Source organism: Excalfactoria chinensis, chromosome Z (assembly GCF_039878825.1).
Source record: "Excalfactoria chinensis isolate bCotChi1 chromosome Z, bCotChi1.hap2, whole genome shotgun sequence".
NCBI lineage: Eukaryota > Metazoa > Chordata > Aves > Galliformes > Phasianidae > Excalfactoria > Excalfactoria chinensis.
Genome location: NC_092857.1, coordinates 12,385,978 through 12,507,873, shown reverse-complemented (window position 1 = coordinate 12,507,873; position 121,896 = coordinate 12,385,978). Strand labels below are relative to the sequence as shown.

Sequence of the window (121,896 nt, the reverse complement as noted above, 5' to 3'; positions counted from 1 at the left end):
GCTCTTCTAATTCCATCTGTTTATTTGAAGGCAGGATTGGAAAGCAATTTGAACGGCCGGCACCATTTCCGAACTAAGAGCAGCTCTATGTATCCAAGGCACCCCGTCACGACAGCGCCGTGAAAGACGACGACATCTCACCCCCGCACTCCACCCGGAAGGAGAAGCGCACACCGCCTTCGCCCGTCTACCAGAAGCGGTTGGCGCGGGCGGAAGGCGGGAATAGAGAAACTGGCGCTCCCTTCCGGGGGCCGGCCGCGTGCGGGAGCTCCTCCTCGCCGGAGGCCCGGTCCTGCACCATGCGCAGACTCGGCTCTTGGCTCAAGATGGCGGCGGCAGATAAACAGAAGCACGAGCACGGTCGAGTGAAGATTGGGCACTACATCCTGGGTGACACGCTGGGAGTCGGCACTTTCGGCAAAGTCAAGGGTGAGCTGTTGCGCCGTCTATTCCGTCTGGGTCGGGGCTGAGGCCGGTTTCCCGCCGGGCCCTCGCTGGGGTCGTACGGGGGCTGCCGGGGCCCCAGCCGGAGGCTGGCCACGCTGTCAGGCGGAGGGGCGGCCGCTGTATCACGGGTTGCCGCAGGGCTGAGGGCCGGGCTCTGGGTCCCGGCTCCTATGGCCACGGGCGGTAACTCTGGCTGTGAGGGGCGGCCAGGCCATGGAGGTGGAGGCGGCAGCGGGCATGGCTGGGGCGGGGCGGGGCGGCTCTCCGGGCGGGGTATTTCTCTTCCGCGTTGGCAGACACCATTCCTGGAGCAGAATTCCTGCGTGCAAGTGTGAGCGCATCTGTAACGGAGGTGCCCGACGTTCTGGCAGAGCTGCCCGCGGGATTGCGTTTTGTCCCGCAAATACTTGCCGCCCTTATAAGGTCAGCGAGCTTTCTTGCTTCGCAAACGGCAGAGCATTAAAAAAAAAAAAATAAAAATCCTGAAATTATTTGAGTAACGAGCACAGCTGCTGACACAGATGTGTGGGAATTCTTAGTGCTGAGGCTGCTGGTAACTGAAGTTTCTCTACAGCTCTCACCTCAATTGGTGGTAAGAGATTATGCTATAAAAAAAAACTTGTCCTGTTTTTATTCAGCTAGGATTTTCACAGAATCACAGAATGACCTGGGTTGGAAGGGAACACAAGGATCATGAAGCTCCAACCCCCCTGCCTGGCAGGGCCACCAAACTTCCATGTTTACTAGATCAAGTTTTCCTTGAGTTTGTGTGCTGTGGGTGGCTTTGTCATGGCTTCAGCTGGTGCGGAGCTGATTTCCTTCATAGTATCTAGTATGATGCCATGTTAAATCAGGTTAAACCATGGCAGTCTTCTTGGAAGAGGGTGTTTAATGGCAGTGACAATCCCAAAAATCGGCTGGAAAAGCGGATTTGTGAGTAACTATCAAAGGTTTCCCACTGTTCAGCAAGCTGCCAAATTAATACACCTTTTCACTTGGTGTTTTACTATCACAGATTGTTGTTACCGATCTGATGTTTTGCCCATGTAACTCTTAATTTGGCTCTATAATTCTGAGTTAATTACTGACTTAGTTCATCTGTCTATGCCTCAGATAGGCATTCATAGAGAAAACAGCTAGTTCTAGCATTCTTTATTGCCTTTCATGTCCAGGCAAAGCAAAAGTACCACTGATATGAAGGTGAAAAAGAGTGCTGGAAGTAAATGAGTTTTGTGAAGTACATTCTCACTTAAATTGTACAAGCATTTGGCATAAAATGCTTATTCTGACCTCAGTGATTTTGGATGTTCGGCAAAGCTCTTTACAGAGGCAGTGCCAAGAACAGGCTGCCCAGGTTGGTGGTGGATGCTCCATTCGTGAAGGTGAACATCTTCAGGCCCAGGTTGGGTGGGGCAACCTGGTCTAGTACCAGACTTGGAGGTTGGTGGCCCTGCCTGTGGCAGGGAGGTTGGAACTTGATTCTTAGGGTCCCTTCCGACCCAATCCATTCCACGATTACTATTATAGTGTTGCCTTTTGAAAAAAGCGGATCATGTTTTCTTCTGAATCCTAAAGCAGGATTTTATTTCCAAGTGTTTCAGATGGTTAGATTTCATAAAAAGTGGAGTAGTCAGACTTCTGGTAATTTTTAGTGAGACTGAGTATACTGTTTGTGATGGTAAACATAAAATGTTTGTCCAAGCTTTGAAAACTAGGCTAAGAACTGTGATCTGCACGGACTGCAAAAATGATGTAAACAGGCTGTGATGAAACTTGGGAGGGAACAGTGAATGTAAGTTTGCTCTCTGATGTCTTTGCACAGCATTAACTGCTGGTTTTGCTGTTTTGTTTGTTTGTTTTGTTTTTTCCAAGTTAGTAACAATATTATCTTAATTTTAAAGAGTGCTACTCTGGATTGTTGATTTCTGTCAGTGTATTTGATTACACGTAGTCATAGAATCATTAAAGTTGGAAAAGACCACTAAAATAATCTAATCCAGCCATCAAATGAAGCAACGTAAGTGTTTGCTCCTGCCACTAAATTTCACCTTCAGTGGTCTCCTGTGTCTTGTAAGTCTTCTGCTTGTGGTATGGCCAAGGTAGAGCCATCCTGCAAATGCCACATCTGCTAGATTGAGGCTGTAAAACTTCATGTGATTTAATAAAGCCCAGGGTTTAGTGAGAGCCCCCTCTACACTGCACAGCTGTGTATTTCTGTTGCTTGTACCTCCAACTACCTTCCCATTGCAGAGGGCATCCAAAGAGAAGCCTCCACAGTGTGCCCATAATTGGTACCTGCATCTCATAAGGACATCATATTTCCTGTGGTTTGGGGTTGTTTTTGCCAGTTTAAAGCTTGAATTTAGACAAATGTTTCTGCACTTAAGCAATTGAAATTGTTGTTGAGGTTGTTGCAACTGTGTCTTTGAAAAATTGCTGCTGTGCCTTCAAGTTTCAATATGACTGTGCAATTTGTATTAGTGGTAGAACATGAGGAAATGGTATCAGGTTGCATTGAGGAGGTTTGTATAGGATATCAGGAAGAATTCCTTCCTCGAGAGAGTGGGCAAGCATCAGAAAAGGTTGCTCCGGTGGAGTCCCCATCCTTGCAGGTATTTAAGACATGTGGATGTGCCACTAAGAGACATAGTTTAGTGATGGGACTCGATAGGTCATGTTGATAGTTGGATCTGGTGATCTTGAAGTTTTTTTTTCTAGCCTAAATGATTATCAACCTAGAGTATTATCAAAGAATAAAGAGGGGTATATTAGCTATACAAAAGGAACTTTCTATGCAGTTCTTTTATTTCTTAAGACTGGTAGAGTACTAGAATGATTAACTTGATTAATTTAAATATATTTCTGGATTGTAAGCCATCCCTTTTGTAGATAAAACTTATGCTAAGAGGTAATACAGAGTAGCTTACAGAAAGATAACACTGGCTTCTTGGTTTTCTATGGGCTGTACATGATGTTATCATCTGAGGTCTTGCTTTCAGCTCCATTCTTGTGTTGAAGAATAGTCAGCAGTCACAATATACTTGAAACTGCTCCATCTTAAAGTTAGTTTGTTCTTAAGGCATGCAGATATCTGACTGCTTCTTTGTGGAATTACAGATTATTTCTCATATGAGGCACATGCAGAATAATGTTGCAAAGGTACTTTACAATTGTGGAATATAACAACAGGTCTTTTAAACTTGACATTTTTTTAAAGGTTGTGGAAACATTTGTATTGCTACTACATTAGTCAACAAAGTGAATATTACTTTTGTCTGGGAAAAATGAATTTTTCTGAGAAGAGTGCTGTTTAGTGTTTAAAGCATACGATCTGTTGTGGTTGTCTGGTGCAGTGTATACTCCGTGGATTTGCAAGAAGTCAGTCTTATTTCATGAAGGTGATTATTGGAAACTCCAGTCTTAAATCTAGCTTTATATAACCTTAAACTTGAGGGGGGAATAGTGCAGAGGGGCAGGAACTACTGAAGAAATTATGTAGTATATCTCTGATCTGTTAGGGCATTTTGCAGGCAACCTTGTTGTGGTCTTTTCCAAAAGCACCTGCAAACTTAAGGAATTTAAGAGATGTAACAGTCTAGAGAACATTTTATGCTACCAACTTCGTCTACAACAAAAATTCTTCTAGAAGTGGGAAGAAACTTAGAAATGTAAGAGATTGCTTGCCGTAGTTAACACTGGATTCTGATTTGTGCATTTTGTCTATGTTTTGCCATTTATACAGTGAAGCTCTGGTGTGATATACTTCCTTACTATGTGAAGGTCCTATAAGGTGAAACCACTACAACTGCTATTTCAAGATTGGATACTCTTAGCAATAATTCCAATTGCTGAAACATGCTTCTTGAGGGAAAGCAAGCTGTCATGTTATACTAAGAGCAATGTTTGCTGACTGAGTAGAAAAGCTGCAGGGAGAGCATGCCTGAGAGGATTATCAAGTGAGCTCAGATTGACTCATACAGAGAAATGAAATCGTCTTCTTCCTTAACAGTGATGTAGTGTTTTGGGATATAAAAATGTTTTGCTTGCAATAGTGCAAAAGTTCATTCATGCTGCAGTAGTTCCAAGTGTGAGACTTAAGGTTGTTCTTAACATTTCTAATTCATCTTCTCTCAGTAGAATTAATTAAGAGAGGTATTTGGGGTACTGCAGAAATCATGTGCTTTGTGGTGTCCAACCTCCCTAAAGATAATGGGAATTTAAAGAACATTTAGTATTTTAATTGTAGTATTTCTTGGCTATATTTGAAGTGACCTATTGAATGTTCTTTATGGAGTAATTGAAAAATCTGACTAAATTCTTTTTTGTTTCTTGTAGTTGGCAAACATGAGTTAACTGGACATAAAGTTGCAGTGAAGATCCTGAATCGACAGAAGATTCGCAGCCTTGACGTTGTAGGCAAAATTCGAAGGGAGATTCAGAACCTCAAACTCTTCAGACATCCTCATATAATTAAGCTGTAAGTTCTATTTGCTATAATCAGATCTATTTAAGCATTAATCTCTTGCTTTCACTGCAGTGTGTCCAAAAGGCAGTAGTATCGGCAGGAGCTTCTTAGGAATCTAACCAGCTTTGAAGAAGCAGTATTCCATTTTCAGTATCCTCTGTAATGCATTTTCATAAAACTGATCTGCTGTGGGGGACAGAGAGGCGTGCTTTAATGCTCTTTGTCTAATGTATTTGATTTTTTTTAAATTTTATTTTATTTTTTTGGGGGGGTGGGAGGGGGAGCAGTGTCTGCTATCAAATTAAGAAGAAGGTTGTAAAGTGTACTTCTATGGAAACTTATTGCATTTTTCCCCTCAGTATTATTTAACAGCATGCTGATCATTTACCTGTGATTTCTCTATTGTAGGTGGCTCTGAAAAATTTTTCAGAATTAAGTATGTATAGTCTGTTAAGTGTGATCTGATATTTCACAATTCTTTGATATAGCTGTTACCACTTGTCTAGTATGCAAAAAAGCTGTTGCCTGCCTGTCTGTTAGGCAATAAGTAGCTCATCAGTAGAGTTCAGAGTGCAACTAAGTATGTCCTGTACTAGACACTTTGTAATTTATTTTCTAAGACCAGATTGCCATTGATTTTTGGCCTGCTTATGCACATACTAGGGTACATGTAGAGAGCAGATGATTCTCATTCTTAATTGTGGAGTGTCAGTTTAGTTTTTTGTATGCTTGGACTTGTATTAGGATCATGAAATCAATAATAGATTCCCATCTTATACATTCCTTTAGGTTTAACAGTAACACATAAATTGTTGCTAAATCAGATAGCCAGATAATCTCAGTAACTTTCTTCAGTTAAGAGTTCAAGAACAAGTCCAAAGCACCTAACTGCAGCCAAAACAAACAGTCAATGTACCAGCCAAGATATGGGGCAGAATAGGAATCTGTACTTCTAGTACTGTTAAGCTTTTAAGTCAGCTTAACAGTTTTCAAGTAAACAATTTCTCAGTGAAGAGTGACTTTTCAGCTGTTTGACCTGAATTTCCAAAGCTGAAGGGTTATTATCCTCTGTAAAAATGCCATTTGGGCTATAATTGATACTGTTGTGCTGTCTTGTTGGTAACTTAGGGTTGTGCTGCTTATGCTCCTAGGAAATAGACCAGGGAACTTGTGGGTTGAAAGTAAACAGTTTTCTTTAGCTTAACGACAAATAAGACAATTTCTAATTCGGAACACTTTATTAAAAACTTTGTAAGAAGATTTACCAGTATTACAACTTCAGGTCTGTCTTTGCAACATTTCTTTTCTGTACTGTGCTTTAACTTAAAAACCTTTGAAGGATCCCTTCCCTGTTCTTCAGCAATAGAATGTGTTGTGTTTTCTTCTGTAAAACTTCTTCCTGTGTTCAGTCACCCACTCTGTGGAGTTTGGCCTTACTTATGTTATTGGTATGTAAGTATTGTGTTCTGCAGTTGCCTTTTCTCTAAATAGAAAAAATGAACTGACTGTAGAGAAGTATGCTTGCATCTTCCAAGAGATGCAGACTGGCTTATTTTCAGAGATGATGACAGTTTTATCTTCCAGCATTTTTCACAGCCTCTACCCAAAAGTGGAAATCACAACTATGAACTGTTGTTCGTGATTGTCTGAAGCATAAAGCTTATTGTTTTCATAACTATAGGGAAAATCATGAAAGGGACTGTTAGAAGTGAGGTTACACTGTAACTTCTTACTAAAAGCATTAAAATATCATTTCTTTACTAGTGAGACTTGGCCAGGGCTTCAGAATTTCTTGGTGGGGAAATATAAATTTTCTCCTACTCTTTACAACAGCAGCATCCCTAAGTAAAAAGTGAGGAGACAGCTTCTAAGAAAATGTTATTGCACTGATTGTAAATTGACTGATAAAACCAGTACTGTGGGAAGAATTACACAGGAATATATTTTAAAATGTTTAACTAGGTGTAACTAACCTCTCATGCTGAGTACTCAGATTAATAGATACCTTTCTCTATCAGGTACCAGGTCATCAGTACCCCAACTGACATTTTCATGGTGATGGAATATGTTTCTGGAGGAGAGCTGTTTGATTATATCTGTAAAAATGGAAGGGTAAGATGTAGTTCAACTCTATAAATCAATGACTTGCATTCCATTATTGCTTTTGCAACATTCCTGTTAAATGAAAGTTTATTTTTATGTATTCAGCATTATTTTTGTTGTTAGCAGTTAAAATAAAGATATTTAATGGTTTCATCTTGTTAATTTGCTAGGTTTCTGAGCATGTTAATATGATCTTTGTATATATCTGTCATGCTGTTTTTTTTTTTTTTTTCCTTCCTCTTTATTAAAGCACTACATCCATTACTGGAAAGTTGTCATACTGTTGTTATTGCCCTCTTTTACTGGTTTCTCTTAATTCTCTAATTGTCCCTTATGGCAAACTAGATAGCTTATTCTAACAAATAAATCAAAGCATCCTGGCTAACTGCGGCACAGTGTAAGACGTTCATAGGAATGCCCAAATAAGTCTGCTCTTTGAACAAAGCTGCCTATAGGAGCATAAATTTTATCTAAATTGCTGCCTCTAATGACTGTCAGCAGCTTTTGTCTTATTTAAATCTGATTATGTACTTAAGTAACAAAGTACCTTGGTATTCCAGTTAGACAGAATTAAAGTTTGGGTGGTAATGTTTCTGACTGAGCATATAATGTTTCCAAAGAATGTCTGACAAACATCAGTGACTACTGAGTAGGTGGATTTTGTTTTATCTTACTCATTTCATGGCTGCGGCAGAAGCAAAATGATGTAAGCTGTGAAATTTTCTGCCACCAAGATGTGCTGTATAAAGTATCAAAACTATAAATGATAGCTTTAGGCCATTGGAAAATTTTCTGTAATTTATGAAAAAGTCATCTTCCATTGTCTCAGAACTGTTCAAAATTCTTGTTTTAGCTTGATGAGAAGGAAAGCAGACGTCTGTTCCAGCAAATCCTTTCTGGTGTGGATTACTGTCACAGGCACATGGTAGTTCATAGAGATCTAAAGCCTGAAAATGTGTTGCTTGATGCACACATGAATGCTAAGATAGCTGACTTTGGTAAGCATTAATTTTTTTATATCCTAGGTACATTTTTTGTGTTATTTAGGGTTAACTGGTATGGAATATTCTTAATGTTTGGTTAATCGAGTATCCTGTATGGTGCTTTGTACTTCTGTCTCCTGGCCCGTCCCTGGTAAAAGGGACTTACCTCTTTGAACTGAGCTCTCAGGACTGCAGTAATCTTGACAATGAGGCTTCCATTGAGGAAACAGGAAAATATTTTCCAGAATATTCCAGAAGTGGTAGCTTTTGTCTGGTAATTTCTGATAAACTAAGTGGGATATGGGGTATAGGATTATCTGGTATTCTAATGTGTGAAAACTTCAGTAATTCCACAGAAATGTGCGTCCTAGCTGAGATAAACTCTTTAACTTTTGTCAAATTACTAATGACTTGTTCTAGATGGTATATGCTGTATGAAAACATCTTGTCCTCTGAGTTTTTAGTAGTTACTCTTCTGCACTTTCAGGTCTATCAAATATGATGTCTGATGGAGAATTTCTAAGAACAAGCTGTGGGTCCCCTAACTATGCAGCACCAGAAGTTATATCAGGAAGGTAGTTTTTTCTTTTTTTTTTTTTTTTTTTTCTTTCTTTTTTTTTTTTTCTTAAATGTGGGTGGTAGCACAGATGTGGTAAGTCTTGGTAAATGGACTTCCCTTGAATTTTTTCAGCATCTCAGATTTGGAAAATAGGTAGATGACCTTGTTTCCATTGTTTGAGTGGAATCTGTGTGACATATAACACAGGCTTCTTGGTATTAGAGCACTAGAGTTGAAGAGAGGTGTGGCGTATAAACCAGAATGTTACAGTATGTTCAGATTAGTTGTTGCTAAGATTGTGTAATTATTATGAGAAAGAGTGGCATGTTCTAAGGTTTTTGTTGTTTTTTTTTTTAATAGTAAACACAAATCACTAACAGTTAACCTTTTCCCAGGTTATATGCAGGCCCAGAAGTAGATATTTGGAGCAGTGGGGTTATTCTCTATGCATTGCTATGCGGAACGCTTCCATTTGATGATGATCACGTGCCAACACTTTTTAAGAAGATATGTGATGGTATCTTTTATACCCCTCAGTACCTGAATCCATCTGTCATTAGTCTTCTGAAACATATGCTGCAAGTGGATCCAATGAAGAGAGCAACAATCCGAGACATTAGGTAAAATTCTGATGTCTGTTCAAAGAATGCTACGATTATTATCTTAGTGCATGTAAGTAGTATGAAGAAACTAGTCAGGCAACTTATCCTTGTTTTACAGTATGAGAGGAAAAAGTCAGCTTTTGGTCATTTGGCTTTTGATGGTTCTCATCTCCCTGGACAAAGAAGTATCTGGAGGCCACAATAAAAGATATACTTTATAGGAATTTTGAGAAATTTGAATTAGGACTGTGTTTGTAAAGTTGCTGCAGAATGACTTGCAAAACTGCACAGCACTCTTGCTTTCTGGACAAAGAACTTCCTGGCTTAGGAACCACTGTTCTGTGCTTTAAATATCTGAGGAGACATTACAGATCTTCGTTCAGCGTGACTGCTGTTTAATTCATGTTTCTGGAGGCTGTGAAAAAGGCGCGGTATCTTAGACATGGAATATTCATCTTAACACTTCTTATTCTGGCTTCAAAATCCTGGCATGAATGTAAGACTGACAGAATTTTGACTACACAGAATTTTGGTGAGCTAAAGCCACAAATGTGTTTGAATCTGGATACCACAATGGCTGTGATTTTTGAAGTGGGCAATTGCTTTGGCAAATAAGCAAGGTGTTAAGCAGAGACTTGGTATCTGGTAAGCTGCTTGAAGAAGCACAGCTTTAGGTTTTCAGTTTCCTCTGTGAGAAGCTCTAAGAAGAGAGCCCTGAAATACTATCTTAGTGGAGAGGCTGATCAGAAAACAAAAGCAGTGAGAACTAAGAGCTGTACAACTTGAGTGGATAGGAACTTAGTTCATGTAAGTCATCTGAAATCTAGGGAAAGTATTGGAAAAGATGTTGAAAAATTTTGGTTGCAGAACATGGATGGATTTTGAGTCCTTAACAGTTCTGTACTCAGCCATAAGACATCAATGTCAGTTTTAATGGCGATCTGACTCTCATTAACTGAATACATTAATTGTTTCATGGCCAAATGTGTGCATGTGCAAGAGGAGAGGCTCATTTTAAAGAGTAGTGATAATGTTCTAGGCACATTTACCCAGCTGGGGCAGTGCTTTCTAGTGGCACAGGAAAAGCCTTCTCCAGTTCTAAAGCGGTCATTACTGATGAAAGTGTGTTTTGCTCATCCCCTTAGTGCTGAAACTAGAGCTTGACAGATGCTACTGCTCTTCAATCTGTAGCAGATCTTTTGTTTTGAAAGTTTTCTTGTTTTTGTAGCACAATGTCATGCTATACCGTTTTGGCTAGTTAAACAGCTTACTCTAGGCACATAGGTTACTTGATAATAGAAAAAAAAATAAGATCACGTATCTAAGTTGTCTTTTTTTTTTTTTGTAAAAATCAAGATAGATACATAGTAGAGTTAGTGACTTTTCCATATCCTTCCCTCAATTTTGTGTGTCTTGGAGACAAGCTGGGGTTTTGAATAGAGGAAAAAAATCACAGGTACGTGATCTAGTGGACAGTATTGGTGGTAGGTGGATGGTTAGGCTAGATGATTGCAGAGGTCTTTTCCAACCTTTATAATTCTTGAGGGCAGCATGTTTGATTTTATTCAAAAATACTCATCTGAATATCTGTCAAATAAATTACTAGCCGTCAGGATTTCTTAACTTTGTTAGGTATCTGTGAGGGACACCTTGATGGGATGGCCTAAGAGTTTTACCAGTGTAGCATAAGAATTTCAGCTGAAATATTCTTAAATCTAAAATACTATAAGTAGGAAAAAAAAAAACAACATTTATATACACATTAAGTTGATGAGTTACAATAAGGGTTTTTTTGAGCTCAGATAGTAATAGCACTTCTAGGAAAGAAAGTGTGGGTTTTATTTATTTATTTATTTTTTAATCTTGAATGTGTAACAAAATGCTGTGAAGCCATTAATGCTTGCTTTTTATTTTATAGAATTTTTTAGTTATTTTAGTGAGAGGGTTGCTTTGTTGGAAGCACAAAGAAGGGACGCTTGGGTGGACAGTTGTGATTTCTTTGTGTACACCTGAAATATAACTTAAAAAAAAAAAAGGAATCTATTGTTAAGAAGGCTTGCTCCACATACAGACTTAGACTTTGCTATTTTTAAATCTAGGGAACACGAATGGTTTAAGCAGGACCTTCCCAAATACTTGTTTCCCGAAGACCCTTCATATAGCTCTACCATGATTGATGATGAAGCCTTAAAAGAAGTATGTGAGAAGTTTGAATGTACTGAAGAGGAAGTGCTAAGTTGTCTGTATAGCCGAAATCATCAGGATCCTTTAGCAGTTGCTTATCACCTCATTATAGATAATAGAAGAATAATGAACGAGGCCAAAGACTTCTACCTGGCTACTAGCCCGCCAGATTCTTTTCTTGATGATCACCATCTGTCTCGCCCTCATCCCGAGAGAGTGCCATTCTTAGTAGCTGAAGCACCACGGCCTCGCCATACTCTTGATGAGCTGAATCCACAGAAATCAAAACACCAAGGTGTAAGAAGAGCAAAGTGGCATCTGGGGATACGGAGTCAGAGTCGACCAAATGATATAATGGCTGAAGTTTGTCGAGCAATTAAACAGCTGGACTATGAATGGAAGGTAAAGGAATATTACTTCTTTATTACAAGCAACAATAGATTTTGAGCTGTGTTGTTATATTGCCTAGAAGTCTAAAAAACTGCTTCTTTCTTATATAGTCTGGTTCAGCAATAGCTATGAGTACATTAATTTAAGGACCGATCTGTTAGTTTAGCAAAAATAAATTTGTGTGCTAGTTCTAAAACTTTGTAGTTTAATTTTGCATAGTATGTGAACAGTCATGTTTTTCTGAATAATCCTTGCTCACTGAAGCACTGAAGTCAAAATAGACCACTTTTACCTTTGCATCTGCCAGGTGTGAGGACTTTTTCTTGGGTTTCATATAAATTGTTTTGAGCTATAGGGTACCAAGATAGAAAGTCACTCATTTTGACATAACAAGCAATGAAAATTTGCCAAACTGGGGGAAAACAGCTAAAGGTCAGCCAGGCAATATCAGGAGGAAACTGACGGTGGAAAAATGATTATGAAGGAAGTGGTCTGTGACAGACCCTAGGTTCCCACTATGCATGCCCAAAGGGACGTTAACATATATTAATGAATACTTGGAAAATAGTGAATATGTATGTGGTTTCCAGAAATTTATTGCATATGAATGGCTTAAATGCTTAAATTTAGAACCTGAACTCCAGGAATGAGTGCTTGATTTGTCAAATAGCCTGGTATGTATCATGAATTAGAAGGGATGCTGTTTTTCTTACACTACGTTGGAGTTAGCAAGTTTTCTTTCCTGATTTTTCTGATGACATTCCTGTGCAGGAAAACAAGTGTGTGTGTGTATGTGTGTGTATGTGTGTGTATGTGTGTGTATGTGTGTGTATGTGTGTGTATGTGTGTGTATGTGTGTGTGTGTGTGTGTGTGTGTGTGTGTGTGTGTGTGTGTGTGTGTGTGTGTGTGTGTGTGTGTGTGTGTGTGTGTGTGTGTGTGTGTGTGTATGTGTGTGTGTGTGTGTGTATGTGTGTGTATGTGTGTGTATGTGTGTGTATGTGTGTGTATGTGTGTGTATGTGTGTGTATGTGTGTGTATGTGTGTGTATGTGTGTGTATGTGTGTGTATGTGTGTGTATGTGTGTGTATGTGTGTGTATGTGTGTGTATGTGTGTGTATGTGTGTGTATGTGTGTGTATGTGTGTGTATGTGTGTGTATGTGTGTGTATGTGTGTGTATGTGTGTGTATGTGTGTGTATGTGTGTGTATGTGTGTGTATGTGTGTGTATGTGTGTGTGTGTGTGTGTATGTGTGTGTGTGTGTGTGTATGTGTGTGTGTGTGTGTGTATGTGTGTGTGTGTGTGTGTGTGTGTGTGTGTGTGTGTGTGTGTGTGTGTATGTGTGTGTGTGTGTGTGTGTGTGTTCACCGACAACTTGCTTACTGTATCAGAATGGTTTTGGAAGAGGTAGTTTATGCTGAAAGAAAAAAAGTTTGTTACCATGTCTAACCTTTCTACTGGGGCTCTAAGGATGTGTGGGTTTTCTTTGGTTATTTTTTTTTTTGCCAGTAGGAAAGAAAAACCAGAACCATATGCACAAAAAAATGCACCTTGAGAGGCAAGCCTGAAATCACTTGATATTAGTGAGTTGAAATAAGAACGGTGTGGTCTGCATCTCAGGCAGTTCTGGTAACTAACTCAAATCTCTTTTGTACTAGGTTGTAAATCCATACTACCTGCGTGTTCGAAGAAAGAATCCAGTGACAGGTGCATATTCTAAAATGAGTTTACAGCTGTATCAGGTGGACAGCAGAACATATTTACTGGACTTCCGTAGCATTGATGGTATGCAAAGGCTTGTGTTAATGGAACTATAAGGGAAACTGTTCTAAATTCTAGGTCTTAATTTACTTGTGAATAAGTAAATTAAAACTGTTGCCCTTTATCAGTTAAAGCCAGATCTCAGTTTTAGTGCTTCTTTACTCCTTCCTGCTCTAGTGCTCCTGTGATCAAGTAATTAGCTGGTTCATCTCTCAAAACCCTCTTTAGCTGTATCAACTCCCTAGTTACTGTTTTGTGTGTCTCTACCAGCACTGATGCCACAGGTACTAAAAGGGGCGGCGCTATGAAGAAACAATACTTAGATAACATAACCTGCCTGTGAGGGACAGATTTAAACATGTGGGCATCTTTTCTTAGTGAAGATAAAGCTTGATGTGTAGGTGTATTCTCTTTTGTTGACTTGTATGTTACTGTACTGAGTCTGGCTTAGATGGAGTTTTTTTGTTCAGTCTGTATGGTGTTCTCTTCTGGATTTTTGACCAAAAGTGTTGATAATACCAATGTTTTGGATATTGTTCAGCAGTACTAGCAGAGTATCAAGGCTTTCCTTTTTTCCTTATATTGCTGTGTCCAGTGAATAGGCCAAGGGTAAACAAGAAGTTGGAAAGGGAGACATCCTAGACAGATGATTCATACAGACCATAGGCTTATTCTATTATATACAGTAGCATGTTTGACCAAAAAAATAACACAAAACTGAGATGGGAGATTTCAGGGAGCTAGCCATTGCTCAGAGACTGGCTGGGCATCAGTCATATTGTGACAGGTGGTGAGAGATCACCCTTGCGTCACCTTATTTCTTTCATGCTCTTATTAAAATATCTTTATCTTGACCCATGAATTTGCTCGCTTTTAGCCTTAAGATTTTCTTCTGCCATTAAGTTGGATAATGTAGGAGGGAATTAGGAACTTACTGGCCATGTAGCTGTAAGCCAAAATCAGTGTGTCATTGGTGGCAGTAGCAGATAATTCAGCTAGAAATTGTAAATGTAGTAACTGAAGTGCCTTCCAAACTGGTAGCTAAGCAAGATAGTGCTTTATAGAATGACAGTACAACTGTAAGTTAGGTACCTGCCTGCAAATGAACAAAAGAGCTGCAGTCTAAATGCATTTTTAGGGGCAGGGTAGAAAAAAAAGTGTGATTATCTATAGCTAATGGTTTATGTAACATAGCTAGGAAAACATGAGGACATGGAAAAAGAGTTTGCTGGAGTCCAACTGGATTGTAGTATAGGATGATTTAGGCAGTCTTTGGTCAGTTTAATATGATTCAGCACTACTGTTCTTGCTTTGTCCCTTAGAATGATAGAGCTGCTTGCTTAGATCCAGTGATACTTGATAAAAAGATCTAATCACTTTACTGTACTAACCAACTGTAATGTAAGAAAAATACCAGTGTAGTGGTAGGGGAGAAGACTGCCTAGAGCCACTCAGCCCTAGAAAGGACAGCCTGTCATATTCCTGCCTTTCAGCTCCCAAGCACAACTTAAAGGTATGGACTTGGCAGTCCTTTCAGTCATTAAGCTGATTTGATATTCCTTTTAGCTACAAATAACTGTTGCGTATTTCTTTTATGGGACTGTAGTTTCAAGTAGATTTGACTGATGTAAAAAGACAGTCCCTTCTTTACTGACTAATTTTTCCTAGAAATAACTTTAAGGTACAAGTGTGAGTCAAGCTAATGTTCAGTTTCTAAAGTAAGGTAAAAGACACTTTAGCAGACCTTGCTTCTAAGATGGAAGTATTTCTTTCTAATATGGTAGGTAAGCTTTAATTTGGTATAGCTATAGCTCAAGGTGTATAAAATTCTAAAAGAATCACATTAATTTGTTTTTCACTTTTGTAAACAGTAGCAATCAATGCATCAATTACTCTTAAGAATATTGGCAATAAAATACAACAAAAACAAAGTAGATGCTAGGAAAAAGTATGTACAAAACGTTTGAACTGTTATTTGGCTTAAACAGACAACTATGGGAATTTAAAGATAAATGAGGTAAATCAATTGAACTATTAGCCACTGAAATTGTTTACTGACTGAAAAATATGATGGCTGCAGGTCTAATGTTGATCAAGTAGTCCTGAAGCACAGTCCATAGCACTGCACCAATTTGCATAAGGATGATTGCTTCTGTTACTGCTTCTATAAGCTTTTGTTTTGTATTAACTATATATACTTCACAGGAGCTTTTTAAATGTTAATGAGGATTTTTAAAAACAAGATTAAGTCTGAGAGGGGAAAAATGTTTTGCTGTTCTTCTGGCTGGTTTGATGTGAATGACTAATTTTTTACTCTCTACTGGCTTTTTCAGATGAAATTATTGAAACAAAGTCCGGGACTGCAACTCCACAGAGATCAGGTTCTGTGAGCAACTACAGATCTTGTCAGAAAGACTCAGATGGTGATGCACAAGGAAAATCTGCAGATACATCGCTTACCTCATCGGTGACTTCTTCACTTGATTCTTCAACAGCTGACTTAACTCCGAGACCTGGCAGTCATACAATAGAATTTTTTGAGATGTGTGCAAATCTTATTAAAATACTTGCACAATAACTTCGAAGGTGGGCTTATTTCTTTTACAGCAATAAGCATGCATAAATTGTAGTCAGATGCTTCCAGTTGTAATCAATTTAAATTAACAAAGGCGCTGAAAAAACTAGCTGCAAAATGCAATTTACCTGGGGATTTAAATGATTATAAATTAGGTATATTGCTTTGAAGCTGGAGTGAATTTTGATTTTCTGCTATCCAGTAGCTTAATACAGGTACAGGAAGTCACATGCCCCTTGGCAGTGCTTGTAACATTTTCATTGAGTGCACGTTAGTATTTATATAACATTTACATTACACGGTCCTTTTTGTCCTTCTTGTTGGTGATGCATACCTCTGGAGCACTGTAAGAAAATGTGCGCTTACAAGTTCATTGACCTAAGTATGACTTGTTGGTCACTGTCTACGTTTGTGCCTCAGTTGATCAGAACAGTTAATGTCTCCTAACTGTGAAGCATTAAAACTGCTGTTCCTTCCCCCTTTATTCAGCAGGAAATGAGATTTTAAACAAAGTTTGATGTGCTGTAATATGCCATTCAATAGTTGATGCAGTTGAGTAAACGTTGGCAAATCCAACCAATTGGACTTTTCAGTACATGCAAGTGCTCTGCAGCACAGTTATGAGTACAGTTCTCTGGGGATTAAGTAGAACAGTTGAAGCCACAGCAGTGCCAAGAGAGACAATGCTGAGAAGACACGCCATGCAATGGCCTGAAACAGATCACTGCTCTAAATCACTGTGAGCAAGCTCCTGATCTGTGCAGGTTTGCTAGCTCATACCATAGTGTAGTAGCAGCACAACTACTGGCAGGCTGAGAATCCTTATAAGTAAATGCATGTAGTTAAGAGCACAGCCTAGGGGTTGTTGCATGTTATTCTGCAATCTGAAATTGACACACCAAAAAAAAAAAAAAAGAATTTAATACTTAGATATGTCTGCTTACATCACATGTTAACTTACTATATGCTATGTAGAATTCACAGTGCAGTTGAAACGCATCGAATAGGCTAAGTTTTTCCGGGCTACCCTCAAACAAATTATACTATTTAAATTGTGGAAATTAATAGTGCAGTTTTTCCATTGAATGTTTAAAGCTGAATATGACAACTGAAGTGTTAATGGTTAGGAAGTTTTGAAACGTAGATTGCAGTCATGGATAACAGTAATTGTAACTGCAGAAGAAATGCTTAAAAAGATGACCTTAAATGCTAAATCAGATATATTTGCTGAAAAATGCTAAATATCTTGTAAGTTGGATGTATGTACTACCCACAGTTCCATTTTCATCTAGCAGTGATGGATGTAAATGTTAATCAGTAAATTGCCATAAACCATTTCTATTTCTTATTAGGGGATTTTTCTTTTTGAAATAGACTACATGGCTTAGTTTAAAAGATTGCTCTCCCATTTAGAAACTGGAAATCAAGGCATTAATATAAACAGTGAAACCTGGGCTCTGTTGGAATGGATGGGACTTCTCGCCAGTGATGAGTCTAAGATTCCATCCCTGACACGCTGCTAACCTCAGATGACAAGAACAGTGTAATGCAGCCCAGTTGGCTTCAGCCCAGAAATTCCTGTTACAAATTTGAAGAAACTTACATATGCTTAAGCCTCAGAAGTGCTGTAGCTCTTCTCAACTGGGCAATTGCGTGTCCTGTCTTGTATGTAGGTACAGCTTCAGTTTCTTGTCCTCAAGTAGCGTCTCGCACGGTCCCTGTAGTGCAAGGTTATATTACTGTAGCTCAGAGTAGAAGGGTTCTCTTAGGAAATACTATTGTGTGTGAACTATTGAGATTGAGATGGCAGCACGTGGGACCAGCTATCAATCGTACTTTTAAGTCCTTTCTTCAGCCATGTAAGGAAAGGTTCTGATGCTCTGAATGAATAGGTGTGCTCATTTTGTTATCCTTATATTTTGAAACCTAAATATTGCACTTGTACAAATGTAAGAAACGCACAGATTTTTTTTATTGCAGTAATTCCTCATCTGGAGTTGGTTTGGGATCACTGAAACTGCCTCTTGCATATGTTTAACTAAATATTTACTAATGGTATCTGCTCCTGGTTTTTAAACTTGTAACGCTGATCACCAATGCAAGGTGTAAAGGCGCGAGCAGCTTTGAATTACATACTCTTCTTTTGGCCCTCCTGTGCTTTAAGGCAGCCGCGGATTTCACTTTGTCTTCTTGTCTGAATTTTGTTGGCACGATGCAACAGTTTTGATGTCCAAAAGTTTTGTGATAGAACCGAGGGGTTTTTTTAATACAGGTTTGGGGAGGGAGGAAGGGGACTGAGATCCGATTTGAATCCGGTGCAGTTGTCTGTTGCGTCACTTTCTTACGCTTTGTAGATCTTTATTCGGAAGCTGCTTTCTTCAGATGTCCCTACTGAGCTTGGAGACCTTCTTTAGCATCCCGTCAGGCTGTGAGACTGAACCTCACTGAGGAAAGCAGCAGGAGTGTGAGGATGAGATTAATGTGAATACGTGAATTGGTCAAATACGTTGCTCTGCAATCCAAAGCACGTTCAGTTGGAGTGTGCTGAATTATTTTTCCTGTGTTCTGGCTTTATGGAAGCACAGATAAACCCGGTTATCTCTGAGCTCAGCAGGTAATGAATTAAAAAGGAGAAAAAAAGTATAATTCGGGTGCATAATGCTAAAAGCAAGAAGAAAACGTCATGTTTGTCATGGTTGTCTTGTTATGAGCGTTAACTACTAAAGTGGAAATGTTACTTTACCAGTTGATTACCATTGTAAGATTTGAAGTCATGTTCTTTAATAAAGATGTGCCTACTTCCTACGTTGATTTTTTTCTGACAAAGTAACGAATGCAAAAATGCTTGTTTATAACCGTGTTGACTTTTTAAACTTTCAGAAGCTCAAAGTAAAAACAAAGTACTTAACCATCCCGTCTGGAGGTGTGTGCTGTCTCGTGGTGTTACGCGCTGTCGCTGTAGAGGGGCTGCCTCACTTAAGGGCTGGGAGGGGACGGGATGTTAACTGCGGGCTGCTGGAAGGCACAGCGCCACAGCAGCTGCGGCTCACCGCTCGCGTTCGGCGCGTCCCCCACTCCGCGCGGCGCTGCCGGGCCTCTCGGCGGCTGTGGGCGCGGAACACGGCGTTACGGCTCCGCCACGCCCCGCGGCCGGACGCGGCACTTGTCGCTCCCCGTCGCAATCTGCCCACGGCCGAGCCGCTGCCGCTCCGCCCTTCCGCTTCCCGGCGGGTCAGAGGTGTCTCGGGCTGCGAGGCGGCGCGGGCCCGCAGGTAGCGGGCTGTGGTTGCAGGCCGGGCCTCTGCCGCCCGTCGGGCAGCGCTCGGGGCGGTGTCCGGGCCGTGGCCCTGCGGCTCCGCGGGGAGCTCGGCGTAGCGCTCCTGGGTCTGGGGCGCGCCTCGCTTGCTGCTTCTGCTTGTCGTTGGTGCAGAACGCCTCGCTAACGCTTGCCGTGGAGCTGCTGGGCGGGATCTGTATGGATGAAGGGCGTTCTGCTTCACGTTACTGCTCAAGATGAGCAGGCTGTGTTTGTTTTCCCGCACGCCTTTAACCTAACGCATCTAATCGCTGAAATCTGTTTTCCTCTAGTTCTCCCAATGGCTTCTTTTGGCTGGAAGAGAAAGATCGGCGAGAAGGTCTCGAGAGCCACTTCCCAGCAGTTCGAAGCGGAGGCGGCGGACGAGAAGGGACCGGGTGGTGATGAAGATGAGGACTGGGTGAACGCCGCCAAGAGGAGAAAGGAAGTTCTCGAAGACTGCGTAAAGAAGAGCAAACAGCTGAAGGATGAGGGGGCAAGTTTGGCTGAAAATAGGAGGTACTGATGTTATCTTCTTTCTTTGGCTGCCTGCTACGTGTTATTTTAATTCATGTCTTGAACATCAAGTGTTAATAGCTGCATTCACACGTCCCGTGTTTGAAAAATAGACCGATCACTTGTTTTTAAACTTTGCATCTACGGCCTGATGTTGAGTAGGCTTGTTTTTGTTTTTTGGTGTTGATGTTGGCTGCTGTGAAGTCTGTATTTGAGTCTCGCATCCATGTGTTTGCTTAACAAGGAATGATGGAGAGAGATGAAAAACTGATTGCATGTTTAGTTTCAGAGGGTAAATAAAGTATTGTGAGGTAAGCCGTACTGTAAATAATGCTTCAGCTGCTCAGGGAGCTCAGCCCTGTCTTATAAATGCGTCGTAATCTCACGTTAGTGTTAGGAGGAGTTAGCGTGTTTATAGATACACAGTGACTAGGGAAATGATGCACAGCAACTGGTGTGCTGTGATTTGTCTAATTCTTTTGGCAGATCGGGTTCAAGTAACCACTCTGCATGTTTCCTGCTAGTAGTGCTCAGTCAGGACTCAAGCAGGATATTTTAGAAGAGTATTTCATAAATTGTTCCTGATACACTTCAAGCAGAAAGTACCTTTGGAGCGGGGGATGGACAGAAGGAGGATGAGACATGATAAACTGTGTTTCAAAACTCCATAGCTCAGTCTCTTCCCTAAAAGAGAAGAAAACAACCACAGTTCTGATAATAGTCCCCTTAAAAACATCGGAAATCTGAATTCTTACTGTAGCTGTATGAACATCTTTGCTTTATGCATTGTTCCAGATCAGCAGAGGTGTCATTTTCCTGACTAGTAATTCCGTAAGTCAGTATGTACGTCTGTTAAGCTGTACCTGTCTGAAAAAGGATGACAGGCATTCAGAGAGAGCATCTTAGAAGCAGGTGATTCTTGGTGCTGCTAATTAGTCTGAGGGGCTGAGTTTGGTCCTAAAACTTTCATCTTAATGTTCATTAGAGAACGGTACGAAAACTTAGTCCATTCATGACTAACAGCATGTGGTTTTGTTTGTGAATTAAGTGAGAATTGTGTCAGAAGGCTTATGAGAACCACCAAGAACAGCTGAGTGGTTTGTAAGAAGTAAGAAGTAACAAGAATTTAAAATGTTAGTTTTCAGAAGATTTTTCACTGTCCTTTGTGCTAACAATTATATCTGAGGCTTGGCAGAAGTTCTGTGCCTAAAACTGTAACATTTATATTTGAAGGGGCATTACTACCATCAGTTACTTTATCATGTTCTGTAGAGCGTAGGCAATTACAGCAGTATGGTACTGTCAGTGTATGTAACTTTCAAGCAGACTTCTTTTTTAAAAAAGATGTATAGATTTAAGGCTGAGCTCTCAGCAGGAGGCTGAAAATACTGGAAGCTAGTGGGAAACCAAGGTGGTATCTTAGCTGATGTTGCCTGTGAGATGAAGAGGAGGAGGGCATCCAGAGGGGAGACAGATTTGATTAAGAAGCAGACACTAAAGCTAAAGAGGAGTGGAAAGTAATATGTTTCTTATTGAAAAAAGACTACAGTGCACAGTAAAAATTGTATATTAATCAATAGTGTGAAGCTGCAACAGGGGAGGTTCTGGTTGTGTTCAGGAGAAGGTTCTTAACCAATAACGTAGTCAGCCTCATTATCGTTATAACTGGAACATCCTCCCCAGGGAAGTGGTTATGGCACCAAACTTGCCAGAGTTCAGAAGTGTCTGGACACAGCTCTGAAAGGTTTGGTCTGATTTTTGGGTGGTCCGCTGTGAAGCCAGAAGTTGAACTCACTGCTCCTTACTGGGTTCCTTCCAACTCAAGTTACTCTATGATTCTAATGCAATAGAGTATTACAAGTGGATCTGGTATTGCTTGTATGGAATAGCGCTTACTGCTTTTAAGCCTGGGTAGGCCAGGTAGCTTCTGGTAAAGGATAATCACAGTAGTGATGGTGTTACTTCCCCAGTGTGTTTCTGTCTGAGATCAAACTGACTGACTTGTGCTTGTAAAGTGAGTCTTCTTTGGGGGCAAGGAGTAATGCGTAGCTAGAAAAGAATTGTACAGCCTGCTCTTTGCCTTTGAAAAACTCAGGAATGGCACAAGTGGACAACAGAATTTGTCACCAGCAAAACAAGTTTGAGCTTTTATGATAGCTGCTTGGGAAGCACTTGTCTATATCTGGTGTAATGCATGGGGAGTAGACTCGTTAAAAGTCTGGAGATGATACAGAAGATATGATGCTGAGGAGAACAGTTCCTGATCCATGTATTTTTGGGCCTTCTCAAAAATGTGGCCATTCAGGTATCTGACTGTAGGGACTGCCTGAGCCTGTTGCTACCAGTGAAGTGTGGCAAGGATGACACTTGCGTGAGGTGTGAACAAATGGATGATTTGCTCAGAGTGTCGCAGAGCTCATGGAGGAGGTGAAGAGGTTGAGAAGTGTCAGGGAGTGCAAGCAGGAGATAGATTGCTGGAGTAACTCCCATTCATACCTGGGAGAAAGGCGTTGGGGTAATAGCCCCCAAACTGTGTTGAACCTCCTACCTTGCCACCACTGGGCAGGGGGATGGGACCTAAGAAATGAGGAGGAGTGGAAACAGGTCCCACTGTGGCATCACAGGCAAACTGTCCCTACCTACCTTGATTCTCTGTGTACCCCTATGTAATAAATTTGAGGCTCTGGAACTTGAGGGAGAGACGAGGATGCAGTGGTTTGTCCACCCAAAAGGTTGTCTAGGGCGAGGTAGTTGTCTGCATGCCTCTGTCAAGAAGGAAAGAAGGGTAATCATTCTAGGCAGCTCTCTTCTGAGAGGAACAAAGGGCCGCTCTGTGTCAGCCAGAAGACATACAGAAGTGTGCTGCCTCGCTGGGACCTGGGTCAGGGACGTTACTGGGAGACCCCTTAGTCTGGTTTGCCCCTCTGATTATTGTCCCTTACTGTTACTTTAGGCTGGCAGTGATGAAGTCGCTGAGAGAATCCTGACAGCTATCAAAAACGGACCTCAGGGCACTGGAGACTTCAGGGCATTATATGATGGAGCAGGAGCAGAGGTGGTGTTTTCCTCTATCCCTTCAGACAGAGGAGCTGGTAGAGCACACTGCTGGGCTAGCTATGAAGGGGGAAGGGGTTAAAAGCAGGCTCACTAGAGATGATCCTAGGGTAACTATGACAGCACTGGGAATGAGGTAAGGGGCTCATCTGGAGTGCATCTACACTAGTGCAGTCAGCATGGGCAACAAACAGGAGGAGCTGGAAGCCACTATACAGCTGGCAAACTGTGACTTAGTTGCCATCCTGAAACAGTGGGATTGCTCCCATGACTGGAGTGCTGCAATAAATAGTTATAAGCCCATCATAGAATCACAGAATAGAATCATAGAATCACCAAGGTTGGAAAAGGCCTAAAAGACCATCCAGTCCAGCTGTTCACTTATTACCAATAGCTCCCACTAAACCATGTCCCTCAGTGCAACATCCAGTCGTTCCTTGAATGAAGGGATAGACAAGAAGGAGGGGTGACGGTGTGACTCTGTAGGTTTAGAACTTGGGGCTGGGTATGAAAAGGTTGACTCAGCTGTAAGAGAGGAGGGGAGGTGCCCTGCTAGACCTGGTGCTCACAAATAGAAAAACTGGTGGGAGTTGTGGAGGCTGGGAGCTGTGCTGGGCAGAGTGACCGTGAATCCTTGATTCTTGGTCAAGCCAGGAGGGGGGGCAGCAAATCTTCTGCCTTGGACTCCTGGGGGCAGAACTTAGAACTGTTGAAGACACTGGTAGGGAGGGTCCCTTAAGATTTAGTTGGATGCTCCTCAAGAAGGAAGTCTTATAGGGGCAGGGGCAGGAACAGGCCAACTCCCTGTGCCACAGGATGAGCTAGCAGGGAAGAAGACTAGTATGGATGAACAGGACCCTTTCCCAGGGGTCCAGGAGAAACAGAGTGCCTCCTGTGGAAGAAGGAATTGACAACTCAGTGAGTACAAAGAAATGGCAAGGATATGTAAGGAGAAAATAAGGCAAAAACCCAGCTTGAATTCAACCTGACCACTATAATAAAAGAGAACAATTTTTTTTTCTTTTTCTTTCTTTTTTTTTTTTTTTTTTTTTTTTTTAACAAATATATTAACAGTAAGGGGAGGGCAAAGGAGAATCTCCATCCATTACTGGATATGGCAGGAATGTGATCACTGAGGGTAATGCAGTGTGAATGAGGCAAAGGTGAGAATTTGCTCAATCAAATTGTGTTGTTGTGCTCTTTGTATCTATTGTAGTTTACATGGAAATACATAGTAGGTATTACTTCCTGAGCCCCCTTCTTGAGGCCAAGACAATTCCTCTTCACTCAGCGTGGCCCAGACAAGCCAAATGGTTAGACAGCCATGGAGGACTATTCTAGAAGATTGGAAGATTGGTAGGTAGACAGTTAGGATCAGTAGACAGGGATCTGTCAGAACAAGAAGTGGAAGAAGCACCACAGCTGCCTAGTCTTTGCATTTTTGGGAAGCAGAGATTCAACAGAAGCCAGGCGCATGCATACAGACTTTTGAGGAACAGAATACTCTGTAGTTGAAAAACTTTGAGACTATTTTAGAGTGATTGTTTTTGTTTATGTGGAACTTAGAATACTCAAATGCTGTCCAAACTGAGATACTAGCATGGATGTGTCCCCATGCAGTGGAAAAAAACCCCACCAAGTGCAATTTGACCACAAACCTTTGCATTTGAACACAAGGTTGAGATTCGGGTGGGATTAAATAATGGAAGATTCAGAGTTAAAAGCTCAGGTGAGACTAAATAATGAAATGAAAAATTTAGCAACAAGGTGCTCTGAAGGCTGACAGTAAGGAGAGGAGTACTTCTGTCATGCTGGTATCTTTCATGTAGTTGGATTGCATGTTCATATAGATAACTTTGCAGTCTTCCTTGTTTTTTGTTTTTTTTTTTTTTTTTTTGTTTTTTTTTTTTAATATTTTTTTAGTTGTCCATTAGGTGGAGATAGAGCTCTTCTCATTAAACCCCAAAGGACTGCAGGAAATTGTTATCTGAACCATTTTTTACAAACAGACGCTATTGGTTTATGTTCGTACTGATTTGCATTTAATGTTCCAGTTATTTCTGAAAAATAAAAGCTAACTCTGTTCTCTTATTTCTGTTGTTACTGTTTCCCTGTTAAATTAAAAGTCCCCGCTTCTAAAGTTCTAAAGGGGACCATGTTCTCCTGGTGCTGGGGCCCATAGACCTGGGCACATTACTGCAGGGGGGATCTCATAGGTGTGAAGTCGAGAGGGAGAATTTCTCCTCACCCTTCTGGTCACCTTTTTTTTTAAATGCACCCAAAGATATAATTCATGTTCTGGGCCGTGAGTGTATGTCGTTGGCTTATGTTGAATTCTCCACTCACTACAACATCCCAGAGCTTCTCTCTATCTGTGTATTGCCCATCCTGTATGCATGTTTGGGAGTACCTGAACCCAGGTTCACAACCTTACACGTGGCCTTGTTGGACTTCATGAAGTTTGCATGGGTCCACTTCTCATGCCTTTCAAGATACCGCAGATGGATGGCATCCCCTCTGGTGTGTCAGCTGCATCCCTCAGCTTAGTGTCATCCACAAACTTGCCAAAGGTGCATGATGAGTGCATCCGTCCCAATCTCAAATGAAGAATCACATATATAGTATTCAGCTGTTTTTTTTCTGTCTACCTCAAGTGGTGCCCTGTAACAATCACAGCAATCTTTTCTTTAGAAACCAGAGCTTGCTCTTGAAGCCATTTCAAGCTGGTGATTTTTTTGAATCCTACTGTTTTTAGTGTGCATTGGATGTATTTTCATGTGTTTTCATCTCTGAAATTTTAATGACTTCAGCAACTAAATGGCAGGTCTTAGAAAGCATTGTTTGTCTTTGACCATGGCTTAATATTTTTGTCTCTTCTGCAAAAAAAGAAAAACTATTTAAGACATAGTACAGTCCTTGATTTAGACTATTTTTTAAACAACATCCTTTGCAGGGCTTTGGGGGGGATGCTGGCATTAAGTAATGGTTTGTAGTCAGCTAGTTCCACAATCCTATTGTACTGTTAAAAATAGAAGACATCTATTAAGTATGTTAAATAGCATGAACTTGCTGGAGGGTGTTCTACCTACGTTTCTCTGTAGGAATCTGTATTTGTCTGGAGGCTTTAATTCATTTTTCTGGCAACTAGGTTTTGTGATGATGATGATAAACTTACCTCAATGAACCTGGATGTTGACATAGGTGTTTCTAATTGTCTGAATTGTCTTTTCTCTCAGGCAGAACAGTGGAACTGTTCTGACTGTTAGAAGATCAGCTTTCCCCAGCATTACTGGTTTTCCTGGGCATTTCCTTTGAAATGTTGCGTGTTTTCTGCACCTAGAGCACCTCCTGCACTGATCTTGGTGCTTGCAGAGCTGTGTTCTCTCTCACTTTCTCACTCCTCTCTCCCAACTCCTGCTGCACAGCAGTTTTTCTGCTCTCCCATAGCACACCCAGTGTGGCTCATTGCTCAGCTCTGGCAGCATTGGGTCCCCTTTGGAACAACAGAGCTGGCTCTGCACTGACATGTGACAGTGCTGGGCTCCACTCACAGAGGCCACTCCTGCAGTCTCCCACCACCAAAACTTTGCCATGTAAGCCCAATTAAAGTGCCTAAGTTTCACGGTTGTTTATTGAAACTGGGAGGTTGGAACTTTGAATACTGAGCAAAACTTGAAAGAGAACACACTGAAACAGGGTGAGTATATTTACAATTCTGAAGTGAATTCATTCACATTTTGAATTTGTGGACGGTAGCACTTGTTAAATAAATGAAACAGATTTGTAGAGAAAGTGAACCTTTTGCCACTCAGTCAATTATGTTCATCTAATCACTGACATCATTCAAATGTTTAAAGATACTGAGTTGTAAGATACACAAAAGTGTAATTCGGGTATCCTTTCTCCAGAGACAAAGCTGAAGCTTTCAAGCTTTGCTTGCTTCACTTTTTTTCTTCACAAGAAAAGAAGTGTTTTGGTTAGCTAGGTAGATGATCAAAGCAAATTCATGTCTGCTGTCATGTCCCTGTGTGAAGTTACAATGTAAATCTATGGGTGGTTTAATTGTCAGGGAATCATTCCGACGCTCAAGATACTCCTTTTGTATGTGTTCACCTCTAGGTGTGGGGCATGGAATTTGAGTCATGAAATGAGGACAGATTATTTTAGAAGTTGGACTTGAGAAGCTGTCATGCTTCAATTTATAGTAGTCTCACTCCGATTTATAGGGGAGGTTCTTTGATATGTGTATAGCCAGCATGAGATTAAGAAACATGGTTCAAGTTGGTCCAAGCAGTTTATTACAAGTCCTAGCTGCTTAGGGAGATGGGGAAGGGAAGGCAGGCAATAGGAAAGATAGGAAATATAAGCAAGGATGTAGAGAGGTACGTAGTAGGTCCGTTGATTTCAGGAGCTCGTCTGATCACTGCGAGGGATGGGAGAAAGCCAGGAAGCTCTGCAGCAAGTCGACCTGGGAGGGTTCTTCCAAATAGGTTTTCTCCTTGGGGAATTCTCTTTCAAAGGGGACTTTGGGTGTTTGTCTCCAAAGTCCCTCGTTTTTTATCCCTGTATCTGTGTTTTTTTTTTTTTTCCTTCTTTTCTCTCAGTTTAGTGTGACAAGTCCTGGCCCAACAGATAAGCCAGCAGGGAGTTGTGCCTTGCTTGCCATGCACAAGCATTATTGCTTTTTGCAGGGTCAGCCTTGTTTAAGCTGCACCACTGAAAAAGACTGCTTGTCCCGCTTCTGCTTATCTTTACAATCATAAGCAGTGGTACTGTGGCTTGGTGACACCCACCATTCACCCCCCTGGATAATTAGCAGCTGTCAGTCAGTCTAATCACCAGAAAGGCCTCAGGAAGCAAGATTTGAGACAAAAAAGAAAAACAGTTCTGTCTTTCACAGATGCGTAAGTTATTGTGTTCTAAATGGCTTAATTATTTCTACCAGTAAACGTTAAATTAATATTAATCTTTTGTTGAATCTTTATTAATCTATTTTTCTTCTCATGTTGTGCTGGGAGAAAAATGGGAGGAGATAGCTCAGATGTTTCTTGCCGCTGTTCTCTCAACAGGCAGTAATATTATGTGTGTGCAAAATTGCATTGCCAAAACAATTCATGAGTCTGAATCAATAGCTTCTTGTTCTTCAATTCTCTTGTGGGAATGGGAGTACAACTTACGTTTGCCTCTTCTCCCTGCTTTACAGAACATTTTTTGCTTAACCTGCACTCAGTAATCATAGAATCATTAAGGATGGAAAAGACCTCTAAGATCATCTAGTGCAACCATCAGCCTATTTCCACCATGCCCACTAAACCACGTCACTCAGTGCCACATCTACACTTCCCTGGAATGCCACCAGGCACAGTGACTCCACCACCTCCTTGGGCAGCCTGTGCCAATGCCTGATCACTCTTTCCTGGAAGAAATATTTCCTAATATTCAATCTGAATCACCCCTGGTGCAACTTAAGACCATTTCCTCTTGTGCTATCACTAGTTACCTGCAAGACCAGACTGACCACCCTGCTGTCGCTACAGTCTCCTTTCAGATCAGTGTAGAGAGTGATAAGGTCTCTCCTGAGCCTCCTCCAAACTAAACAATCCTGGTTCCCTCAGCTGCTTCCTGTTAAGACTTGTGCTCCAGATCCTTCATCAGCTTCACTGCCCTTTGGATTCATTTCACAGCCTCCATGTCCTTCTTGTAGTGAGGGTGGTATCTCATCCTCAAGCACAGTGATTTGGTAATTAGTCATTTAGGAGAAAGGTAGATAAATGCTGTTATTTTATTTACCTTGTTTTTGTTTTTGTTTTTGTTTTGTTTTGTTGTTTTGGGAAGTTTTTTTTTTGGTGCTGTGAACAGCATTTAACTTTATCCTAGTTCTGGTGATTAATTTGTAAGAGCCAGTAGGACCATAATGTGATCAGCAGAAGGTCAAGCTGTCTGTTATTTGTAGAGAAGTATTGGAAAGGTTATGAGAATTAAATGCCTGCTGAACTAAGAAGCGAACAGGTAGCATCCATCTTTCTGTATCTACTGCCATGCTTCTAAAGGATTACCCAACAAATAATTCACAATTAAGCCCAGAATACAACTATTACTTTAAATATAGCACAGCAGGTTTATTTTTTTTTCTTCTATGTTTTTCTTCCTGTTGCTTTCAACGGAAGTGCTGCTGAAGCTGTTTTGAGGAACTGAAGCTCTGTATTTAAGATTTCAGTCTTGCAATGAAATATATTGCTTCATTACCCGATACATTAAGATATTTTAGAAGTGCTGTAACTATTTCAAGTTCTGACAGTTGAGTTAATTTTTAGTTTTAGCTTAAGGATACTAAAGTAGTTAATTGGTTTTACCTCAGCTGTGCAATTCCTTCTACTACAAAACTTAAAAGATTACTGTGGCCTATTATTACTTAAATAATTACAAAATAGCAGGTGTTGTATCGCATTGTATTTTTGTTCTTAATTGGAATTTCCATGTGTCAAAGTAATTTCTACTCCCATTTAATGTTGTTTTTTTTGGCTTCCTGCAGAGCTGTCACCCATAAAGTCACAGAATCATGGAGTCGGAAAAGACTTTTAACATGATAAGGTGCAACCCATCCACATGGCCTATTGAGTCCTGTCACTAGACCATATCCCTTACTACCATGTTCACACATCTCTTACATACCTCCTGGGAGGGGAACTCCACCAGTGATGTCATTTTGATTTTAACCGTACAATACTAGATTACAAGGCTGGGATTTACTGATATACTCTTGTGTTTGTAAATGGTTGCAAAACAGATTCTAGACCTTGGAGAGTGTTCCTTGAGGTGTTTAAGCAAGAAATAGCTTATTTCTTTTTGAATCCTTAAGGTTAAATGTTTATTGTTACAGTAGCAGATTTCTGTTTGGTAATATTATTATATACCAGCACTGTAGTGACTGCAGTCCATCTGTTAATGTTTCTTTCGCTATCAGACAGTAGGGTTTTGTGGTTTTCATGACAAAACTAAAACAGCAAAACCACCAGTTCTGGTGTCTAAGTTAGTAGCTTGTGGAGACCTGCTGTTGACCATTCTCATTTTCAAAGTTAAACTATGGACATCTGAATACTACCACAACTATTAAAATCGGCCTGAACTTGTCAAGTAGCAGTAGTTATTTGGGTTCATTGTAATATTTTTGGGGGTTGCTTAAGAAGATAGACAAACCTTTATGATTAGCAGGAAGCCATTGCCTAGGATTCTCTGGGATGCACAGTGGAGTGGTGGCCAGGAGAAGAGGGGGTGAGAGCTTGGTTCTTATCTGCACCAGGGAGGCTCTTTGGAGTCTTAATTAGTGTTATTTTATTACAGCTAAGAAATTTTTCTGTGTTAAGTGATAAAGTAAGTTCTGTATCTAATCCATATTTGAGGGCATAATTATGAAGTATCAGTACCAGGCCTGTGGAGATTCTGCAGGGGAGCCAGAAACAAAATTAAGTAATTCCCAGCTTCTAGAATTATGCAAGTAATTTTGTAGCACGCAACTTGTTTGAGTTTCTGCTGAATATAAAGGTTATCTTTTTTTTTTAAAGAAAAGCATACACATTGGTCTTAAACAAATTGCTTTTCAGACAGCCATGTAATTCTGTATTCATCACAGACTGATACATACCATGGTTCTAGAAAAAACACCAGCAGATGGTCCTATGTACTTGCCAAAGGCTTCATTGAGAACAAAGCCCTGTGTAATTCTGCCTACTGATAGTAGTAGTTATGCGTTTAGTGGGGAGAGATTTGGGTAGCTGCTGGATATGTTGTATTTGTGTTGCAAATTAGCTTGCCTTCTTAACAGTGTAGTATTTAGTGGGTTTGACTGTGAAACGATTTGCCAGATTTTCAAGAAGAGTGTAAAATATGGTAAAGGAAGCAGGTCCCTCACACTTAAATACAAAATGTGAAAGACATTTTTTGACAGATTTTCAAGTGTAGGCAGTGATTACCTCCATTATTATTTGTGCTTTCAGTCTGTTGCTTTAACTCCTGTCATTTATTGTTAAAATAACTGTCTGCCATTTGTCCCATTCCTGCGCCTCAAAACAATAAAATAATCATGTTCATAATTAATGATTTCTGTTAGTTCTTGAAAGACTGTTTTTTTTTTTCACATTGTACATGAGGAAATTAAATGTTATTCCTACATGAGTGATGTCTATCAGAGATGATACCAGAATCTTGGTTGTATGGTTTTCACCTCTAGGTATTAGCTACAGGAATACCTGTCTCCAGTATTGGTTTTAATATTGGTTTTCCTTGTCAAAAGTAGTTTTACTTACCTAATACAGGAAATAAGGATTGTCCGTAGGTATGTGTGTGGATGAAGTACAACTTAAGAAACTGAGGTTGAACTAACATTGAAAACCTGATTTTTAGTTAAGTGTGGTGATGGACTGTAGTTGTTTTTGGCATTTGGTGAAATGCTGTTTCATATTTGGTCTTCATTGGAAGTTCTTGAGGGATGCATGTCTTGGAAGTATTTGCGGAATTATTTAGTTGTGTGTATAAATCTGACATTTTTCACAATTTGAACCACGTGACTTGATATTGGGGGGTCTGACATGTGCAGGAATATGAACTCTGTGAACAGTTACGCATTAAAACTATGGGCATCAGCTGTGTGCATCCTGTTTTCTTCAGTGTTAAGTTCAGTAAATTTTGCCTACTTTAATGACAGTTACAGCAAGCCTGTTCACATTTATCTGTTGTTTACTGTGTGGTAAGGAGTTGTATGTGATCAGTTGCCACTGAAGAGCTGTCACGTACATCTTTACCGGTGGTAATTAGTGTGACCATACTGAAATAAGCCTATTAAATCAACAAAAAGATTACTGGAAGCTCCATCAGGTAGCAAAGTGTGCAGTTTTAACTTACTGCCTTGACAATCGCAGGTAATACAGGCACATTATTTACCATAAAAAAGTTACACTGTAGAGCAGCAGTTCATTGGCTTAGAATTATTTGCAATTAAAAAAAAATAAATTAATCACATAATTATTATGTGAAGTTTACTTGTGAGGTTCCTTCTTCATTTGTTCTGTGAGTCTTCATTTCCACCATGTGGTGCTGCATCATCACAGAGCTTGGAAGTATATTCTTATGAACAGCTATTTTTGCTTTACCTTCCCCTCCCTTTTCCGTTCTGCGTACTCTGTATAGTTACTGATCGGTGTTCTTTTCCTCTAGCTTCCACCAAAGTCTGTTGAATTTTGCCAAGCATTAGATTAAAATTGCTGGTGTTTTTAATGGCCACAGACCAGCCACCTTCATTGTGATATGGTGAAAGTACCTGATAAGGAGCCGTATTCTTTTTTTTTGTAGTCTTCTTTTCCTCTTCCCTATAACCATGATTGTCCTCAACCTTCTGAACATCTGATTGCAGGAGTCCCTCCAAGTCTCTAAGAGTTCCAAGTAGTTATTCCCTCTTTTTTTTTCTGCTGACATGGCACATCACTGACGTGGCTTTTCCTGCGGGCTTGTCTCGCTTTGTCTCACTTTTCTACATCTCTTCAGTATATCTTCAGTCATTTTCAGTGTTAACTCTGCATGTGTCTTGCCCCAATTCATGTCAAGTGCCTGCAGTAGCACTCTAGATCCCGTGTGATCTCTTGTAGGTAATTGGTATAAAGTGCTACTTTTTGTTGCGTGTTTGTTTATCCAGAAGCTTCCAATTAATATGTTCTTATGAAATGACAGATTTGATATGATCGTTTTGTTTAGGAGTTCAAGAGATCCTGTTTTCCCAGAAGTGTTGTTGAGAAAGCAAAGTGTAATCATGAGATAAGCTCGTAACTTCAGCAAGCTGTACAAGAATCTGCCAAGTCTATATAGCTCCCAGATGGTCAGCAGTGTGTCTGGGGAAGTTGTAGTGCTTCAGGGGAGCTGTGGAATTTCATATCTTGTTAATAAAATTGGCAGGATCCATCAAGTCTTGTATCTGGAATCATCTCCAATGTATCCTGTTTTCAAAGTTTTTCTCTTTCTTTGGCATTTCTGTGAAGAAAGTGATGTCTGTGTTCTGTTTAAAATCACTGCTTTTTTCCTTTGTAGTGAGACATGCTATTTGATTGAAATAATTGTAGATAAAATTCAATATACTTTAGTACTCCCATAAATAATAATTCAAAACCTCAAAATATGAGTCTTTTCTTAAAAAAGCTTTATATTATTGGAGCTTAGAAGCTTAGTTGTGATGTACACATAGGTTGGGATTTTACTTCTGGAAATCTTATTTTGATTTTCTGTAAGAGCAGCATATACCAATTATTAACGTTCTGTGACTTCTTACTGTGATGGTAGATAAGCTCTTATAGCAATCCCAGCCATGTAAAAATTAATAGCTCAGTTATTTTTTGGTAACATTAAATTTTCTTATTCTAATTTTTTTTTCAGTTGAGATGATCATTTGTCCCAGGCCATGTGTCGCTGAGGTTGTTGATGATGTGGAATCATACAGTACTGAAAAAACCCAGAACATTTTTCTCCTTCAGCTGCAACTCAAGGCATGGTCAACAAGAGCAGTTTTTGCAGGATGCTGTTCAGTTGAGTTTCGGTTATCTTTAGTGGTGGACACTGTCACCTCTGTAAACAACTTGTTCCAGTATTCAGCCACCCTTCATAATAACTGTTTTTCCCTGTGTTTCAGTTTGTGTCAATTTCCTCTTGTTCTGTCACTGGACACTGATGAGAAGAGTCTTGTTTCCACCTTCTTTACTCCCGCCCCAAACTTCTGGATCACTATGCTGTGTTAAGATGCCCCTTAACCTTTTCTTCTCTAGGCTGCACAGTCTCAGCTCTTTTAGGCTCTCCTTGTATGATGGAAGCTCTCAGTCCTTAAACTTCTTTGTGGCTGAATTTGCTCAGGTTTGTTTACGTTTCTCTTCTCCTTGTCAGCCCAAAACTGGACCTGGCGTTGCAGAGCTCTGGCTCACCAGAGCTGAGAAACATCACTTCCTCACTTCCCTCAGCTGGTTGCTAAAGCAGGCCATGATGCTGTTTGACTTCGTGGCTGTGAGAGCGCGTGGCTGGCTCATAGTCAGTTTATTGGCCACCAGGATCCACGGATCTTTTTTCTGCAAATCTGCTTTCCAGCCAGCATGTCTTCAGCCTGGTGGTACCCAGGACAATACCCCATGCTGACTGAACATCAGAGGTTTATACAGAATGTTTAAAACATCACGAGTGGATGGGTCTGGGGATTTTGCATCTCACTCTTGTTTCTGATATGAGCTATTTTTGATGCAAGTTATTTTAAGTACTAGGTTTCGTCTCTCTTTTTGTTTTAAGGTGTTAGGATTCGAATGCATGTCACTGCACATCATCTGTGCCACAGCATTTGTTCTGGATATGTGTGCTCTTGATCCATAGCAGACACATTGCAAGGAGTTCAGTTATGCTTGTGATGTCTGTTAAGGCGAATGGAACAGCGTTAAGTTAAAGTAATCTTCCTTGCTCCTGCCAGCCATGGCATGGTAGTTTCTGCAGCTCAGCTGATGCATACTAGCTTGTTACATGCTGGTACCGCAACTGTGTGTGTGAGCTTACTTTCTGACAAGAAATGGGAATACACATAGAATATTCATTAAATTTATGCCAATTAGATTATATATATTTATTTTGAAGTTCTACTCCTAAACAAACAAAAACACAATTCCTTCTAAGTTCCTGACGTGCAGTAAAATGACCAGTTTTACTTTTTAAATTTAGTAAAAAGGTTTTACTTTTTAAATTTAGGAATACTACTTCGTGTTACCTCATTTCTTATGTCATCTGAGGTTTATGCTTTTCATAAAACTTCTACTGGAACACCGACTTTACAACTAGATTTTATGTCTCCAAGCAACTTTCTTCCATAGGGCATCGCGTATTTAATGTAGTATACAATACTCTCCTTCAGAAGAATGAGGCAGAAAATGATATGATTCAAGAACTATACAGAAAAGACTTTTTTCCCAAAGTTTGCATCACTGGAGCAAGCAGCATAACTCAGTTTCTCTCAAGAACAGCATCCCTATTTTTCCTGAAACCACTGAAATGCTTTTTTCCTGAGTATTTATAAAAGGATAAAATGGTCCTATTTTGTCACACATTTTTTCCTAGGGAAATGTTCTCAACTGAAAAGGCCAGTGTTTTATAGCTCTATGGATATCTCCACACTTAAAGACAGTTGTAAGCAATCAGGTTTTTTTGAGCAGATGGTCCACCATATACCTGCTGGCAAATATTCCTTCTTCAGTCTTACACTGATGTGTCCTCAGGCCTAGAAAGCAGTTCTAGTGTTGTGTCTTAATTTCCGTCAGATGGGTCGCATGTATTCACATGTGTTTTAATGACAAATCAGTGTCCATTCTTTTGTTTTTGTGGATGATGACAACTTCTGGATCGCTGCTCTGTTCATAGACATTGCATGCACATTGCTCAACATCTCGGTGAATGAACAACCTCCTTTCTTTTGCCCTTCTTTATTCTGGTGGCAAACTGGTGACAAATAGGCAGCAAAACAGTATTTGAACAATGCTTGCCTGTGTTGGCACTATATCTTTAGAGGCAGTGAGCAGTAATGTTCTCCATAGAAGTAAAAATGCATGTTCTTGAAATGCAGCTTTGGTGTTACATCTTTCTATTTTCAGAAAGTCAGTGTTGTTCCTCCTTCCTTTTGGTTAGTTACGTCTCCATCATGTTTGCTCAGGTTTCTAAAATCTTCTGTTTCTAAACAGTATTTTTTTGCCACGCTCATGGTGTTGCAGCTCACTGCCCGGCCAGAACACCGCCTTACTGAGCTCAGAGCTTATGAAGGTTTTGTTGTAGTGCAAGATCTTAGGCAAAACTATTGTCTTCTACTGAAAAAGTAGTTTATCTAAGAGACAGCTTAATGCTTTTACTGATTTAAATAGAAAATATAGTGACGTTTCCTTCCAGTGTGTGAACACCTGCCCATAGGAAATGAACTGAGTAGACAACTGTGCAGCTGGTAGTTAAACACTGAGGAAATGGGAAAATGTATTGAAACACACTTTGTCCCAAGTTTAATTTGAGTACTAAGCATAAGTACTCATTTGCAATCGAGTGGTACCTGTATTGCTGCCAGGACCTCAGCTTCAGTTATGTCACTTTTCCAATCTATCATTCCAATCAGTTCATAACTGATAAGTAATCACTGAACTGGTCTGATGTGATGCAAGCCTGGAGCATTGAGAAATGGGGAGAAGGGAAAGAGAAAGAGTGGGAAGTGAAGGAAGATAAAACTGTATTTGAAAGTGTATGTGGAAATTAGTTTTATCAATGTTATGTTAAGAACGCAGTGCGTTTACTTAGGATAACAGCTTTTGTACCTTCACAGTGAATTTAATAGAAAAATAAGTTTTCTTACACAGTTGTGTAGCAGAAGTGGGTTTTGAAACAGAAGATTCAAGGAACTTAACAGCATTCAGCAGTGGCATTGATGTTATTAGTATGAGGTTGTCTTTAAGGATTGAAGACTGCACTCCTGTTGCTGTTTTATTATGCTGTTACAGTTTTTCAGTGTGGTTTGAAACTCTAGTGTGTACTTGTCCAAGTTTCATCTCTTTGTTAAAGATCAAGACTTGTTTCTGTCAGCAAACTCACTTCTTCATTTTTCTAGGGGAGGATAACATTACAGAACAACCGTATCACTTCTCAAATATGAATTATTCTGGGATACTTGTTTGTTTTTTACTTACTTTATATTCCTATATACTGAAGTTATTCAGACTTCTGCATTTTACTCTCTATCAAAACACAGAAATGCAAGAGGGCAAATGTTTATGCATTTGATGATGATAAGAAATTATAAACGATGACTGTAGCAGAGTATATTTCATCCAGATTACATTGTTTTTATACCTGGCTGAGGATGATTTTTGACAACAAGGGGAACTGGATTCAATTCAAGAAGTTCAGGTTTAGTTTGATGTAAGTTTCTGTGTTAGCCTTTATGTTCACTTAAGGCCAGTTGTGCAGTAGTACTTAGCACTCTGTTTGTTTTCCACAACAGATACCCAGTTCCTTAAAGCAATTAAATGCGTTCTATAGGGAAATGACAACAAAAATCATTAATATTAATGTGATGCTGTGGCTTTTTAAGTAAGACAACGTCAGCTTTAAAAATAGAAATACTTAGGATTTAAGTCTTCTCTAAGTGTAAGACTGTACGGTGAGATTGTAATATTGTCATAATTGCAGGTATCGGGAGGCTATTCAAAAGTGGGATGAAGCACTTCAGTTAACTCCAGAGGATGCTACACTTTATGAGATGAAATCGCAGGTAAATCATGACAATTCTTTATCAGTTTACAAATCCATAAATAACTGATTATTACTACATACTGTCCAGGACTGTGAAATCAATATATGGATTGAGTACAGCAAAAGTTATTTAGGATTTACATTTCTTCTCAACACAACAGGGTACCTTACAGCAGGAATTAAAAATGTGGTTTATCCCAGCCAATCACAGTAACATCTTCACTAGGATGTGTATTAGGATAAACTTCATATAGTTGGTGATTTCCTAGCACTGTCATTCATCATGATCTCTCTGCAAGGCCTCTTTACCCTCAATGGAATCAAAAGATCCTCCCAATGGAGTGTCATCTGTGAACTTACTTAATGTGCCTTCATGTACACCTGGAAGGTAACTGGCCCCATTATGGAGCCCTGTGGAACTGCCTGCCAGCATGATACAACTGTATTTACTGTAACCAACCCTTTGAGCCCAACTCATCAGCCAGTTTTTTACCCATCACAGTACATTTTGGTCTAGCTGTATACTGCACATTTTGCCTAGAAAGATGCTGAGAGACACAGTATTGAAAGCTTTGCTGAAATCCAAGAAGATTACACTGGCTGCCTTCCTTGGATCCGGGGAGTAACTGTGGGTAGGTAACTTTGTCTTAAAAGGAGATTAAGTTGGTTAAAGAGGACTTTGCACTCATGAACTCATGTTGGTTGTAACCAGTGACAGGATAGATAAGTTAGTCTTGGAAAAGTGTAATAATTGAAGTGTAATTATGATCTCAGTTCATCAAAGCCTGCGTCCATCAACACCTCACTGAAGTTATGGCACAAACTTGTGATTTCTTTTTGTAGCTTAGATGGCAAAAGTGCCAGGTTCTATTGTTTTGTTTGGACGGAGAAGCTGTTGTTTCTATCTATATGACAAGATAGAAAATTACTTTTATCCGCCCATATTAAATAATGATGCTCTTCCACAAAAATGTTGAATTAAGAATGAGAACAAGGATTTAATTCTTCAGTTCTTAGTTGTGCATGACATATTTCCTCAGTGAACGTATGGTTTTTAAAGCTAAGAGAAGTAAAAGAGAAACTGAAAACAGTACGTCAGTGAACGTTATATGTAACTGTTGGGAAGATTGCTATATTGTTCAGTTTTAAAAACATTATTGCTATTGTGGTTTGACTCTAGTATAAAGAAAACAAAAAGAACAGGTTGTGGTCACTATGGCTTTTTTTGGTTATCGTGCCTTTGTTGCCTGCAAACTGAAGAAAGTTAGGTTTTGTAGAACAAAGGTAGAAGTGCTTTCAGTATAGTAATGCTGAAGCAGTTTTTAGTTCTGTGTAGCTAGAGAAGTTTTAGATCTTACCTAGTTTTGAATTTGATTTGAAAATGAGTTAATGTTTTAAAAGATTCTTCCTCCTGAATTATTTTGGGTATTGTTAGATTGCTTTGTTAACATCTATGTATATATGGGTTACAGATAGCTCATGTTAGAAAAAATTTGAGTGTAGTGGGGTGGGTGACTGAAAAGTTGTTTGATGAATTGATTCACTGGGAGAAGTTGTAGATGCCCATTCCTTGGAGGTTGTCTAATCTGGGTTGGTTGGAGCCCTGGGCAGCCTAATCTGATGGCTGGCAGCCCTGCCCATGGCAGGGAGTTGGAGATCGATGATGTTTAAGGTCCCTTTCAACCTAAGCCATTCTGTCATGAATTTGAATGATGTTGGTATTAAGATTCAGAAGCTTGTACTTGAAATTACAGGTATTTTTTCTAGTACAGCTCAATCATTCTGAATCTTAAAGGTTGCTGAGAGTGGGCGTTTGTTCTCCCTTCTTTCTCAGTGGACTAGATTTGTAGTCAGTAATTTCTTATAACTTTTATTTTTAAAATATCAATGCATTTTCTTGTATGTATGTTGTTCGAACCTCATGGGAACTTTGCAGTGGTACGTCCACATAACTTGGGCATGCTTTAGATCAGATTTAAATTTTCTTTAGATGCCACATTAGCACGTAGAGATCTTCTGTATGATTTAAGTTCTAGATTCCTGTATAATTCTGCAGTTATATGGTGCCATAACATCTTAAAAAGTGTAAAGTTCCTTTAAACATTTACTCATACTTTAATATCTTTATAACAATGCTAGCTTAAATGAAAGATCTGTCTAATCTAGTATCTTGACCACATTCAGTATGGAATAGCTTGGCAGGAATCATATAAATGGCAGAGCAATATTTTTTCCAGCCTCCAGGAGTCTCTGGTTGTGGGAATTCTTTGAGTTTAGAAGTGCTTAAAAGATTTTATTCTTCAGCGTTTGTCTCATCACTTTCTGATCTGATGTAAATTTTTGGCATTCACAAAGCTATGTGGTAAGGAGTTCCAAATCTTCATTATGCACTGTATGAAGAATTACTTCCTTTTTCTATTTTGAACTTTCCACTTCATAGATTTACTTTATAATCTTCACTCTTCCATGGGGGAGACAGTATAATATGATTCTGCTTCAGTTAGCAGTTTTCCATGTAGCTGTAAAGGTTGTTAACTTCCCTAGTTGTTCATTTGTGCATTTAGTTTTATTCTCCTAATAAAGATATTCCTTTCAGGTGTGAACCTGCAGTTTCTTTTGAGGATAGATAAAAATTTAACTCCTGTTTGAATAGAACAGATACCTAGTAGGATTTAATCTAGTTTGGGTAGAAATGGTTCAAGTCTATCCTCCAAGCAGGATGTTTTTGCAGTAGCCATTATTTTGTGATTTGAATTTCTTTTAAAAATATTTTCATCTTGTAAATAAGAGGAGAATAAGGGTTAGCTCATCAGGATTTGAACTAGTGTGCCATGTAACCTGTGCAAACAAATGCTTGCCACAGCATCGTTCAGTTGGTCCTATAGCTGCAAAGCACGATATTGGTGTAGTCATAGAATCATAGAATAGACTGGGTTGAAAAGGACGTCAAAGATCAGCTAGGTTCATCCCCCCTGCTATGTGCAGGGTTGCCAGCCACCAGACCAGGCTGCCCAGAGCCACATCCAGCCTGGCCTTGAATGCCTCCAGGGATGGGGCATCCACAACCTCCTTGGGCAACCTGTTCCAGTGCGTCACCACCTTCTGTGTGGAAAAAATTCCTCCTGATATCTAACCTAAACCTTGCCTGTCTCAGTTTAAAAGCGTCCCCTCTTGTCCTGTTGCTATCCACCCTTGTAAGTCCCCCTCCTGTTTATACGCTCCCTTAAAGTCCTGGTACTTCAGCTAAATGGCCAAGGTATCTGTAGATGATTGGGTGAAAGATGGCACATGGCATTCTGGTTCACCAGGAAGGACTCAGAAATCAGCTGAATGAGTGTAATTTGGTTTTGTAAAACTTCTTCACTTATCTTAACGATTCTGTTGGAGAGGAGCAAAACTTGAAAGAATGACATGGACAGGAGCCAGCAGTGTGCCCTCACAGCACAGAAAGTCTACTGTATGCTGGGCTGCATCAAAAGAAGTGCAGCCAGCAGGGTGAGGGAGGTGATCCTGCACCCCTGCTCTGCACTGTAGGCCTCACCTGAAGTACTGCATCCAGATGTGAAATCCTCAGTACAGGAGAGACATGGAGTGTGTCCAGAGAAGGGCCACAAAATGATTCAAGGGATGGAACAGCTCTCCTACGAGGACAGGCTGAGACATCTGGGGGCTGTTCAGCTGGGAGAAAGCTACACAGAGACCTAATAGCAGCCTTTCAGTATCAAAAGGAGAGCTACAGGAATGAAGGGGACAGACGCTTTAGTAGGGCCTGTGGTGACAGGGCAAGGGGAAATGGTTGCAAGCTTAAAGAGGGCAGATTTATGTTGAGGATAAGGAAGAACTACCTTTTACAGTGAGGGTGGTGAGGCACTGGATGTCCCATCCCTGGAGACTTTCAGGACCAGGATCTGAGCAACCTGATGTAGCTGTAAGTGCCTCTGTTCATTGCAGGGGTGTTGGACTGGATGACCTTTAAAGGTCCCTTCCAACTCTAAAAGATTCTGTGATTCTACGATTCGAATAATGGAATCTGCATTTTTACTTTCAATGTGAACTTTGCTCCCTGCTGAAGAAGGGAGCACAGCTGGGAAGTTTCACTGTTTCTCTTTGGATTCACTTTTGTTGTTCCATAGTACATTCTTATTCATGTTGCATTAGAAGATAAGTTTATGTACAAAATTGTATGCATCATAAAACTATTTCTTAAATCTTTTTAAACAAAAGTTCTGTTTCGGTCTTTCAGCAGCATTTCTTTAGTATGCACAAGTAACTGTTACGGGTGTTATTTGTGGTATGACTTACCCTTACTGGAAGCTGATTAGTGTAAGGTGTAATTTGATATCGTTCTACTTTTAATGCACTGATGTGAGCTGTAAAAATCCATTTTTGCCAAAATAGGAATACTTAAATCATTCAGAAAATACTGTGGTTAATATTTAAATGATACTGTCTTCTGGCTGAGTATATTGTTCCTATCCATCATACCAACACAAATACTAAAGCTATTACTGTGCAGCTCAATGGGAAAGTTTAGGTATCTCCAGTTTTGGAGGAACACCAATTTCTGCAAGGCCTTGGCCAGTGCTTAGGGCCTATGAAATCCATCAGTCTTGGTGCGAGTCATATACTTGAGGAGGTGATTCACTTTAGGAGTAACTTTTCACTGCATGCAGAGGATTTTTATGGTCTCTGCTCATTTTCTGTCAGTGAAGAAAAATGGCCCTGTGAAGTCATTCTTTTTTGAGTTTTAATACGGGTTGAAAGGTTGTGGATGGGGTTTAAGATCTGTGTACTCTGCAAGGCTTATGAAGATAATTTCAGTGTGGGTTATATAGCAGTTTCCCAGTTCATCAGTATTTGCTTTATCAGCAACAAAGTAACATTGTATATACTCTGTTGTTTAATATGCAGCTCAGCAAAATAAGTTAATGACATAGTAGGAATCTGTAAATATTTATGGAAAGGATTAAAAGATCTGTATTCTGACTGATGTGGGACAAATGTCTTTCCTAATTTCTGAAGAGCGGAAATAGTATTTAAAGTGTTCAGTTTTCAGTGTCAGTTTGCAGTAAGTGTGCTTCCAGAAAATCATATGGGATTGTGGAGTTGCTCAACTGAATCCTGGTTCACAACCCGTGAAAGCTGATGAATTTCTTCTCATTGCTTTCAGCTGCTCTTTGATCTCTTAAAAAGCAATGATTATGATGTGGAGAGAAGTTAGGGGTGCACATACTGCTCTCCTTTTCATGCAAGGTGTTTCAGTTTCTATAGTTCATCTTCCCTTACCAGCTTTAACTGCTTCTCTGTTGAAAACGCTTGATAGCAAGTGAATAATTACATGAGCAGCTTGTTTCCATACTATTATTATTTAAACATTTTTGGGGAAAAAAAAAAGTCTCCTATTGTTACTTCTGGTATTAGATCAGTAGCATCTTGTTCAAAGGAGTGTAGGAAGCTCAACTATATTGATTCAGTCTTTAAGAACTTTGTTGTGGCCTAAATTCTTAAACATCTGGTGTATTATTTCACTGATGCTTTGAATTATAAGAAGTCATAAAATACGAGGGAGTTGTATGAAGTAGGTTCTGAACATTTGTGCAGTGGATCAACCAGGACTCTTTCCTGAGGGAAGAGACCCATCAATGGGCAGTGGAACATGGAATGGACTCTCCTAGAATTCAGGTAGAACTCACCTGGCTAATGTTGTGCATCCAGTGATGCTTGTACTGCAGACATTGCAGGTAACGTATTCGCAAACATGCCATGCAGCCATGACAGCATTCCTGCTGTTATTTTGGGACACTGAATCTACATGGTTTAGTACTGGGGGGGAGGGAAGACAAGGACCTATGGTTGTTGTATTTTATTTTTTTTTCCCCATAACTTTATGCATTCCTAAAGGAATCCCAAAGTATACACTGCAGTTGTTTTTAGATATTTGTACAAATGAGTGAATACAAATGAAAATAACTACAAAAAAAGAGTTCTCGATCTAGTAAGCTTTCTGGCTGTTTTTCAGCTGTCCTACTTTCTGTACTATACAGCATCCTTAATTTGCATACAGTGAACAGGATTTCAGCTGCATACCTCTTTCATAGGCCAAGCCCGTTATTTAAATCATTCCAACCCCTGTTCTTAAGGATTAAGAAATCCATCACTCAGTGAAGAAATAGTTTCAACTTCCACTCATCTCTCTTCATACTTAAAAATTTGATAAGCTTTTTAAGAAAATTCAGATTTCATAATCCCTAGTTTAGGTTATAACAAATCAGCTAATAGTTGTTGGTTTATATCTAGTAGTTGTATGATCTTTAGTAATTACATGTTTATGTTACAGGGTATGAAATTTGGATTAATACAAGGTCCACATGTCTGTTACTTAGTTGGAAACAAACTGTCTGCTACCCATCTGTATATGGAAAAATATAGGAAGAAAAAATGAGAAAGACATAGGAATTATTTTTTCCCTGGCTCCACTGGAATCTGTTTGCTGGATCAGACCTTTGGCTAACATGACATTTACAGTCAGTGAACTCATCCCTGGAGGTGTTCAGTACCAAGCTGTATGGGGCCTTGGGCAGTATGATCAAGTGGGTGGCAACCCTGCACACAGCAGGGGTTTGGAACAAGATGATCTCTAATGTCTGTTCCAACCCAGGACATCTGTACCTGTGTTAAGTTGAAGAGGAGGGAGATTGGCTGAGAGGGTTACAGTACAGTATGTGCCTACTTTAAAGTTCTTGTGTCTTGAACTGCATTTAGTCTGTGCAGCAGTTGATGAAATTCGGTAAAGGAATTATCAAATTCTTTGTGTGTTCTCTGTAATTATTGTATCTGTATGTATTATATTGATTATGCAGAGTTCCGTTTTTATATTTTTATGTATTTGTAGCTTTGTGATTTATAGTAACTGTGTAATATTCTGGTGTTACTTCTGCTGAGCAAGCTAGTGAACTGATAAATATGAAATAAAGACTTCTCAGATATATGTCTGTGAATGATGCAAACTTCACTGTAACTAGAAAATAAATCAAGTATGGGGTAAGATTACTTAACTCTGAAATCTGAGTGCTGTCCTGCTAATGAAGTTTGCAAAAGAAAATTCATACAAGAAATTAGAGGTTAGGCCTATTTTAAATAAATACTATGACCAGCCTGATTTATTCTAACAGTTTTGGCAAACCTTCCTGTGGCATGGGAGTTGAAACTAGATGATCATTATGGTCCTTTTCAACCCAGGCCATTCTATGATTCTGTGATATGATTCATGACTTCTTAAAATAATGCTTGCTTGTTCCTGCTTTCACTAGTAATTTGAGTTTTATGAGTTTTTGTGGACGTGACTAGCAAAGGGTGCACTTATTCATCTCTTCTATCAAAAAAATTCCCACCACTTAAATAGTTTTCGAATGTAACTTGAATGAAAAGAGATTACACTGAGCTGATAATGTATTCTAATTGTAAGTGTCTGGATTCTGACAAGAATTCCCAACAAGATGCATTCTCTGCAGGAGAAGTTCCTTCGGAAAGGAATTCAACCAAATCAAACAGCGCTTATTTTGGAGGGAGCCTTGGGGGTTGGTGAACTCTACATTTCTTCAGTAGTAGAATTATTTCAGAACAGTGAAGGTAAATATCCAAGTATAACCAAACGTCTTAATATAACGAGTGTTTGTAACAATGAAAAGATAAAATTAAGAGACAACGTTGGCAGCAAACATTCTAATTCTGTCAGGTGTGAGGACCACAGCAGTTGACAGATTCCTGTTTCAGTTGCACATCTGAAGGAACAGATGATCTGAAGGAACAGCTGCCCCTGTCATGGGCACAGGTAGATCTAGGTAGAACCCATGACAAGCAGCTATCTAAATTAATGCACACAGCAGTTTTACGTAGATGAAAGTGTAGTAATTGGATTGCGTTATTATTAGTAAGGTCATAGTTCAGTAGAGAAGGCAGTAAAATTCATTCAACACTACAAATATATCCTAAATATTTATAGTGATATTTTGGAGTTGTTGCAGTAGGAAGTACTTGTAAGACATACTGACTACTCTGAGATACATAAAATTGTTCAAGTGGTTATATGCTTGGGTTTATCTTCTGTTACGAGAATAAAGACATTAAGAGATGAATATAAAAGCCAGTTGAGAGGTGCAGAATCCCTTAATCTTGGTGGGCTGTATCCACTAGTAACAGTTTGATTCAGTTCATGGATCTGCGTCACTCAGGAGAAGATGCACAGAAAAATGCAGTTAGACTGAAAGTTTTGGAAAAACAGATAGTGCTCATTACTTTTTTTCTGAGAAAGCACAGTTGTAGATAACTGCTGAGGAAAAAAAAAGAGGAGAAAATGACATGACATAACTTATAGCTGTGGAGGAATGTGCCTAAAAACTTTTAGGTACTTTTGAATTCCAGTGTGTAGCCTGTTGAGTTAAAGTGAAACCAAATTTAGGTATTTTTAAGTTCCAGTATGTAGCTTGTAGAGTTAAAGTGGAACCAAGTTTAGGTATTTTTAAGTTCCAGTCAGTAGCCTGATGAGTTAAAGTGAAACCATGCAACTGCTCTCCATAAAAAGTCTTATTAAAACATGAGAGGTATGGATCCAAAGGCTTTATTGGAGATGTTGCTTGCTGTATTTCTTTCATGCACGGTTAACTTTCTGCAACAAGGCTATCTCACTGTAGCTACCCTAATGCTGTGCAACTGCTTTGTGAATTAAAGTTAATTAATATTAATTCAAGATGCTTGAATTTGAATCCTTCTTACACCACCCTCGTATTTGTCTGTTTAATATACTGTAGGAGGGTAAGGTTAAATGTGTTCTATGCTTGAGCAGCTGTGCTGTTGTGTTCTGTTATTTATCATGCTTGAGGGTTGACCAGTTGGGACAAAAGTGGCTAGCCACACATGAGTCTGACTTGCGTGGTTAACAGTTTTATCATACTGTTGGAATGCAGTTGTCATTGTTTCTCACACTGTTACCTATCACCATAGCATGCGGGTGTCTGAAATCATGATCTCAGAGTGATGCAGGTCTTCAGGTAGCATGCCAATCTTGTGGAGGTCTTGGAAAAACAAGGCAAGCTTTGAGCCACGTTGTGTGATGTTAAATGATTTATAGGCTAAGTTATGAAGATTGAGTGCAAGGGATTGAATAGTAGTGGGCCCATACTAAGCTGTAGTGCTGATTTCATTCAGAAATGACTATTTTAATTTTTTTTTTTTTGTATAGATGACTTCATATCCAAGTCAGGCATCCTTCAATAGCAAGCTGTCTCTCAAGTGTAACATCTGTACAGTTGTTTAACTGTTGTTTTCATTCAGATTACCATATATATATATATATTTCATAATTATATAATGCATGCTGTAACTTTATTGGGTAGATTTCAATTTTCTATTTAAAAGAAAAAAAATAAAACTCAGGAGTTTTGCAACAGTACTTGCTTGTTCATTGTGCTTAATTCTCAGTGTTTTCCCATGGTGTAATGCCACAGTTCTGATACTCCTTTACAGAGCGTGGGATTTGCAGGGAGGGAGAGGGGATGCCTTCCAAAGCAATTAATCTACTTCTAGGATAATTGCTGAAACAGTTAAGATGAATCATCCTGTAGCATGCCTTTTTCTTTCTGTGAGCTACAGAGTGAGTATAAATGCTATAGGCAGCTGACTTGTAAACTATGAAAAGATAGGTGAGATGAAATTGTCTTTAATACAGGAAAAATGGTGGTTGCTTGAGTAATCCCAGAAAAATTAACTCAGTTTTCAGTTTGCTTATTCTTATTCCTCTTATTTTTCTGCCGTAGGTCCTGATGTCTTTACATGAAATGTTCCCAGCAGTGCACGCAGCAGAAATGGCTGTTCAGAGGAACCCACGTTCCTGGGATGCCTGGCAGACTTTGGGACGTGCCCAGCTTGGATTAGGAGAGATAGCGCTGGTAGGAAAATAAATGACATTGACACATTAAAATTGCGGTCTATATCCTCTGAATTGTGTGCCAGAGAGTGAAAGTACAAAAATACCAGGGCAGCTGAATAGCCTTAAATAGCCTGAAAGCAGGCAAGGGAAAAGATGCTTGCTGTTAGTTACCAAGTATGCCCCTCTACTTGGTTGTTTATCACAAATGTTTCCTGTGTGGTTTTGCTGCTAGGCTTGTGTAAGACCTGCCTAGCTCAAGCTTTTTGTGTTATATGCTGTGTTTAAGTGGTGGCTTTATGCAGCAGAGTAATTGTGATGATGTAACTGCGTACACCACATTCTAGATGCTGCACTGATACAACACAGCTCACCATGCTTTAAAGCTGAAAGTGCTGTGAAGTCCCCGGTGATACCCATCCTCAGTTTTATGCACAGCTGTCAGAAGACATCTTGTTTTCTCTAGCTCTTGTTTTCTTGCTTCAAATACAGCAGATCACATGTGCACTTCCACACATCCCCGTGGCTCCTTGGCTCCATAAGGGAGATGAAATTGATTCTTTTGCTAATTGGAGAATAAAAAGGCTGGGGTGCTCCACAGTAGCTGAAGTACATCTTTTCTTTAGCTCCAGCTGTATGCCATGGTGCTGTACTGGGCACATTAAGTGATACAGAAGGAAGCATCCTGCAGTCTGCAGGTCATCCAACTCTAAATAGCTTTCTACGTGTTGGAGTGTGGAAACACAGTGGACTTCGTAGTCCAGATACATTCACAAAAATCAATTAGAAAAATAATCTGTAATGGGCTTTCAGATAAAAAAAGATACTGGCTTTATTTTGTTTTGTTTAATCTGAGTGGTAGCTTTATAGAAATGATTAATATTGTCACTGGAGTATTTCTGGAAAGTTGCAGTGTTTGAACTGGAAATTTTTCAAGCATAAAAAACAATTAGGATGTTTTTGGGTGAGGCTGACAAGTCATGGAGAGAGTGATTTTTTTCTTTTTAAAAAGAAAAAAGTAGAAAGAAAGAAGTATTTGAAAGAGAGAAAGCAAGAAAAAAAGTATGGCAAAACATGAGAATAACATGAGGTGGAAGCTGAGTGTTGTGGATACGTGTGTCGTGTTCTGCCCTTCTGTTGTCACGGTATCAAAACATGGAATATTTAATATAAATCCATACCTGTCTGCATCATGTCAAATAGCTGGTGACATTCCCTTGCTTTTGTGTTGTAGAAGGCAAGGGCAGATGGCCTGTCATGTCTGCATTAACGATCTATAAATCCTCTTTTTTTTTTCAGTGCCTAGAATTGCCACTGTAAATTATGTTTGAGATTGTAAATACATTAGTCTCAGGAAATTCGAAGTTATTTCCTCCAAGAATCCCAGGTAGCTGGTGCTGCTTATTCTATAAAAAAAAAAAAAAAAAGAAAAGAAAAAAAGGAAAAAAAAGAAAAGAAAAGAAAAAAAGCTACAATAACAGCAATGAAAATTACAGATATATACCTATGTTAGTTATACCACCAGGTCTGCACACCAGGCCATGTAAAGCTTTGGCTGCATTAACCAGTTGCATCACTTCAACAAGAGCAGCTATCTTCAGTAAGTAGAGCTGTGGACTTAATATCCACTCTGTGTTCATTTTGTTTAAATTCAGACTAGCTCTGTTTGGAGAACTTCAGGCGCTCTCTTGGAATGCAACATGGAATTTAACCAGAAGGGTTGTCTGACTCCCCAGTGCTAACCAAAACAGAGATTTGCATCAAAGCACATTGTGAATCTGAGCTAAAGCACCCATATAGGTGCACCTGTAGTTATGCTGTATTGACGGTGAGGTGGAGTTTCACCAGCTAGGTTTTGCCTGACTGGAGGGCCAACTATCTAAGTGCTGTTGTCTCCGTTGTCAGAGCAGGGAGCCTGGTGGTGGGTAACCTCCTGTGGGCATCTGCGGTGGTTTTAACATGGGGCACTATTTGCTTTTTGATGTGATTAATGCATAATGAATTGCCTCCTAATGAGAGTGCTCTCGCTTACGAAGAATAGCATTGGGAGTTATTTTAAACTTCAGATAATGCTCACTGTTTTCAAACAAAGGAGTCTTTAAGGAGTCATGAAAATGGTGTAGAAGTCTTACAAGGTTAAATAATTTCGTAAGTATTGAACTTGTGGAGTGTTCTTGAACAAATTGTCTATTGTAATTATACTCTTCCCATTAGCCTTTTGTTGAATACCATGGTATTCTCATCTTTCACTGTGCTAGGCTTTTACAAAGAAGTGCTAATAGAGTGTGAACGTCAGTGCTGTTTGCAATGCCTGAGATTTGGAAACTCCTGCCCTTCTCAAGAGCAGCTTCACTGCTTTATTGTTTCAAGTCTCCCTTTCTCCACTCCACTGTGTATTTCCTCACTGCCCGCACCCTGCCAAATGGTCTGTCATAAATATTTTTATTAATTCACAGAGAATGATGTACTTTTTGTAGGAAAAGACGTACTGCATTTTGACTTTGTTTCCTCTGCCTAAAATACAACTTCCAAACAAACTAATCTATATTGTGCCTAATGTCATTGCAAATGAAAGATTTTTGGGGGGGTTAAACTTGTTACAGAGACTAAATGAGGTAAACCAGTCCCAATTTATTTAACTTTTACAGAAGTTATGCACTCTTTTTTTCCTGAATTTAGTAAATTGGGTCGCTAGTAAGAGTTAATTACAAACAAGCAGAATGTAGTGAATGTCAAATAAGATCTAATTTCTTACATTCTAGAAACTGATTTGTAGGAATACACGTCAGTAAATGCCACTGTGAATACAGAAACTGAAGGAATTCATAGTTGGGCTTACTCTGTTTCTATAATTGTAAATGTTTGTTTTTGGGTGAATTTTACTGTATTGTTGACGACACTCAGAAGTAACAATTTCACACAAATAATCTTCATTAAAACACTTTTTCCATGAGAGAAACTGAGGCATACTTTCATATAAAAAGTAAAACCATGAATAAATGAACAAATGAACCATCGAGCGAACAGACAAGAACACCACAACAAAAGCATAAAGAAGTAACCAACTGAAAGCAACTGAGTCTCCCAGGTTTTGGGCACTCTGCTCTCAGTATCTCTGCTTGAGCAGGGTTGGACCAGCTGGGCCCAGAGGTCCTACCATCCTCATCCATTCCATGGCGTAAGTTTATTGTGGACTAGGTCCTCATTTTCAGATCTGGAGTAGTGATAACTGTGAAGTTAAGTGAGCAAATGGTGTAGGGAACCTGCTTTTGCAGGGGGGTTGGACTCGATGATCTCTGGTGGTCCCTTCCAACCTCTATGATCCTGTGATTCTGTGAAATGTGTAAAATGGAAACCAATTGTGCATGCATGTCTCTTTCATTTCTGGAGAATACATTTTTCTGTGTCAGGGTTTTTTCATAGCGATGGGAGTTATGCAAAGACTAATTATTACATTTTTAACAGAATGGATTTGTTAATCTAAGAGAGCGTTACAAGATTTCATTTTATGTATAGCATTTGCAGACTGGTGCCTGGTTGCGTTCCTGCCAAATTCCTGAGTGGACAAGTAACTCACAGTTTCTTTTTAGACTAATAGGAAATTAAAATACTTAACTGCACTGCTGTGATAGTTCTCCCTTCACAACATAATGTTTGTAGTCATTTAAGCACGCTGATAGAATATTTAACTTTAATATATGAATATACTTAGGACTCTCCTTACGTGCACAAATGAAAGTAAAAAGAAGCGCTGCAATTATAAAAATAGCAATTTGATTTGTAATTTTGGCCTAGAATTTCTTATAATTTCATCTGAAGTGTGAAACAAAAAGTAAATTATACTATTTTCATCAGGTTCTGATAAAAGACATTTCTATAGGGAGATTAAAAAAAAGAAAGCACTGGACATATTTCTTGTTCTGCTGAATAGAACTACATGCCAGCCATGTACATGTTCTAGTGTATAGGATTTGGGAGGCATTAAGCTAAAGCATGACAGAAAATAAAAGTCTTTGTCAGATGAAAAGGAGCTCTGTTGAATTATTTTTAACAGCTTTTAACAGTCCTTCTCAAGAGTAGGCACCGCTCAGTGATACAGGGTTATAATGTATTTTTAATGCAGGAAAGCTCTCTTCTACTGAGAGCTGATTTTAATTTTCAGGTTGCAGAAGAGCAAACAAGTTTCTGAGAGTTTAAATGCTCTTCAGCTTTATTTCCAGCAGATCTGCCTCCATGCTTGAGGACATGTCCTTTTTAACAGAATCGTTTGGTAGAACAGGAGTCAAATGTGTCAAGTTCTCGGGTGGGATAGTTGTTTCGTTCCCATGATCAAACTGGATTGTGCTTATCTGTGCATCAGAGCTCACTGTACGGATCTCTCAGGTAAAGCCAGCCTCAAGCATTTGCTTCCAGAGAGTTTGCCCCAGTGTCTCACAAGGATGCTTATGAACAAAATGGATTTATGAATGTAAGAACTGCAAATAATGAAGTGTTCAGCTTACTGTTGAATGTGGAACTAGTATTTTTGCTGGAAATAATTTTCAATAAGAAGATTGCTATTGAAAAGAAGAAATAGTTGGAGCAGAAATCTGCATAGAAAAATTCAGCCTGACTGTTTAAAGTTGAAATAGATAACGACATTTGCTATTCAGATTAAATTATATAAACTAATTTGAGTGAAAATATCTGGAAGGATCGGATTCCATTTGGTCAGTGTCATTAAATATAATAGAGATTTCTGTGAAAATGAGTTGTAGTCACTGTGAATGGCACAAGGTAGAACAGACTTTAATTGAAATAAAATACTGTATTGAATGTTGGGGAAAAAAATCCAACTGTAAATGTTGGTAGATATGGAGAAGGATTACTTACAGTTGCATAAACATCTCAACCGTTGGACAGCTTTTAGAATAGGTCAGGTGGACTCTTGTTGGTTGTAAAATAAAAAGCTACTGTAAGCCTTAGTGTCAGGTGTGAGCTGTGTGTAGTCTCCGTTAGCATGGAATGTGAGTGGCGCTTCCTGAACTCATCCATGTGAATGGCTTTACTACGAGATAATTTGCTTTCAGCAGTAGTTTGTCATTATTATAATTATAAATGGGTTGAGAAATAGGAAAAAAAAAACAGTGATATTCATTTTTTGTAATAGATTTACAAAGATGATCATTTTCGGTTGTATGACAGCTTTTTCAGCTCATTAAATGTTGCCTTATATTAATCTTTTATTTTTATTACTGTATTCAGTGTCATTTAATATACATGACCATATAGAAAGGTTTTAATTCAGGACCTCTTCCTTGGAAGTCTTAAAGGCAGACGGTATTTGTTTATATTTTGTGCTTAACAGAAAAAAAGAGAGCATTGAGTGTGTTTACTTATAGCTCATCTATCCCTGGAAATGAAAGGGAGCAAAGCTGAATAAAATGACACTGTTCTGCAAGAATTAAATTGCACTGCTCCTTCTGCTTAAAGCTCCTGCATTCTCCTATACTTCAGATCTGGCTGAGGACCAATTATAGCCTTCTTTTTTCCCCAAACTGAATGGCTGCCTATTACAACTGCAGTCAGTAATACCAATAGCACAACCAGCATTTCTTAAGATCTGATCTGTATCCTGTTGAGTTCCCGTCTTGTGGAATTTGTATATTATTGTGTGCCAGAAGAAAAATGAACTGGTGGCTTCTGTCAATTCAGAGGAAAAGTAGTCACTTTTCAAATTAATTAGCACTCTTTTTGCATTTCTGAATTATGAATGAGCACAGTATTTGATAAATGCTGATGTCTTTAGAGTCACTGTATTCAAGCTCTTACAACTGCTCCCAAATATTACCAGCAGTATAATTACTGGTTTTCCACCCCATGGGAAGGCTTGTGTGCTTCACCATCAAATAAGTTGATCATTCAAGTGACTACATCCATAACTGACCATAAAATGATAGATGTAAAATACTTGCATGCCTCTGTGTACATATAAATCAAAGTTGGTGAAGTCAGTCTTGACTGATCCAAAATTAATGCCTCCTATTTTACTATATTGGCCCAAGCCTTCAGAGACAGATGTTGGTGGTATGGCAGCAGAGGTTGAACCTTCCCATTACATATTGCTCTGTGACAGATGGCAGCAGAGGGGGACAGCCTGACACAGTGATGTCTGACATGGAAATGCACATGAAGCAAAGGGGTGGAATTGAATTCCTCCATGCAGGAAAAAATTACACCCACTGACATTCATTAACACTTGTGAACATTTATGGAGACCAGACTATGGATATGAGCACAGAGGGGGTGGTGAGTGATGGGTTTCAGCAACAATGCCATTGTGGGAACTGCAAAACAGCAGGTCTCCTCCACTGGTACTGATTTTTACAATAGTACAAGAGTGCGGTAATTTTGACTTCTACTTAATTACAGCATCATTTTTGACATGCAAAGTCTTATCTGGACCTTTGTTGCCAAATACCTGGTTTGCTGATTGTGCTTTTATGCTCATGGATGTTTTCAGATGCTAACGTGCAGTGTTGTTTGGGGATAAAACTCCTACTGAACTTAGAGCTGAGGGAGAATATTCCTGTGAAGTCAGACTGTAGTAAAATCATTTCTTGCTTTGCTTGAACAACGTACACAGTTTGGTTGCTTTTTGTTTGTCTGTGTGTTTGTTTTCTTTTGTTTTTTGTTTTTTTTCCCCTGTAAATTTGTGTGATGAAAAACACGGGCTTCAAACTTTCCAATCTCTCTTCTTTATTCTGTTTGTAGGCAATCCGAAGTTTTCAGATATCCTTACACATCTTTCCAATGAACCCTGAAGTATGGAAGGAGGACCTTTCTTGGGCAAGAAAACTGCATGAACAGCAGAAGGCAACAAAGACTGAGGCAGAACAATCACAGGGCAAAGGAAAAGAGATTGCACAAGCATCAATCCCAGACTATGACTTTGAAAGTGATGAAATTGTGGCAGTGTGTGCTGCCATTGCAGAGAAGGAGAAAGCTCTTTCAGAAGCTAAAACCGTCGTGATTGTGTCCGCTTCAGGCACAGTAGAGACCATTACTGAGAAAGAGAATTGCACTTCAACTCCTGATGAATCCATTTTTATCAGAGCCCGATAGGGCAGCCCTGTGGATTTTCGGTGCTGCTTCAAATGTCATTTATCACACGGGGTTTTGGTTTTTTTTAAGCAGTAGGGGAGCCTGCAGAAATAAAAGATTGAAATTATTTTTCTTTTTTAAAGTGAAAAAAAAAAAAATGAAGTGGGCTGTTTTCCAAGAGGAAATCCAAGATTTTATTTAGGAAATCTCAATAACAAATGTAATGTTAAAATGCTTGCCTACGTTCTCACATTGATTTTACCATATTTCGTAATTTTACAGGTTAATGTCTTCATTTGCTGACTAATTAATGAACTGTTATTTAAAATGCAAAAGAAAAAGGGATTTCAAAATATGTATCTCAGTCCTTAATCATTAGCATTATTTATCTTCCAGTCGTGATGAACTGTTCTCTGTTATCAGAAGCTTTTATTTTCATTAGGTTTAATTTTTCTATGGGGAAGTTTTCTGTGAAGCAGAGATGGACTTTTACGTTGTGTTTGTTGTGTCTGTGACAGACAGGACATCTGATCTGTAGTCAGACAAACTTGGTAAAACCTTTCGTGCTGCTTTTGAATGTGAATGGCTAAATACTTTAGATGAAAGGCAGTGCTTTACTAAACAAGCACCTGAATGCTTAATTGTTATTAAACGTTTCATTAGAAGAGCGAACATTCAGCTGAGACTGAAACTGGTCTTTTCTTATGTGTTATACTACAAATACCACTGCAAGTAAAACGTTGGGAGTTGGAAATAGATATTTCTGCAGGATGCTGTATCTTATGTAACCTTTGCTTTCTAAGTAAGGCTAGTCTTATAAAGGGGATCAGTTTTCTTTTTGCAGTTCTTGCAACCTGCCAATGAAATTACGGTCTCGGTGAACCAGTTGTTCAGGGCAGCATTACCTGAGTCTCCATTTTTATTCTGTTTGGATTTTAGATGCTGTGGTGGATATTCGCAACTGTGAGAAACTTAGGAGATGTGCTTGCTTGGTCTTCATCTTTGTTTAGAGGAATATGGCCACTGATTCCTTATATGAACCGTCTGGAGAAACAAATTCAGGCAGTTTCTCTGATGCGCTCTTTGCTAAGACTACCCTCTTTTTGTTGTCAGAAGAGACAGGATAGAGATGATAGCTTCCAGGCTGAACTGGAGAATAGTCAAATGAAGAATTCTCAAAAATTGAGGGTTGGGAACATATTTCCACTTAACTTTTGTAATATTTTGAACAACAAAAAAAAAAATACTTAAAATAATAGCAAAACCTCCAGAAATCTCTACATCTTTAATACTTGATTCCTATTTTCAAAAAAAAAACAAAAAACATTTCAAAGAAAATAATATTATTGTTGCCCAAGAGGCATGGTGTATTTTGCAGTAGAATGTTTACTGTAGACAAGTCACCCAACTCAGAACATAATTCAGTTGAATATTGCTAATTCTTAAGAGGACAGTAAGGGTTTTTTTTTTGCAGAAATTAATTATCCTTTTAAAAGACTTCATTTCCATGTTCTTACATAGCTAAGCTTTCATTGTTTTTTTTGCATATACATGGATATTTTTTTAGATCTGTGTGCATGCACACAAATAATGAGCCCTTTTTCACATTTAGTTATCCAGAATAATTATAATTACAGTGACTGTTAAAAGGATGTAAGACTTCGCCATGCGCTATTTTTGTTTATTCAGTTATGAAATGGATTCTTAAATGCTTGTTCAATAAGTATCTGATTCTTGTTTGAAATGCTCTGTTGTAAAGCTTCTTTGTTTGTTTGTTTGTAACAAATAATGCAACCTGTTCAGCAATAGGAGGTGTTAGAGTTCGACAGCTATCTTCAAAGAAGAGACATCCTCTTATTGGAAAAGGAAGTGTGCAAAAACACTGTAAGACATTTTCTGTTCTCCATTTTGAAGTAGTTTGACTGTAATCAAATAAATCTTTCCTTTATTTGCCTTTTATAATTGTATCAGTGTTGTGTATTTACTCACATGGGAAGGACTCCCTCCTTCCTTGCAGAGGTCATTGTTATCACTGTTTCTGCTTCCACTGAAATGATTTCCAAAATTACCGTTGACTTCAGTGCTGTTGGTCAAAGTTATGGCAGTGCACATCTATACCATCAGGTTCAACAGTTGCATTGGGCTGGAGGTGATGTTGTTCCCATTCCCAGTACTAGGTGTGTTTTTTATTCTGGTGTTAATAGGTTGTAAATTCTAGGTATTATCTTGTCAGTAATATCTTGAAACAAATAGCAGATAAGTTATTGTGAACGTTACTCCTGGGGAGGAAGCTTCACTGCTGATGTTGCAGCCTCTCTCTTTTTTTGTACAGCATGCCATGTTTTGCATGTACGAGATTTTCTGGGTCTGTTTGAATAAAATAATGACTTCTGTGCTGTGCAGTGATGCCTGTTTATTTTTTAGGTAGTAACAAGAATGTTACCAGTGAGCATATTAGGATGTTAATCATATAATCAGTTGGCTGCTTCTGTCTCTGCTGGACATGTTAACTAGTCATAGTTAAAAAAACAAACAAACCAAACCTCAAAAAAAAATGTTTAATAAAAGGTAGTGGTAAGCTGTTATGAGCATCAAAAAGCATGTGATCCGAAGGAGAAAGCCTTTGTTATCAAAAGAGGGAAGTACTGGTACTTTACTAACTGGAATTTATTGTTCATAATCATCGCCCACAATCAATGGCTTCAATAGTTGTATGTTTGTCTCCCATATGACTCATATCTGAAAACGCCGAAATGTAACAAGGTGGTTGAAGAGCAAAGTACACACAGATGAGGATTTAAATCTGATTTTTTCCCTCAGAAAATTTTGTATCTGGAAAGAAATACATAACTTTAGAGAGCCATTCGTATGCCTTATGTTAGATAAAAATCTTTGGAAGAGTTGAATCAAGGTGCTTCATTAGTTCCATTGACTACAGAAAAAGACAGCAGAGGTGGCTGACTGGCAGTCCAATTTCAAATGCTGAAACAGAATTCCACTCCTACAGAATGAGATAACCATCTTTTGAAACTGGACAGATAATGATGGCTGTTTTGAAGGTAACGTCTCTTATTTTGTTCTGTTTGCCCGCAACTTCAGAAGTAGATACTGGTGATATGGCAGAAGAGGTTAAACCTTTCCACCAGGGGGTCAATAAATGGAACAGATGGCAGCAGAGGGGCAGTGTAGCAAAATGGCATATAAAGTGCAAGTGCATATAAAGCAGAGGTGTGCCACTGAATTCCTCTATGCAGAAAAGAAATGGCACCCATTGACATTCACTGATGCTTGCTGAATGTTGGTGGAGCCCAGTGAGCAGATGTTGGCACAGTGAGACAGAAGGTGGTGCGTTTCAGCAGCAGTGATGCCATCACAGCAACTGTGAAACAACAGGTTTTAATGTGCACAGCATGCAGGCTCTTGCTCATGGCTGGTGAAAGTACATGGCTAGTGGTGGTGACTGTGTTGAAAAGTGGTGTTTTATGTCTGAGAATTTGCCCTGTCAAATAGTGTTACTGTGTTCTTCGTTGTAGTTTCTATGGAAATACAGAGGAAGCATTTGTTACTTTCTGAGTAAGCTGCATGGATTACATGGAGAGAGATCAAATATTTTCCAACAATCTTAGAGGGTAATGTATTGATCAGGTAACAGTGACTCTAATAATACAATACAGGACTGGATTTTAAGAGAGGTTATGGAAGGCAAAAACACAAATTCTGTTTTTCTTATCCCTAAAACATCTTTGAATATCTGGTGGTGTTAGGGATCAAGATGAGAAATGTACCTGGCAACATGAGGTTAGTGTCCCCCAGGCCTTAAAAGTAATGGGAAGAAGGTAGGAATGAGTTTTATTTCTAGATCACATAATAGCTGTGAACTTGCATAGTGCTGGGGTTCAGGAAGGCAGAAGCACATGGGCTCGGACTGTGCAGATTTACTGTAGGTTGGTGTCTTATTAATTATCACATTCTCAAGTGGATTTAAGTTCTTGGCCTGTAAAGTAGCAGAAGTTCCATTGTGGCAGGTTGACTTTCCTGGTTTAGGGGGCTGACTTTCTAAGAGAAGTGACTCTATTAGCTCTTTGAATTTTAAAGGGTAAATGGTCAAAGAGAAAGACTGCAGGCAGAAAGTGAGCTTTGTATGGAGGTTCAATTAGCTTGGGGTTCTGGCTCCATTTTCTTTTCATGTCTCATAAAGCTGACAGGTCTATAACAGGGTCTAGCAGTGGAAAGGTCTGTTGTTATGCTGTAGCTTGAAAAGTAAATCTGCTTTATGTAGATCAGATGTGCAGTTTTGCAGGAGAATATTGACTGAAAAGTTCTGTAGAAGACCTCTATATCAAGATGTCATGGTGCCATTTGAAAATAATGGGTTACATTGACAGCGGTTATCACTTTGGCACTGCACTAATAGCACTGATATATATTAAGTAGCACTGGTGTTGCAGACAGTGGAGATGTATAAGCTTGGTTTGTAACAGGAAATTCCAGCCCACGCTTGGAGCCTAAGTGCACTATATCCTGCACCTTAAACCTAGATCAACTGTAATGCTAACTTAACTGTTCACAAGTTTAAATTAATTTACAAATTCAGAGATCAGTTTCCTACCAGTACTGGCTCTCATCTTATTGTGAGTAGATTATTCACACCATGCCAGAGGACGGGCATAAATGGAGTTTAGGTCTGGAGTCTGGGGAAAGGTACAGCAGTGGGGTACAAGGTTTGGTGAAGCTGCAGTTTGTGCTGTGGGTAGAAGCAGACTGCTCGAATTACAGGTGTGAGACCGGGGGTGGTGGGACTCGCAGGATGGAGTCATGGAGATACGATGTTGGAATAAGATGCTTTTGAATTACGTTTTCCATTAACGTGGGTTGACAGGGGATTCTTATTTGTTCCTAAGGCAACTAGTGCTGGTGTTGTGGGCTTGTGAGTCCTGTCCACCACTGATCAACCAGCAGTGCTGTGGGGAGAAAGAAGACTTTCCGTTTGTTTTTGCAAAGGAAAGATAGACAACATGCCTCTTTTGGTGCTCTATTCTTGCTTAGAAATCTATCAGAACAAACTATTTTCCATTGGTAATGCTCAGCCCTTTATCATTTAAAAACTACAGTCTGCCAGGTACTATTCCTTCTCTTAGGGAATACAGCGAGGGCTGTTCGTTGGTCACTAGTAAGCAGCAGGCCAGAGCTAAATGCTTTAATTGCAAAGAACTAAGGCAGATATGTACCTGCAGCGACAGCAGGAACTTCAGTGGCCCAGAAGCCACTTCAGTCAGTGCAGCGGTGGCTTCTGCTGCAATATTTGTGCAGATATAACTTCCTACATACAAATAAGCTCCTCTGCTGGAGGAAAAGAGGCAGGGTGAGGTTTAACTGAGTGGGGGGTTTGATTTTACTGTTGTTGTGAGAGAAATTTTCATGGCTGTGCGACAGTCCTCAGATGTTTTCTAAGATGGCTCCTTGCTGATGGTGATGGCTGTTCTGTGTAGCTCTGGAAATTTCATCACGTTTTGGTGTTCCAGAGCACAAGGTGTTCCAGAAGGGTGGCCTGTTAAAGTGGGGAGCTGGCACTGAATGGCAGACTCATAACCTTTTGAGTTCAAGCAGAACATTTCCATTTAATTGTGTTCTCCAAAATCATTTTGGTCAATACAACTGCTTAAATGTATCATCAACATAAGGCTCAAGATTTTCATTACAATAAAGCATTTCACATAAGAACACTTTAAGCAGCATAACATGCTTAGTATTTGACAAAACATCCCCAAATATCTGTACAGAATTATTTTAGTAAACAATATTTCTGGAACAAGATCTAACCTCACAAAACAAAACACCAGAAGTCCTTTTGTCACTGGTTAACAGCTGGTTTTGGTGATGTTTTTTTCCATTAAAACTCGAGTAACAAATAATGTACAATGGGTGCAAGACCAGGAGCTAGTTCTATGTAACTTACGCTTCTAAATGAAGATTCTGCTTCCATGGTTTTGTACGTTTACTTGGTGGAATATCAGATTACAGAGTCATAAAATCCTATTTACTATTTAAAGTAAAATGATAAATGTTATGAAAAAATACCTTTATTACATCAGTGATGCTTTAACTAAAGTGAATATTAAGACTATTAACCAGGGGTTGAAAGTTTTAGGCCCTGATATTCAAGCACTTGTAAATGTCCTTATCTTTACATATGAGTCTCCCTGGCAGCAGATGGGCTACTCTGATGGGCATTGTTAAGTGTGTGCCTAAAAGTGTGTGCAGGACGTGGGCCGAAGTACTCAGCAAGGAGACGTGTTTATACACAGAAACATTATCAGCACATAAATAAAATCTGTCTTGTACATACACTGAAAAGGAATATTCTTAACTGAAGATAGGTTTCCTTTTTTTCTCAATAGTACACACATTTCCATTTCACTCAAAGTGTTTACGTATTCTCAGCTAAACAATTATCTTATCAACCATGAATCTAGCACGGACAACAAATCCAAACCACGAATGTCTTATCAGCAGGAAATACTGGGGGAAGAGAAGGCTGGCAATCATTTCTATATACCTGGTATTAATAAGAACCCTTCTCACAGAGAAGAATAGACTTTTAAATATTTTCAAACCTGATATATACACAACAGTAAAAATTCACATTTTCATGCTTTAGTGAGACACTTTGAAATCCTACTGCAGGCAGCTGTCAGAGTAGCTCTGTCCAGATCCTAGTAGTTGCCTCACATTCTGCTCTAGTACCAGAACCTTAGACTCTTGATAGCTGAGCAGCCACAGGAAAACACAGTTCTACCAGATTTGGAAAGAGAATGAAAGAAATGAAAACAAAACAGAACAAAACAAATCAAGAAAGAAAGAAAAGAAAAAATGGAAAAGAAAGTGATGGATCTTTCTATTTTGAGAGGCCCAGTAGCTCTCCTGTGACCCAGAACAAGACCTGTTTGTGATTCCAGTCTGATGAGACCCGTCTTGTAAAACTTCTGACGGCAGCACAAAACACAGTGTCTGTTCCACACAGTTCTCAGTAGTCTAAAAGAAATGTACCCATCACATGGCAAGAGAAAAATAGCCCTTTGGAGCATAGTCGATCCCCTTTCCACTTGAATAGGTAGAATGCCTATCTATTGCACCAGTTTTCCAATGTACCAGGAAAGATCACCAGGGTTGATGCCTTTTGTTGCTATATACACTTCTCTGATAAATTCAGTGTCTCAGTGGGAAAGGTGACCTGGAGGGGGCTGCCCTTGGACGTAGAGCTGGCCCCACCACCAGACCCGATTTCGTTCACCAGGAGGACGCTCTCTGCTGAGTCCTGCCCCTGTGAGGAATCCGAGGTCTCTGAGCTGCGCAGTGTCCTTACGGATGTAGTGTCAGACTGAGCCAAACTTGCACTGGGGCCTGGAAGCAACACGCGACCACCAACACTGCTCTCACTTAACTCCGGGGGATAGAGCAGCGTTTGGGACGTGCTGCTGATCTCCTGCAGCTCACGGGAGATGAAAGAGGGTGACTGACTTGACATGGCAGAAGAGGTCCTGCGACCATCCACGCAATTGAAATTGCTCCCTGAGTGCTGCCTCCGAGCTCCTCCTATTTGGCAGAAGAGACATTTGATCTTCTCGATGGCTTTGCTGAGCACAGTCTTGCGGAGGAGGATGTAGACCCACGGGTCCAAAATGGGATTCACTGAGGCGATGCGGATGGCTTGCAGGTCAGGGTTTTGCTTCACATCTTCCACTGGTTTAGGCTGGTAGAGCTGGTTCACAAAGACACGGACCTATTGAAAGAGAAGGGGGAGGATAAAGACAAAATTTTACAACCGTATCAGGAAATCAAAGATGATATATCAAAGCATGGAGATCAATTTGTAATGGCAAGGTACAAGAGAAGAGGCTACCAGAGCAAGACAGCTGAGTCTGGCACCTCTGAGGTTTGTTTTTTCTTCAAAACTGCAAAAAAAATTAGAGATGAATCTGCTGTAAATTGATCGTATGTGCTGCAGGTAGGAGCGACGTTCTCTTAACCCTTCATAACTAATTCTTGAATCTTCAACTTTCAGAGGCTGCTTTTAAAACTTCCTTGTTAATGGTTATAACCCAGGAATGAAGATTTATACCTATATCCTGCTTCCTTACTGTATCTGTCTGGTCTTATGCTATTTGCAAAGAGATATCAGAGTCCACTGAGGGGACATGGCCAAGTGTTTCCTCTGGCAAAGGTCTAATAATTGTGTTTGGAAACAAACTGAAACTAAGGTTATAGTCCAGGTATGTTATTCCCCAGAAACAAGCCCAGAGCTGTTGACTGCTTAGTTTAGAAATACTTCCGGCTGGCACCTGTCCTTACTGAAATTGTATAACCTCAGTGTCTCTCTTGTTACAGCATGTTTTGGGGAAGAAAAATAAAGTAACAAAAAGAAAGATCCCTCAGGTAGAAGATCTTTAATACGTCAACATGATTAGATCATTCCAGCACTGGACTGGAGCGCGTTGCTTGGCTACACGAGCTGGCACTTGGTTCTAATCAGCAAAGCATAAAAATACACGTGAAGAAGTTAAGAACTCGAAATTTTGAAGCAGCTGGTAGATGACTTCTGAATTAACACCTCCAATTAATCGCAACAAAGAGTTAAGACTACTTCGGATCCTGTCTTCTACACAGAAATGCCTCCTTCGGGCATTCATGTAGAATGCCTTCCTCTCTCTTGGAATCCAAGAAGAAATAGTACCACAGTCTCTACCCTTGCTTGGGAGCCACTTCTGAAAATGCTGCTGTAGGGCACAGTCCAGTTCTCTGATACCAATTGTTTCCAATGTCCAGAAGAAGCACAACATCATACGAGTGTAAGCCTCAAAGAGCTATTCCTCATTTATAGCACGACCTATGCAGTGTCTGGAATTTTAGGTAGGCCTAGGAAAGCCCCTGAAAATAAATGACAACGGAAGATGCTGTATTCTTCAAACTCCTTAATTAAATCCCTTAATTCTCTTCTTACGTGACGCAGTGAAAATCTAGTAGCAGAATTACGGGTGTTTTAAAACCTCCACCTTGGCTCCTGAGATGAGTCAAGTCTGGCCTAGCCATGCGCTAACAGAAAAGCATGTGCATAAAGTGCTTCTGAACTAAGAAAGCCCTCTCAGGTCATTTGCACTAGAAGTTGTGCTTGTGAAGCTCTCCAGGACCAGAAAACCTAAAAAGAAATCACAGCTCTTTGGTGAAACCTTCCTGCAGCAGAGCCGTACGCTGGTAATTCTGCTTGTCAGGATTTAGACCTGGAGTGCATCCCAAAGCCATCGGCAAAGCACGTTCAATGCAATGCAGAGTCCATCAGCAGCGCTACGCAGAGTCTCCAAGGACTGAACACAAAGCTGACGATCATCCGTATGTATTTCTCAGCACCTTCGTCCAGTTTGTTCATCAGTAACAAAAACCTCCCCACAGGAATTTCAAAATGAGGGAAAGTAATAAATGTAGAGCAACACAGCAATCCTTCCTAATCACTCCCAGCACTGCAGGTGGCTGTTTGACAACTAGAGTATTCTCTGTTAAGCCACAGACACAACTGACAGGCATCGAAGAGTATTCCTACACACGCAGCAATGTATGTCTGTGGTTTTACTTTGCGGGCTTTCCCTACAGCGGCCGTTCCGCAGCGCACCGCCAGGTGGCAGCGCTGTCCCAGGGCAGGCGCCGCGCCGGCCGGGCACGGCCACGAGGGTAACCCCGCACCCGCGGCGGGGATTCGTTCCGGGCCTCCATTTCTGCTCTCAGAGCCGCGGGCTGAGAACCTGCAAAGTCAGCGCACAGACCAGCTATGGAGGCACCATTTTCATTTCTATTTTCTTTTTTCTTTTTTTTTTTTTTTTCCTTTTAACTTAGTGCTACAGTTACACGCCAGTGATTTAATAGTGGGATTGTTCCCCTGATAAGCACCAGCTGAAACTGAGGCACTCGATTCACCGTCCTCTGCCTGGCTGAGATCAGGGACAAATGTCTCTTGAGTGCTGACAAGCGGCTAAAAAGACAAATCATGCAGCTTGAAACATCCACGCTAGCAGCAAGAGATGCACCCTCTTTTGGCTACAGGTCTTCCCTGACAGGTCGTAGCATGATAAGGGACATCGCTTTGCATATTCTAAGTGCTCAGAAAGTAGAATACATTGCTGTGTTACATCGTCTGATGGTTGAATTTCTCCAATTTCTCCACTTTGAAATCCAAATTTAAAAAAAAAAATAAAAATCAATCAATCAAACAAAAAAGCAAATGAGAACAACTTTTATCTCAAAGGACTGAGGCTTATGTAATATACCTGTAGCCACAGAATTCAGCCAACATATTTTGAAAGTATTCGTGGTTTCTCTGCAGTTTTGTTAATTATAGAATCAGAGAACGGTTTGGAAAGGACCTCAAGGACCACCCAGCTCCAGCCCCTGCCGTGGGCTGGCTGCCTCCACCAGCTCAGGCTGCCCAGGCCCCATCCAGCCCAGCCTTGGGCACCTCCAGTGATGGGGCACCTCAGCTGTCTGGGCAGCAGCACCAGCACCTCACTGCCCACTGAGTAAAGCATTTCCTCCTAACAACTAAATCTCCAAATCACCCCTTTGCTGGTTTGAAACCGTTCCACCTTGTCACTACCTGTCCATGTAAAAGGTCGCTTTCTCTCCTGTTAATCAGCCCCTGCAGGTACTGGAAGGCCGCAGTGAGGTGACCCTGCAGCCTTGTCTTCTCCACGCTGAACAAGCCTGGCTCCCTCTCTCAACCTTTCTTCACAGGAGAGGTTAAGTAGCGATTTGCTCCACAGTGTGTTGCCTTTATGCTGAAGCAACAGGTAGTGGCAGGATCGCAGCCCTGCGTGGTTTGCTGCTTTTCTTCTTTACTGAATACAAATGCAAATCATGATTTCTATTCCTGTGAAGTACTATAGAGCAATTTGTATAGTTATTGTCACAGAGTAATTGGAGCAATAATCTCCACTCATAAAATGTTCCACATGCCGATAGGATAAATCTGAAATGCTACAAAGGAGGAAACAAGTTTTTCATCTCCAGGAGCCAGCACCCTTTGCCTTTAAGGGCTTATTGTCTGCTGTAGGGGATGGCCCACACATCCATCCTGAAGCACAGCATTTTATTTTCACTTTCAGTGCAACTCAACAGCATGCAGAGATCAGGATAAGAATCAGAAGAAGAAGATGACCACATATTTGTAAACCTAAGAGAGACTGCTGAAGTGAACTGTACTACCAGCCTACATCCTCTTTAAAGTCATTCTTAAGGGTTGGGAAGCAATTTCTACTATATCCTTGATAAAGTACCACCTAGCATGCCTCATTCACTACTTCTAACTATATCCAATCCTAAGTTCTAAAAACTCACACATTTCTAAATGATGAAAAAAACAAACCAGAGTGAAGTGCAGGCAAGAGGCAGTGCACAACTGATGCACTGTTCCCCAGTTTCACTCCTAAACTGCTATCAAGGCTTTCCAACCACATTCTGTACACTGAAAACACAGCAGGTTCTATCAAAAGGTTATGATAGCTCATAGTTGTTTTTTTTTTTCGCTCTCCTTCCCTTGACAAATCTGATTCACCTTCCTTTTTATGGTCAGTGTTTTGCACAATCCTCAATAACTTCGCTACAGCACGTGTCATTGTAAGATTTTGCTGATTTTATGAATAAATCATTAAAATGCTGAACAACCCTATTTGTAAGCTGAGTGCTGCAGCGTCATTACTGAGAACGACTGTTCCCTGTGACTCAGCTCACTGCTCTTTAAACACTTTTAAAATCAAGACAAGCCTTTTCTTAGTAGTTCAGGGCTATTTAACATTTTAAAGTATTATTTTTGGGGGGTTAAACTCTGATAAATACAGTTTGCTGGGCTCCCTCTGTGTCCCAGTTTGTCGTATTGTGAAAGCGTTCACTCTAAAACATTAAAGCTTGTCCCTCGTTCAGGACTTGCTCTGCCCTGACTTCCGAGATAGTTTATTCAGCTGAAATCATCAGTAGGAAATCAGCCCGTCAGAAAACCTCAGTCACAGAGCACCCTCTGAGCCGGCTTTGTGCATCTGAATCATGCCACCACCACCTTACTGCTCGCATGCTGCCGTGTCTGCCAGGCTCTGCACGACAAACGAGCCTGGCAGTCTCCTCTGTGGTGTGGGCTCCCCCCGTAACTCCAGGGAACTCCTCTGAGTCATAAAAATGAACGTATAAGTTAGTGATTTTCCTGTCTCTGCCGACGGCTTTCTCTGAGGATTTATAACATGAAGGTGTCACTGCTCAGAGTTTATCTTGGAACCTCCGAGCATAAGCAGCGGGCTTACATGCTACGCAGCAGTACATGAAATCATAGAATCATCCAATCTGGAAGAGACCCATAAAGGCTGTGTGGTCCAACTGCTCTGCAGTGAACAGGGGCACCTACAGCTCCATCAGGTTGCTCAGAGCCCTGTCCAGCCTGGCCCCGAATGGCTCCAGGGGCATCATCGTAGCGTAACAAAGCATAAACAACTGTGGCTTATTCCCACAGCAGGAGGCTGACAAAAGTTACCCTTATAATGGAGCAAGCTAACCAGACCGGACTCTGTCATGATGCATTTGCAAGTGCTGTAAAACAAAACTTCCTTTTTCATTTTCCTCATCGCACACATCAGAGTGAAATATGGAAACAGCAAAATGACATTCTTTTACTTCATTTTACACACAGAAGTTTGCTGCTTCAGCTGAGAAAAACTGCATGTGAACACTCAAGGCAACACCATGCCTTTGTAAGCAGCAGAATCAAGGTCTGAGAGAGTGCAGAACTTTGTCACCTGCACCTTCACATACACACTGCTGCATGCAAGGTTTTCAGCAGCCACTGTTTAAATAATAAATCTCTCGCCCCACCCAGGATCATTAATTTGAACTGTCAACAATCTAGTTTCCTTTCTGGTAGCCCCTCCCTCTTTTTCCTTTTTCCTTTTATTTTTTTCTTTTTGTATGTTCTGTCAGACTCCCAGCTCCTAAGGTACAGGAACATTTCATTATGCATCCTCAGCCTTACTCCAGCTGCTCCCTCAAAGGATAAAGCTTTGTCTATTCCCTAAAACCCTAGTGCTGGTTCTTGGCACCTTGTGACCCGATACCCCCAGTGTTGCAAGTCAGCTCACCCATGAGGTTTCTGCTGCTGTACTGCGTAACAGGCTGCGCGTGGTTCCTCCACTGAGCACACGCGTACCTCACAGGCAGCCCGCACACAGCTCGAGCTGCACGCTTCCATTTCCTTTACGACAAGCAGCAAACAGACAGCAAAGTGCTCAGCTGTGCCACAGCGTGACACGAAATGACAGCGCTGCAGGAGGGGAGACAGTGCTGGGCGACAGCTGCTGGTGCTCCAGCACAGCCACACTCCACTGGCTCCTGTTTATCTCAGTAATGTGGCAAAACTGGCCTGACCCCTACAACGACACCCTCCTCTGAAGAGGGGGATGGACTCGCTGACCTCTCCAAGTACTCTGCAGATGTATTTCTTTGAACTTCCTTACTACGCTGTGGCATGGCTGTTTCGCATCCCCTGATGGCCACTCATACACCACACACACTGCAAGCCCTCTGTGATACAGAGACCGTGGAATAGCTCCTACCTACACCAAACTCCCTCAAAGCAATCCATCTTCCAACACCGCTTTATGTCTAACAACTCCTTGGCTCCCTAAACTGTGTTTTGGAAGGTGGTGAGAATGGCAAGCCAACTGTTTGTTTAACATCTCTAAGCCAGGAGGGGAAAGAAGTTCGCCAAGCTGTATTATGGTGGGTGGCACCCAAGAACTGAGCCTCAAGCTGGTGCATTAGTTTTTGTCTTCCTTGGAGATAAGGTGGAGGAACAGAAGAAAGCAGGAGCCGCAGGTTCAAGTCAATGGCAGTAATTGTACCAGCTGTTGCAGAAAATTAGCAAATGGTTAGTGGTAATGTTGTCTGGCACTCCGGTATTTCTCCAGCTCCGTGTGGGCCAGGTTCCTCCAGCTCTCACTCAACTGAAAATGACAGCAACAAATGGCACTGCTGCTTCCAGCCTCCCTGAGCTGCTGGAAGAATGAAACAGTGTGGGATCTTCCCCAGTGGGTCCTTTGGGATGGGAAGCTCAGCTCTGGGCTTGGATGTGAAGCGTTCTGCACCTTGCTGGTGCCATGTGAACAGAACGCTCACCTCCTTCCGCATACTGAGGGCTGCTGTACCCTTCAGCAACAGCACGTATTTTAGAAACACAAAAGGCATCCATTAGAGCAAGCCAGCTCCAAACCTCACTCATCACAAATTAATTTTGGAAGTGAACTTTCAAGTGCCCTCGGCTCTCAGTGAAATTTTCACTGTGTTGATTCCAGTTAAACAGTGGAAAGTTTGTTAAGAATTTTTGGCGCTGCATTTCAGCCAATCAAAGGAGTCTAGGGCTTGGTATAAACGTGGGTTCTTCTCTTGTAAATATAAACCAGTACAACTTTCTATCACCATGCATGCATGCTAACTGTACTGGACTTAGGCTATGAGCTTGCAGCAGCATCTAAACATGACTCTCACCTACAGGCACAGAAGAGGAGGATAAAAGACTCAGCAATGTGCATGATGGAAAGAAGTAGGGTTGCACAATGTTACTCACCACCAGAGGAATGGAGCAGATGAGCACCACCAGGGAAGTGGCAATGAGCAGAATAACCATCTGGATCTCTGCTCCAGCCATCCGACGGAAGCTCCGGCGTCTGCGAAAGTCAGATAAACGGCTGGAGGTGGTGTCTGTCCCCAGCGATGTGCGCCGCATGAACTGGCGGTGCATGCGAATGAGGGCCACGCAGACCAGGATGTTGCAGATCACCGTAACCATGATCAGGAAGGAGCTGAAGCCAGCATACATGTATGAGTATGCTGCGTGAGTGGCCTTCTTTGCTCGCCAGTCTATGAAACACCAGGTGTCAGGGTACTGCAAGGTTGATCTGCCGAGCCCCATGCTGGGGAGGGCACAGAACAGCACGTTGGAAGCATAGATGGCAAAGAGCGTGAGCCCTGCCAGCTTCTTATCTACGTAATGGTTGTAGAAATAGGCATGGTTGATGGCCAGGTACCTTTCTATAGACATGGCACAGATAATGCTGAGGCCAGAGAGTCCAAAGAAGAGGAGGATGAAGGAGCTGTACTCACACAGCGCCGGTCCTCCTGGCCAGCGATTCTGCAGGTAAGTGGCGATAGTGACCGGACTCACCAGGCAGGTCCCCAGCAGGTCGGTGACTGCCAGCCCACACACCAGCGTGTAGAAGGTGGTCTCCTTCTGCTCCTTCCTGGACTTGCAGAGCACCACAATAGCGATGAGGTTGCCCACCACGCCAAAGATGAACATGACGGTGGGGATGGTGGCAGGCTTGCCGCCCTCGGCCGCGCTGGCAGTCCCATTGGCAGAGCCATTGGCAGGTGGCATCATAGTGGGGTAGAAGGACATGGTGCCCGCGTGCTACTGGGGGGTCGTAGGGAGAAGCAAGACGGACCCGGAAAGAGGGAGCAAGAGCAGAACTGGGGAGGGGGCAGCCTGGCCTGAAAATAAAAATTAAAGAAATCGAATGAGGGAAGGGAAAAGAAAGTCGTCTGGTTCAGTTAAAAAAGAAGAGAAAAAAAAAAAAAAAAAAAGTTTAAAAAAAAAAAAAAAAAAAAAAAAGTCTAGGAGAGGAGCCGAAGAGAAGCGCCAGGACAGCCGAGCGCTGCCTCCGCTTCTCCCCACGCCGCGCCGAAGGGTCCCGGGGCAGCGGGGCCGGCCCGAGCGCGGTGCCGGGCGGAGCGGAGCGCGGCACCCGTCCGTCTCTCACCGACGCCGCGGAGCGCTCAGCGCGGCCGAGGGACGGGGCGGCTCCAAGCGCCGACGGGGGGCGGCGCGGGAAGGTCCGGAGCGCGGTGGGCGCCGCTCAACCCCTCCCTCTCTCCCTCCTTCCCGCCGGCGCTGCGCTGCGCTGCGGGGCGCTCCCGCCGTCTCGCTCCCCGCGGCGCTCCCGCCGAGTTTCGCCGCGGAGGGCGGAGGCGGCCGGGGCAGTCGGCGCCGCTCCTCCCCGCCCTCTCGCCCCATTGGCCGCGCCGCGGAGGGCAGGTTGCGCGGGGCCGGGCGCGGGCACCTCCGCCCGGGGCTGGCGGCGGAGCGAGGCGGGGCGCCGGGGGGGAGCGGGCGGCCGTGGGGGCCGGTGGGGCGCGGGAGGGACGGGAAGCACCTGCCCGTATCCCCGAGGCCGAGCGGCCGCCTCCAGCGCTCGCCTTGCTCGCAGGCGGTGGCGGCGAGGGCTTTTCGCACGGTCCCCTTGAGGGAAGCCTTAACCCGGCCGTGTCCCGCGGGCCGCAGCCACGGGGCTGGAATCTGGGCAAGTTCCCGAAGCGATAAGCGCAGGTAGAGCCGGGCTGTACCGCAGAGCGAACGATCAGGAGACGCTCTTGCGTCAGAGCAGTGCGCCTGGTATCTCCTGCTGCCAGCCATCGCCTCTCCTCTCAGCCTGTCGTCGATGTGTTGCTTACAGCTGGCTTCAGAGCTGTGCTAATTGCGTTATTGAACGCAGGAGGGTGTGTGTGTGTGTGTGCCAGGGACCTGCTTGTACGTCTGTGTCAAGCATTTCTTTTAGCTTGACCGTGAGAAGATCACCTGCACGCTTGGCAATAGTGTTACACTGTCTAACAAAGCCTCGCTACGATCGTTTATCCTCCAACCGGACTGAAACAAAAACTGTTTCATCTGACGCCTGTCTGGTGACATTCACGCAAGGAGTGCTGTTTGCCGAGTTCCTGGAGCAGAATTGTCAACAAAAAGCTTGCTCTGCAGCAGGCACATAACTGCACGGTGTTCCTCTGAGGGAGGATGCTGCGGTGTCAGGTCCAGAACCTGGTCATCAGAGCGTTACACCGCATCCGACACCTGGGCCCGCCTGGCCGTGTGTCCTTTCCCTTACACTAGATGGTATCAGCTGCTGCAGAGGATACAAAACCTGTATCCTGGAGCATGAAATTTATATCCTTATAAGAACCTCTTATCTGATATACAGGCAAAATGTGTTATAAATGCCTCATCCTTTTCTGTCTATGACAGCTGTTCGGGCTTTTCCAAATTGGAAAATCATTCTTTCATAAGCATAGAGCTACATGTGGGAGGAGAGGTTGCTCAGTTAAGCTTGCCTAATTGTCAGAAACAAATTACAAGCAGTCCAAAATGCTTCCAAAGGGAAGCACTGCACAAAGTTGTTTGTTTGATTGATTGATTGTTTGTTTCTTATCTATTAGTTTTCCATGTTTTCCAGGTAAAGAACACTTGGCCTGGTGTTCCAGTGTCCCAGTGCCCAGCTTGTGAATTCAAGCCGTGTGACCAACCAACTGTACATATTTCTTCTATTGTCCTTTCAGAAACTCAGGCTTCAGTTTTCTGTATCAGAGTCCATAATGTGCCATTAAGTTCACATAAGTGCAGCAGTATGGGAGAGGAATCGCCCAGCTCCCCTGGAGGGGTGCAAAGGTTTTTAATGACTAAGGGCAGAGGAAATAATTTGTGTTTCTGCATTGCGGCTTTTCCTTTGACTTTTTGCTTACCCGCAGAGCAAACCTTGTGCATTATGTTAATACTTTAGTACAGACTGTGTGTGTGTCTTCAGAAGTCTCTTACAGAAGTAAAGGGTGTTGAAGTGTGTAGATGAAGGAACAAATGCCTTTTTTCATTCCACCGGGTCTGCCTTACAGTGAATACATCTAAAGAGCTGACTAAAAATGCAGGGAAATCAGGAAAACCAGTGAAGAAACAACAGAAATGTACTTCTGAGTGCAAGAACAGCAGGAGCGGGTTTTTGAAACATTGCTAGTTTTTAGGGAGCGTTAGAAATCAGTCACAGTATTGTGGGACAGGCTGTGTGTGACCTTACTGTATCTACCCGCTGTGTAAAAGTTCTCAAGTTTCTAGAAATGTGTAGTAAGTTTTAGGAGTTTCCCTTTGAATTAATGATTCTGAACTACTCTGCCTTGTTTTGTTGAGCTGTTTAATAAGCTGTGGTTAGATTTCTAGTTTGGTGGAAGAGATTTAAATGAGCGTACTTGGCTTTTTCTTTTCTGCGGTGCGGTAGGAGGCTCGTAATTATTCAGCATGTCTCAGCTGCCACATGACAGCCTTCTTAAAGCTCTTTTGCCAGCTGATGGTACCAAAACCTTACCTACATTGCTCACAAGCATCAAACCACATACAGATAACCTATACAGAGGTCTCTAGCATGTGGAGATGTGTATAGTTTTGACACCAGAATGCTCACGGAGGGCTTGCATGTTGGTGGCTTCTTTCCCAGGGGTGCTCCTAAGAGCTCCAACAAAAGTGTGTTTTCACCAGCTTCATAAGCTGGGCGATAGAAATGGATATAGAGCCAATTTTGGAAACTTTATTTCAGGCCTGGTAGGCAATCTGCATGGTAAATGCCCATTTAATGCCTCACGTTCAATGACGTTCTTGAATCACTTACCAGTTTCTCAGACGTTTTCCTTTGGTGGGAGCTTTTGCTGTGGGAATTTTTCCCTCTTGATTTTATTCTGTTTTATTTTCCTGAATTTTGATTCAGCAGTCATACTCTTGAGAAAATAAAGTGCTTTTTCTTTTTTTTTTTTTTTTTTTTTTTTTTTTTTAAGGAAAAAAGCCAACAACATTAGAACGGTTGTTACTAAACTATGCCTGGATGCCAAAATAAAGTTATTAATAGGCAGTAGAAACAGACTGAACTGAGAGTTACATAATGGTCTTTAATTAATCAATAGGAAATAAAAAAAAATAAATACACAAGGAGTAAGTTGAATAAATATTTAAAAGGAAGTAGCAGATTTTGTAATGGAATTGGAATGGAAATAGCATTGTAAGTAAATACAAGTTTCTGTATTTTAAAGCACATAGCATTTTTCTGTCTGTGGATTTTTTACATAGCGTCGTCACGGGTAGTACAGTATTAGATTTATAACTACAAGAAAACCAGTATTAGATTTAGATGTATTAGATGCACAAATAAACCGGTATTAGATTTCTTCTAAGAGTTCCGGCTATTACTAGTCTGACTAGCAATAGTGGTGCTTCTGGTACATTTCCTTTGTGCTTCATAAAACAGCTTGATGCATGGGGGCTTTCCCTGTGGTGGAATTCTCTGGGGAGGGAAGAGTATCCTTGCTCTGTCCCCCCCATTCCCCTCCACTGTCTTCCTCTGTGCGTGACCATCTGTGGGAGCTGCAAGAGGAGCCGATGGTGAGTGGGCATGTGAGGCACCTCTATGCTCCCACAGGATACAGCTTTGTAATTTACTGAATGCTCACGTGTTCCATGTTGGTCAGTCATGCTACTGAAGTTTGCTGTTGTTTTTTTTTCTTCTTCTTTTTCCCCCTTTTTAGAGTAGGCTATTAATCTGTATGGCACACCAAATGGCTTTCCTCTGCAGAAACATTTGTCACTTTGGTGGAACATACCTCTATTTTAGCAGTTATTTTAGCAGTCTGCTTTATGAGTAAAAATACTTTTAATTGTTGTTCTGCGTTCAACTCATTTCTTTGAAACTATTTATGATAAATTAAGCTCTTCCTCAGTTGTTGCTTATATCCATGTACTATTTCGTTCTGATTATTATTATTATTTTAAGATGAACAGAGTTTACCTGCCTTTCAGAGGCAAACAGCATGAAGGCAAGTTCATAAAAGCACACAAATACATAGCTTTTAACATGTATTCTTATTTTACAGCCCTATAAAGTAGTAGTGGCTACTTGAGATCTTGCCTGATGAGTTACAAGTAGACAGATATGTTGGACCCTACTCAGAGAAAAATGTTACAAACTGAATGCCTTTGGGGCATGAACGGTTTTGCCTTCAGTGAAATAAAGGAATGTCTTTTTAGGACATATGCTGGATTGTTTTTTGGAGAATTTTAGAAGATGTATTAGTAATCATTATTTTTCTTTTCAGGAGGGGTGTGGGGCTGTTCGTTTTGTTGTGTATGGCAGCTGATGGCCATGGTAGAAGCAGACAGAACCCAGCAGTGCACAGCAGGTGTCTAACTAACGGGCCCTACTCATGCCTAGCTCTTCTGATTTTCCATGAGAGACACAAAGAGTGAAGTTTCTTTCCAAGGATCCTTATTGTAATTCCATGATGATTGCACGCTACAAATTTCAACAAAGTGGCAGACTTTTTCCATTTTTTTTTTTTTTCTTTCTTTTACATGTGATAACAGAGCCCAAGAGCCTGTTAACAGCCATTTTCTGTAGTTCTGAAGAACTGAGGTTGTTCGTGTTTGAGACTTGTTCCACTAGTCTCAAAACGATATGTTTACTTCTGGACCATCTTTGGAAAGAAGGCAGAGTATGCAGCATGAAGGCTGGCCTGGCACGTGATTTCAGTCTAGATTGGAGTCACAATCAGCTAAAATATTTAGTAAAAATATGTTCTTGTGCCATCCTGACTACTATGGGCTGGCTTGAAAGTATTTCCAGCTTTCAATACAAGTATTTGATTGAAAACTGATGCCTTCTCTTTACTTCCGTGGGAACTACAACAAAGAGCACAATAACACTACTTGACAGAGCAAATTTTCAGCTACAGACTGTTATTTTTCAGGATAATTTCTAGCATTAGCTCTGCAGTTTCACCAGCAATGAATTGCCTGCATTCTGCACTCATTAAAATCTGCACAGCCATCCAGAACAGGGCTTGTATTTCATGTCACTGTTACTACTGCTGAAATACAACACCCACTGCCTCACTGTGCTTGCATCCAGTGTTTTGTCTCCATCAGCTTTCAGGAAGCATTGATGAATATCAGTGGGTGCCATTTTTATCCAAGTGGAGGAATTCTGTGACACACCGTTACTTCATCCGTGCTTCTATGTCAGATGCCATTTCATCACAGTGCCCCTCTGTTGCTATCGGTCACACAGAAACAAAATGTAACAGGATGTTGCTGGAAAGGTTCGACCTCTATGGCCGTACCACCACCATCTGCCTTTGATGTTGTGGGCCAACAGAATAAAATGGGAGGCATTATTTTTGGAGCAGCCCTAGTAAATAAACAGTGCTATGCAATGGCTTTTTCCTAATAAACACTGTGGCTGGACTCTTTGGGATTTTTTTTTTTTTTCTCTTTTTTTTTAAGTACTTGCCATTACAATTATTCAGGAAGTTTTTCTGCAATATGTAACTCCTGTATGTAACAGATCTTGCATGATGTGAATTATATTGCACTGAGCTTTGAATTCTGAAAGATTCCAGGACTTAGTAAAATAGCACAAACCAGCAAGCTACTGGATGCTATGTAAATCAGCAGCTTGTTTCTTAGAAAAAAAAATCTGTTTATGCTCATGTAAGAAAGGTTAGTTTTGTGGGAATGATTCATGTATTGAGTCAGTTATCTAAGATGACACTGCAAAATTATTGGAGCAAAACCCAGTTTTAGTAAGCCTGCAGCAACAGTCAGTGTTTGCAACTGAGTGCTTTTAAGAATCTCTGTGCAAAGTAAGTAATATTTTCTTGCCTGTAAGTTCTTTGTTATTCCAGCAGAGGGTAGTTTATCCTCTGGGAAGCTAGGTGTGTTGAAGGAATTGATTAGGAAAGGTAACTTAATGATTCCCATTTCCTCTTATTTGATATAGAGTAATAAAAATTAATTTCAACTGACTGACCTCATCAGATGAACAAACACAGAAATGTACTGCTAGGCTACAGGCTGTTCTTAGTTTGGAACTGAAAAAGACAGCCAAACTCAACAGCAGTTCCATTTTCTGTTCTGCCACAAAGCACTTCATTTGCCCTTTAAGAATTACTGCAGTTTGCTTATGTTGAGAGCAGTTTCATTATCAGCCTAGTGCTTAAGAGCTACTTGACTTTTGTTTGGCAGCTGGTGAAGTAGATACAACACTAAAGCCTTTTGCACTGAATGCACAGACTTGTTCCTGTTGAAGAATATTTGGCTTGTTCATAGCTGCTTCCAGACTCTCTGAGATCTGGAATGATGCAACTGTATCTGACCTTACCCCTTTTATCTAAGACAAGGGTATCTTACTGGCAGCATTAAGGCATAGCATACAGGTACTAAAGCCTGCTATGAAGTTAGGAGTTGTTCCACAGGTGGTCATGCCCATCACCCTTATTTCTGCCACTGGATCCACTGCTACAGCAGCTGATGCTCAGAAGCATATATGTTTGTGCACTCTGGTGGTAGTTCACCCTGCACCTGATCTCTGCTATACTGATAGTGCATGGTGACAAATGGGGACCCTCTTCCTGAGCTCTCATTATCTGTGATGTTTTAACTCAAAGCAATCATTGGGGAGCAGAGCTGTCTGTAAGCTGCTGTAGCTGTCAGTCTCAGGCAATTTAATAAGTCAAATCTATATGTAACCCTCTGTGTTCTAGACTTTTTCCTCATCTTCCAATTTTTAATCTACATCCAGAAATGGCACTCTACTGTTTTCTATTTATTGTACAAAAAAATAAAAAAAAAATAAAAAAAAATAAAAAAAAATCTTTCTATAATGAGAATGAATGAGGTAACTGAACTCTTTTATGTTGCAACAATACAGATATAATTAATTACCTTGATTCAATTTTTAAACCTATATTCTACATTATCAGAGAACTACAGAAGGTCAGAAGAAGATTTATGTCATGTTCTCCGCTGATTTTACTGGTCTATGCAATCAAACTCCTAGGCCATGCACTACGGTTAGGCATAGAATCACAGCATCACAGAATAGTTTGGGCTGGAAGGGACCTTTAAGATCATCTCATTCCAACCCCTTGCTATAGGCAGGGACACTTCCCTCTACACCAGGTTGCTCACAGCTCCATCCAGCCTGATTGTGAATGCTTCCAGGGAGGGGGCATCCACAACCTCACCGGGCAACCTGTTCCAGTGTCTCACCACCCTCACAGTAAAGAATTTCTTCCTAATGTCTAGTCTAAATCTACTCTCTTCCAGTTTAAAACCATCTCCCCTTGTCTCCTATCATTACATGCCCTTATAAAAAGTTCCTCTCCAGCTTTCCTGTAGGCCCCATTCAGGTACTGAAAAGTAACTATAAAGTCCCTCTGCAGCCTACTCCAGGCTGAAAAGTCTTAGTGCCTTAGCTCTCTCAGCCTGTCCTCTTAGTGGAGGTGCTCCAGCCCTCTAATCATCTCTGTGACCCTCTTCTGGACCTGCTCAAATAGCTCAGTGTCCTTCTTGTGTTGGAGGCTCCAGAACTGGTTGCAGTACTCCAGGTGGGAGCAGAATCACCTCCCTCAACCTGCTGGTCATATTTCTTTTGATGCAACCCAGGATACATCTGGCCTTCTGAGCTGCAAGCACACATTGCTGGCTCATGTTGAATCTTCTATCAACCAGCACCCCCAAATCCTTCTCAGGGCTGCTCTGAAGCCATTTTCTGCCCAGCCTGTATTTACAGTTGGGATTGCCCTGACTCAGGTGCAGGACCTTTCACTTGGACATGTCGAACTTCATGAGGTTGTCATAAGCCCACTTTTCAAGCCTGTCCAGATCCATCTGAATAGCATCCCTTCCTGCTAGCATGTCATCTGTACCGCTCAGCTTAGTGTCATCTGCAGACTTGCTGAATGTATACTCGATCCTGCTGTGCATGTCACCTACCAAGATGTTAAATAGTACCAGTTCCAGCACTGATCCCTGAGGAAAACTACTTGTCACTGTGTCACGGGTTACCTAGATTTTCCTGCGCCCGTGACAGGGGCAGCCACCCCGTAGGGCCCCCAGCCCGTAAGGGAAGGGAAAAAGGGGAATAGGAAAAGAGAACAGTGGCGGCAATCTAAGGAGGAAAACTTATATTATGAAATATCATATTGGAATACAAGATAACACAATATAATACGACTGAGGCTAATAAATCAAACAAAACAGAGTCCCCGAAAACCGAGAGGCCTACTGTGAACTCTAGGCGACACGTCTGGAACGCTTCCCACTCTCCGAGAGTCTGAGAGAGAGAGAACTCAGGCCTGGGAGAGAGATTATATATGTCCTCCTCCCGTGACTTATCTCTGGCTGCGACATCCTCTGGGATATGTAGTTCTCCTCTGAGAGCTGAGTACTCGGGACGCTGCCATTCCACGGAACTGGAGCATGAACCTTCCAACGATCCATACTACACATGATGTTATGATGTGGAATATTGACAGCAACACCACAAAACCATGACATACTGATCTCCACTTGGACACTGAGCTGTTGTCTGTAACTCTCTCTCTGAGTGTGACCATCCAGCCAGCTCCTTATCCAGCAAGTTGTCAATATACATCAAATCCAGTTTTTCTCCAATTTGGCGACCAGGACGTCAAGCGTTTTGCACAAGTCCAGGTAGATGACATCAGTTGCTTTTCTTTTATCCACTGACATTATAACTGCATCATAAAAGGCCACTAAGTTTGCCAGGCATGACTTTCCCTTGGTGAACTAGTTACCACCAGTCACCTCATCTTTATTTTCCATGTGCTGGACCTTCAGGAGGACCTGCTCCATGATCTCGCCAGGCACAGAGGTGAGACAAGCCTGCAGTTCTTTGGATCTTCTTTTTTTCTTTCCTTCTTGAAAGTGGGGGTTATATTTCCTCTTTTCCAATCAGTGAGAACAATGGACATCAGCTTGACAATTTCATCCACCAGTTCCCTCAGAACCTGTGGTTGGATCTCATCAAGTCCCATGTACTTGTGCACCTTTGAATTCTTTAGATATGGTCTTGAAACTGATCTTCACTTACAGCAGGTAGATCTTCCTTTCAGCAGGCATTGTTTTTTATGGGCTGGTGATTCCAGGTCTGAGTACCTTTCCAAGACCACTGTTGTTTAAACATAAATCAGAGAAAGGAAGGTGTTAGAAGCAGAGACAGCTTTTCCAGAGTCACACAAAGTGCCAGAATTGTGACTTGCCAGTCATTTACAATCTCAGATGACTACGTTGCCTTCCAAAGTAGAAATAGCTTTGTCTGGAGGAGACAGGCCCACTTATTGTTCCTATAATGCATTTAGTTTGAACTTTATACTGTTTCACTGGTAAGTGTTCACAAAAGGCTAATGTCTGGCTAATTAAGACTGGAAACTTTTCACATATGGAGAATGTATTGGTTAGAAATTAATATACTTTAAATAGACATAAGTAACCTTTGAGCCACTGCCTTCTACAGTAAACAGTTCACCATTTATTAAAGGCAAGTATTAACTGAGTAATACTTTTCAGCTTTTTATAATGAATCTTCATACATATTTAAATATTCTATCTGCCCATTACAGCCTTTGGCTTTAGTAGAGTAGCCAGAACAAAATAGCCTCCATTTAGAATGTAGATAGATAATAGTATGAATAAATGTACAGTTGAATTCCTTCTGCTGTTTTCTTTACCAGCTGGAAAGCCTCTCACTGTCGGAAAGGCATTCAGTGTGTTTGACATTAAGGGTGGGGGAATGTTTGTGTAATTATAAATGTTAGACTTGCAAACACGCCTTTTGATTGCAACAGCCTGAACTTCCACATGTCAATGGGAATATAACTTTTCACAAGATAAACCTTGGTTTATGTACCTTGGCATTGTCACTGTTCATTTCTATATTATTTCAGTATGTGTATCTTTAATTTGGATCTGGATTTTACATGTATGCACATTTCAGATGAGACGTGGATATAATGTGAGTATTCTTGGCTAAACGTTCAGTTGCTACAGCTTCTCTATGTAGCTGTAACACTCACTTTTGGTATTGTGATGAAAACCCAACTCACACAGTGTGAGTAACTACCTGTGATCCTGCAGGCTTGTGACTTCTTGTGCAGTGTTTTGAAGCCTGGTATTAATTTGAGATAGACTGTTGGGTGCTGAGGCCTGAAAATTTTTAAGGAACTTAATGTTCTTCTTTCCTAGTTAAGTAGCAGGAAAAAAAACAAACAAACTAAATGCTCCACGGTGTCTCTCCAGTGTTGCAGCTGTAGTTTTGTTGGTTTCTTTCTTTGATTTGGTTTGAGCTGAAAGAATTATCAAAAACTTGAGGATGGGACTTAGGAAGTGGAGTGGCTGCAGTCCTTGTCGCATCTGAGGAGGAAGAAAGGAATCAGACTGAAGTGGCCATCATGTCATGTGAAGGATTATACAACAAGAATATTTGTTATAGTATGGTAAATAAAATTTCCTTGTGCTTCCCATCCTTTGAACTGACGTTTGGGTGCATGACTAATATCTAATCCTGGAAATGATAAGACAGTTCTCAGAACAATGCTATCTCAGTTTTATACCAAGCAGTTCTGTGCTGTGTGAGACCCTGTTAGGCATGCTGACAAGAAAAAAAATGGAAAACAACTTAAAGAGCAAAGTTTCTTGTTGGGTGATGATGGCCTATGGAAATACCAGAGGTTTATGCCCTACTATTTGTAACTCCTTTCTGAATGTGTATCTGCAATATGCTTATTGCAGTAATGCTTCGCCCACGCCTACCTGAGCAGGTGCAAGGATAGCAGTGCTGTGGGACACCCTGCCTGACATTTCAGATCTGTAAGGAATGTCTGTGATTTATCACTCAGTTCCTGGACATGTATGCCATGTGGAAAGCATTCCTGCATAATTTTCTGATAAATATTAATTAGACAAGCGAGATACTCATGTGATATAAGTCCGATTTTCTTGGAAATGTACCAGTCCGTATCACTATGCAGAATCTAATACAGTATTCCAAATTAGGGGAAGTTACAGTCTGAGTTACAAATAATCTAAATAATAGTTTCATATATGTGCAGGAATAGATATTCACACTGAGTACTTTATTTTAATGATTAATGGTTAACCTTGGTTTTTTTATGAATGTGATGAAGGAAGGGCTGTAGGGTGAGATGAAGCTTTCTGGAAGACAGCTAGTTTGACAAGTTTGGTGATTAGACTGCAAATGACTGAAGAGAGAAACACAACAAGGCATATAGGCAAGCAAGACTGGAGAGGACTTGTTTTGTTAAGTGAAATTTCTTTTCTCCAAACTTCACTATTTGTGTATCAAAAAGGTTGTTTTTTTCCACACTGTTTCCTTGTGACTTTCTGCTGGATTACTGTGTGTGTGCTCAGCCAGGACTCACTTTTAAACTCCACTGCCTTATGTACACCCAGATCTATGTTGCCACCAATGTATTTCCTCCTCCTGGCAAGGACACCTAACTCAGCAGGAACCACACTCACAAAAGAACAGCACAAGTTCTGCAGCGCCTAGGTGGTAGGCATTAGTCAGCCAGTATCATTCGGGTTAGTTGTGTGGAAGCACCTATGGAAAGGAGAATTACATGGCAAATCTCAGCAAGCTGAATGGAGTGCTACTAGAGATATACCTGGAAAAGGATGCAAGCTTAGGGAGTGCCTTAAGTTGTGTAGCTGTCTGAGACTTAGATACTGCATTATCCTTCAGCTTTCCTGAAATTAGCCACACAGTCCTTTTTTGTTCAAAACCCCTTACTGCTGTGTTCCTTGCCTGCCACTCCCAGCACATGCTATGCACTAGCTCAGCAGTTAAATGGCAGCAGACTTGTGTTCGGTTTCTTCCTCTGCCTGAGGGAGCACTAATCAGTGTCTCCCATCTTCCAGGAAAGTATCCTGGCTATGAAATACTCTGAGGTGGAATGGTTGCTGTGTCTCCTTTTGAAGGTGTTTTGCTTTACATCGAATAATTAACTATTAATTGGAAGAGCAAGAGAAGATCAGTGTACGGATTAGCTCACACATCTGGGAGTATAGTCATAGTTTGTAAGCCCTAGCTCCAGGGAATGCTTGTCATTAGACTCGCAGTCTGTGTTCAGCTTGGTTTTCTGAGATTGTCCTTGATTAGAGTATCACAGCAGAGGGAAGCAGAGGAATGTGGAACTGTCCATAGGAATGAACAGAAGTGAAAATCATTAAAGTTAAGATGGTACTGGAGATGTCAGCTATCTTGAGCAATAGCAGCTGAGTGTGTTGATAGATATTTAGGATTAATTAGCAGTAATAATTTTAAGTATCTGATTTTGGAACATGAGCACCAAATTAAGCATCCACATCCACATTATGTGCTCATATAGCTGTAACCGCATGTGCCCATACTGAAAATGCAAGGCATTTTTAAAGTCCCATGCAATTTCCTGTGCAGCTATTATTGTTTTGATGCTTTCCATGTCGTACAAACATCTTGAACCCTCCTCTGTGTGTTTTCTATCTTCATGGCTTCCCATTTCTATGTGTGTTGCCACTCACTCTTGCAAGAATCTTGTAGTTCCCTTTTTTATGCCCCAGGCTTCATGTCTAAAATTGCTCCTTCAAATGTACTATTTCCTGTATCTGTTCTAAACTGATGATCTTAGCAGTATCTTCAGTAGGTTGTTTTTAGCTGTCGTCACTTCCTTACTGGAGTGTTTTCTGATAGGAAGTTAACTGACTTAATGTATAACAATGATTATATTAGTGATCTTTCTGCTCCCTCTTTGCTTCCTACAGGAGCAAATTAATCTATTTTATCTGGATTTTTATTCTTTGTTGTTGTTATTGTTGGTGGTGGTTATTTTATTGGAGAGTCACTGGTAGTCACCTTTTGAGAAATTACTTGTTTATCAGCATTTGTGAGTATGCCAAGATTTAAGTTGTAGGAATGAACCAAATCAGTTACACTTGTATCAGCGATCTAATGTGGATGTCAACATTAACACTTCTCTGTGAACCACATATTTTATCAAAATCCAGAAACAGTCAAGGATACTGAACCAGTTATGTTAGATTGTTTTCACAGTCACCAATCTTTGCTAACTAAGTCATGTGTTTGTTAATACTGGTTCAGCAGCTAAGAAAATCCCATCATTTCTGAAATTAAGTGTGAGACCTCTCCATATATGCAGTATCTAGAATTATTTAATATCAAAGTTGATGTTATAGGCATCAAATTTTGGAGTAGCTCCTATTCAGGAAACTTAAATGCCAGAGGTGAATGGTATTTTGTTATTCTGAAAAAGTGCAACTGCTGTAGAACCTTCCTGGCATTCCTAAGCATTGTGTTGTGTCTGGGAATAAGAGAATGAGTTCAAGCACTACCTAATCTTTTATAAACTTCAAAATCAGCCCTAAATTCAGTTATAATAAGGAACATATTTAAATGTCTGAAACATTACTGTTTGACAGATGAATGGGTATTTTAGTTGTATAGAGAATTGCAGAGTATCTTCTAGTGGAACAAGTTAAACTTTTTGAAACACTGGTTGTTTTTTTATCAAGGACACAAATACATTAATTTTAGTCAGTTTTAAAGAAAATGGATCATCATGTCACTTCAAGATTGCCAGTACAAGTATTTTTGTCTATATGCTTTCACACTGATTTAAAAGCATAATATACTTTCTTTCAGCACCAACACACATCATCTACCCCTTTGGTCTACATAGACACAGAGGCAGAAGCAGCTATGCTTTTAATACTTTGGTTAAATTTTTGCTGTATTCTTTTATTTTTTCCCTTTGTACTGCATTAAGCCAGCAGCAGTAAGTACAGCGTATAGCTTTCATTCAGACAGATGTGTGTAGAAGCTGTACTCAAGGTGCTTAGCACTGCAATAGTTTCTGATTTTGTAATTAAGAGCTTAATAAATAGCTTCTAAACTTTTTACTCTCCAGTTCTCAAATTATTCATTAAGAATGGGAAAATTTAATTCATTTTGTGAATTTATGATAAAACGTGAAGTATCTGTGAAGGTTGTATTAGGAGGAAAAAGTATCCAGATATATCTGGAACTGCTCAGTTACTAACTTCTGTCTGATTTCTCCCTAACATGGAAGAGATCACAGAGTGTCTGATAATCAGCCAAGATAACCAATCATTTTACAACATAAATATTTTAAAGTAAAGAATAAGATTCCATGGATTGTGACAGACTGTTTGTATAAAAATGTAGTGATGCACCTTAGTAAAAAAGAGTGCTGTGCTCTTCTTGGCCAGTGTTTTCAGTATATTTATGCACATATTTGCTACATGTGATTGGTTTAATTGAAGGTATGCTGAAAATGTCACTAACCATTGTCATGATGACGCACACGAATGGGCTAAACATTCAATTAGTTCTTTGTCAGCTAATCCTTACTGACAAACTGCATTTCATTTTTTTTCTTTTTTAATCTTTAAACTGTTTGCACGTTCTTCATTTTATTCTTCACTGCTTCACTTCAGTTCATTCTCTTTCAAGCAGCCTTAGATTTGATTTGAACTTATTTGTTTAGTTGTGTCTCAGATACAGAGGAACGGTGACCAAAGCTGATGAAAAGTAATATTGGAAAAAAACTAGTATAAAATAATATCAGATAACAACTACAAACCCCAGGACAGATATTCTTGTTTCATTTTGAAGATTTTTTTTCTTCCTTTTTCTTATACTGATTAAGGCCTTATGGCCTGCGAGGCCAGTCTAGGTGGGGCCCTGGGCAGCCTGATCTAGTGCTTGATCTAGGGGTTGGCAAATCTGCACGTGACAGTGGGTTGGATCTTTGCGGTCCTTTCCAACCCAACCCATTCTATGGATTCTATGATTTATGAATTGCCACTTCAGATTATTGCAGGAGATAATTTTGGTGCAATTTGTTGAAGGTTAAGATTACTCCACATCACATCCCCTGCCTTCACATCACCATTTTTAATGTCTTTTCTGAAATCTAGTGGAGCGTGTGACTTCAATAAAAACTGGAAAGGGGAATGAAAGAACTGCACTCTGAACTGATGCTTCATTTCCTCCATTTGCTTGGATTCAGCTTCCAGAAGTTTGTTTAGCAGTATGCTTAATAGAGGCAGTAGAACTCTTGCACATTAATGAGGTAGAGAAAGATAAATACACTTCATAATAAATTCATGTTACTATCCACTCAGAACAAATTTTAAGGAGGCAAATGAAAATTAAATATTTATAAATAAAATGAGCTGAATTGCAAAACAAATTTCAGTCTTTAAGAGGAAGAAGAAGCCTTCTGAAAGCTAAAATTGCTGTTACAGTAACTGGAAGGCTCAAATATTGCACAAGAGATTTAGACTGTCAGCAAATGAACAGTTTAGGGAAATGAACAACTGAGCAGGTCTATTTCCAGTAGACATAACAGACTCACTAAATTACTTAAGGAGATTATGTACTCAGGTTAGGAGGACTACTAAGGTGTGTAATTTTTTTTGCAAGTTGAGTAGATGTTGTTAAGGTTACTGAGCAGGAATATATTCTCTTACCCTTGCTCTTTGTTATCAGTTTGCTCTTAGATATTCAGCCTGTTCCTGAGCCCTTCACATAACAGCCCAATATTTTATTTTGCCAAAAATAACTTGCATTTTAAGAAGAGTGTAGTGAAGATTTTAATTGACGTCCCTCTTAAATCTGCATTTTGGCAAATATTGTGTAGTTGATTTACATTGATTGTTTAAGCCTTTCTGCTTTGGATTGCTGAAGGGCAGACCTTTGTTTTCATAGAGATTAGGTTGAAAAACAACATTTGGTATGGTGATTTTTACCCAAATAATGACTCTGTGCAGGTCTTCACAGATCTATACCTGTTGAACTGTACATTCCAGAGACATACTGCTTACAGTATAGTTTGTATGACCTTCAGCCGAGAAAAACAGACTCAAGAAGCACTTCAGAGGAAATTAATAGCCTCTTTTCAGTATTGCCTTTTAGTAACACATCGAAAGATGTATTTAAAACTTCTTCTCTGGCCTAATGGAGAAGTTTTGCTTTCCAAGAATTCTTCATCTTCAAGTCCAGCATTTCCTTATTTTTCTCTTGAGTCAGAGGAATACCCGTGTCACCATTTGCCTGTTAATTGAAAAGTCCTCCCACAAGTACTTTCTCTGTCCTATTCCTTCTGAGAAACGCCCTCTCTCTTCCCCTCTCACTCTCACTGTGGGTGTGTGTCAACATATCTTAATTTCTCAGAGTCTTCTGTGAGCACTGGCTCCTCCTGTGTTTGCATAATGTCTCTGATCTGAATCTCCCTTCTACTGGACACTGCAAAAACAGGAAAAAATGACAAAATAATAAAATTTTCCATTTCTAAGTTTGCAAATATGGATTGACTCCTGTTGCCAAAGCATGTGGTAATCCAAATATTTTCTGTGTATATGTTGGTTACAGTAGCTTTTGTTTGAAAAACTGTACTGCTCTTTATAAAGCTAAACCTTTCTGAATGAGATCTGATACATGAAAAAGATGGATAGATAAGAGCTTTTATGTGTCATAAGTTCACTTTTGACATTAACACTGTGAGATGCATACTTCAGAAGAATGGAAGGATACACATTTTATAACACTCTAGTAATCTTATTTCTTGGATAAAGTTCTTCCATAATCCGATGCAGTCAGCAGATCAGACGTGCCACTTGTCTGTAGTCACGACAATGGACAGCATCATGGAACAGTATGGAAAACAAACAGAATAATGTGGGATTGTAAGATTAATTGCACAACATTTTGTGCATACGTCAGCAGGAGAGCTGAAAAGAGGAAGAGGGAGATCTGAGGCTCACAGACGGGCGTTGCCATGTAGACATGCTAGATATTTCAGGGGCTGTCCTGTGTGTAAATTGGAACTAATTCAATTAAGAGTATAACTATATATGAAAGCAATACTGAAACTCAGGTTTCAGATGTATATTTTAATATGCAGTATCAATACTGTATATGTCAAATGACAGCTAGAGATATCATAGTGTGGACAATGGACAGGGAGAACAGAAGGCAGGGCTGCAGCATGTCTGTAAATGGTTCCAGGAGCCTTATACCAACATCAGCCTTGATGAGCTGTGGTTACAGTCCTTCAGTGTGCTTGAAGACCTAATACTTGTGTTTTGCCTTCTGACAGGCTACCTGTGCATCCTCACATTTCATAAGGCCTATATGGCCTTATCTGGCCATACTTATTTACTCAAATAGGTTTATTTTGTATGTTTGTTTGTTTTTTTAAACTCATATTGGGTTTTCTTTCTGAAAGAGAGCTGTCTAGAGCACTTTTGATTCATTTTCAGCTGAGTCTGTTTCCTGATATCATTGAATGTGAAAATATAAGGACTTACAGGGATTTGTATCCAGTATCCAGTAGGGCAGGATTATCCTCTGCAGCAGCCTGAGCTGAAGTCTACTTGAGGTGCTGGAGGCTTGACCTGGCTAATGTGGAACTGCCCACTGGGAAAGCTTGTTTGTCTCCACTCACCTGAAGGGGAGTCTTGAGAACTTACTGAGAATACACTTTATTCTTAAATATTTGATGAATCCTGCCTCCAAATTGTTTGTTTTAATAAGAAATAAGAATCTGCTTTTGCTGTCCCATCTGCTGATGAATTTAACTGGTTGCCTGCAACTTTGTTCCATAAACTAACACTACTGCATTTTCTTATCTATGAGAGTAAAATAGAATTCAATGCAAGCAACTTGTGGAAATGTTTAAATCATTTAAGATGTTTATCTTATGCAATTTTTTTCATTTTTTAAGAACTGACGTGCAAACTAAATTGAAATTTAAGTTTTGTTTCAAGGAAACTGGAGAATGGGTTTGGTTCTTCAACTGCTACCCACGTGAATCACACTATCATGAACAGTTAGAAAATATATGCCAAACTTCATCACGGGCCTACAGTTTCTCCCATGTTGAAACCAGTGCTTTCAGTATTATTATCTTTGGATTCAATGTGGAAAACACTACAGAAAGTTAGTTCAGTCTTTCCCGTGTTTCCCAATGATGTAGCTGCCCAGTATCTATAGCTTTGTTTATTTTCTTTTAGTCTCTTTTGTTCCTGTTCCTATTTCCATGTTGAACTTGGTCTACAGCTGGGTATTTTTTTCATTTTACTTTTCTCTAGGACCTTACACAGATCTGCAAGATATAGAAAGAAAATAGAAGAAAATGTGGTTTGTTTTTTTTTTTTTGCAATATGTTTTCTTGAGATGAGATTGCAAACATTGATTTATTTCAGTATAAACTACCTTTTATTTTAAAAAATCATTTTTGGAAGATGATTTTGCCTTGTCATATGACTAAAAGAACACTGAACAGTACTGTCTCACAAGATACCTTGGTGGTTTTTATACTTTAAGCACCATATCTGTATTATTCATGAATTAATGACAGGGATTGAGTTTCAGCTCTAATGTACAAGCCTATTCCAAGGGAAAAAAAGAGAAGAGAATGAGGAATTTTTTTTCATGTGCACGTCTTCTGGCCAGTTCTTTTTTCTTGTTCTTTTTTTTTTTAACCATTGAGGTTAACTTTCTGTGTGTGCTTTGGCTCTCATTTTAAACTGCACATTCTAGAGAAATAAAGAAAAATACGGGCTTAGGGAAGCACATTTTTTACTTGAAGACAGCTACTACAGAGTACACCATACTTAAAACCAAAGAGATTTCATTGTTGCAGTTGGTAATAAAATGAAATATGGAAACGGAGTCAGTGAGATTAAATAATTTTTAATGTTACAGTATGGTGAAGACTATGCCAAGGCACAAAGGGACTACTTGTTCTTAGTTTTTGTTTCTGATGTCATCTGCTATTAAATGCATCTCACCAACACATTATCTCCATATCAAAAGACATTCCTAATGCCTGTGTCACATGTGATGATACTGATCCAAATCTTTCTTACACGATACACAGTTGTGCTGGTCATGCAATAAGCAACTAATCTACAAGACTTGAATTCTTGCTCATCTTGTTCACTGTCAGCAGCTATAATTTCTTTCAGACAGTTTGACACTGCTATTTAGACTATGTTGCTTCATGTATGCATAGTGGTATAGATTCAACCGGAACTAAAATATATAGAAGAAGGAATAGAAAAATAGTCTTCTAGAATTTTCTTACGTCTTCTACTATCAAATAAATATCTATCTCCGTCACTTTATGCCTTTTAGAAGAGTCAGATTACTAAATCCTAGAGCACATTACCATTTTGATATTTGTATGCATGATCATTGAAATGTAAGACTCATTCTAATAATTGTTATTTTTCTCTCAGGGCGAAGAAACAGCTCTAGTTAAGGGAAATTTTTCTTGTTTCATTGCATCTATGAGGCTGCAGCTACATTTTAAAGTCTAGGTTTTTGAAATCATCTTCTTGTTTATCTTTTTTATCTTTCTCTGTCCAGTTTTAGGAAAGGCTGTGAGACCTGCAGCTGTTCAGCCTGTTGAAGAGAAGACTAAGAGAGGATCTTATTGGTGCTCATAAATACATAAAGAGTGGTTGTCACATGATGGGGCCAGACTCTTCAGTGGTGCCCAGCAACAGGACAAGAAGCAATGAGCACTAGCTGGAACATGGTAACATCTGAACATGAGAACGAACGTTTTTCCTTTGAGAGTGACAGTGAAGTGGAACAGGCTGCCCGGAGAGGATGTAGAGTCTCCTACTCAGGGATATTCAAAGCCCATGTGGACACTGCCCTGTGTAACCTGTTATAGGGAACCTGCTCTGGCAGGGGCATTGGTCTTGATTATTAGTGATTTTGTAAAATACCATTAAAAAAATTACTTTCAGAAGTCCAGTTTTACTGAAGTCGATAGCAACTACAACAGTTATCTCTAGAGGTACGAAAATCTCAGTGTCAACATCCTCTTGGAACAGAATTGTCTCGTACAAAAAAATCCCCAAAACAACGAACAAAACCAAAACCAAAATTAACCTTCCCCACAAACAAACTCTAAATGCAAAAACCAGCAGCTTGAAATTCTTCTTTTCAGTGCATTTTACTAGGGACGAGCACAAAGTCTGAAGTGGAACGTGAAGATAACTGTTTAGTCTGGCTCTAGACCTCATTCTAGAGATATCACAGAATCACAGAATTGTAGGGGCTGGAAGGGACCTCTAGAGATCATCGAGTCCAACCCCCCTGCCAAAGCAGGCTCCCTACACCACGTCGCACAGGTAGGCGTCCAGGCGGGTCTTGAATATCTCCAGATAAGGAGACTCCACCACCTCCCTGGGCAGCCTGTTCCAGTGCTCCGTAACCCTCACCGTAAAGAAGTTCTTGCGCACATTCGTGCGGAACTTCCTATGCTGAAGCCCATTTCCCCTAGTCCTGTCCCCACGCACTACTGAAAAGAGACCAGCCTTGCCACTATGGCTCCCACGCTTCAGGTATTTATAAACCTGGATCAAATCCCCTTTCAGCCTTCTTTTCTCAAGGCTAAACAGACCCAGTTCCCTAAGTCTCTCCTCACATGGGAGATGCTCCAGGCCCTTCACCATCTTTGTGGCCCTCCGCTGGACTCTTTCCAAGAGATTCCTGTCTTTTTTGTACTGGGGAGCCCAGAACTGGACACAGATACATTTAATATATTTAATCCTCTTAAAGCTGTATGGCAGCATTGTTAGTATATGCTGCTCTTGTTTATAAACCATTGTAGCCCATAATAAATATAGAGGGTGCTGCATATAAGTTTTTATTTTGGTTTGGTTTTAGTAATAAACTGTTGCCACTAATCTCTACCTTAAATTACATGATTCATATCGTGGATTTCCCTTGAACTGATTTATGATTAAAGTACTGATCATAAATTTTCTGTACTTTCATGGCTGGTGACATTATCGGCAGGCACTGAGAAGAAAAGAATTATGCAAGATGCTTATATCTAGAAAAGCTGACTTCTTTTTTTCTGTTCATTTTTAGTAGGCCATTTTGGAAGTGAGTGGTATTGCTAGAAGAGCTTTGTTTTACTCCAGAAAATTCTGGAGTATGCTAATGGCTTTAGCAGGGGAATTGAAGTAGATCATTCCTTCCAGCCCCTACGATTCTGTGGTTTTGTGATTTGGCATGACAACCCCAACTACCTTATGATTCTACAAAATTTGCCTAATTTTCTCTTTCAAAGTGGAAGTGAAAGGCTTCATCCCACTTCCATTCAGGAACTGAAGCCTTCACAGCACAATTCCTGCAGTTCTATACAATAACCTTGGATCTTCTCTTTGGTTTCTCTACAACTATAATGTATGTTACAGTATAAGAACAAAATTCACTCCTGCTCACAAAACGTGCCCAGGACATATGGACTAATAAAGAACCATATAGTTTCACCCAGAATGCAGATTGGCTTTGAATACTAGCTCTTAATGTTCCCTAAATAGCAGAATTGGAGAAAGCAGGAAATTAGTAAAAAATACCTCTTACAAGTATGAGGATATGTAGAGTCACTGAAAGTTGTCTTATATTTGGGTAGATTTCCTGTGGTCTGTTCATAGTAGCTGCAATAAAATAGGCACTTTTATTTTCTGTTGAAGAAATTAAAGTTCATACAATTGTATCTCTATGAGTAAGTTTTATGGTTAAATGTTATAAAAAGTGCAGACCAAGTTGAGTCATGGCATTCCTCATGTAAATAGTACCATAACTTGTAGATAATTCCATCGTCTTCAACTGGACTATGCAGTGTGAGGAAGCGTTCTACAGATGACTTTTAAAATAATCATGTGTGGTGGAATATGTTCAAAGGGAATACTTTATCCTTTATTTCTGACCTAAATTAAGTTGCCCCACTCTGAGAGATGTGTTACTCAATTTATTTTCTGTGTAACCTTTTGATATGCTCACCTGTTTGTGACTGGAATTCCATACCAGCAATTTCTTCAGAGTTCACTCGTATTCCTCCACATTCTTTATGGGCATAAAAAAAACATACATCCAAACTGCTTCAAACCTGAAACAGGTTTCTGCAGGGGGAACACAGACCTACTCTCTAGGGCAGCAGATTGGAGAGATATGTTGTTGTATTGGTGTACTATTAAGTGCTGTGTATATCAATATTAATCAATTACTAACAAGAATCCATAGAATGCTTGCACTGAAGAGTGGACAGTCTCCCTGGGACAAGAGTACCATATCCAAATAGTTTTGGATCTGATCCTATATACTTAAATCCTGTATGCTACCTGGGCTGTGATCTATGAATTAATAATACTTGCTTATTTTCTTCTCTGAGAAAAGATTTGGTATGTAATGTATAATCCAGGGTCAAAACTTTTTGCAGCAGAAGAGGATGGTAAAGATTCCACTGATGCTGTGCAGCAGGGTTAGGCCCAAAACAATGAGAATACTCTTGCCATTACACTCAGCAGGTCTTTCACCTGTGATGTCAACTTTTGAACTTGTACCACACAGACCTCCAGTAGCTGTATTGGTTCATGCCCTGTTTTGTTCATTGTATGGGGAGTCTGCTCAGACAAAGCTCAGAAGAGGGCTGGAATTAGAGATGAGATGTTCTCCTAGACAGGAGCTCTGCCCCTTAGATACCTGTCCAGTTTTCTTGAATCTGATAGTTACATACCAGACTGTGGAATACTTTCCAGACATTACTGTTCCAAGCTAATTTAAAAAATTAAGAAGAGTAGTGTGGAGGGGTGAAGCAAGTACTGTGCATTAAAGTATGTCATATATATATATATGTAAATTAGGGGAATATAAACATTTGTAGAAGCCAGAACAGATAAATATTGTTCCTACTGACTTCTATGGCAAATTTCCCATTGACTCAGTGGGGCCAGGAATTTACCCTGAAACAGAAACTGTGGTTGGAGTGGAGAGAGAGGGTAATTGGCAGTAGCTCTCCTTGTCAGCAGTGAAAGTGTAAATGGATTTTCTAATGCACGCTTTTATCTGGAATATATGGTATGCTGTGGTAGCACACTGTGTGCCATATGCCTCACCCTTTCATGTTACTCCCCCTCATTTTTAATGACTCGTTCTGTATGTTAAGTGTGGAAACTATTCCAGCAGTGGGACTGGCACATTCTTTGCACAGCTGAATTGACACGTCTGAAGCTGCCTCTGGCTACTGTTTGTAGTCTGCCTTGTCTTTCTTTCATAGAGAATATTTTTTTGCCTAATTTTAGTCATGCAGATCCCTCAGAATGATGTTGTCATAAGTCTTTGCGCACTAGAAGGCGGCAGTCTGCCTCCCTGTCCAAATATGGCTTTTATGTTGTTGCCATGTGCTGTCTCTGACGTTACCTGAGTGTCACACGCATTTCATTATGTGTGAGCTGCCAAGTGCCTTGGAACAAAAAAAAGGCTTTCTGGATGAGATAGGAATATCTATCCATTTGGGACTCTTGTAACCACAGTGATAAAAAAATAATAATAGTTAATTGTATTTTATTTGATGTTCCCTCTGATGCAAAGGAAAAAATACCACCAAAAGTTAAGTAGTTTGGTTACCACCAAAAGCCACATTTACTATGCCTACATATACACACTTGTATAAGAAAGAAGGAAGGAAGGAAGGAAGGAAGGAAGGAAGGAAGGAAGGAAGGAAGGAAGGAAGGAAGGAAGGAAGGAAGGAAGGAAGGAAGGAAGGAAGGAAGGAAGGAAGGAAGGAAGGAAGGAAGGAAGGAAGGAAGGAAGGAAGGAAGGAAGGAAGGAAGGAAGGAAGGAAGGAAGGAAGGAAGGAAGGAAGGAAGGAAGGAAGGAAGGAAGGAAGGAAAGAAAGAAAGAAAGAAAGAAAGAAAGAAAGAAAGAAAGAAAGAAAGAAAGAAAGAAAGAAAGAAAGAAAGAAAGAAAGAAAGAAAGAAAGAAAGAAAGAAAGAAAGAAAGAAAGAAAGAAAGAAAGAAAGAAAGAAAGAAAGAAAGAAAGAAAGAAAGAAAGAAAAAGGGAAAAAAAACCAATAAAACTCCAAAACAACACATTTATTAAAAGTCAAAGAAATTTAGCACTGTTCAGCACTGCCGGGCTGCATACTCAGTTAACAACATGCACTCAAAATTATGGAATATGAAAGTGTAAGTCCTGTTCTTGAAGATCTCTCCTTGAATTTACATCTCAGGTTATTCACTGTGGAAGATAAGAGTTATATCTGTTTCATTCCAACATTTAGAGAATAAAAGCCACTAGGTGAATTTTGCATCAAACTCTTTAATACTTTAGGTGTACACAATTCAATATGTTAGTTTTCTGAGTACCTTCTTAGAGTTAATTTTCTGAACAGAAATCCTGATTTTCTATCTGTTTATGGCACTTTTAAGTCAGTTTTTAAACTTGCAAAGTGTCTTTTCTGAGGCCTGTGCTGGCACATCTTTGCTGTAATGTAGATCTACTGATGTTCCCCCTCTACTCTGCCCTTGAGAGGCCCCATCTGGAGTACTATGTCCTGGTCTGGGGCTTGCAACACTGAAAAGATGTGGAGCTGTTGGAGTGGGCCTGGAGGAGGCCATGAAGATGATCAGAGGTGTGGAGCACCTCTCCTATGAAGAAAAGCTGAGGGAACTGGGCTCGATCAGTCTGGAGATGAGAAGGCTCAGGGGAGACCTCATTGTGGCCTTCCAGTACTTAAAGTGTGTTTATAAGCAAGAGGAAAACAGACTTGCTACACAGTCTAGTTCACTACTACAGATAGTGATAATACAAGGGGAAACAGTTTTAGACTAAAAGAGGGAAGGCTTATAGTAGATATTAGGGAAAATTTTTCCGTGTGAGAGTGGTGAGGCTCTGGCACAAGCTGTCCAGAGTAGCCGTGGGTCCCCATTGCTGGAGATATTCAAGGCCAGGTTGGATGGAGCCTCGGGCAGCCTGTCCTTGTGAGTGGCAACCACACCATGGCAGGGGAGTTTTAAACTTGATATTTAAAGTCCCTTCCAACCCAAGGTATTCTATGATGATTATATGACAATAGTTTTTTGTCTGCCTCCTTTTCTGGGATCACTGAGGGTCTTGTGTATTTACATTACATGGCACTCCTTTGTTTCTCTCACACACAGGGAAAGGGCCAGAGTAAGACTAATTTTGAGTTTGATTTGGTTCAGCAAGCTGCAGTCAACTCTGGCCATTGCTGGGTAGCTAAGGAAATGTGAGAAGTTGCTTGTAAAGCAGAAGGTAGTCTGCCTCCTAAGCTTACTTCTCGTCATCTACTTGGTTTATTCTTTCTTTCAAGTTTTCTTAACATTCAAAAGTTTTTATTTATTTCCTTTAATTACTTCATATTTGGAGGCCTCTGTTTAGCAGTGTTCCCCAGGAGTCAATATAATGTTTTTTAAACTATTTATCGGAGATTTGCATGAAGTAGTATAGAGCACTCACAGCAATTTTTCTGATGATTCAAAACTGGGAGGAGTGACTGACACACAAGATTGCTGTGCTGCCATTCAGTAAGACCTGGACAGGCTGTAGAGGGGGACAGAGAGAAAGCTGTGAAATTAAACAAACCCAAATGGAGGGTCCTTCATGAGGGGAGGAGTAAGCCAGGTGCACCAGGTTAAGGGCTGACCTGCTGGAAGGGAGCTCTGTAGAGAAGGACCTAGGTGTCCTGGTGGACATCAGGTTGGCCAAGCAGTGTGCCCTGGTGGCCAAGAAGACCAATGGTATGCTAGGGCTGCATAGAAAAGAAAGCGGCTAGTAGATAAAGTGAAATGATCCTCCTTCTCCACTATGCCCTGGTGAGGCCACATTTGGAGTACTGTGCAGAATTCTGGGCTCCCCAGTAAAATGGAGATACGGAGCTCCTTGATCAAGTCCAGTAAAGCACCACTACAGTGCTGAAGAGCATTTCTGCTATGAGGAAAGGCTGAGATTGCTGGGTCTGTTCATTCTGGAGAAGAGAAGCTCGGACAGTTCTGATCAAAGTATGTACGTATCTAAATGGAGCATGCCAAAAAGGTGGAGCCAGGCACCTCCCAGTGATGCCCAGCAAAAGAATGAAAGGCAATGGGCATAAACTGCAACACAGAAAGTTCTGACTGCACATGAGGAAAAGTTTATCTGCTATGAGGGTAAACAGTGCACTGGAATGAACTGCCCAATCATGTTGTGGTTTCTCCTTACCTGGAGATGTTCAAAAGATGTCTGGACACAATGCTAAGTAATGCATTCTTGGGGACCCTGCTTGAGCAGGAGAGTTGGACTACATCATCTCCAGAGTTCCCTTCTAGCCTCAGCCATCTTGTAATTCTGTGATTGTATCTAAGGTGAAAATGAATGCAGAGATGTACTTGGCTTCAATGGCACTGCCTCTATATACAGTGTTGTAGACATATTTCCTATCATTTTAAAGTTTGTAATATTTTCATGTCAGTTAATAAACTTGTCCTTGTGTAATGAGGCAAGGAGGAGGAAAATTTATATTTGCTTTCCCCATTATTCATCAAGGAGAAAACTTGTTATTGACAGTCTGCTCCTTTCAGAAGTTGAGTAATTATTTTCATCTTTTCTGATTATTGCATATGAGGTTTCCAGCCCTTTGTTCATTTGCATAGAAACATAGAATGGTTTGGGCTGGAAGGGACCTTTAGGATCATCTAGTTCCAATCCTTGCTATAGGCAGGGACACCTCCCTCTAGACCAGGCTGCTCTTCTCTGAATTCTGCCCAGTTCAGTAATGTCCTTTAAGAGACTGGGTAATCTGAAACATGCACAGCATTCCACTTGAGACTCCACCACTGATTTATATCACGGCACTACAATACTTTCTGTATTATTCACCATCCTATTTCTTATCCTTCTATACATCACGTCTGCTTTTTTACCACAGCTCAGCACTGGGCTGAAGTCTTTAACGAGTTTTCTGCAGTGATACCAAACTCTTCCCAGATTCACACAGTTAATTTAGGATGATGAAAGTCTTCCTTTTTCTCCTGTCCAATGTGGGTTATTTTGTATGTACTAACGTTGTGTTTCATTTGCCATTTTGGTGACTGCTGAGGTTTCTGTTGTAAACTTTTTGCAGTCCTGTCTGAACTTGACCACCTTAAATAACTTGGAAGCACCTGCAGTGTTTTCTTGCTTACTGCTCAGCCTTTGATCCACTTTTCTTTCAGTTGTATTTAAACAGTAACAAGTAACTTACTCTTACACTGATCAGCTTTTTGAGCAAGAAAAAAAAAAAAAAAAAAAAAAAAAAAAAAAAAAAAAAAAAAAGGCCACTTATTGCTTATTTTATTGCTTATTGTTTTTCTGGTTCTTTTTCTTTTGTGCCATGTAGAAATTTACTTAGTCAAAAGCCTGACTTTTTAATTTTTATTTTAAATTTTAATAAGCTGACAAACACCTTACGTGTTCTGTGCTGCTCTGCTTTCTAATGTGTGAACTCCAGACCAACCAGGTTGTTGCTGAATAAATATACTCTTCCAATTACCACCTTTTTCTCATCTTCTTCTGTGGCAAAAAGAACTCTTGAACACTTGTAGCTGGGTATCAGAGTACATGATAGTCATAGGAGTCAGAGAAAAGCATGGTTAGTAGTATTATTCACTCTGCTTATTTTTAAAGTCCTCTGATAATACATCTTGAGAAATTTGTTTCTGACCTTAAACTTTCCATACTATTAGAAAATTTTCTTTAACTTTTGATGTCTTTCCTATTATTTAAACTACATCTCCACTCCAGAAGCTTAGAACAGTTGCTTCTTTTCCTCTTCACGAAAACTACTGAAGATCAACTATGTGCATTATCAAAGTACCTGTGCTTTGTTTACAGATTTCACCTTTAGTCTTTCCTTCCTTAGCATAAACAACATTTCCTCTCAGATCATGCTATTTCTAACTATTATTCTCCATGCTGTACCATTTCCAGTTAATTCACATATCGTGTAAATCTGTGAAATCATTTGATTCCACAGGCTGGATGCAGTTGATGTTTTTCCAACACTGAGCAGAGCCAAAATACTTTTTCCTGGGAAGTCACATAAAGCTTTTTTTCCAGAAAGACAGATTTGATCACAAGAAAACAAAACCAGTCTGAGTGTCAAAGAGCAGGAAAGTCCCAAGTCCTTCTGCTTCTTCCACCGGTGCCTCCAGTATTTATATTCCCAGATGCTTGTAGTTAACTGATATCTTTATCTCTTGCGTTCCTAGGATTTTGCTGGGGAAATGAAGAGCGTGCTACTGGGTAGCAGTGATATGAGTAGCCTCAGCAAATTTTGGCTTTGTTTACTATCATATCATGATTCTGTTAAACATCCAAACATCCCAGCTGTTGTTTTCATTGTTAAAATATTGGTGAAGCATCATTCTATATGGTGTAAGGAAAGAGGGAGAGCATGGTTTTATTTTCTCACTGTGAAGATACTTTGCCTTCTTTGTTTTAGAATGAATGAGTAGAAAGGAAAATCTCGGGTATATGTTCACTTGTGAACTAAAGCTCACAAGTTCTTTAAAGCTGCTTAAAGTTCTTGAACATTGTCTTGTAGGCCAGGTTGCCTACTATACTTCTGTATGATAATGTAGGAAATACGTGAAAAAAAAACAGAAATTACTTTACAAATCCCATGTAGTTGAATTTGTCTTTGAAGAGAAATGGGCATTCTGTAGTATAGAAATCTTTTTCTTTTTGGTAAAGATTTTCTTTTCTTTCTTATCTTAAGGATAAGAACCAGACTGTGATGTGTTTCTGGCTTTGTAATTTTAAGTAAGTTTTGGAATTTGCAGAAAATTTGTCAATTCTTTGTGTTAATTTGAATCACAATATGCTAAAGTAGTTCCAAAATGGAAGTTACAGGATGTGTGCGAATACAATCCTACCCGTAATGTGCACTATATTTTTATAAGAGAGAAAGGGGACAACAAAGAGGCAGAGTTTATAAAGTGGTGTCAGAGAAGTGGAGCCGATGGCAAAAAGTTAAATGAGAAAAACAAAGTGAGAAGGCTACTGTAATCCAGAGCAAGAGACTACCCTCTGTATTATCTAGCAGTACATCTGTGTCCAAAGATGTTGTAAGTACAGTAGAGTACCAGTCCTTTCCCAAAGTTTCTACATGACCCACACAGTAAGGATGGAACTACAAGAATGAGGCTCTGCTGAACTTTATATTTTCCTGTATAAATTTCTATATTTTTGAGTAAATAGAAGTACTTTCCAAGTGAGGGTACATTGCTGCTTTTTGCAATATATTTATTTCTTCAAGCATCCTTGCTTTTGCTTGCCTTTCAAAATATCACAATGAACAGGATTCTTAATTGAATGATCACTGGTAAATGACAGTTAGCTGAGAATCAAATAATGTTTAGATTAGGCCATCTTTGCTTTGAATGGCACCATCCTAATTTTCATTTGTTGTTTTCCCTTCAGCTGTCTTCATAAAATCCTCTGATACTTCTTGCAGCATTTAACCTCAATTACTTAAGACAATGTTGTGTCATCTTCAGATTTTGCTGTTGTATTGCTTATTGCTTTTTCCAGGTGAATCAGTTTAGTATGGCAGATTGGATGTCCCACTTCTAATCTGTGGTTTTTTTTAATGTACTTCTGTCTTTTAGAATGTTTATACAATCTACTGATTTATTACCTGCTCAGCTTTTCTTAAAGCGTTTTCTGATGACAAGTATCATTATTTTCTTAAAAATTTTCCTAAAAATTTAGGTCTGTAAGAGATTGATAATAATTTTAGGATTTTCAGAGATTAATTAGAGCAGGCTGTAAAATTTCACCAGTTGTTTCTGAGGCTTTCTTGGGAGGTTGGGGTAAAGGGAGTGTCTGTACTGAAGTTTTAAGTATAGCTGCAACTATATCAGAATACTCAGCCTGAATTAAGTGGCTCTGATGTTGATAACCACATGACTGTGGTAGCATGGAACTAAGTGTACAATGCAGTGCATGCATAGAAAACTAGATAGATTTCAAATGTCCAGCAGGCACTGTGGACTTTCTTACCACAGTTAATGAATTATCTGTTTCTAATCTGAATGATTAAAAAGAGTCCGGTTTCTGTAATAAGCTGCAATCAGCCTTTTAATTGAAGTCTCCCTACCATAAAAATTTTTGATAGCACCATCAGAGTACTTTCATTAGGACAACATGATCCAGTTTCCTTCTCTTTATTTTCAGGCAGTCTGTACTGTGATTCACACACTTGTCCCATGGACTTGTAGGGTATCCATGAAGTTAGCTAAGTAGCTGCTGATTTCCTACATATCAGCTGTGACTGAAATGTATATATCTCTGCTCACACCACTTGGATATTCGTAAGGGTAAGAACTGTATTATACCTTAAATTTTCCTCTTATTCCATGGGTAGTGTAGGTTAGGGAACATTTGCCTGTGCAGCATAGTACTTGCTCTTCATGATGTGCAGTTTATATAAACCAATTTGTGGTAACATTTACTGTCTGTTTAGCCTCTTTTATAGTCAGGTGATGTGGCTGTCTGAGAACCTGTGAATTATTTAAGTTGGCAGCTTCATTGTCCTTGGCTTTCTGTGCTTAGGTCTCCACTCCCTTTTCTAAGTATATCTTGCTAGGCACATTAGCCATAAAGTTGGTTTTTATCACCTATCAGTTCTTACAAAAAATGCATAGATCTTTTTCCAAAGACAAAATTCTCCTTCTTTCACAAGTCTGAACATCTGTGAAATTTGATTTTCTGTATTCATTTCTCACTCTTCTGATAATATTTTCTGAAGAGAGGCGGATGCCTAAGAATTGACAGCACTTATCCAGCACAGCTTGGCAGATAAACAGGTGACTACTACAATTAAGAGAGGAGTGTTTGGTTCATAGTGCGCAAGTAAACACAGTCAGAAGTAACTGCTCAGCACTGGATTTAATTTTGTGACCAAGTTCTAGCTGATAGTGTCTTGCATAGTTCTAAGATTTTACTGTCTTTTTGCCAACTTAGAGTCTGTGCAGACATGACCCTAGGTATTCAACATTATTTTTCATGATATGATGCTGATTGCTTCCTTTTTTTTCTTTCCCTTCAAGTAGCTTTTAGTTGCTAGCCATGCCAAATTGTATTTTGCCCTGTATTTTACAGCCCTTCATAACTATTGCATGGCACAAGACAGTGTTGAGCAAAGGTTCCTTGCGCTGCCTCTACAGATATTTGCTAGGATGTCATTACTGCAGCAATGCCCATGATAAGCAGCCTGTTATGAATTGAACCATTGCCTTAAAGAACAGTTTTAGTGTAGTTACATTGCCTCCAGTAGTGCAATTAGCTCATTGAATCATGGAGTCATGGAATCACTGAATAGTTATAGATAGAAAATCATTTAGTTCCAAGCGCCTGCAATAGGCAGGGGCACATTCTACTAGATCATGTTGCTCAAAGCCTGTCACTGAATATCTTTATGGATGGGACCTCCACAGCTTCTCTGGACAGCCTATTCAAGTGCTTCACCACTCTCAGTAAACTTCTTTCTAGGATTTAATCTACTTCTACACAGTTAATTAAAATATGTTACTTTTTGTCCTGTAATGTCACTGGAACATCCTCTGATAGAATCAAACCCTATCTTTCCTTTGGGCCCCATTTAATAACTGAAAGGGCTCAATTAAGTCTCCTGAAAGCTTTTTCTAGGTTGAATAGCCCCAGCTCCCCTAGTCCATCTTCATTGGAGAGGTGCTCCAGCCCTCTGATAATCTTTGTGGCCCTCTGGAGTTCCTCAAACAGCTCCATGCCTTTCTTGTGCTGGGGGCCCCAGACCCCTCTCCTCTCCTCTCCTCTCCTCTCCTCTCCTCTCCTCTCCTCTCCTCTCCTCTCCTCTCCTCTCCTCTCCTCTCCTCTCCTCTCCTCTCCTCTCCTCTCCTCTCCTCTCCTCTCCTCTCCTCTCCTCTCCTCTCCTCTCCTCTCCTCTCCTCTCCTCTCCTCTCCTCTCCTCTCCTCTCCTCTCCTCTCCTCTCCTCTCCTCTCCTCTCCTCTCCTCTCCTCTCCTCTCCTCTCCTCTCCTCTCCTCTCCTCTCCTCTCCTCTCCTCTCCTCTCCTCTCCTCTCCTCTCCTCTCCTCTTTTCTCTCCCCTTTGCCTTTGCCTCCCCTCCCTTCCCCTGCCCTCCCCTGCCTTCCCATTCCCCATTTCCCCTTCCCCCTATCCCCTTTCCCTTTCCATTGCCATTTCCATCGCCATTTCCATTTCTTTTCTTTCTTTAAAGTGGATTATGTTTCAACTTCTCACAGTGGGGGAACCTCATCAAACAGCCATGACTTCTAAAATAAGATGGATACTGGCTTAGCCTCTTCATCTGCCACACAGTGCTATTTCACATATGTCTTAGTTGTACATCATCTATATCGATAGATATACTGTTTAATCTGTCTGCTAATCTTTTCATTCACTGGCTCAGACTGCATTTTTCAGTCTTTCTTACTATCTGTTCATTCTTCCACTCCCAGGGAAAAAAACATTCTGTCAAATACTATGTATATACAGAAGAAATTTTATGCATTCATAATGGCTTTCATCCTGTCTGGGCAGAATCCATTCAGCTGATAGCCCCTGTGGGTGTTGGGGTCTGTGAAGAAACAGTGTTTCAGAATAGCTGTAGTCTACAGAATTCTGTAGTCTACAGCTATTCTATTTCCATGTGCTACAGTCTTTTGCACGTGGAAAAACGTGGCACCAGAGATGAATGGTAGTATTGAGGAGAAATTTGTTGCAAATCATGGATATCTTAATAACTGTCTTTTTTCGGGGCTCTAAGACCTAAGAGGTCAGGAGAATATCAGTTTTATAAAGCTGCTGAAGGGATGGTTGCAGCCTCATTTTTTGGCCTATGAAAAGTTTTATTTTAACCTACATCGCTGTCAGATTCGTATCTTCCCCTTGTTTCTAAGGTGTAAGGTAGACATATTATGAGCTAGACATATTGTGCCACTGCACAAACTGAACAGTCAGTAATTCTTTTACTCATTTCAGATGGATGACAAGAACAGGACTGAAACTTACTGCTCCATATTTGTGCAAAGGTTTATTCTCCCAGAAGGTGGATAGGCTTCTCTTGAGCTCTAATGTGATTTTCTTCTGTATGACAAATGACAAACCGAAAGTAGAATTTCACTTCTCAGCTCATTCCTTAATTAAGCATCATTTGTATTTTAATGTGTGTACACACATAATGAGTATCTATATGAATTCTGTAGCTAAGTTTTATTGTTCCACTGTCAATCCTCTTTGGTTCCAGTTGCACTGGAACAAGGAAAACTAGTGAGGTGATGCTATTTGAGTGTGTCAAGCCTCATCTACAGATTAGCTTTGTAACTAGGTCTGGTTTATTGTACAGATATTTCAATAAAGTATTTTTAACAAATGCTAAAAATATAAGATGGTGTTGTTTAATTAAAGTAATAAAAAATTAAAAGAAGAGTAACAAGTTCATCAGTAAAATAAAGGTTCATCAGTAGATATACCCACATAGCTCTGCACCCACCTACATTTCAGTACATAGGAATACACACACTCATAAACTCATGAGTGTGTGTATTCTCTGTATCCAAATCAGACACTTGTTTTCCATACTGAAAGAAAACAGAGGTCTGAGGAAAGTTTGATGTCTAAAGTCTGAGGAAATAATAGCATTTCTTTTTATGTTTACCAACATTTATAAGCATTTGTTTCTACTGATTTCAGTAGATGTACTTTTACCATGGCAAGAGAAGTATAAGCCTTTAAATTTTTTACAAGAGTGTGAAGTCCCACTTGAGCCAAGCAATGAGGGTGGCTGCTTTGAGTGCCAGCAAGCAATAACAGATTTCTGGATAAAGTTTAAAAACAAATACATTTTGCATCATATCTCTAGAAGACTCTTACTCTCCTGATGCTGTTACTGGTACGCTAGTGCAAGCTCGTTGTTTGCTTCACTTTCATTTCTCCCAGTTTTTTGCAGACACTGCTTTTGACCTACTTATATAATATTTTACTCTTTTTATTTGAGGAAATGCAACTTCTTATATGCTTGTAGTGTGCAAGTTAGGGCCACCAGTGCTCTAAAAGTGTTGTCATAATGAAAATTGTCAGTGGAGATAAATACAGATAAATATCTCAAACCAATTTAAAATCTGCAGTATTGGTCTGTTCATACGCTCTACCATTTTCTCCAGAAAGAACTATTGGTATAGAAGAACTAGTTTTCTCCTGTTAAGTAGGATTACTCCAGTGCATTACTGTGACATCTTAATCCACTGTTCAGTCTAAGCCCACTCTGCAAAGTGGGAAACAAACTTAGTTTCTGTGAACAGCTATTAGTCGAGTAAAACTTACTCCACGTTGATTACCATGGCCAGCATATTAGGATGTGGATTCCAGAGTTAAGAATAAGATATTTACAGTTTTACATTAACAAAGTTTTTGCTGTTATAAAATGCTATTTAAATCAATGATTTAGCAACTTTCGTATGTATGTACTTCCACAGATGATCAATACTGGAGCTGTTCATTTAGACATCATCTTTCCCGGAGGCTGTTAGTACCACAGTTTCTGTTTTGGAATAAATTCTGGACAAGCAGGATTGTTTAAAATCAGATTATTATTTTCTACTGATCAACAATTATTTTTATTTCTAGCAAATATCTAGTTTCATACTTAAGAACTGAGTGTCATATTCCAGTGAAGTCAGAAGAAGACCTCCCTCTGAGTTTAACAGGTGAACAGTCTTTATGAAATTTATTTTATATGAAAGCCTGGAAAAGTCAAATTACAAAAGAGGTATCTAATTTTTTCTTTAGGATATTTGAAAACAGGACAGAATTGAAATGATACTGGAACATCCATTTGTTTACAGCTCCAGTAGGGGAGATACTTTCTGTAACATAAATTCATGACTGCCCTTGTTTTTGTCATCAGAATTAAGACAGGTGGTAAATCATAAATCTTACAGAGCTGTATGTGAGCACAGCTTCTAACAGTGCCAAATAAAACAAAATAAAATAAAATAAAATAAAAATCAGAAGAAAGTATTTAAATTTACATTACTAAATGTTAACTAGGTAAGAAACAGTATGGAGATTAAAAACAAACAAACAAAAAACACAAAAATCCTTCTTGTGACTTAAAAAGTATAAAAAGAACCTTTTTCATCAGAAATTTTTGATGAGCCACAGCATGCCATAGTAATTATGTCCACTTTTAGATTTATGTGCCATGATACAATATGCAGTTTCTAGCTAGTGTTACTGCAGAACCCTAACCAGCTGTGTACAATCAACTTTTTGCAAATGTGTTGGTGGCTCGAACATTAACAGCAATTAGATTTCTCTCTTATTAGGCATACTTGATCATTACCCTACATGAGGCAAGTTGAGCTGCTATGGAATCTGTAGAATAAAACAGAACTGGAGGAAATCAGTTGTATCAATTAAACTTCTCAATGGACTACTAGAGTGTTCATTTTTCAGTGTACAAACTTGCAAGACTGACTTGTTAACAGGAGGATTTTACCTTTGCAAAGAAAATAACCTTAACTACAGCTAAGTGATTAGGAACTTTTTTTTTTTTTTTTTTTTTTTTTCCCTTTAAAATAATAACTCATTATTCAATGCAGCTGCTGCAGACCTTATTCTACTGGACTTAAACTTTTTTTCTTTTAAATTTACAGTGTCACTTTATAGCAGATTTTACCACAGATTTCAGTAGATATTCTTCAGCTTTTTAATTTATGTGCATAAATATTTGCATAAATTTAATTAAAATGAGTGTGGATATATTTACTAACTTTGATCTGCGAACTGAGGATACAATATAGTACTGTATTGAGGATTCTATATAATATTTTAAGCAGTACCAGCTCCTGTAATGTGACAGCTCTTTTTTTAACCACCAACACCACCAACAAACAAAACAAAAAAAGCATTTCAGAACTTTTAAGCATATTAATCTTGTGTTTGTGGAAAAACTATTGTTAAGTCTTTTTGACAAGGCTCTGCAAAATATGCTGTGCAATTTTTTCCTGTAATCTCATCAACAAGTTGGACACTAGATATATCCAGGAAAAAATAGTCCACCTGAAGGCTGAAAAAATTAATGTAAATTTCTACTCATGACCTGTGCAGCCATAGGCTATAAGTGATGTGATATGTAGAGATATGTATAATCTAATATCTGTTAAACAAATGAATATGTAAGTGGCTTGCTTTAATCAAATGAAGTGTGAGTGAATGTGCCTGGTTTACTGTGAAAAAAATAGCACAAATAAAAAACTTGCAGAATAAACTTTGACAAATATCAATGCTTTTAAAAGATGTGCTAGAACAATTTTCTGAAAACTGTTAAAGAGCCTTACTTAAAGGAAGGGTCTTATTTCAATAGTTAACTTGCTCAGAGTTTCAGTTGTTATTTCTTTTATGAGTCAGCTGAAGCAAATTTCTGAGTGACAGGTTGCATTGGCTTCACTGGTACTGCTCAGATGCCTTAAGTTATTCCTGTGTTTGTAAAATCCATTCAGTGGAAATGTAAGTCATAAGCTCTGAGCTGTTCCCAGCAGCCTTAGGGTAACCACGATTCTCATGGCTGTTAATGAACATCATTCCATTGGCCTCAGTGGGTAATGCACTACAGTGTAGCCACCTGGGCTAAGATGGTGTGTTGGCCAAACAATTAAATACCATACTTTGTAGATACTTGCACAGGACTCAATGACCTTCAGAAAATAAAGACTCCTTCAGGAAATCTCATGGGCATGTACAACAACATTCCAATGACCCCCACCTCTATATCTCATGGTCATAATCTTCACTTGCAAGCTAAATTAAAAATATTTACTCAGTGCTTCCTATCTGTGACACAGATCTTTCTGTTATCTTCATGTACTCCCCATCCTACCAAGCACGCAGATTGAGGTTCTTCTGACTGTGTCTTGCATATCCATGTACAACTCATGCAGCTGACTTATCACTTCTCATTGTGAAGATATATTTGTCTAGGTCTCTTGCAGTGATCTAGCTGTTCAATGTCCCTTCTCTCAAGAACATTTTCATGGATAGGCTTACACAGGTAGGAAACTGAAAACTATTTACTTGGGAAGCTGGCTAAAACAGGTTGGCTAGAGTGCAAGGCCAATCATGATACATGTCAACTACTCTTCAGCCCTTCAAGTATTAGGAAAATTTCAATTATTATCGAAATAATATCAACTTCTGATGCTTACTTTTGGAGAGGACTCTTCCTTTTGTTGTATCTGGAGTGCTTTGGAAATGTGCATTGGCAGAATAAAGGTAAAAAGCACTTACAAAGCATGTCAGTCTCCATAGACAACAAGAGACAATACTATATGTGTTAGTTTTGATTTGTTGAGCACTTACTAACTTAATTTCAGGTCACAGAAGCATGCTTGGACCTAATCGAATTTCCTGTACAAAGCAAGACTATCACTAACTTTAATTAATGACTTTAACTGGTCAAGTCAAGAAACTCTGTGAAGATTCCACAACTTCTCTGGCTGCATGTTCCAGTGATCTTTACTGTCATATAAAATGGGCCTTTCTAGACTAAGTACAGCTCACAGTTATAATTTTACTGTTTGAAAATATATCTCATAATAGAAAACTGCTATATAATTTTTTGAACATTTTACTCTGACACTAGATAGCTGCTTAAAAAAGTCCTCTCTTCTAGTTTGTTTTGCTTTCTTTCTTGCTTAGCCAAAATATAATGCTGATTTTTCATTCTGTATTTTGTGGAGCCCTGAAATGCACACAGTATTCAAGTTGAGGCCACACCAACACTAAATATAAGGGGAGAATCACTTCTGTCTGGCTCTGCTGTATTCAGTGTTCACTGCATTGTGGAATGCCCTCTTGGCTTCCTGGGCTCATGATGAGCTGCTGTCACCAGAACCTCCAGATCCCTTCCTGCTGACCTGCTTTCCAGCCAGTTGTCTCCCATCTGTGCCTGTGTCTGGCATTTATGTGTCCCAGGTGTAGCTCCTTGTGCTTTCATTGCTGAACTTCATACTGTTGATGACTGTCCAGTGCTTCAAGGTATCTAGATCCTACTGCAAGACCTCTCATCCTTCCAGAGAGTCAGCTGCTCCTCCCAATTTAGGATCACTGGCAAACATTCTGTGGTCTTGTTCCAGTCCTGCATTCAGACCATTGATCAGTGTGACAATCTGCCCAGAGGGATGCTGAGAGGGACAGTGTGAAAGTCCTTACTGAATTCCAGAAACATTGCCTCCACTGACTTACCTTCATCCATTAAGCAGCTCACCTTATCATAGAAGGAGATCAAATTACTACAATAGGACTTTCCCTTGATGAACTCATGGTGACTACACTTGAAAATAACTTTGTTCTTTAACCAACTTTCAGTTAACACCTACGCCAGGTTTTATCCATGAATTCTTCAGGCACTGAGGTTAAACTGACATGTCTAACTTTTCTCAAGCCCTTTTTGTAGATGGATATGATATTTACTAGCTTCCAGTCAGAAGTGACTTCCATATATTTCCATGATCTTTTCTAAACTGCTGAGCTATAATGTCTTCTAATTCCATTAGCACTCTGGGGTGAATCCCATCAGACTGCATAGATTTGTTAACATCTTGCTGATTCAGCTGTTCTCTTACAAACCTGGTCAACACAGGTGAAAAGTCACTGTTTCTCCAGTGATGGTCATCTAACTCTGAGGTACAAGCAGCCCAGGATCTACTGTTACTAATAAAAATGGAGGCAAAAAGAGCATTAAATGCCTCCACCTTTCTCTCACTTCTACTTGTTGAGGTAGCCATCTTCATCAATACATTACAACATTCTTCTCACAAAATTGGAAAGATACGGAATTGATGGGTGAACTGTCTGATGCAAGAAGAACTAGCTGCAGGACTGAGTCCAGAGAGTCATGGTCAGTGGCTCCACATCTGGGTGAAAAGCAGTGATGGGTGGTGTCATCCAAGGGCCAGTGCTATCCAGGGGACATAGACAGATTTGAGTAATGGGCCCAGGAGAACGTCATGAGGTGCAATAAACCTGGGTCTAGGCAACTCTCACTGGCAATACAAGCTGGTGGATGAAATGATTAAGCACAGCCCTGCTGAAAAGGACCTTGGGGTACTGGTGGATGGTAAGCTTGACATGAGCCAGCAATGTGCTATAAGCCCAGAAAACCAACTGTATCCCAGGCTTCATTAAAAGAAGAGTGGTCAGCAGGGTGAGAGAGGTGATTCTGTCCCTCTACTACATGCTGGAGGCCCCACCTGGAGTATTGCATCCAGATGTGGAGTCCTCAGTACAGGAAAGATGTGGACTTGTGGGAGCATGTTCAGAGGTGGGCCACAAAAATGACCCAAGTCATGGAATACATCTGTGAGGTTAGGATGGGCAAGCTTGGGCTTTTCAGCCTGGAGAAGAGAAGGCTCCAGGGAGACCTTAGTGTGGCCTGTCAGAATCTAAAGAAAGTGGACAGACCCTATGGCAGGATCTGATATGACAGGACAAGGAGAAATGGCTTCAAACTAAAGGAGGGAAGATTTTGACTGGATATACAAGGAAAAATCTTCTACACTAAGGGTGGTGAGGCACTGGAACAGTTTGCCCAGAGAGATGGTGGATGTCACTAGCTGGGTCCCTATAGACTTTCAAGGCCAGGCTGGATCAGGCTCTGAGCACCCTGTTCTATCTATGACTCACCCCCGCTCACTGTAGAGGAGCTGGACTGTAATGGTCTCTTCCATCATTAAGGATTCTCTGATTTTATGATTCTATGATTGTAAATATCAGTCAGTGTTTTCTTTTGACCTCTTGCTGCTGTCAAACTTAAAATAAGATTTTTCTGCTGTCAGGCACCACACTGGTCTGTTCCAACTCCAGATGAGTTTTGGCTTTTTATTCTTTGTCCCTGCAGAAGCAAACTCCTACTCCCTGCTTTCCTTCTGAAGCCTAACATTGATTTTTTTTTTTTCCTTTTCTTTTTTCCTTTTTTCCTTTTTTTCTTTTTTTTTCTTTTTTTCTTTTTTTTCTTTTTTTCTTTTTTTCTTTTTTTTTTTTTTTTCTTTCTTTCCAGTCTTACTTTTCAAGGAGCTCCTTGTTCAACCAGGCTAGTCTTCTACTCTCCTTTCCTTTGTTTGATATCTGCAGTTCATTACAGAAAGTAGTATTGATTTCCATGGATTGGAAAGTCAGACAATATTGCTATCCTATGACTATTTCTAGCCATATAGAAATTCTGCCTAAACAGCTGAGGCTGTGTTAGTGCTAGACAATATTATCTCCATGAGCTTCTTGAAACTGAAAGTGCCTCTTCATTTTAGCAGGTAAAAACTAGACTCTTCAGAAACATTATAGTTACTGTTTTAGTAAATGAATATCACTGCATTTTAAAATTAACTCTTAGTTAACTGTTAACCTTAATTAAAGGAAAGGCATTCATTGAACACACTGACTTCGTTATTATTATGGAACACATTCCATAATAACTTACTGGGCACTTGTGAAGATACTGAAGTGTAGAAATTTTATCCATATGCAAGTACAATGGTGTATAAAGATAAATCTATTTTCAAGAACATATATCTATTTTCAAGTGCTTATATATACTTCCCTACTATTTTCAAAAATGAGAAATATCATATAAAGATGATGCGGTTGACAAAAGTCTAATTTCAGTCCCAGCAAAGGAGATGCACTTCAGTGAGTAGAACAATGTCACCCACAAAGATTTATTGCGGAAGCATCAAACGCACTGGGTTGAAAAAGACCATAAAGATCATCTAGTTTCAATCGCCCTGCAGTGCTCAGGGTCACCAATAACTAGACCACGCTGCCGAGTCACATCCAGCCTGGCCTTGAGTGCCTCCAAGGATGGGATATCCACAATCTCTCTGGGGAACCTGTTCCAGTGCGTCACCACCCTCTGAGTGAAAAACTTCCTCCTAATATCTAACCTAGATCTCCTGTCTTAGTTTAAAACCATTCCCCCTCGTTCTATCACTATCAACCCATTTAACAGTCATTTCTCCTCCTGTTTATATGCTTACTTCAAGAACTGGAAGGCCACAGTAAGGTCTCCTGAGAACCTTCTCTTCTCCAAGCTAAACAATTAAAGTTCCCTCAATCTTTCCTCATAGGAGAGTTGCTCCAGCCCTCTGATCATCTTAGTGACCCTCCACTGGACCCATTCCAAGAGCTCTGTGTCTTTCTGTGCTGGAGGCTCCAGGCCTGGACACAGTACTCCAGATGGGGCTTCACAGGTTCTAAATAGAGGACAGTCATCTCTCTCTCCCTTCTGAACACCATGTTTTTAATGCAGCTCAGGATATAGTTGGCCTTCTGGGCTGCTGGTTCATGTCCAGCTTCTTGCTCACTGGTATTCCCAAGTCCTTCTTTATATGACTGCTCTCAAGGAGATCTTCCCCCAAGGTGTTGAAGTGCACCAGTCCCAGGTTTGACCTTTGGGACACAGATCTTATGTCTGCCCTCCAACAAATGTGGAACACTTTGACATCACAACCCTATGGCTGAGGCCAGTCAACAGATTCTTAATCCACCAAACAGTCCATCCTTCAAATCCATACCTCTCCAATTTAGAGAGAAGGATGTGGTGATTCTATGATTCTATGATTCTATGATTTGATATGATATGATACATCAGAGACCATGTCAAAGGCTTTGCAGAAGTCCATGTAGACAACATCCGTTGTCCTTCCCCATTCCGCTGATGTCATCACTCCATCATGGAGAGCCACCAAATTTGTCAGGTAACATCTGCCCCGGTGAAGCCATGCTGGCTGTCTTGGATCAGACTTAGTGCATTAGAAGTCTTGAAAGGTCACACTGGCAAGCTGGACTTATGCAGAAAGGGCTGTGACTTTGTTCTTTGTGCTTGTAGTTTACAAAGGTAGTTAGTATAATTTAGCATCTTTTTTTTTTTTTTTTTTTTTTTTTTTTTTTCCCCAGATGCCATAAGGGCATTACACTTCTGATTGCTTTAAAGGAAAAGAAAAAAGTAGAAAGAAATATTCTTCTCTCTGTTTTTTGGCTTTTTATGTTGAGAATGGCTAACTACCTTAGATGTTTGAACTTGTGGGAGGGGAGTATTGTAAGACGAGAGAGAAAGTGATTGAACGCCAAGCCACAAATAACTGCAATATACTGATCCCATAAGCCCTGCAGTTAAGAAAGAAAAAAAACCTCCTTGCTAAGAATTCAGAGAAGGCAAAGGAAATAAAATGGGTGAACCGCAAAATGGAAAAGCCTTTCCAGACTATGATGTTCGAGTGACGCAAGCTGAAAAAGGTGCTGCGGCACAACTGTACTCTCTGGAGACCAGACAATAGTCATTTCTATAGGAGAAAAACCACATGAAGACAATGAGTAAGGGAAATTTTAATACTGAAGTAGACTGAAAAGATTGCAAATGCAAACTGTTTTCGGAAAGCATTTCTGTGTCTGAGTGGAAAACAATGAGACCTTATCCACAACTGAAATGACTATAGATGATGTACTGGGCATTCTGCTAAGCAGCTGAAAAAGTAAAGGAAAAAAAAAAAAAAAAAGTGGAGAGGAAAAGTAAGTAATGCTGTAGAAGATAAACAAACAGAGTACTTGAGTGAAAGCAGCATGGTAGCAGAGGAAGTTCAATGAATATATTAGCAATGGAGATGAGTAAATGGAAGACGGGAGCTGTTTCTCATAATGAAGAATTTGGTCCTGGATCAATTTTCTATAGGCACAATAAAAACAGTAAAAAGCAGAAGTCCCAGAGCCTCTACCAGCAGTTGTGAAGGATTAGCCTCTACTAAATGTTATTTGTATTTAATCTAAAATTTATCTTGTTTAAAATTGTATTTTGCTTGATCAAGAGACATATGCTTGTGTTAGGTAGTCTGAGTCATAGAGACGTGGAGAAATGTGGGAGTCAACTTTTTTCATTTGTCTTTACAGAAAACATTTTCATAATTGTTAAAAACAGTTTGTGAACAGGAATATTATATTGGACAACACTGGACCATAGAATGGTTTGGGTTGGAAGGGACGTTTAAGATCATCTTGTTCCAGCCCCCTGCTATAGGCAGGGACACCTCCCTCTAGACCAAGTTGCTCAAAGCCAATCCAGCCTGGTCTTGAAAAAGCTTCCAAGGAGGGGGCATCCACAGCCTCACCTGTCAACATGTTCCAGTGTCTCACCATCCTCATAGTAAAAAATTTCTTCCTAATATCTAGTCTAAATCTACCCTTGTTCAGTTTAAAACCATTTCCTCTTGTTCTGTTCCTACTTGCCCTTATGGATCACATCATCCTAGTATCTAGACTCCAATGAAGAATTTACTGTTGTTACTTTATTTTTTACTATGATAGTATTGAGGTAGGAAATAAATCACATTCCCAAGTTGTCAGTTTGCTTTGAGATTCCAGTCTCAAAACTAAATAAAACATATTAGTAATTAAAACCTTCTTCATTTGTAAGTTACTATTCTGTGCATTCTCACTTTGTGTACTTTCTCACTTGTTGTTCAAAGGTCCAGAAGGAAGCCAATCATGCATGCTGTTCCCAGGGGTCTGTCTTGGGACTGATGCTCTTTGGTATTGTTATTAATGACAGAGGAAAAGAGTGCAGCCTCAACAAGCTTGCAGATGACAGCAAGCTGGGTGGTGCAGCTGATACAAAAGAAGGAAGGGATGACATCCAGGTGGACCTGGACAGGACTGAAAATGTGAACCAAATGAGATTCAACAAGGCCAAATGTAAGGTGTTGCATTTGGGTTGGGGAAAACCCATTTATGTGTATAGATTGGGAGAATTCCTTGAGATCAGAGCTGATGAGAAGAAGCTGGGGGGTTCTGGTGGATGAGAAACATGACGTGAGTCAGCACTGTGTGCTCGTGGCTCAGAAGGCCAACAGTCATCTGGAGAATACCACTGGTGACCTGCCTTCACCTGGATGTAGATCTGTTGACTACAACTCTCTGGCTGCAACCACTGAGCAAATTCCTTGTCTATAGTATATACAACCTTTCAAATCCATATCTCTCCAATTTAGAGATGAGAATGTGGTACAGGACCATATCAAAGACTTTACAGTATTCCAAGTATCTGATTTCAGTTACTCTTCTTTTGTTTACTGATTTAGTTACTCCAATATAGAGAGAGACCATATTGGTCAGATATGATCTGCCCTTGGTGAAGCCACACTGACCTTTGTGCATCAGCTCCTCACTGGGCATACACCTTAACATAACTTCCAGGAGGATCCACTCCATGATCTGCCCAGACACAGAAGCTTGGCTTACCAACCTGTGGGTTCTTGGGTCTTTTTTCTACCTTTCTTAAAATTGAGTGTGATGTTTCCCTTTTTCCAGTCACTGGAGTCTTTACCTGACTGCTATGACTTATTGAAAATTATGGAGAGTGGTTTGGTAAGCAGATCAGCCAGTTCCTTCAGGACTCTGGGATGCATATCATCTGGTCCCATAGACTTGTACACATTCAGTCTTATGAGGTGGTCTCAGACTTACTCTGCTCTTGCACTGGTAGGAATTTTTCTCCCTTGACGCCTGCCTAGAAATTCAAGAACACCAGAGGCTTGGGAAGTGTGACTGACAGTGAAGACTGAGGAAAAGATCTCATTGATTACCTCTGCTATCTCCGTGTCTATTAAGGCCAGTTCTCCCTTCTCCTTTATCAGAGGGGCTTTCTTTGTTCTCTGCCTGTCTCTTCTGATCAAGGTGCCTGTCAAATCCCTTCTTGTTATTTTTCACCTCCATCACTAAGTTCAGTTTCAGTTCAATCTGTGCCTTTGTTTTCCTGATCCTCTTTCTAAACATTTGAATATAATCACTGTATTATTCCCAAGCCACATGCTTCTGCTTCCACTGCCTACTCATTTTCTTCTCATCCCTCAGTTTGACCAGAGATGGCCATGCTAGCTTTCTGCCTCCTCTGCTTGATTTCTTATGCTACTTGATAGAAAGCACTTGTGCTCTCAGAAAACCACAAATTCTAGTCAGTTCCCTTGTCCTTAATGACATCTTCCCTAGGATCTCATCTAGTAATTCCTTAAGCTGCTGAAAGTTATGCTGAAGTTTAGGGTCCTGAGTTTGTTCTTTGATAGGCCCATATTTCACAAGACCACAAACACAGCCAGGGCACAGTTGTCACAACTCAAACAGCTTCTACTCTTTAAACTCTTTTGTGAGCTTGAAGCAGAATTTCCTGGACACGGCCTGAATGGATGGTTAAGCACCAGGTAAGAAGGCATGACTAACCCAGGGAGCTCAGGTGCAAGCAATGTATCTGAGTGATCAGAAGGGGTGGATCCTGAAGCCACCCCACCTTGCCCCTCATTTAATAATTAACAGTCAAGGGAGAATATCTTTCTGGACAGAGACTGTTCTTTTTTAGGCCTTTTACTGGGTTTTGTCAGGGTAAGCTAATTATTCTTCTGTTATTTGCTGCACTATTCTGCTTGTATCCTACTAGAAGACACTGTTATCTTTTGCTATACAGAGTTCATCTGCATTGATGTGTACTGTGTCCAGTTATGATTAATCTCTGGCTGTTTTTTGTAATACCTGGACCAGAAAGTTACTCTTAATGCTCAGTTGTATGCTATTGTATTCTATTCTGTGAAAAATATGTATTAAAAAGTAATCAGATGGCCTTTCAATACAAAAGAGGATTGCTTTTATGCTACTGAAATGAGTTCACGCAGTAGAACTTGACAAGCAAATTAGAATAGTGAAGTGCTGCATCACACCTCTTCTCAGTCTAATTGTGCACTCCAACAGAAATGTTCAGAGATGGTCTGTTGTGAGCTGTGATGGTTGTATAGATTTTGTTATCCCAAGAAAACTCTAAGATGTATTATTTTGGCTATTAAAATTTGAATGTACATGCAAACAAATAAAAAAGGTTAGAAAACAGTAGCTGGTGGTCTTTAACTTGCCATGTATAAGTACGTGAACTCAATATTATTAGTCATTCCAATCTCTTCTAATGGTTGTTTGTCCTGAGGGGAGCAAGTACTATTCAAAGCATTTCTTTGATGACCATGTGAAGGAAAATAAGGGATGAGTTTGCTCATGGGTATTGCTATAAAATCTCTAGAACAGGATTGTGCTGTAGAGTACAATTCTCAAAGAGTTGCACTCACTGATGAGTACTTTTATTTATTAAGAATCCTGTTGTGCGCACAATTTCTCTCAACATGAGGGGATGGAAAGAAGACTTGAAATAGATACAGTGATTATAGGTGAGATCCTGATGTTTGATCCTCAGCTCAGTGAACATGCTTGATTCAGTGATAAGCTTAAATGTGTACTCAACTCAAGATAAAAATGTTATCTGTTAGGCTGCAAAACATTGCTTAAAGATCATATGCTTAAAGATATTAAGTCTAATGAAGGTCTGTGACTACTTTGCTCTGCTAGATTTGAGTACTTTAGATTTTCATGAATTGAAGAGGTTAACTAATGATACTATGAGCTGAAGTCTAGGTTACAAATAAAAGAGGATCAATTCAGCCTATCTCGGTATGCATAGAGGAAGGAATAAGGGATTACTGGGAAGTTCATATATAGTATTTTTTTTTCTTATTTGATTAATTACCAATTACCAAATTATCACTATCTTTATCAACAGCTAAGATTGCCTGTCATAAGCAATTAGGTTATATACTAGTGACCAGAGAAAATGAAATTTATTATTCTGTATGTAGCTAAATGTTAAAGATTAAGCACTGTTCTCACTTTCATTTGGTATGCAATAAGAAAGTGTTCTGTTTTAATGATCTCCCAGTACTAATTTGGTTAAATCAATAATTAACAAGTTAATATGAAATACAATCAATCTTTTTTTTCATAATTTTAAGTTTAATTAAGTTTTCACATCAATGACTTTACTGGGAAATTTAATCTTGGAACATATTTTTAAACCATTAATTTGCATTTTTCTTGTCTGAAAAGAATGGAAAAGCAAACATTTGGCAGAAATAGGTATCAGAGATTGTTATGGAGAGTTTAAATCCATTGACATTATATCTGTTTCTCTTTCTGTACTCTGGCAGCTGAAGTTGTTTTAATTATGGGAAACATAGAAAGAACAAGATACAGGCTAAAATTGATTCTTAACTGAGATTTATTTCCATTATAGCAGAGGACAGGGTTGGCGAGGAAAAGAAAGTAACTAGTAATTAATTTTAAAGCCTAACAGAACAAGGAATCCTACACTGCGAAGATGAGAAGTTACTGTTGAAACTGGTCTTGGAGGGGGCGGGGGAAGGAGGGAGGAAATCTTTTCATGCTGAATGCACAAGGAATCCAAACTTTTAGGGGTTTTCAAAGGAGGGCAGCCAAAGTATTTCTGTGGAAAGCATGCAAGTCCTGTATTAAATTACTTGCCTATGAGAGTGAAAATTTGAGAACTGTATAGAAAGAACAACTTCCATATTTTCATCTACATAATGATGCAGCACAATTAGAAAAATACTTAAGTGACTTATAATTGAATCCAACAGAAGGATTCCTGCTGACCTTTTTATGCTGTGGATTTTAAAAAACATTGCTATTAGGTGATGTTCTCTTACTTTTCCACTTTTTTTTTTTTTTTTTTTTTTTTTTTTTTTGTGTGTGTGTGAAAAAAATTAATGACACATGAAAAATTGTCACAGAAAAGATAGTTTACTTTAAATTCTTTTGCATCATGCTTTTCAAGATAAAGTCGCATTTATAGGCATTGCTATATTGTAGAGAATGGTCTATGTCTTTTGATTTAATTGTTTTTCCTTCTACAGACCTCTTGCAACAGCGCTTATAAGAAATTTCACACCCATCTCACTTCTGTATAACAACCTGTTGGTCTCAAACAAACATATTCCCCTGCATTAAGCATGCAGGTACCATAAGAGGATAGGAAGTTTCCCCTGTGAGATGCAATTCAACAGGGTAGAGTTGGTCAACTGAAAATAGTGCTTCTTACACAGTATGGTTATTGCTTGTCTACTTGTCTTATGGATATTACGAATACATATGTAACATTCCATACAGAGAGGGACAACATTCTGTCTATTCATGAAGGTTTGTACATGTGTAGCTGTTTATGTTAGTAGCTTCAAAAAATGTTGAAACAACAGAAGAGAAATAATTCTAGAGATGGTAATGATAAAAAAAAATATAGATTACTTGCTCAGTTCCTTATGTAGTTTGAAAAGAATATCTGGAATTTAATTTGGAGGCCTTCAGCCAGACTATTTAATTAGATCATCCAGTTCTATATGACTGTTCTATCTTGCACAACTCAGGCAAGCGTCTATGTCAAATACTTGGCATGTACTGTGCATTACTTTTATGGCAGTCTTTAGTTTGTCAGTAAATTAACATAATTATGCAAGGCAAGAAAAATTCTCTAATGAGAAAAGCAAACACCTAATTCTTCCAGAACTCCGCTTAGCATACAAACCCTTTCTTTCTTATTTTCACTGAGAACAGTGCCCATAACCTTGAAATTTTCTTTTCAGCAGTGACATCTCAGAAATGACCCTTGCAACTGTGTTATTTAGCCTTGAATTTTATTCTACGTCTTCTTACATTCACTTTTGTTCTATTCCCACTTAATTCTTGCCAGAAATAAATAAAAGAAAATCATTTAATCTCACATATTACTGATAGTCATCTTTTTATGTTCTTGGTACCACTTTACTGGACTTATTCTGCCATTTAAGTGATTCCTCGATAAAACAGGCACTTAAGTATCTTAAACATTCAGCCAGTGTCTTAAATCACGTTACAACTGCAATTACACAACATAGCAATTCTGAAATAAATGTTTATTTACTGAGCCTCTGAAATTATGTTTTCCGTGTACATATTTCTCATATCATGATTCGAAAGAAAAATAAATCCTTCTTAATTTTTATTTATTTATTTATTAATCTTTAAGTATTTTAGTACTGCTAGAAGCCATTTTTGAAAGTCAAATGCCCTCATTTCTATATCCTAGATCCTTGGACATTGTCTTTCTTCATTTGACCTGGTAGTCTTACTTGGTTACAGCCTCATTTACCATGTTTCATTGGCTGAGAATGTAGAAGGTGGTTTTTACTGGACTCATTCCTGAGCTGAGACACTGTTGCATAAAGCACTAAGGGTATTATTCTGCTGTATCATCTGCTGACCTCAGAGAACGAGTCCTGAAGCAGTTCTCCTCTCCAGATGGCAATACATATGTTTTGGCTTTACTTGGTTGGAAAACACTCTGCGCACATCACTTCTGCCCAGGCAGAAGAAAGCAAGAAATCTAGTTTGAGACCTGAATAACTTTTGTCTGTGTGCAAGTGCACACATGTACTTTCTTCCCCTAGAGAAACAAATGGAAGACAAGAAACAAATTTATACGTAATTGCAACTGTGCTTTAACTGGAACTGATTTGAAATTCACAGAAGTTAGTTTTAGGACTCTTTTTGATTACTGGGCTCTGGGTCAAGTGTTAGTGCATCCTTGGTGTGAATTTGCGCAGCAGCACTCTAGTTCCTGACCTTCAGTGGCTACAAGAAATCACAGAGTTTAAACCACTCTGTTCTGTGTTTCTGAACTTCCCATTCAATTTCTTCTATGTGTGTGTGCTATTTCTTCTTTTTCTTTAGTAAAGGCACATACGCAAAACAATCAAAAACTGAGATAAATATATATATATATATTTTTATAATGAGCTCTTTTCCATCTAGTTATTCTTGTTTTATTCTTCGTATTCTTGACTTATTGAAAATTCAGTGATAGCATTTTTCAGTAGCTATTAAAGTTCCCTTTATAGTCTTCATTGTCATTCTGGAATACTTCTGAATGCTGGGATTTAATCTGTCTGTTTCAGTTATCTTGTGCTAAAATATCATTTGGTAGTACTGAAGTCTACTTGAGAGATAGAAAGAAATATTGTGCACTATTATTTGCTACTTAACAAATACGATGCTTTACATTTTCAAAAGTAATATCAGTGAGATAGATTATTAATTTGCACCATTATGTTGTGTCCTATCAGCAGAGAATATTGTGTATATGTTTATATGCTCTTTTAATGTTTGTACTGTCCATGTTTATATATATATATACTTAACAGATTTTATCCTTATTCATGCATTTAACCTAAAAATTGTACAGGAATGAATACATAGTTGATATCAGCAAGGATTTGTGGTTGCACAAATGTGTGTGTGTACATTAAAGTTCTAGGACTGTCCTATAGCTTTTGCTTACATGAGACATCCAAGATAGTAACAACATAAGCAAGTGTTATTGTTTAATTGAAGTGAAACTGTTTAATTTAGAAGCACATGTGTTGACCGTATGACCAAGCTCTTGTTAAACACCTGAATTCCACTCTAAGCTGTTTAAAATTTCTTCCATTAGCAGTGGATTCTGGCATCTGACCTAGTCCTATCAGCACTGGAGACCTACCAGGAAAGTAATTATTAATTTATATTAAACAGAATTACAGTCAGACTAACTCTCCTGCAGCAGCAACAGAGAAAAGAAAGCTGCTTAAACTGCAGAAAGCAATTTGAGGGAAAAAAAATTCCAAGGAAGGCAATTTCTGAAACAGTAATGGTTTTCCCAGCCAAATTCTGGGCCACACATTCAGCCAAAGGACAATGAAACAATACAGTGTATGAAGGGGGAACCAAAAGAGCCTTGCGTGATCCGTGATGAGATGGTCCTGGATCTACTTAGAAAGCTGAATGTTTATAAGTCCATGGGGCCGGATGGGTTGCACCCTAGAGTTCTGAGGGAGTTGGCGGATGTGGTCGCCAAACCACTATCCATAATTTTTCAGCAGTCTTGGCTGACTGGGGATGTCCCGGTGGATTGGAGACTGGCAAATGTGACGCCTATCTTCAAAAAGGGCCGGAAAGATGATCCTGGCAGCTACAGGCCCATCAGTCTCACCTCGGTGCCTGGGAAGGTTATGGAAAGGATAATCTCAGGTATCATCATGGACGAACTAAAGGTCAGCCATGGGATCGGGCCTAGTCAGCATGGGTTTATGAATGGTAGATCCTGCCTGACTAACCTGATTTCATTCTATGACAAGGTGACCCGCTTAGTAGATGAGGGAAAGGCTGTCGACGTGGTCTACCTGGACTTCAGTAAGGCCTTTGACACTGTCCCCCATAACATTCTGGTAGAGAAGCTGGCTGCCCGTGGTTTGGATGGGTGCACGCTCCGCTGGGTGAAGAACTGGTTGGATGGCCGGGCCCAGAGAGTTGTGGTCAATGGAGTGGAATCCAGTTGGCGGCCGGTCACAAGTGGCGTCCCCCAGGGCTCGGTGCTTGGGCCGCTTCTGTTTAACATCTTCATTGATGATTTGGATGAGGGGATTGAGTGCACCCTCAGTAAGTTCGCAGACGACACTAAGCTGGGAGGGAGTGTTGATCTGCCTGAGGGGAGAAGGGCACTACAGAGAGACCTGGATAGACTTGATCGATGGGCCAAGGTTAATGGAATGAGTTTCAACAGGGCCAAGTGTCGGGTCCTGCATTTTGGTCATAACAACCCCAGGCAATCCTACAGGCTTGGGGAGGTGTGGCTGGAAAGCTCCCAGACGGAAAGGGACCTTGGTGTGCTGATGGACAGTCGGCTGAATATGAGCCAGCAGTGTGCCCAGGTGGCCAAGAAGGCCAATGGCATCCTGGCTTGTATCAGGAATGGTGTGGTGAGCAGGACTAAGGAAGTCATCCTGCCCCTGTACTCAGCATTGGTGAGGCCTCACCTCGAGTACTGTGTCCAGTTTTGGGCACCTCAGCACAAGAAGGACATGGAGGTACTGGAGCAGGTCCAGAGAAGGGCAACGAGGCTCGTGAAGGGCTTGGAGAATCAGCCCTATGAGGAGAGACTAAGGAAGCTGGGGCTGTTTAGTCTGAGGAAGAGGAGGCTGAGGGGAGACCTTATTGCTGTCTTCCAGTACCTGAAAGGTTCTTACAGTGAGAGTGGGGCAGGTCTATTCTCACTACTGACTTGTGACAGGACGAGGGGAAATGGCCTCAAGTTGCGCCAGG

General features: G+C 40.0%; 3 protein-coding genes across 4 annotated transcripts; 2 read left to right on the top strand and 1 right to left on the bottom strand.

The window, feature by feature from the left end:
- Nucleotides 1-265: 265 nt before the first annotated feature.
- On the top strand, nt 266-18,980 carry PRKAA1 (protein kinase AMP-activated catalytic subunit alpha 1). Its single transcript, XM_072359987.1, has 9 exons — nt 266-429; nt 4,783-4,924; nt 6,931-7,024; nt 7,869-8,013; nt 8,486-8,573; nt 8,953-9,177; nt 11,259-11,745; nt 13,391-13,517; nt 15,827-18,980. The coding sequence occupies exons 1-9, from the start codon at nt 300-302 to the stop codon at nt 16,069-16,071; spliced, it is 1,683 nt and encodes a 560-aa protein (XP_072216088.1). The 5' UTR covers nt 266-299; the 3' UTR covers nt 16,072-18,980.
- A 207-nt stretch (nt 18,981-19,187) lies between these two features.
- On the top strand, nt 19,188-56,620 carry TTC33 (tetratricopeptide repeat domain 33). The gene is made up of 5 exons (XM_072360483.1): nt 19,188-19,340; nt 19,657-19,882; nt 37,160-37,241; nt 47,035-47,166; nt 53,898-56,620. The coding sequence occupies exons 2-5, from the start codon at nt 19,665-19,667 to the stop codon at nt 54,246-54,248; spliced, it is 783 nt and encodes a 260-aa protein (XP_072216584.1). The 5' UTR covers nt 19,188-19,340; nt 19,657-19,664; the 3' UTR covers nt 54,249-56,620.
- A 3,393-nt stretch (nt 56,621-60,013) lies between these two features.
- Nucleotides 60,014-70,164, bottom strand: PTGER4 (prostaglandin E receptor 4). Of its 2 annotated transcripts, XM_072359997.1 has the most exons (3): nt 70,064-70,164; nt 68,872-69,794; nt 60,014-62,007 (listed from the first exon to the last, which is right to left on the bottom strand). In XM_072359997.1, the coding sequence occupies exons 2-3, from the start codon at nt 69,700-69,702 to the stop codon at nt 61,411-61,413; spliced, it is 1,428 nt and encodes a 475-aa protein (XP_072216098.1). In that variant the 5' UTR covers nt 69,703-69,794; nt 70,064-70,164; the 3' UTR covers nt 60,014-61,410. The 2 variants fall into 2 exon arrangements, with proteins under 2 accessions (XP_072216098.1, XP_072216099.1); XM_072359998.1 differs by lacking the exon at nt 70,064-70,164 and having other exon boundaries at nt 68,872-69,807.
- Nucleotides 70,165-121,896: the final 51,732 nt, after the last annotated feature.

Coding starts and splice junctions, on each gene's coding strand:
- PRKAA1 (XM_072359987.1), top strand. CDS start 300: ATGCGCAGACTCGGCTCTTGGCTCAAGATGGCGGCGGCAGATAAACAG. Junction 430..4,782: donor CACTTTCGGCAAAGTCAAGG/GTGAGCTGTTGC, acceptor TGTTTCTTGTAG/TTGGCAAACATGAGTTAACT. Junction 7,025..7,868: donor ATATCTGTAAAAATGGAAGG/GTAAGATGTAGT, acceptor TTCTTGTTTTAG/CTTGATGAGAAGGAAAGCAG.
- TTC33 (XM_072360483.1), top strand. CDS start 19,665: ATGGCTTCTTTTGGCTGGAAGAGAAAGATCGGCGAGAAGGTCTCGAGA. Junction 19,883..37,159: donor AGTTTGGCTGAAAATAGGAG/GTACTGATGTTA, acceptor TCATAATTGCAG/GTATCGGGAGGCTATTCAAA. Junction 37,242..47,034: donor TTTATGAGATGAAATCGCAG/GTAAATCATGAC, acceptor TTTCTGCCGTAG/GTCCTGATGTCTTTACATGA.
- PTGER4 (XM_072359997.1), bottom strand. CDS start 69,702: ATGTCCTTCTACCCCACTATGATGCCACCTGCCAATGGCTCTGCCAAT. Junction 62,008..68,871: donor TCTGCTCCATTCCTCTGGTG/GTGAGTAACATT, acceptor CTCTTTCAATAG/GTCCGTGTCTTTGTGAACCA.